We start from the raw sequence: 130,495 nt of genomic DNA, 5'->3' as shown, positions 1-130,495 counted from the left end.
TGGATAAAAAAGAGTTAGAAGATAATTCCGATCTGACTGTTGTTTGTACTTTGATCTTTAGTAGAAAGAAAGACTAAGTTACTTACCTACCTTTGTGCCTTTTGTTTAACTCTAAGAGAATAAAAGTTTCTAGGTCTAACATCTCAGAATTGCTCTCGAATATAAAAGAAAACGTTGCTTTAGGAAACTAAAATGAGTTTCATTATACCAGAAGTAATACACTGAATTGACATATTTTTGTGTTTATGCATGATGTATTTTCCATTTAAGAACAATAAATACTTCTTGAGCAAACATTCTATAAATTATTAAACTCTAAATTGCAAAACTCATTGAATAAAAAAAAATAAGTTCTATACTTCGAGATATATTTAAAAAAAGAAACATAAAAAACACAGTATTCTGTAGCATGAACGTAGTTTTATACCTGAAACAAAGACGTTTCGAAGTTGCTATCGTATGTCCGACCGTCCATTCCGACGTCCCACGGGAGGTCTCAGGAGAAACTGTTTATTCAGAAATAATATTAAACAAGACTACGTAATAGTCTAATCGATATAAGCTTACCATTTAGATGAGGCATTAACATAACGAAAACCAAAAAGGATTGGTTTTTACGTTATATTTCAGAATATATATAATTAAATTAACTAAATTCTACAAAATACTTACTATTTTTTTTATTTTATATAAGACGTATAAAATATATTTACACATGTATATCAAGTACAGCTTATATATTTTGTTTTAAATAAAGTTCTTTAAATGATTTATATACATTATTATGTCCGCTGTATAAGAATATACATATAGAAGGCATTTATTAGTGATAATTGAAAATAAGTGCAAAAAATACCACTTTACTAAACCTACTTGTCATGACATGATAATTTTATATGGAAAAATAACCGAATTCTAACATTTCCTCTCCTAATATCGGGGAGTATTATATCGCTTAATAAAATTTTAATATAACTATATAAGTACAATATGAGGCGGTAACTGAGTTTAATGTGCTTCCCCCTGAGACTGTCCACGAAAGAACAGTCGGATGTGAAGTACAATATACACTTCTATAATACTAAAAAGCATTATCAAGTACATATTTTATACAATAATATAGTATAAATCTATACAATTCCTGTTCGTTATTTGCGAGTAAACTTTTGGTAGCAGTGATTTAACTGACGATGAAATAATTGGTAGTTTAACTTCAACTATCTTCAACAAACTTCGTAGATGATGTAAAATATATGGGACAGACGGATATTATATGTTGAATAATATTTTTAATGAATTTCCTTGGTTGCTCGGTTTGAAGGTCTACCATAATACTATTACTGGTTATGTACTCCTGATCGATTCGGTCTCGGCATCCATTCTCAAGGGGGACTACCCAACCGCGCTGGACATAAACTCAAAGGCACTCTCTATTCACTCACTCTCATAATCCAATGGGACGGCTAATATGAAGAATGAAAAGAGTTCAGGTTCCTGATCAAGGACCTTGTGTACAATTGTAAGCACTCCTAACTTCCAGATTGAACTGTTACTGAGATTTTATTGACAGAAAAATCAATTAGCTTTTGTTTTAGACCAACTCGAAGATTGAATCAAAATCTCGGGGCCTCGAGACGTTTTGACTACCTAGTCAATCATTCAGGATAGCTATACCAAACGTAGGCTGTCTATTCTGTCTACCACAGGGTCGTAACGTCTGCTAGCCCTATAACAAGAAATAAAGAGCTTTGCTTATTTATATAAGTGAAAGGCCGATATTTTGATAAAATAACTAATTCCTTTGTTAAGTTAAATAAAGTAAATTTTTAGGAGAAGCACTCAAACTTATCCCACCAAGCTGCTCTAACGCTGGTTGTGTTAATACCGGGAGTGGATTAACATGAAGCCACATTGATAAGATGAATTATTCCACGATAAATTATATTATTAACATGTTTTCAATACTTTTTACAAAATATATAAATTCATTGAAGTATAACAACATACAAAATTAATAATTATTACCCATCATTACGCTGCAAATTCAACTATAACTGTAACATCGTAATTGTTATTGATTAGGCATAAAACCATGTTACTAATGTGCGCATAGAATGATCACATTACATACATAATGCATTGCATTGATTTAACGCTGTGCAATAGCCACAAATTAACGGTGAATTAGTTTGAAAGAATTATTTATGACTACTTTAAATAAAATTATATTTTTGTTACTTAATGATAGCATTCTCTTGGTTGAAAAATCATCAATATCGCTTAAAACTTTGTCACGGGAGTAAAAAATACATCAAAAAACTTAACATATTCAACTGCAAAGCTAAATATTTTAGGTAACTAAACCAGCAAATAGGACGCCTGATGGTAAGTGATGAGCACCGCTGTTGATATTACAAAAAATATTTACTATTCCGTAAATCCGCTTTCAACTATGAAAACTAAGATATAAGTTAATTGTTTTAACTACTAAGAGGATATTTAATATAACATACAAAAACAAAAAGCGTTTTACGAAAAATTTGTCTACTACTACTATTTGTGATGTAAAAACTTCTTTCCTGAATAATACAAAAAAAATGTATTTTTATTTGGTCCAAATGGTTCCCAGGAGATAATCCGAAAACTTTAGTTACTTAGTCGGAACGAACATAACCAAATAAAACATGCCCGTGTGTATAAAAATATTTATGTAAAAATGCTAATGGATTATATATTAATAATTCGGAATTCAAAATTCTCATTTATAAAATCTATTTTTTTATTCTACAAAATAAGATTATTATCTGTAATCTTGTCTGAGCGCCGTAGCCATATATTTTATAAAGCATGAGGTTTTACTTGTTCGGATGCAGACTACCTACTGATAAGTAGTGGTGACATATTCATCAAGGGTTTACGTCACGGGATCTTTTGCGTATATTATTGTAACGCTCCAAAGACTGACCTGCGTCTTTTGGCTTCGTTTGTCTTGAAGTATTCTCAAGGTGCTAAAAGCAACCTAAGTCCTGAGAGCGTCATTTTATGATTTTAGGTGACAATGGTTATAGAACCGTCTCCTTTCTCTAGTAGTTAGACACACGAAAGCGCTAGCTTCAATTCCTTCTTAGTCGTTGAATCAATCGAGAGGAACGATATCCTTGCGATTAAGACATCAATTGCCTTATCACTTCAGACACCGAATGAGAATTCTAGAACTCAATTAGGCCCAGTACCTTTCAATTTAGTCCTCAGGCAATCTAAAGCTCACAAATTTCTCCTTTTTTAATTAGAAGGACAATCATTTCCTCCACCGAAGAAGTTGAAGCCATAATTCGAGATACCCCTGGGATGCGAAAAACGTTCATCACCAGTCGCACGAGGATTTCTGTTGACAGTATCTCACTTATTGAGGAATATGGCCTTGAAGCTTTTTTTAAATCAAACTTTAAGGGCATCGATGAGACTTAGATCCCTTTTAGAAATCATATATCGCAAATACTTCTTTAAGTACTGTATTAATGAGCATTACAAAACAAAGATCTCCGAATTCAAGTCTCTATATATTGATGGAATATAGTTTATATTATACTTCAGTAGTCAGTCAATCATAGATTAACTTTTATATGTTATAGAATGATATTTTTTGCGTAAAACTGAAATAATAGACAATTCTATTTCTTTAAAATATTTACTATACAAAAGCAATATTGCATCATCAATTATTCTTAAATAGAATTAATTTTTGCATATAAAGTACATAATTTTAAAAGTAAATTGAAAGTAACAATAAATTAATGGAGAAACACTGGTTAAAGTTAAAATATCAGTTTTAAAAGCGTATTTAATGAACCTTGAACTGTATATAAATTACAATGTAATATTATTCCGATTTTATTTATCGAATGACATTCACTCACCACAGAGTAACCTATTTTACGCATTCAACACTGCAACGGCGCGCATACGTTTTTCGAATACAGTGAGCAGATAACCGAGACAGCCCAGTAGGTAAAATTAGTAAATCTTCACTGAAGATCGCATGTCAAATCCGGCACAGAATGAGTCGAATGAAATTCTCCCACTGGCACTGAAGGATGTAAAAGCAATGAACGAATGAAGCATAAGCATACTGGCAAGGAATGAAGTTAATTAAGTAAGTTAAATGCTCGTATTAACACCATTGATTAGAGGAGAAAATTAATTTGCCCAATAGTGCGACTTTTACTTCCTTTTTTTAAGATACACACTATCCTCTTTATATGTAAAAAAAAATTAAGCAAAAATATTTAAAAAAAAAAACGGATGCAACATATGTAATTGAGATTGAGAGCGAATCATAGTTTGTTTCACAACTACTTCAACTTCGGTAACAACGTCATGTATGTGCTATATGGGTGCACAATATAGCGCCATGGAACGGAAATATATTGTTTTACCTAGAATTAAATAATCCAACTTAATTCGTCAATTTATTCTGTTACACAATATCACTGCATAAGAAAGTAAATTGTTCGTAGAAGAAAATAAAAACTTCAGAGTAATTAGAATCATTCGGTCAAAACTTGTAAACTAGGCGACTAAACAGCCCAAACTGCCTAACGTCGTTACAAGATCGACCCGACACTCCCGAACTTTGAATTAGACAGATTAGCGAACAATTTAAATATTTTAATTCATCCGAACCCGATTACTGTATTGACTTGACTTCTCGCAAATAGGACAAGCTCTTCCAAATCTTGAAGTTTCTAAATTAAATAAAATTGAAGAAGTTAATAAAGTTTATATGTAACTTTACGTAAGTTTATATCTTCAAATAACAACTTTATCGTACTAATCCATAATTCTAATCAAAAAGGGAATATATATACAGGGTTATTGGTAATTCGACGTATTCCAGTTAGGAGGTGATAGGGGTGACTATTTGCGATAATTTTAACCCCATGATGCAAAATTGAACCATTTTTGAGTTGTGATAACTCATCACTTTTTTAGATTTTTTCAAAATAAGTCAAAATTGCAACTTCAAAAATTTATTAAAAAAAAGTTTCGATTAAAATCTACTTTTTTCTTCTGATTCATAAAAACGATTAAACACTGGATATTTTTCAATATTTAAACAATAATTATCGGTCCAAATTTAAAAATGCGAGACGGAAAACGATATTATTTAAATATTTTTTTTATTTTTTTCCCTCAAATATGCCTGAAAAACAAAAAAAGTCATTATGAAACTTGTTCTGCAGATTATTTTAAAAACATAATCATTTAATTAGCTTTCCGAAAATGTATAAAAACTAGTCCAGTGGCTAGAACGCGTGCATCTTAACCGATGATTTCGGGTTCAAACCCAGACAGCCACTAAATTTTCATGTGCTTAATTTGTGTTTATAATTCATCTCGTGCTCGGCGGTGAAGGAAAACATCGTGAGGAAACCTGCATGTGTCTAATTTCCACAAAATTCTGCCACATGTCTATTCCACCAACCCGCATTGGAGCAGCGTGATGGAATATGCTCCATACCTTCTCCTCAAAGGGAGAGGAAGCCTTAGCCCAGCAGTGAGAAATTTACAGGCTGTTTATGTTTATGTATGTTAAATAGTCTTCATACTTGTATTTGTTTTAAAATGGATTATATACGTAAAAGCCCAACACACTTTCATTTTAACATAACCCTAACTAAGAACGCAAAACGTATAACAAGCTAACGTTTTTTTTGTCCTTTTTTTGTGCATTTAATGACATAACTACCTACCTGAAATTCCTGACAACAGAAATATTTAGCTCAAAGAGAAATTCTCATGCAAATATTCGAGAGCAACATGAGAAAAATGTCAAAATGTTTCAACTTATGGATTTACTTCGTTGTTGTTTTTTTTTTAAACCTACCTATTTTATGTACGTTAAGGTTTCAGTGATAAAACTGTTTTCTTTATTACTTCTTATATATTTAAAGAAAAGAAGATATAAAAATACTTTCTCTAGCTTAGTACACATTAAATATTTTTCAAATGTTAAAAATATGAATCAATTTATGATTAACAGACAAAGCATAATCATCAGCGTTGCTATGAAAATGTGCGTTTAGGTAGCTTGGAATTGAATTGGTTTTGTCTTTTCGTTTAGTTCGTTTGTTTTGATTTATGAAATATTATTTCCTATTATTCTTTCTAAAGTCAAAAGGGCATTGGCGCACATTACGCCGATAAAATAAATAGGTTACCTTCTCAATATAACCTATATGGACGGCCAGTTTTTATTGCAGGGACTACGGACAAGCACGACTCGAACATAAATCCGGTTAGCGTACCTTACCACACGATAAAACTAACTTCTGACAATGACGCTTTTTCCGAAGCAATGCAATATAAACTATTTTGTAGTAGTTACACTGGGATTTGTGTTTTATTATCTGTTACGATAATTACATAAAATATTATATTTTAATTATTTATATTTTATTATGATACGATTACAGAAGTCATTTAAAATTTATAATATGTAACTTTCTTACTTAATATGACTGTCTTGGTAAATGATCACATTTATAACATAACAAATTGTACCCGGTTATCAAATATTATTCTATAAATAAATTATAGAACAAGAAAGAAATTTAAAAAAGTAAAAATTCAAAGCTCATGTCAAAATTAAGGCATATTACTCAATACAAGACTACATTAAATATAAAAAGCCGTGAACTTAATATTTATTGGTTTCTAGACAGGATATATAAAAATGTAATTGTTCTTTACTAACATCCTCTGTTATTAAAATGGTGGAAAAGAGTAACTACTGAGTTTCTTTCCAGTTCTTCTCGATAGAATCTACTTTCCGAACGATTGATAAAAACTATCACCGGTTTAATTCAATATTGTAACGTTACTATTCAAAAGTGCTTCTATAAGTCTAATTGAACAAAGAATATTTTGATTTTGATCAATTTATTTTTTACGAATATTAATGGTTGGTTTTTTATAATTGGAAAGAAACTACACGTAACAACGTATAAATAAACTAAAGGTATTAATAACAGCTATACACATATATGATCTTTTCGTGCTACGATATAATAATATTTTACAACAGTAGTAAATATTTTAAAAATACACGTTAATTATTTCGTACAATTATTAGAGTAACAGCTAATAAATATCCCACGACTGGGCAAAGGCTAATTGTCACGAGAAAAGGCTGCCGTGTAGGGTGATGGATTTACTTGTGGCAGAGTTACAATCGACTCAAGAGGGTTCCCCGCGATACCTTCATATATTCTTCGATGTACCAGAATAATTTTAAACACAAAATTAAAAATTGATACAGATTCATGCACAACCGCCTTATTGTTGTCTAAGCTAGGGGTGCTAAGCAAGAGATCAGCATTCTATAAATGACAGTTATTTAAATATGCTAAAGGCCAAAATTTGTTACGAGCATATTGTTTGAAATATGTACTGCATTGATGCTCAATCAAATCAATACTCAGAACTATTGATCAGCATTTTTAGTTACCTATTTAAATGACGGCAGGAAAATCATCTGACGTTCAGTTCCTGACATTGGCCTTGGAGTAGATATACCGTTTCTTAAAAGTCATTAGCAAACCTAGGCATTTAGGATGTTATGTATTGCTAAATATACTGATATACTTATGTTACTGAGTGTCGGAAAAGATTGACTGAATAGGTAGAAGGATGTATTTACATTTAGAAACAGTGATAGTATCAAATTTCATTTAATGTCATAAACTGACGACGCAAAAGTTCTTTATCAAGTGTACATAAAAAAAAAGTATATTTTGATTTTGATTAATATTGGGACGGTCATAATATCATAGTCTCAATACAATCAAGTCCTCTTCGAATCTTTTAATCTTCGTGTTTAATCCTTTAGGTAGTTTTAATCTTTCGGTTGCCTAAGGCTTGACGTTCTAGCGCATAAACAACGGTAACATTCTATTGTGTTGAAGTAAGCGTTATGTTTTTATAAAACTAGACATTTACAGGTAGATTTAGAACATAAAATATGTAAAGGTTTAAGTTGTTCGTAAGACAGTTGGATGCTGTATTATACAGGTGAACAAATAAAATTTTCATTTTCATTATTTCAGCACTACGTTTTCCTCTCAGAATTCTTAGTCGGTAAATATTAATAAAGTCTCGGCGTTATCTAAGAACATAGAGACTGCAAATGCAGTCCGTGCACGTATAGTTTCGTTCAAATAAAGTGCAACTCTAGTTTACTTTAAGAGATTATTTCCTTGTACATACAGTGTTACGCTATACTGTATACACAGTAATCGAAAATCTCTTGGAATTAGCTGGCTAGTGCCGTTTATTCATTTACTTTCTCAGGTGTGGGATATACGGTTGCGCTTTTCCAATGAGACGTTTTTTTTTTTATTGAGAGCCTTCGATTTACTGAATCACAACAGACAGCTTACCCCTTAGAAATAGTAGTCCCGCTATATGCGATTTAAATTTTGTACATAGAATTAATGTATATATACATTAAACGTACTCTACCTATTGAAAAATAAATTCTATCATGTTAATAACTCGTCCTAAAATTAATAAAACAACAAACATTTTACTTGGTGGTAGGACTTTGTGCCAGCCCGTCTGGATAGGTATCACCCACTCATCAGATATTTTACTGCCAAACAGCAGTACTCAGTATTGGTCCGGTTTGAAGGGTGAGTAAGCCAATGGACAGATACAAGGAACATAACATCTTAGTTCCCAAGTTTGGTGGCGTATTGGCGACGTAAAGAATGGTTAATATTTCTAACAGCGCCATTGTCTGTTGGCGATGGTGACCGTTTAACACCAGGAGGCCCATTTGCTCGTCTTCCAACCGATATCATAAAAAAACAACTTTTGTCTCGTAAGAAGATTGATTTCTTGATTAATCTAATATAATAAAAAAAGTAAGTATGAAAAAGTCAAAAGTCATATATGCCAGATGCTTTGATAGTTTTACCAATATTTCAATAAATAGTTCGTCGAACTTTTCACACGTGTGTATAGAATGTTTGCTTGAGTGGACTACGTTCTCTCACACTACTTTCTTTGCGAAGTTGGCCACTACTGGCGAAGAGTTCACTGCACTTTCTGTTTGTTTCTTTAATTGCTTCAGCCATTAATACTTGTCGACCACGTGGACCACGGCAACTAAGTATTATAAAAAAATGTATAAACTTATGAACACAGTTCATTACGGACAAATTCACAACAATAATTTAACAACTTTCTTGCAATTAAGAAATGCGTTTTTATGACAATAACAATAAAACACATTTACAATATTGCTATACTTGACTTATAAAATCTTTTGTTACTTATAAATTCTTTATATATCTAAGCTGCCGTCATAAATGTTTCACAGACTCACACAATATATACAAAAGGTCAAAGAAAGTGACGGCCTTCACCTTCATAACCTACCCTCATCTACAGGAGCAGCCACCAGATTAATCCAATGCGGTTGGGTGAATAGAATTGACGCAAATTTTCATTCGACACGCGCAGGTTTTTTTATGATGTTTCTTCAATACCAAACTCGACACTAATTGTAAACATATATGCAGTTCATGAATATACATTGGGCATACAAGCAATCTGTTCCAACCATTGACTTAACTTAGCTCTTATAATTTATAATTCCGTGCAAATTAAACCGATACAATTACAGCAAACGCTTACGTTGTTTTGTCCTGCCGTCATTATAGCATGGTCAGCTGTCGCTCTCCCAAGGTTTTTGCACTACACCCTCACAACCCTCGAAGCTAAATGTTTTCTTGTATCAAATCGGTGTAGTCCGCTAACGACCGGTATTTAGCATTTATATTGCTCTCTAATAGTACTAGAAAAACGTAGTAGGTATTTACGAATAGCTAATTTGAAATACTTAGTTAGTGACTTGAAATTATCTAAGTATATTGATATTCGTATTCTCTATGTTTGTGTGTTTTAATGAACTTAATCTCAACGGCTGGACTGATTTCGATGATTTGTTTGTGTATGTTTTAGTGGATTCCTGGGTGGTTAGATTAGATCCGGTAAGGGTTGGGGCATTAAAAAAATATCTTATTTTAACCGTAGTACGGGCAGCTAGTTGTATAAAAACCTTATATGTTTTTATATGGTTTAAAATGTTTATAAAATTTTTAGTATCTTTCATGTTATATGAACAAAACGACTTTCGAAGTTTTAAAGATAACAATTTAGATGTCAATAAAAATAAGTTACAATACCTTAAAAAAAAACTCATAGAAATTATAGAACGAGTAAACATTAAAACCATTACAATAACAAGTATAATATTTTTCCCGCGCCCACAAAACGTACTCTTTTAATGGACCATTTAATTTCATATAACGGCATATATATTTTCATACGCGGCTCGTATTTTGCGCAACGTTGACACAACGTATACGAGGAAATAAAAAATATATGGATTTATTACAGCTTGGCCACAAGCGCACATTAGTGCGAAGGAACAATTAAACTTTTTGTCTCAGTACGCTCGGATGCATCCGGCACGTCCCGAAATTATGAGACGATCGTGACTGTGCAGTAGTGCTAACAATTTCTTTGTTTTCTTACAACTAACGCGCATCCGATGTAAATAATATATGTGAATGTATGTCAGACACAGTGGTAGCCAAAAAATGGGACTCTACGTAATGGGATACACAATAACATTCGTACGCTACGAAATATATATCAACATTGAAACATTTCTGGATTTAAATTCAGATATTTGTCTGACAACAGAAATAAATAGTGATATGTATTACGATCAAGAAATATTCAATATTATAGTTCAAGATATCAATGAAAAATGTATTTAAAGTTATTATTATTATTTAATTTAATAATCAATTTATTAATTAATTCAAATTTTTTAAGTTATTACTATTTATTAATTCTTTTCATTTTTTATTGAATTTATTTTATTGTTTATTTTGTTGTATGTTATTAACGTAATCAATTATATTACTGAGCTTGTTAATTATAATATTTATTATTTTATTTAATCTAGTTAGTAGTTAATCTCTAGTATTTTAGTATTATTATTTTAATAAAATAAATTTTATTATTTTAGTAAAAAAATATACCTGTGTATTGTACCTAAAAATGCAGGTTGTGGCCATCTTAAAGAGTCGCACACTTTATATTTAGTATAAATATGTTTTTATGAATAACATGTGTAAGTATAGTGACTGCTGATGGTCCTTCATAAATAAATAAATAGGATAGGACTCTACATATTTGATACATATAAAGGCTTTTTATAAATTTTATACATAAAAATAAAGTATGGTAAATCGGTTTGATATTAACATCTTCAACACTCTTTGCCCTATTAATAAATAATTAACCACAAGGTGGTGTTTTTCATGTTATACGACTACAACTGAAAAAAAAATTTAATACTAATAACTGCTGCCTATGAAGGGACAGGATGTGGTTTTAAAGATAAGATTAATATTTATCAGTTATACAGTGAAGTAGTAGTTGATTAGATAAATAAAATAATTTTAATTCGAGCTAAAGCCGCTATTTTTAATGTTGCAATCACAGACATAAAATCTAGAAGTAGATACCGCAAATGCTACAAACTGTATAAAAGCCAAGCGTGCCACTTTTTTGTACCTACTATAATGCCACGAGAGCAATATAGTGTTGGGAAAACACACGTACGACAAACGTCAATTCTTTATCTGATCTAGCTAACACTGGTTTTATTAAATTATTCAGTGGTAGGGCTTTTTGCAATCCTGTCTGGGTACCACCACAGTACTAAGTTATATTGTGTTCCGGTTGGAAGGGTGATTGAACCAGTGTAAGTACAGGCACAAGGATCATAACATTTACAGTACCGGACGAAAAGGTTCTCTAATTCTTAATAATTTAAATTTCTCTAAAGGTTAACAATTCTCGTTCTAAATATCATAAATAAACCAGATTCTACCACCTCTAACATAAAAAAAAAAAAAAAAAATAAAAAAAAATAAGAAAAAAAAAAAGACTGAGTAGTCCCGACGAAAGTTTATTATTTTGCCTTTACCTTTATGTTGATAAAAACATTTTTAAATGTTCGAATGGAGAGAGAGATCGATGTCAGCGTATAGTATATCTATTATAGGCTGGACAAAAAAAAGTACGCACCTAAAGTTTCATACCCTCATAAGTGACTACAACGGGATATTCCCCTAACAAAACTTAGCTTATTGTAAGTGTAATATAAACATAAACATAATGAGAGTTTTCGGCCAGTTATCGATTTTCTGTATTTTAAATAGGGTAGCCATAAATCCACGATCGTAATTAAAGATCAGAAAAAAGAACTTTCGAAAAGAGATTTCGCGGTGGTGACTACTTACCATCAGGTGGCCCATTTGTTTGTCTGCCTAAGTAGATCAGAAAAAAGTATAGGTATTAAACAAATCGTACTGTTATTTGTTGGAAACCAGGTCATATAACATGTTACGTTGACACATTTTAAACTAAACTACAGTAATAAAGTAATAAATTAATATCAATAAAACATTATTAAATTATAAATTTTATATATGTATATTTTATATACAACAAAAGATTTATGTTATGAAGGAATGATATGGAGGAACTAAGCCATTTGGAAATTATCATTTCTCAGCTTCTGTTGCGACATCTCGATCTAAAACACAAAAGTCGACATAGCTTGAAAACTATATGTTACATTTGACAGAGGAATAATAAAATCCTCCGGACAACGAAATGCAAGCACAGACGACAATATAAATGTAAAGTACATTGCGTATTAACAAAACAAATATAATTTATGGCGTTGAGTTACAGTCGTAATGAATAATGAATAAAGCAGGATTCACTTGCATACGTCATTACTACGAGTATAATAGAATAGACACAAAACCACATACTTTTAAAAAAAAACTTTTGTTAAAAACGCTAAATAATTATTATATTATATTTAATTTGGGATGAGACTGTGACAGTATTTAAAATTATTTGTAATTAGACAAGTTTCATGAAACCTATTTTCAAAGAAGACTTGATATCTCAGTTCCTGAGGTGGGTGGCGTATTGTCACGCCACAGGATGATTATTAATACTTCTTACAATGTGAATGTCAATGAGCAGTAGAGCAGTGAGCTTATCAGGTGTACATTTTAAATTAAAAAAATGACATGAGAGTTGTCTAATTTTAAGTAGGTTTAAATATTTATACAATTACATCTCCACTTACAAAAGTGCAGCTAATTATTTTTGTCAGAAACAAATATTAACGTGAGCGAAGCAGCTATTTAGAAATGATTAAGTAATGTTAATATGATTACGTAATCGTACATAATATGTTATACTAGCTACCCGTACTACCGCTGCACGGGTAGAATGAGGATCTACATAAAACGCTAATGGCTTTCTAGACGTAACACTAATGATATACGCGGGCACACCAATAAAGCTCCCAGTCAGCGTCATATTTTTTTAATACTCAATTCAATCATCGTCATATTTTAGTAAATCTACAAAACCTTAATACTTAAACCTCATGAGTATCTTCGTCGATTTATGAAAATCGGTTCTCTAGTTTTGGAGTTTATCGCGTGCACACACAGACAAGCGTAACTTTGTTTCATAATAATAAGTAGTGATACTTTGTAAGTGTAAAATGGAAGACCTTGACTAAGACCATTTTAGGGTTTTATCCCCACTAAAAGATAATAATTTTACCCAGCTTAGTGAACCCGAAACGGATCAAATCATTCACCGCCGAGCACGAGATTTATACAATATTTTTTTTACTTATGCAGTTCTAGTTTTATGGGGTTGCGGAATACATACAAACACTTGATTTACAATCATTTAAAATGTCCATCTATCTTTACAAAACAGAGGGATTTATAAAAAGATGCGATATTTCAAACATTATAATTGTGATATGACTTTTTCATGTGCTATAAATTTATCGTGCTCGGCATTGAAAAAAAGGCGAGTAACTCTGTGCAGTTTTCCTGCACATATATACACGTAAAAGAATTTCTAACACGTTTATATTTGCTTACCGATAGTGAAATAATACTATAGAAACTGCTTAAATTACTCTCAACTGACTGGAGGTTATATCCACTTTTGTACCTTAGATTACCTTAATAGAGCATTGCACGTCACGTCAATAGTAAAACCATTGACGTGACGTGCAATTTTCTATTTATAGTTAAGCGGGTTAAAGCGGAAAGCGCAGTTACTTACATCAAAATATTTTATAATTTTCTCAGAAACGAAGTACATCTTCTGAACATTTCTGTAAGTTTCATGTATATTGAATTAGATTTTTTTAGTTATTATATATTTGTGTACTTTTAAAAATCTGTTCGATTGTAACTTTGTCTAATTGAATACTATTTAAAAAATGGTAGCAATGTTCCATTATAAAGAATTACTAATATTTCTATGTCCCTAGTAAAGCTTAAAGCTTGTGCTAGGAGTCGTGGCGACTGTAGTCCAAGGATAGAATCTGTGAAATTTAACATCGTTAGGCTGCTCTTAAATTCTATTGCGCTATTGACGAGTAAATAGTCATTTCCTGCGATTCAATACTTATAAATAATATTGTACTACATACATAAATTTAGAGAAAAGTGGTGACTTCCCTTCCCGATTCAGATGTCATTTCAAAAAATACCACATTCTTGATAACATTACTATTATAAATCTAATTATATATGTTAATTAACACTTTTAAATCCCAATGCTGAGTGCGCTGGGAGCAACGCAGTCTTGCGTAAACGCACACTGATTTCCGTCAGCACCTAAAGTTTCACTAAAACTATGGAGTTTGACACACCATTAAGTCTGAGTCGACTGAGGCAGTTCCATGTTATATTATAGTGAATCACAATTACAACTACTAGCTAACTACGCTATTATATAGCAAATCTGACTGCGTTCGAAATGCCAAAAAAAATGTTAAAACAAATTATATTATGAAGAGTATGTACGTTTTTATGTAATAAGTTAACGAGCGTATAACAAAAGCGGCAGTATTTTACGAAACATCCTATCATCCAAGGAATAGGCTCTCGAAAAATAACAAGTACACGTTCATATCTCGTAATGGGCCGCCATCGCTTTTAACGGTGCTACAAGCATATTATCAATAATGGCTACATCTCGAAAATTTCTCGGCAACTTCTTAATGAGGCCAGGAATATTCGTGCACGCCAAGTGCTAGAACTTAAGAGACGTGTAAACTTTCAGTCGACGTCATTAAAAGTTTGGAGCTGGAAGATTTGCGCCAATACTAATTAGCTAGACGCTTATGAAAAGTGTTTATATTTGAAGTTTCAATCGTTCAGGCATTCGATACCATTATAATGTTATTTGCATGGCCCATGTTAAGGTTATCTTAAAAATTGTTTAAAAAAATATTAAAACTATATGAATCACATTACCTTTAAGTTATGTTCTGAATGATACGACGAAAGTGATCTTTGGAAATGTAATCTAATATTTAAGTGAGATGCAGAACTTATATATGCTCGTAAGTATAAGACTGCAGATCCCAAGGTTTGGCCCATATTAAGTTGTTTGAAAGTTTCCAGTGTTGCTTCTTCGTCTGTTCTTTCTCTGGTTGCATCAGATTTTTATTTGATATATTTAATGCAATGTAAGTAACTGCGCTTTCTGCTTTAATCCGCTTAACTTTAAACCATTGAAGTGACATGATTCATATTCTTATTCTTTATGTGAGAGCCGAGATGGCCCAGTGGTTAGAACGCATGCTTCTTAATCGATGACTGCAGATTCAAACTCAGGCAAGAACCACTAAATTATCATGTGCTTAATCTATGTTTATAATTCATCTCGTGCTTGGCGGTGAAGGAAAACATTGTGAGGAAACCTGCATGTGTCTAATTTCAACGAAATTCTGCCACATTCTATATCCACCAATCCGCATTGGAGCAGCATGGTGGAATATGCTGCAAACATTCACCTCAAAGGTAGAGGATGCGTTAGCTCAGCAGTAGGAAATTTACAGGCTTTTAATGATATTGTTATTCTTTATGTAAAAAAACAAGAATGTTACTTATTTGAAAACATATTAAATGAAATATAAAAAACCATACCTGACAATACTCAGAAGCATACAATTCATGCACACGTTAGTAAAATAAAGTAAAGTAACAGGCTATCAATGTACCACTGTTGGCCTAAGGCCCTTTTGAGGGAACATTAGATACACAAGTCACATATGATATATAGAATATGGATTACTTTCAAAATCGCGTTCAGAATGCCTCTGTTGACAAATTTTAAAAAAATGTTAAAGAACGCTTTTGTGCGAAAGGCTCTTATACAATTAGTGAGTTTATGGTTGATAGCACACTTTGGAAATGAAATGATCGCCTCCTAGCTATTTATTTACAAATTGAATATTTTTAAGTTATTAAATTTTCAAAAAAAATAGATCCGGTTCTTCTCTGATCAGGGTATTTTCTTTACCGAACCGATGGTAGTGTTTAATCAATCAATCAATAAGTGATATCTGTATATTGAATAAAGGAATTTGATTTAATTTGAGTTAATTCGGTCAAGATTAAAATCAATACAGCTCGTATTTGTATGTTCCTATTTTAAAGGTTCAATGGGACCTTATTATTGCAAATATCGCATTTCTCTATTCTAGTCAAATCTTTATTTAAATATACAAATGGCGACTTACCACTTAATAAAAATAAATATTTCAACATAATTCCTTACATTGTATAGTAAAATGTTTGAAACATTCAAACAATTCATTTATATTATTAAATCCATTTTAACTAACACAAATATTTGAAATGTTATAAACGTATCTACTTACAATACATCACTCCGACCATAGTTTTTATATTTAATAATAACGAGCCTTTAGTATAGTATTCGATATATTGATTTACGTATTAAATTATAAAATTTGCGTATAAAATATTAGCAATAAGAAAGAGAACGCATTCAATCGTAAAAAATACGAGTAAACTTTTCCCTGTTTTCCGTCACAAGTCATAAAGTAACGACAATATGTTTACGATCCATAAATCTTCAAATAAACCGTAAAATTTCATTGTCTTTCAACTTCGGTCTGCGTCTCCAACGTCGATTTTATAATATGGTAATCGTAAGATATTAAATAAATACTTTTTTTTTTATTATTCCGAATTATTGTATAATTTTCATATTCATTCATAATATAAGTCACCTTGGCTTTACGAATGGTTCAACGATAATAACATGGTCAAATAATTAGAAAACGTGAATCTTAACGGATAATTGCGGGTTAAAACCCGAGTAAGAATCACTGAAATTTCATGTACGTACTGATGAAATTCTAACCCACGGCGGACACAATTGACATGAACATTTAACAAAAAGAGGCATCAAATTTACAAATTTAATCTTTTCGTTCGATATTTAATTTGATGTGTCGTGACTGTCTGAAACAATGAAGCATTGAACAAACGGAGAACGCCATAACAAGGTCGTAGATGGAATGTAAATTGAACGGCAAAGTTCTGCGCCGCGGGAATAGAAAACGTCAGCAACTCGTAGAAAGGCTATTAATTATGAGAAAGGAAATTGAAACCCCAGTGGAAATGGAAAAGTAATAAAATGCAACAGTGATTGCAAGATGAGTGCGGACGCCGAGCCCATTTTAAACTAGGCCAATCTCTGGCAACCGCTTACTATTAAATGATAATTTCGCTCGAATAAATGATATTATTTCGACTTTAAATATTTCGCCATTGTTCTGAGGGACATTATTGCCTGGCGCTCGAGGGAATCCGGTTAAATTTAACTAGGAATATTAAATGTGTTTTGTTTGTGATGTCGGTCACTAGTTATTTTATTTAATGTAATATTTTTAATATGAAGCATCTATTGACGTGCCTTGGGGAAATGGCGAACTCGTACGCAGTGACGGCAAAATATTGCATGGCGCTCTCTGATGCCGTCATGCCAATCCGTTGCTCTCTTTACATTATATACTTCGTTGCCATATTATATATTAATATAATAACGAAACTTTATTATTATTTATTGGTATTTTCTTTAAATATGAATTGTTTCAATAACCACAAATTTCGATGTTGCTGTCGTCCCGTGATGGCATTGTTTTATTTATTTAATAATTGAGCGTGCATTTAGTACTAAATAAAGTAAACAAAATATGAATAATTATATAGAAATATATTTTTATAAAGGTCTTCCATTTGAAATGCTAAAAATATTCGTGAATAACCGATCTATCGCATATTATAGCTTTATATATTTGGTTTTAATTTTACGTATTTGAATTAAATATTAAGTTACTTTAAAATAAGAATTGTCTTTCTCCATTTAGAAACTGAGACGACTCGACTGTTACCGAATGAGCAAAATATGAGTGCCTACGTAAAACAATCTCGAATATAAAGTGTGTTTAAATAACGTCACGTTTCATATTAAATAACAGGAATGCAGAGGAAGGAATCGCGTAACAAAGCGACGGAGCCTAAAGGTCGAACGAGACTACTGCTGATTCGAAATTTTATTTTATTTCATTCATATAAATATAAAAATCTTAATTTTTGTATCCTAATAATATAATAAAATCATAAACACATTTGTTATTTTTTTGTAACATGTATGTCTAAATTAGGTTTTGGTTTAAGATAGACTTGTACCGTGACCTACAACTATGTGCCACACTGATTTTATTTCTTATAAAATTACTGACCAAAATAATAAATGCAAATATATATGAATATACAACGTTGGCAAAATATACGTGTCTTACCTCGTATAAGACTTATTAATAAGAATAGAAAACACAAAAAACTCTATGGCCACGTGGTGACCTCTGCCTGCCTCTAAAATTTCATGTGCTTAATTTTTATTTATAATCATCTCATGATAATCCATTGTGAGGAAACCTATATATGTCGGTGCTAATCAGCTACATATGAGTTTACCAACCAGCACTGGGAAAACATTGTGAAATAAACTCCAAACCTCCCAAAAGGTTAGAAGGTATAGAACAGTTGAACGTTTACAGGTTTACATATTACTAACATCCGTATACCGCATACGAATTTGCTTTTATATCAGAATGAAAATTTTAAAAACAATCTCTTTTTTATATACACGCAGACAGTCCTCGTAGGAAGTGCTTTTTAAAATTGTTTCAATAAAGGTTTGCCTCGAACACGAGTGTTTAATCCGGATTTGTTAACGGGCGAAAGTAACGCCACGGACATTTTTTAGGGATTTTCAACTGGTAGGTGTTGGCTTTATAAGCATTAGCGAAAACTCGTTTACGAGTTACATAAACGTGGAATAAATGAAATTTGTAAATTGAATAAATAAATAAATAAATAATATATAACATATTGAAATCGAGCCGAAATGGCACAGTGGTTAGAACGCGTGCATCTTAACCGATTATTTCTGGTACAAACCCAGTCAGGCACCACTGAATTTTTATGTGCTTAATTTTTGTTTACAATTCATCTCGTGCTCGGCGGCGAAGGAAAACATCGTGAGGAAACCTGCATGTGTCTAATTTCAACGAAATTCTGCCACATGTGTAGTCCACCAACACGCATTGGAGCAGCGTGGTGGAATATGCTCCAAACCTTCTCCTCAAAGGGAGAGGAGGCCTTAACCCAGCAGTGGGAAATTTATAGGCTGCTAATGTACAAAAAAATATTGAAAGATAGTAAGTACTGAAGATATAGAAAAAGAGTAACTATTGAGCTTCTTGCCGGTTCTTCGTTAGAAACTATATCCCAAACCAATGATAGCTTAAAAATTAAATTTAATCCTGAAATATGACTGACAATAATATACAAAGAATACTTCTGTATTTGAGTTGGAATTCGTAAAAAGGAAACTGAGGACGTCATTTTCAACATTTTCAAAGTATTCATCACAACTCTGAAACAGTTACAAACACTGCATACAAAACATCTTATGATTTCAAAGGGATTCGGGAGTCGTCTCTAATAGAATTATATCTGCACAACAAATACTTAGGGCACTTGAGAATTACGCAAGCTGTCTACTTACTCGTAATTGAGTACAAACGTATTACTTTGATTTACAACCCTTTAAAATAGCCCTTCAGAAGTGCCCCCTTAAATCTTTACTTTAGTTAAACTTCGCCATATCTTCCACGGCGGGAGATTTGGATAATACAATAATAATAATTGAAGTAGCTCACTGAGGGTTGTAGAGTTCAATATAGGTATAATGACAGCGTATATTTTAGAATACAAAGTACAAAGTCTGTACACGCCTTATACACAGATGATAAAATATATATTATGTAGTTAAAAGAATTACATTAAAAACTGTTTTTTGGTTAAAATAAAATGTCAATACTTAACTTAAGCACGTTACTTGAAGATGTCTCGGTGGTGCTGCAAACAGCTCTTATTTACAAAACAATATAAAATCTTCAAACATACAACATACAACATGGAGTACAAAATCAAACAATCTTTTTGAACTGTGTGTTATAGCAAAGGTAGTAAAACAAACTATTCGCTGAGTGACACTTATCTGAGAGTACACTCGCTCCTCGAACCTGACCCAAATAAAACACCGCTATCGTCGACGTAGATTTGTTGGCGGAGTAAAGAATTTACTGCTCACCTCTGTCCCGGGTCAAGCTTTCCACATGTACCAGGAAAGCAAAGATTCACTAACATTATGAATGTCTTCTTCCATACGCGTGTATTTTTATTTAACTAAAAGCATATACAGAATGCATTTCTGTTATGTCTTGTAGATACTTGAAGATTATTTTTTGTTAAATAATTATTTCACATCTTCAGTCATTTTATTTAAATATAAATAAAATTACTGAAGATGTGAAATAAAATTTTAAATATACCGCGAGCGATCATGTTTACAAAGTAATAACTATTGCTGCTTAACCCACATTAAAATATTATTATAAAATAATGGTAATTCAATGATCCTGATAGAAATGAATTAACATATAACACTCCGTGTTACTTCACTCGTCCCTAATGAAACTATGTCGAAACGCGTAAAAAGCTGGCTTCCATTTTATTGCCAAAAGTGAACTCAATTTAAAATGAAATACTCTCGTAACTTCCGAGCCTAGCAGGTAATTCCGACAGAAGCACTGAAGCGATTTTGAAAAGCACCTCGCATTTTTTAGCAAACAACACATGTGGCTCGGGAATTCCTACCCACCCTATATCAAACATATCATGGGTAGTGTTTACAACGTGTGCGAACGACCAACGGCGACTGCGCAACATGCTCCAGCATAACTTTTTACTCAGTTTTGTTGAGGCACACCTGAAAAAAAGTTACAGTTAGCGACCAGTAATTCACTACAACCTGACATGCAAACGGTACCGCCTGAATAATCACATTTCGTGCTATCCCTTTGTTGCAGGTCGCTTGGACAAAAACTTTTATGATTTGTTCGCAACGAAATTGCCTCCGCATTACAATACAGCGTAACGATGTACCCATTTTTAGTATACTTCAAAAATAAGGAGGTTATCAATTCGGCCTTATTGTTGTTTTTGTTTATGGTATTTTATTGCTTCCTTTTTTCGATATGTTATATAAATACCTCCCATTTTTTAATTCCTAATCCTCCTAAGTAATTTTAGGCTATGGTTTTGCCAAAACAAGGGAAATTTTTCATAAGTCGTCTTAATTTTTTTTTTTTGTAAAATTCGAAGACAGCTTTAAATGTTTTTTGTAATACTTTGTTAAGCCTACCAATTTGAAATAATCTACATTAATTTTTATGGCAGGCACTTAGTTTCGATTGAAACATTTTCCATTATCGAATTACCCAGACACAGAGAAGTCAATCTATGATAGGAAATTGAATGGGATGGAATTAAAATGAAAGTAGCCATTCGAACTTTTTATTCAATGACCCATATGACGATAAAACCTTATTGTAAGAGTATTTTCATTTAAAACGTTCGATTCCATCGTAGTGAATACAGATTGGCACTATGCCGCTAAGGACGTTTCTATTGACGTGTTCCTACTTTTTCCCGGGGATTCCCTCTAGTGGGAGTTTACGAAATAAATTAAATAAGACCTACTTATATTATGATACTTTCAATGCTGTCAAAAACTAGAGAAATGAAATGTTAAAATTTATTTCATTTGTCAAATATTTAAAAAAAATACTTATTACTTTTAAATCTATATTATCTATTGTAATACATTGTAACATTTTTCATTTAAATTTAATTTAATTATTTTTAACAACATATATACGTATACACAATTTGTTTATAAGAACAATTAAACTTACTAGTAAGTAATGAGATGTATGATATGCCATTCTAAGTTAAGATAAATTTTCTTATAATTTAGCAGTTTTCAAAATAGACTTAAATATCTTGAATGAATTTCCTAAATCACCTGAAAAATCTATGTAACCTTTATTATTACGATTATGATATTAGTTGAGATAAATTCGTTTTTATTACTTTATTTCTCAATCATATTGGTATATGTATACCTAATATTAATTCGTTTTATTGCTTTGAGTTTACAACTGCGGCAACAAAACAAACGGGAAATAACCGCGAAAATGACTTTGTTTCGTGTTATTTGGAATAAACTTGTTACAAACTTTACTTAATTATTATAATTGGTTTTTATTTGTTAGGGTTTAATACCCAAACAATATAAAATAATATAAAATTATTCACTTTTTTATATAAAAATAGTACAGATTATATTTACTTATTGGTAGGACTTGTGAAGTCTCACTCGCGAAGGTACCACCACTCATTACATATTGTACCGCCTATCAATAGTTTTATTGTATTTTTTTCAGAGAGTGAGTGAGTCAGTTTTCCAAAGGCAGACGGGACATAACATCTTTGAACTCAGGATTGGCGCATTGGCGATGCAAGGGATTGTAAATATTTCTTACAGTTATGTCTATGAGCGGTGATGATTACCATCAAGTAGCCTTTTTGCCAGTATATTAATTTTACATTATATAATATAATGGTCACCATTTGCTTGCATTTATCTGATTTATTTCTAGTAGCGGCTGTGAAATTGCATGAGAAAGTAATCTGGCAGGTATATACAAATTAGCTGACGCAAACCCTCCTTGGGAATGCTTTGTTGGTGAATCGGTGCACTGTTGGCTGAGATGCTTAAATGCTCGATTGATAAATGAGCTTAACATTCTCTTAGTCGGCTGCTACAATACTGAAGACTTCAGATACAGTGGATTCTAATTAACCTAAACAACGCAACACGTAAACAAGCGCACACAAAGACCTTTAAAATAGAATAAAATTATAAGTAATAAAATTTGGGGCGTGAGTAAAAATCATTCTTTCGTACTTAACATGTATGATTGCATAAATGTAGAAGTCATCTACAGGTTGATACAGTTATCTCAATATGCAAGTCACATTGCACCCCGGAAACAATCTGAAAGGCCACACACTCTTGGATTATCGCCAGTGGCCTGACGTGGATTTGTTACAAGAGTATAAAATTCAGTGTTCACTCGCCCTGAGTCTTTTATTGGGACAAAAACTCAGTAGAGAATCAGCATTACAATTATAATAATTACTGTGATTATTTATTTAGTTTCCTCTGTTTCGTATTTCATATGTGTAAATTTTTAGATTCGGTTAAATTTTCTGACGATGGAAACGTTATATATATATATTTTTTAATTACTAGAAGTGATAAAAAACTATGTCCTTATTATAATTAAAAAAATAAACTCACATTTTTATTTATGTACTAAAAATATTTACGAGACTGTCTTTTATTAATATGAGTATGCGCAAAAAAATTTTAATCATTAAAAATATATTACATTAAACACATTTCGTATTTTCCAAAAAAAAAAACTATTACAACTTAACAAACGATTTAAAAGCTGAACTTTATAAGTAGTATCTTAAGGAAAACTCTTTACCATCGATCGGTTTTTTATAAGTTTTTCTCTATTTGCTTTCTAACTTCTAAACGAGTATTCCTTGTATTTCTCAATTCCCGCTATCCGTCGACACAGAGGGGCGTTCCGACTCACATCGGAAAACTGTCGGATTACGCGCCACGACCGCAAACGGAAACTTTCATCCTTTACCGTTTTTATGCCCCTAACAACTGATGCCTACATTAAGTACTTCAAAATTAAGCAACATTTACGCTATTTACAAATTCGTACCATTCCAATCGAGTCCCGCATACCGAATGAGCCAGACCTCAATAATTACCATTTTTAAAGGCGCTTAATGAGCTATTTGAAAACGAGTTCCCAAATTCGCAAAAATTTCCTCTTTTGCTTAAGTAGACAAATTCTTACGATTATCTAAAAAAGAAAACGTTTGAAAATAAACCAAAAGGTACTTTTATGCTCGACGTGTATGCAAAGGGATATAATTTGTACATAAAAGCGGTAAAAAGACTTTATAATACGTGGAAGGGTCATTACACGGTCGTTGAGTTCACAGCACTTGCAAAAACAACCTCGAAATGAGACGCACTGTACTTTGTGCCTATTATATATTAAACGTGCGAAACGTATTTGGTGTTTTGCGATAATATTTATTCAGGTTGATACGAAGAGAGATACCTTTGCATAACCAAAAAGTATTACCGTAAACTTAACGACTTAAAGAAATTTACATACATTTAAATTCAAATAAAATATATAAGTAATCATTAATTTAAATAGCCGTAATTTATTAGTTAATTTTCATTAAGTAATATTAAGTTAAATTTTAATATAATTTGAAAAAGCCGCTTTTAATTTTAAGGAGACAAAAAAAGTACATTAAAATCAGCATGTGACAGTTTTATACGGAAATTATATTTATAGGCGGGCTATTGTTCAAATTCATAGTTGAAATATTGAAAATAGTACAAATCCGTCTCTGTCATCACCCCCCGTTTTCCTACTTGAATTAATGGCTAACGTAATTAAAGTAGTAAATACAGGTGTGCTTTTTAGCCTCACCCAGCGGACTAACAGCGTTTGTGCGTATAATATGAGACGTAGTAGGAGAAAATGAAAAAAAAGTCTTAATTTACTCGTTTTTAAATGAGCTTCGTTAAGGAAGACTTACCGGCTTATTCGCAGACAGAAAATTAAGAATGAATTTTGTTTTTTATTTATGAATTTAATAATTTGAATAAGATCTTTTATCAGTACATCCTAATTGAATATATTTATACATTAATGAAATTATTTAAGCCAATTATCACAATATTATCATTTTCTGTTATCTGTACCATGAACGTGTATTAACGTTCGATTTATAAATTTGATTATACAATAATCGTAATGATATTTTTTACAATTGTTTTTCTTGGCTTCTCATGATAACTATTCACGCAAATAATCGTACAGAAAATAATATGAAAAAGTGATCTTTATACGATAAAATATTCGCTAACATAGTGATTTTAAAACCGACGCTAATAGCATTACAACCCAAATCATGTTATACGATCCTATCAATATATTAATTGATTTTGCGTTAACGCACCATAGAGCTAAGGACGGGGTCTCACAGAGATTCATTTTGATTACGGACAGATTAAGGTCTAAGACCCGTGAGACACTGCACATGAGGACCTAGTGGAGCGACGATTAAATACGACCTCACTGGATTAGCTTTCCCTTAAAGAGGGTAAGCTAATATACGAAACCCTCGGATAATGAATTAGCGTGCAAATTACCATTTGTAGATAATGATAAAAAAATAAAAAAAAACTATTATGTAAAAAAATACAATATATTTGTATTGTATATCCAATAGTGTGTAGATTAAATAGACTAAAAGACTTTCATAAATCTTTCTAATTTGTAAGGATTACATGGCGACAAACGGAAATTGAGGTAAGGGAATGTATTATTTTCTACGTATCCACTGAGGCCATAGGTATGTATTGTTGCTATTTTAAATACATTCGCCTTAAGTTTATGAACATTTATTTACATAAAAAATATTAACATGAAGTCCTTAAAAATATAAAATTATTTCTCTTAATCCAGACCAAAGCAAAACATTGCTATTTAATATTGAGTAATCCAATAATGTTTCGTTAATATTTGAGTTACCAGTAAAATATAAACTTTTTTTTTAGTATATACAATGTACAAAAGTATTTATTTATTAATGAAATTCAATGCTATCATAATGAAGTTTCAAACGTAACATTTTTGATTGAGATTTAATTGATGTTATCATCTTATCTGATAGCAAGGCGTTAAAACAAATTTAAATGATTAAATATCTTGTTTAAGTTCAAAAATGTTCAATCGTTTTTATCTTTATAGGAAAAACCAATTCAACTCAATCAGGCTTATCAATTTATTACTTTATTAATATTAATCATACTATTTTCTTTACAGAAACTACAAAATATTTATATATAATTATATTACGAGTATATATTTGGAATGTTCTGTACCTTAAAGAGCATGATTGATTTAAGCATAATATAATGTCACGTATCGTTATACCTAAGTACAAGAAGTGTCAAAAAAATAACGGCTGTAAGCGGCGTATCGAATATCGGCAGTATCGAATGAGGTATCTATGTAATGGTATTTATAATACCGGTTCTAAAATATGATGATATCATCTAGAACGTTTTTAGCGATGTCGTTTTACACAAACTAGATATTTACGTGAGATAATATTATAGGTAGTTTTATAACCAGCTGAACATGCGGTAAACCGGTGCGAAATTTATTTCCTATAGCACTCAAATAGTTACCCTAACTTACCCTCCCGAGGAGTGAATTAAAAAAGTAGCCTATATTCTTCCTTATTGACCCTTCCTCAGGACTCAAACGATCTCCATACGAAATATATAAATATATAATCTAAATCTTTTCAGCAGTTGAAGCCTGGAGAGGTAACAGTCACTTGCGCATTTGTAATATTAGTATAGACACAAGTTCAATGTGTATTTCTGGATCTTTAATTTGTGAACAAATCTAACATAAATAGCGGAATATCTTTGAAAATGTTTAATTAAGTCGAAATATCGTAAAAAAATATTTTAGTAATGTTTCATTTCTTTGTTCATCTTGTGTATGAGTTGTATTTATTCGTAATTAATGAATTTGTTTGAACATAATGTAATTGTTAGTTTGATTTAAATTATGGAGCCTTGTTTTCCTATATTAGAGTTCATTTATTATCGGTTTATTTGGTCTATCAATCAAAAATATATTGTAATGTCGAAAAATTAAATATTATATATTTTTTGTTATGTATTATATAATTATTATATATTGAAATTGTAATATTTTAATAAAACTCAACGTATGGCTTAAACTCTTCGCACAATAGCTTAGTACAATTGGGGTACATGCTAGCTGGCAACACATTCCACTATGAATATTATGCTGTCTATGTATGCAATGGTGACCATTCATCATCAGGTCCAGTTTCCAGAGCGCCAACATATGCCATACCAAAAGGTTTTATCAATCATAATAAGTCTTTGGGTTGAAACTTTTCTATACAAAAAATGTCTAATTGAAAAACATGAAAAAAACCAAATCATGTTAATTTGTTTATAATCACAATATTGTTATTTATCCGTAATTTAAACTGATTACATTCAGATAGATAAGATATCTCTTATATAAAAGGACCTGGAAACATGAATAGAAAGATTATTCTCCACGATGAAGACTTTGCTGGTGTCGGTTATATTGGCTGTTGCTATTAGCGCTGCGTATGCAGATGCCAACAATAACTATGGCGCCTCTGCATACGATTACCACAGAACAGTCGGTATTCCACTAGCTAGCAAAGTGAAGACCGCTGAAGAAATAGGTTTGAAACACTTCCCCAGAATCGTTGGTGGTGACATCACTGACATCGCAGAAGTACCGTACCAGGTAAATAAAAGACACTCATATTCACAAGTTAGTTAGTCAAGAATTCAGTTGCAATCTTGGTTGCAGAATCACAATATTTCAAACATAATTGTTCAATCCCGAACAAGTACCATCGTGTTATCATTTGCTTAATAAATATTTCGCTCAATAAATATTTTTTTAATGTTACAACAAAATATTTGATTCAACCAATTAATATATAAAACTATTGATATGTATTGTATATTAAAATTGTTAATTAAGCAGCAATTAATATATTACAATTTAAGGACACTTCTGCTTTCAGGCTGGACTCGTGATTAGAATCTTATTCATCCTCACCTCCATGTGCGGTGGTTCCTTGATTTCCAACACTCGCATCTTGACCGCTGCTCACTGCTACACGGATGGCGTTCTGACTGCCCAATCTTTCACTGTTGTCCTCGGTTCCAATACAATCTTCAGTGGCGGTCATCGCGTCGTCACCACCGACATCGCAGTGCACCCTAACTGGAATACTTCAAACGCTGCTAACGATATTGCTGTTATTCGTATTCCTTCAGTCAGCTACAGTCGTACGTATGATAAATTATTTTTTTGTTAAATGATTATGCGAATGTTGATTTCATGTGAATGATGTTAATTTATACTTTATTATACACAAATAAAAATCAAAATATACTTTAGTCGAGTAGGCTTTTACAAACACTTTTGAATCGTCATTTAAGAAACTATATTAAGTGAAGGTACCACATATTTTTCAACATTTAAAAATACAGTCATGCTTATCAAATCTTTGCTTATCATCATCATATATCAACTCAGTTTTAGCTACACATGACCTTAAAATTTTATTCCCTAATTGTAGCTGTAATCCAGCCAATTGCTCTCCCAAGTGACGGCCAGCTTTTCAACAATTTCGCTGGTTGGAACGCTCTTGCATCCGGATATGGTCTAACTAGGGACGGTAAGTATATTTTTTTTCGTTCTATTTTTAAATATACTATATATATAAGTGGTCACCACCACCCACAGACACTTTCAGTTTCACCACCCACAGAAATGCATCACGAACCTCGAGAACTAAGGTGTTATGTCCCTCGCGAACTTAGTAATACTGACTCAAATAAAAATACTAAGTATTGCTGTTTGAAGGTAGAATATCTAATGAGTGAATCGTACTTAGCCAGACGAGCTTGGATAAATCCCTGATAGGGTTAACTTAATTTTATGTAGGATGAACATCGTTCTTGTTGACATCGTCGTTAATGGTTACGGGCTTATACCCTGTACAAGATCTTTTTGACAGATGTAAATTTTTCTGATCGACATAACTTTGCAATGACGAACATATTATTTTCTTAATTTAACGATTTTAAAAATTGTAAAAATATTTAAAAACATACATGTAATACAAAAGTTCCTAAAGTTTCAAGCGTTATCTGAAATATTTGCTTCAAAGTAAAATTTAAATAGAAACACTGAAAATAATAGACGCTTGTACAATGTTACATCGGTCGAACGGTAGGGACGCGAATAACAGGCAGTATCTGCTACAAATATCGATAACAAAAATCCTTATAAAAGATAATTGTTAAGTTATTGTTACGAACGTCCTTTTGGTTGGGGTCTCTTTGGCTAGTGGTTGGGGTCTCTTTAGCTGGTATAACTCTTTTTAGAAAAATAAGTTACAAAAAAAACGGAATTCTAATTTGAATTACGCATTCCATCGTTCCATTGACTGTTATATATGTTATATTTTCTGTTTTTCATCACTAGCCCGTCTGTCAAAAAGATCAAGCTAACTTGAACAGGGTATAGTGGCGTCATTAGCGCAAAGAACAAGCACAAAACACAACCATCAAGTTTTCTCAGAATTTTAATTAAAATAAAATAAACAAATTAACACTTTAACAAGTAACAATACCGAGCAGCTGGTTCAGGGCACCGATCTGACCTTTATAGGTAGTCTTTTACACTTTTCAAGATCCAACTCGATCTGTCCCTTTTTTATCAAACAAAATGTATCCGTCAAAAACTGTCCGAATCTCTGTCAACCAGATGCAACCACGCTCGAGGCAAATGCTACGCTTTGATTGGTCATTACAAGAAATATAGCATTCATGACTTTTATTAAATTAGTATGGTTTTTAACTTCTAAAAAAATGTAACAGATCAAATATTATTAAATCAAGAATTTTGAAAGATACTAAAATGCAAACAAATAATATTGTGTATACATGCAAACATCAATCAACCCGAGTCATAGCTTCCACCTATATATATATATATATATATATATATATATATATATATATATATATATATATATATATATATGTGTATATGTATATTGTATATGTATATATACAAATTATGACATAGATATAAGTTATATCGATATTATATTAGTGATTTTGTATTTTTATGTTGTTATTATTATATAACGAGATGAATAAATGTTATTAAATAATTTGAACAATACCTAACCATAGCAAGTCATCACATTTATAGAAGTTAGAAAAAGTTGATTTGTTAATTTCTCGTTCATTAAGAACTCAAAAATTGCACATATTATTTAACATTATACGCGTTAATTGCAGAAATAATTTCAAACATTTTATTTATCACACAGGTGGTTCAACCCCAATGAGCCAGAGACTCAGCTCCGTGACCCTCCCCGTCATAACCAATAACCAATGCGCTTCTATTTACGGCACTGAATATGTCCATGACTCCAATATCTGTACCAGTGGAGAGGGTGGCAGGGGAACTTGCCAAGGTGACTCCGGTGGACCGTTGGTCGTCAACATCGCTGGCAGTCGAGTCTTGGTAATTACAAATATACTTAAAAATAACACTATAATTAACTTATAGTAACCATAATATATATTTTTATGAAATATATATTTAAATAGTACATTATACAAAATCAAAAGTGCAAACAAAATGGCTCAATATAATATATTAAAAGTAATTTGAATGTATAGAATTACTGTTTAATATTAGCGTAATTGAGAATGTAACTTTTAAAATTATGTTTTTTTAATAATAACAATAAACACATCTACGCATTTATATGGCTTAGGGGTGATTTAGTTAAATAATGCTGTCTTTGTCTTTCCAATGTAAAATTTATAATGTCAGAAAGAGTGAAATCATTGTTGAAGTAAACGCTTCATAATCAATACAATAAGTAACATTTTTTATGTTCGTTAAGCTTAAATCCACTTATAATTTATACTTTTTTGTCTCATATAGATCGGTGTGACATCGTACGGAGCTTTGGCTGGTTGTGAAGTCGGCTTCCCTGCAGCTTACGCAAGAGTTACTTCCTACGTACCTTGGATCAATGCGCAATAAACGATAGTTTAAATTAAATACAGCATCTTGTTTTTCAATCTTTTAAAATATCTGGAAACCATATTTAATTACACACCACTGAGGATGACTTCTGACCTGTGTGACCCTGGCACTTAAAATCCCCCAACCTAGGTTTGAACTTCGAGATATACGGCATAGCTAGGCAGTCAACGACACTATGACTCTATCAGTCTGATAAAAAATTTATAAAACCCACTGTTAGTGTGACTTAGTATACCTTTGACAATTTGACTATAATTTAGCTATAAATTATACACGAATGTCATAATTACAGCACTTAGCAGATTAATTAAGACTCTGTATGTTCGATATACATAATTATAGCACTCAAAACACTTACCTTTGCAATTAGCTTAAAATGTTCCAATTGTTTTTTTTTATAATATTAGAAATTTAAAGTACACAAATTCAATAAAAATTATTATTTAATATTTTTACTACACATATTAGAAAATAAGCGATTATTATGACTTAATCTACCACCATATGACATTATAACATATTAATTTGATCGCATACCACAAGTTATTTAAAAAAAAATCACAAATACGGACTTTCTCAAATATAGTCATAAAGTAACAATAGATTTAGAATTTCAAATAGTCAATTCAAAATCAAATATTGTAACTTCGTATGTACTTAAGTTCTAAGAAATTAAAATGGTTATTGAAATCAACGAAAACAAGTAAAGCGAATAGATAAGGGTAATTATTTTAATCGAGCTAACATACATTCTGCTGACAATGTAAAAAGGCACAGACACGGAGGCACTGATGCGCAATCCCTGGTCCGCATTGATTCTGGCCTCTCTGCAATACACGACTGAATATTCTGAGGTCAGATTTCCTCACTACACTTACTTAAGTTTTAATTTCATTTCATACTCTATGCAATCATTTTCCCACGTATAGCAACTTTTGTATCATTGGTATCAGAATTGGAAATATTACTAATCTTAAGATAGGTTAGTAGGTGCAACTGAAGAACCAATTAAAGCAAGTAACCGTGGTAAATGTACTCCTGCATATTTTAGGTGCTCGATGCTTAGGCTATTGCGCCCGGGAGACTTAACACTCTGAATCGTCTTTATTACTTTTGAAACTTCTATGGACAAACTAACTGGAAGAATTATTTCTACCTGTAAACGTATTTATTGCGTCTTTATAACGTATTATTATTGGAGCATTTAGTATCAGAATACTTACAAAACTACATATTTTGGAATTTTCCCTCCAAATAACCTTCTACTGAAAAGTATTATTAACCGTATTTGTAAAATTCAATTCACTCCACTTAATGGAGATATTAATAAAATAAGTTCTAATATGTAATAATCCTTATTTATTTAATTCAATAAATACTAATTTTAACAAATACTGATAAAAAAATAGATAATATTAAGTGCTTAAATATATATGCAAATATGAATTAAAAATAGTTACTGTATAAATCTTGACCGCGTGGAATGGTGGCAAGAATGCTAGCAGCATTTCCCCGTTGAATCGTAATTCCGATCCTCTGGGCTAAAAACGAACCAGCCCTCCTGTCACCACTGGAGGCAATAAGGCGAGGTGTTATACTTTTGATGAAGCTTTTTGCACCATTACTCCAAGGGCCAAGTGTTTCGACAGCAAATGGTACAAAAAAGTAATTTGACATAAGACACGAATATTTAGATCTTTTTTTTGCTTCAGCTTTTTCCGCAGCGGCACCGGCTCTTAACATTGTTTCTCGAATATGAGACGGGGCCAACGTGTCAACGCATGTAGCGTCCCACACAAGGGCCCGTCCTCGTGTGAAAAAAAAATGTAATTGATTAATTCGTTCAAAAATATTGGAATATAAAGATATTAACTTCAACATTTATAAATCTATGCCTCATTAATCGCGTCTTCTCTACAGGTGTATATAATTACAAAAGATATCGTATATATATATGAAAATATTTAGAAAAAAATTGTTTCATTTGATATATTTTCAGTTAGGTGAATTCGAACATTTTCTATTTGAATATCTGATAATTTGAATTTGTTCCGTTACACCCAACCAATCGTGACTGCGCCGAGTAAATTGGTAATTTGATTTGAAATATATGGATTACCTGCAAAACAAATGTATTGTCCATTTATATACCTGTACTATGAATCGCACAAACTCTCGGGCTTGCCCTAACATTTATACCCACGACCAATAAGTGTTTCTTTTCAAAATCGTAAATTCAAACTCATTTACTCGCTCTATATAATGAAAATAACTGGAGAACATTTCCAAATGAAATTTGGAGTGGTCCAGGTCTAAGTTTTTAAACATCGATTTTTGTTTTTAGGTCCTTTTTTGGGCATCGGTTAGCATGACATTTCTGAACCCCAGTGAATCTGTTAAAATATGTAGATTAAATGGTGTCCAACGTTATATTTAGGTTGTAAGCTATTCTTCCGTTTTCCAAATCTTAGGTCTCACACTATTGACATATTGTTCTTTTACTTTGTTCTCATAGATCTCGGATATTCTTTACATCCTCTAAAGTCTTTTACATTCAGCAACCCAGTAAAATCGTACAAAAGAATAAATCATAATCGTCTAAAGTTTTCTAAATGTTAAAAAAATCCATCGCAGACTTGTTTTTTCAGGCACAGATATAGTACGTGCACATACATTTCTGTATATAATGATACGCAAAATCTATTTTAATTGACAACTTCTTACAAAATTGATAACTTCAATACAAAAATCAAAATACACCTAGAAATATTACATGCTTCTTAGAACTTTCTGATAGACCTTAGTACTACACACATAAAAACAAAAACCTTTTGACTCGAAACTATAATAGTTGAACGACGAAAGGGTCTAGAGATACACTAAAGATTAATCTCGAGTACGAAGCAAATTATTATCATTTCATTTGATCGTAATATCTACCTTATTATTATTATAAATTGCACTGGTCTTGGCGTATCTTACCACAAGCCTTTGACAATTTATGTTATTTGACACTTCCATTTGTAACATATTTGTATTATTCAAACACAAATTATACACGAATGACATAATTACAGCACTTAGCAACTAAACTAAGTAAGGTTATCTTAGACTGCGATTATGTATAAGCGAAATAATATAGCATCCGAAATATATATCATTGCTTGCACTTAGTTAAAACATTTTAATTGCTACGCCTATGCCATCAGAAATTAAACATTTAGAGAAGTGAGTTAAATTGTATTTCATTTTGTATTCATGATTTAGGTCTTTGAATTATTGATCATATATTTATTATAATTTATGGAAATATTCTAGATTTGAGGCTGCTATCAACTTGTATGTTTGTGTTAGTTCTCATCGTTTATGGTGCAATGACAGTTAAGGAAATATTAACTATCTCCTTTAGTGCCAACGCCTATGGCTGGTGATGACCAATTATCACTGGCGGTCATCTATCAGTAATCCTATTCTAAATACAATATATTAGACTCGTATATTTGAAAAAATATCAATTCAAATACAGCAAATCAAAATATAACTGACGGGTACATCTCCCTTGTATGTTTATGTATGTATGTATGTATGTGCCGAATGTTAGCAAGGTACCAATTAGTGCGTCTATTGAAAATACCATTATTCTGCAACGCCGGTCCGATCGATTTACCTATCGTCCGGTTTGAATCAGATGTTTCAACAGTCATCGCCTCTGGCTGTAGCATAACAAGAGACTGCAACAATATCTACATACATGTACCATACTATAAGCGCGTATCACATATAATAATGTATATAATTCAAGTTTACACACCAAATGCATCTAAAGCAAATACTAATGTAGAACTGAATGGCTTGGGTTTATATAAATAAAACATAAAGGTATTATTTGGTGGTAGGGCTTTGTGTTAGCCCGCCTGGGTAGGTACCATCCACACATCAGACATTCTAAACAGCAGTACGTTATGAGTAAGCCAGAGTAACAGCAGGCACAGGGGGCATAAAATGTTAGCTCGAAACGTTGATGCGCATTGGAAATGTAATGATTTGTTAATACGAAATCAAGCAACTGTATTTAATAATAATTAAGCACCTTAAAAATTAATTATCATAAGTAGTATGAAGAAAATTTTGTACAGAATTTAACAAGGCGCTTTGACAAAAACTCAAATTCAATTAATATTAATACTAGCTGAACCTGCGGAAATACCCACGCGTACTTTATAAAACACAAACTTTCAACCCCCGTTTTACCCCCTTAGGGGGAGAGTTTCGTAAAATCCGTTCCAGCCGATGTCTACACCCTATAAGGAACCTACCAGCCAAATTTTAAGTTTGTATATTTTCCGTGTCTGTGTGTGTGTGTGTCAAGGTGTTATAGTTTCTGAGATTAAGTGGTATTTCGCTTTTACATATATAGATTATAGATGTGGAAGTAACTTTATGTCTGTCGCTCTTGCACGGCCTTGCACTTCCGTAGGTACGGTTCTAATAGGGTTTAACATAAAAATACTACATATAAACACAAATATAATTACCGAAAAAAGATACAACACACAAAAAAGCTGTTCTGACTATTTTATATTATTTTATACTCTTGAAACCGAACGCAAACGTGAAGTCGTATCTTTAAGAGTCGCATAAACATTCAAACACTGTAATTGGAAGATACTTTTCGTCCAATCCGTTTATCGCGTGCCTAAACCTCTAATCGGTTTTTCCTGTACTAGAAAAACGATATCTAAATACAACCGTCAGACAAGGCTTGAAAAATGAATGAAGTTATCAGCCGAGAGGGGAATAATTGAGAGGAGGCACAATCGAGATATGATGGATCTCACACCTTCGCCCTATCAAATCGCTCTTCAAAGGGTAAATCTATATTTAAGTGCTTCACGAACTTCCACTTGTAATTACATTTTTATGTTGTCGAGGGCTCGGGTCTTCGAACTAATGCCTCTTACAAATGCGAATATAATAGAGACGAGTTGCGGTTCTTAAGATTTTTTTCAGTGCTCAAATAATTTATTTACACAAAAAAAAAAAAAAAACGATTGATGTCTTTTTATATTTCTGTCATACAAATTTTCAGTAAGGGATTTTTTGAATGTCACAATAACGAACAATAGGTTGTTAACATTATTGACACGACAAAGGTATTGATTTCATATATGTAAACAACTAGTAATAAAGCACAGTAATATTTCTGTAGGGCTTTGTGCCAATTTATAGGGCTGTCAAAATTCTTTTTTTTTCTGAATTAATTGAGTAAGAATATTTTTCAGATATGATAAATTACATTTTACATTTTTGATATGATAAATAATATATATAAAATAAGAAATCAAAAAATCATTATTAAGTCTATTGGGTCTATTGTGGAGGGTTGTACACGCGTTAACACAGATCTCACATGAGGGAAACATTGTCAAAGGCTGGAGTCGTAGCGAAAAATGGTCCAACAATCAATGGATAAATTAAGCAAATATTCGTCTCTAATTATAAATTATATATTTGTGACGTTTGCCTTAAAATCCTTGGAGTAATAGCGCTAAAACATTTCAAAAACATTTGAGACAGAAGGGCATATTTCGCCCAGGCAATCCGTATTCCGATTGAATAAAAATAATAAACTGAATCATTGTGCTTAACAGCAATAACATGTGAAATATAATTTAAAAAATACTGTAAATTGATATTTTATAATAATAACAATAATATATATGTAACATTTAAATTGAATTTACAGAAGACATTGAGCCCTATAGTGAAGCCTTACTCAATAAAACTGTCGCGTCGTGCCGGCGACAAAACGTAATTTTACCTGTTTATAGGGTGGTATTTATATTTACTATAAATCAATTATAACATTATCGTACATTAAAAATAATTGCTATATTTTCTATTTACTGAAATAAAATAGACTTTCTAAAGTGGTTTAAATTCGGATAACAATGTAATAAATCACACAATCAATACTTTTTGAACTGAATGAGTTATTTTAAAATATACTATACTAATATTTTAAATTAATATTTTTTTTTAAATATATATACCTAACTATTATATATATACGTATGTATTATTTGACGATCTTTTTTTGACTACGAAGGTATACAAACACACAATACAAGTCAGCAAACTTAATTAAACAAATTATTTATCAAGGGATTTAAAATTTTTTTTTGAAAGAGTATAGGGTTTTTATTGTTCCGAATTAATTCCACTTTCCCTTTTTTCCACTTTTGGCTGTACATATGTTACTTAAAATATGTTACAAACACATTTTCTTTGATCTTTTTGATGCTAAAGTAACTTAATTAGAATTGTTTTACAGTTTCATCATTTGAATAGGCTGAAGGGACGGTCCGGAGTAATGATTAGTATGTGTTGTGTGGTCATTGTTTTGGAGCAAATTAGTGACGGTTGGCCGCCTGGGAATAGTTTCCAGTCTGCAGAATACCCGCTTAGAAAAGCCCGATCCTGAACTGAAATGTATTTAAACCTTATTTAAATACTTAGAGATCGTATTATAATTGCGGCAAAGATTACTTACATATATTGCTGTTCATGTAGGTTCAGTCCTTAGGAATTAGTTAGCTTTGCATTATATGTATTACTCATTTAGGTACTTTAATAAACTTAACCTTGTATAAATATAAACATAAAAAATTAGAAATTAAGTAGTTATATTGTGAAACATTTATTGACGCGTCTTCAGGGTAAGACCGAGCGGCATGTCGTGACGGCAGTGGCATGGCAACCATGAGCTCAAGGCAACAAAAAAAGGTTTTTTTATAGCATAGGGGACAAACGAGCTGGAGGATCACCTGATGAAAAGTGACTACCACCACCCACGGACATCTGCAACACCGGTAGCCTCGCAGGTGCGTTGCCATCCTTTATGGAATGAATAGGTTTTTTTTAAAAGGGAATAATGTAATAGTAAGAAAAATATAAGTAGCGGGTGTTAGTTAAACACTGATTTATCACTTTCTATAATAATTGATTTGATATTTGATAGGTCAACATTTATATCTAAATAAAAAGATACATACTTAAAAATATATTTTAATTAACGGTAGTATACTATGTATGAAGTACACACACGCGTGAATTTTTTGCAAAGACGTTGGTTGTTGTTTTATTTAAATTTTGTTAATACTGTTCACATTTACGCAACTGGACATGATAAAATATGCCTAATAAACAAATATGTAAATTTATCAGAAACAAAAAAGCACCTCAAGAGTTTTCGCACATGCATACAATCTGACTTTGAAAATATTTTTTTTCAATACGAAAATTTAAACAAAATTACTGTATCAGAACTATTTATTAGTTAGAATATCTTCTGAACTTTTCATTACTTTTAACCTTTGTACTTTATATTGTAGTTGAAATAATTTAAGCTGCGTGGATAACGATTTTTTATCTGATGATAAAAAGCAATATATTTCTGCTTCACGTTCGAGGGGTACAATTCAATTATGTGTAAACATCTTCAAATATGCATTACTCACGTTTGGAAAGAAACTTAATACTCGGGAAAAGCAACTTAATAATATATACATTAGAGTCCACGCCAATAACATTTATAAAAAAAAACAAAGTCTTCATTTTTATTTTAAAATGGAACGACCAAAAACCTTACGTCATTCTAGATTTAGAATACTAGTGGGTCGAAAATTCATGTATATTCAACAGATTCTATTTTATGAATTTCGAAACCTTTGACTGTTTTTATTTTGATTTAATTTAATTTTAAACTGCAATCCACTACATTTGGCGTAAAAACAATGAAACTCTTTTTTTAAATGAAATCTTTTATGGCAAATAGATGCATCAGTTCAGTTAAAATTGGAGTTTGTTGATTAACTTCATAGTTGTTCAAATTGCGGACCCTGAACAAGAGATGTGTCTGAAATGACTTGGTAGATAGTATCTTGTGCACAGAAGCAGTGAAAACAGTAAAGATACGATTAAACTCATGAGAAGTCACAAATATTTTTCTTTATTTCATATTCAAATTCTCACGTCAGCAACGAAACAATAATACTTCCTTGTTAACATGTTCATAAACTCTCATGGTGTTAAAACATCTTCACTGCTGATTACAAATTATTTAAAGTTATTAAATATTTTTTATTAAAACACAAAACAAAGAACACCGTATGTCGTAGTGGTTTCGCACGTTTTTTGTTTTTTTTTTTTTACCGGCCTCGGCCGGCCGTATAGTTCTTTTTTTCCGCTCTCTAAAATTAATTCTTTGTTAAATCGTAACAATTTAGTAAATTACTATCAAAAAATATCTTTATTTTTCTGCACATCTACGGCTGGAGCTCATCAAAATGAGACCATAACCGATATTTTATGTACAGCAGTATCTTCCCATAATTACTGGGAAAAATATCGGCCTACGCTATTAATATATAAGATGTTTGAAAATGCCTAGGAAAAAGCAAAGAACGCGCGTCCAGTAAGATATTGTGTCAACAATGGATACTAGTCGTTAACTGGATAGTTATCTCTGGCAGGATACAAGTTGAGAGGTCGCACGACACGGTATCCAATACAGATATATTTATATAGCTATATCAAAATAATATATCGAAATATGTACTTAGGCCATATTTGATGTTCGTACGAAATGGGTCGCTTGAAAACAGATAAATGTGAGTACACATTATCATGTCCAGACCTCCTATTCGCATGTCATGCAGAAACAAAATGTATATGATTTTTATTTATAGCTTAACACGTTAAACACAGATTACAAACATTTTTTTTTAATAATTGTTATTTTCTTTCGTCGACTATCTGTGGGTAGTGTGTTCCAGATCACGTTATATTTTAAGATATATTTTATTGTTATCTGTGCCGGAAAATTTTACCCATGTTTAAATTTGATAATACATGGCTATTTCATACGCAAAATGAGCATTTGCCTAGAATTAGGCAGATTGGTTGGACCCTAAGGGTCGTCGTGAAATCTCTCAATCTTCATAAAAGGACTATATATCTAAAGATTATCGCGGTCAACTATACAAACTCTCTTAATAATAGCTTTATAATATAACTAACAAAACTTGGCAGACCTGTCAGTGCAAATTTGTTTACTTCTTTACTTGTAAAAATGGATTGTGTTTTACATGGAATATAGTTAACATTAGAAGGCAGAAGAGGCCTTTAATGATAGTTAAGTAGCGTGAGAAAATGCAAACAAAAAAACTAAAATGGAATGATATTGCGTGTAATGACGAAAAGAATAGAAAATATGTTCTATCCCTGCTCCAATTTTTATACTCTATTCTAAAAGCAGAAGATAGACTAACATATTCCATGCGAGTAACTAAGAGCTCTGCTATATTATGCATTATAAACAACCCATAATACAACACTATTCCAATTAACTACTTGTATGATCCACTGTAATTTAACTTCCAAAGTTACGATAACAACTTCGCCGATATTCAAAACGCAATTTCTTCGGGAATCGATAATGAATACCATAGATAGACTATTCAATATCTGGGCCAAAGCTATCGCGTCAATTCAATATCGAAGTTGTTTATTTGTCATCGATCCTCCTGTGGATGAATTGGGCTATAAAAGAGCGGTAGGAAACTTGATGTTATGCAGCGCCATCACATAGAGAAATCATGCATCATACCAATTTTTATATTATTATTTATATGGTAATCATAACTATAAATTAAATAAAAAAGAAAATTACTTTAACAATATATCTTATAATTGTTTTTTTAGCCTTAAACGTATTTACAAATATTTGAATTGGTGAAGTTCTGGCTCCAGATCAATAGGCCAAAGTTTGGAAGCTGGTAGTTTTGAAGGGATTATTCCCCGGCCTCAGAGAGCACGTAAATACCGATGGACCTGCGTTTGACACTCCAGTGATATTGATATGCTATCCTATTTTTTTATTATATTGGTGGAAGTAAAAGGCTGCTCTGATACAAAGTGACTACCAGGTGCGTTGCCGGCCTGAGATGTTTCCAAGTCGAATCGGTTCGGAAAAACCGGTAAAAACTCGTTCCACAAAGTGGTTATGTAAGGCAGAAAATAATGGATTACTATAAATTATTTATCCTATTGTGAGAATCAGGGAATAGAGAGTTCATAATATAGTTATTTATTGCATATTGGCAGATATTTCTGAGTTTAACTCTTTTTTTTCTTTTTTCGATAATTGTATTATTTGATGATTATTTGATTTAATTTATTATCTTAGTCTAATAATTCAAATGGATGAATGTATTGTTATTAGTTTAATACTTATAAGTATTCAATGTTATTTAGATAATTTAAGTATTAATGTTACATAGTTTCAATTTATTTTGTATATATTTACTGTAATTTATAAATTTTTGATTATTATATAAAAGAGCACCTGAATGTTTTAATATAATTGTTACGAGCATACCGTGTACACATGCTTAGGAATGTAATATGCTCAAAATTGTGTAATTCCGTAATTTTAATGTAGGTATGTTCTGAATGGTTTATGTTTGTATATCTTTGAATAAATAAATAATAAATATAGTGTCCTTTGAGTGATGACGTCGACTATAGTCTTTACTAGCTGTTATTTAACGTCATCTGTTAGTTTATGTGGGTTAAATCTGGGATTTTTAGACCAATTCCACCAAAGTGAATGAGCTGAAATATATATGTAAAACTTTTGGTGCTGGTAACAATACAATCTTTTTTAATTAATTTGTTCTTTTGGATATAAAACATCTTTTGGCGCAGTTTGGGGGTAAATAAGACGGAAGTGTCGTGACGACGAACGGCATGACGCTCTCTTAAGCCGTCATACCCTCTCTACGCCGCCGCTCTCCTCCCCCTAATGTGTGTGTGGCACTTTTACTTTGCTGCTAAATTTTAATATAAAAATAAGAAAATTACATTGATTCCATTGACGAAATCAAGTTTTTATTTCATTATAAATTACAAAATTTCACGTCCCGATCGTCCCCAAACATCCACATATTTTTATTGTAAATATATTATGATTTATGTATGTTTATTATATTATTTTATATTAAATTTAATCATTTTTTAATCTGTACTGTATTTTTTAATTAATTTGGCTTGTCAAACAATTTTTTTTTTATTTTAAATATAAAATCTAATGTGTTAGAATAATGACTGAAATGTATATATTATCAATCAAAATTTAGCAGTGAACAATAAACTTACAATTATTTTCAACGAGTTTTAATAATACTTTGCAATTATTTAAAGTAGGTATTGTATTCATGTGGAGGAACTTGGTAACGTGTTATGTAAGCAGATAATTATTATTAATACCGAGTGGAATTTGATCTCGTGCCGAGCAAATATGAGCAGTTAAGTTATTACTATAAAATTATTTGAAATAATTATACGAAGATGTATAACATTATAATTGAAAATATATTATACAAAATCTATCACTTTATTATCTACCAACTTAACACCATTCCACATTATATTTTATATTTTATTTTCACTTTTTTTTAATTCAGTAAAAAATTCAAAGACAAATAAATTTAAAATAAAAAATTAAACAAATTCCTTCGGTTTCGTCAGGAACGTTTTACTCAAACGTTAAAGATGGAAACGTTGCACATATATTCGACCTAGAAAATTTACCGGTTATTTTATTAACCAAGAAAATTATTACATGCTAAACGTAAATCGATGAAAGTGTAGTTTGAACGGTAAATAAATATTTTAATTGATAGTCATTTGTAATTAATGTTTACAAATATATGCTATCAGTATGGAACGAAACATTACTCATTGTGATAGCTGTCCAGTCAGTGTATGCAGTAATATATAACATATCAAAACATTTTCTATGGAAATCGGGGTCACGTTCAATGACTCCGCGCAGTCACCGAATATTTTCGACTCTTACGACACTACCGCAGCGTCAGCGGAACGATTACCTCATACCATCTACCTATTATTAGGTAGATACGCAAGCTTCCATTTACGCCCTAGTACTCACGGAACCGCGCCGCAAAACGAACGTACGTCGAAAATGAATAAATACATATTCGTCGTTTTCTTCGTTGTTCAAATAATTGCGGCGCAAAGCTACAAGATACTCGGTGTATTCCCCTCTCTGGACCGCAACAATTATGTCACATACCGAGGTTTGTTCCGAGAGCTAGCGAACCGAAACCACGATGTGACTCTTATTAGCCACTTTCAATTGCCAGACGCGCCCGCTACTTATCGAGATATATTACTCAGTGACAAACAAGTGTACAAAGGACTGTCGTTCGAATCAGTTATAGTGAATGAAGTTTCGCGAGTACCGTTTGAAACATTAGTGTATACTAAAGCCGGCAACGATGACTGCAAGACTCTAATGAATAATAATCAGGTGCTACACATGATAAGAACTCGACCTCGATTCGATGTGATAATCGTGGAATCTTATAATAGTGATTGTGGACTCGCATTGGCGGCAAATTTGAGTGTTCCGTATATTGCTTTTAACCCTCAGCCGCTACATCCGTGGCATTACAATAGATTAGGAATCAATTTTAACTCGGCATACGTTCAGCAATCCTTGTTACCATACGGAAGAAAGCCATGGTTCTTTGATCGTGTTAAGAGTTTTGTGTTGTATCATATTACTAATTGGGTATATTACATAGGGTCGCAAGTGACGGATCACGTGTACCTGTATAAATATTTAGGAGATAATGTGCCCACGTTGGAAAACATCGCATCGAATGCCAGTTTGGTGTTTGTAAACACACACAAATCAGTTTTCGGAGGCGTTGTCCGGCCAGATAATGTTGTGGACATTGGTGGAATACATATTAGACCGCCGAAGATTATTCCGACGGTAAGTAGAACAACATAAAATATTATCGTTTATTATAACGAGAAGCATTTTACAATTCAAATCTGATTTTGTAAAAAAAAAAGATATAATTTTAGTATTCCGAAACTATTAAAGTAATTTATCTTAAAAATTCTTAATTACTTGAGATTGTATTATACAGCAACTACATGGTTAACTTTTTCATTATATACTGTGTTATCTGTTAGTGTATCCACAGTATGACATTGATAAATAATTTTAATTCAGTGTGTATATAACTCATATATTTGACATCTATTTAAATAAAAAATATATAATCCTTTAAATTAAGTATTTTTAAACTTCATACCAGATACAAGAACTAACTTATTTTGTCACTCGACTCCATACTCAATAACTATTTCGGTTTCACAAAAAGATTACACATAAAAAACCGAAAAACAATAAAACTGTCAACTGCTTGATTTAATAAACATTTGCTTGCAAAATTTATTTTTTATTTTACAACTAATGACTTCATAGGTAATATCACACCTTGGGTATGAAACGATCCCCTCACGTCATTGCTTTTATATTGAAAACGATAAACCATTATGATATTTGACAAAAAAATATACTTTGGCACATACAAATTGTATCGTTTACCTGTTTTATTATATTAACTTTTGCTTAATCTAAAAGTTTGTAGGTACAATATTGTTTCGGCTTCTGAAACATGTAAACCGACTACTATTTAATAACGCTGTTGGATTATAATGAATAAATATGCATGCGTGTTGATTAAGATTTGCCTTTTTAGAAATATTGTTGATACAAGACAATTAACAAATAAATTTTACTCCAACATATGAAACAACCATGATATACATTTTTAGGAAATCGAACGATTTATTAACGAAGCAGAACATGGGGTTATTTACGTAAACTTGGGCACGTCGGTCAAGGACTCGACGCTTCCAATGGAAAAACTAAACGAACTAGTATCAACGTTCAGAAAATTGCCATTTCGAGTCCTGTTCAAATGGGACGGAGCAAACCTGGAAAACCTGCCAAGAAACGTTATGAGCATGAGATGGTTCCCGCAATACGATATCTTAAGTGAGCATTGGGTTGTAATAGTGTCATTATTTTTTATAATAATTTCTACGATATACTTATCATCCAACTATTAAGACGTTTAATTTCTAACTAATGTGTGTAACATAATATATTTTACGTGTATTTAGTTTTAGAAGCATTATAGCAGCATATTTTTAAAAAGAAATGTTTATTTTTTAACGTTAACTAATGACATCATCATTATATAGCTTGTTGAGATGAATGGGTCAAGTTCTATTCCCGCGCCCGCTTTTACATAGTATGGCCATTAAATAATATTTTATTAGTGCAAGCAAAATTTTCTTGTACATTTTATTTTAAAAACCAAATAGTAAACTAGTTCACTTTGTAGTAGTCGGTAGTTCTATTGGTACCTAAAGTTAGACGAAACCCATAGCTAAATAAAACTGTCAAACATAATCGAAAAAGTTTAATTAATATTTTAAGGAAATAGAATCTTAAAAAAATCATTCTCTTCATGGTCTAAGCATTATTGCAATATTTATATACTATTTTTTCAGAGCACGAAAACGTAAAGGCATTTATATCTCATGCGGGAATACTCAGCACTATTGAAGCTTTGGATGCCGGTGTACCAGTCATAGCAATTCCTTTATTCGGCGACCAGTTCGGCAACGCTGCGACCCTGGTAGACGCTGGTGTTGCTACTACCGTGAATTATGAGAACTTGCGAAAAGATTTGCTGTTAGACGCTATTAATGATGTTTTAGATCCAAGGTTAGTAGATTTTTATTTAGATATTTTTTCGTAGTTTATAATCGATATTTTTGAACTGAAACTCCTTGGCGCGATGAGTCGAAATTCAAGGTCAAATTTTAATAAACGAGTTTTATCACTATTCTTTTAATACTAAAACGTTTTTATTGCAAAAAGAATTTCACTTTTATGTGTAAACGCTTCTTTCTTTAAAATGACTTCTAGGAAAAATATTAGACATGACTTTTATACTTAAAACTGAATTGAAACTTACATAAATAAACATGTATATATTAAGACCAAGAAAATGCACCTCAAATATTTCAAACTAAAAATCGTAATTGCTGGTAAGCGGTAAAATTCTATATTTTCACACAACCAAGATCAACTTGATTATGACATCATCATTCGTTTCGGAGTTGATGACGGTTTAAACACTATTAGAAACCGACATTTTTTTATAGTATTGTGGTAAATTTTATTTTTAATGTACTATACTAGTTACCAGTCAATTTAAAATCAAGGATATTAACCCTTTATCAGCGGTACACACTTCGTGTTAATACGCTTAACTCACGAGAAATACTTGGTACACATATTGTTTTTGTGCGGTATATTACTATCAGTACCTACTTCTTTTATTTTAGACGTTTTTTCAAGCTTCATGTATAATTATCTAAAGCAAACGGCAAATTTTACGGAATATTTTTCCAAATAGTTAATTAAATTTACCGTTAATATTGTTCATTTCAAAAAAAGAATCGCTGCTGCTATTTATTTAGAAAGGTCAGCTAATGCCTAATTTTGAGGATATATTTCGGAGTTCTACTAATCTATTATTAAAATGATTAGTAGGTATATCTTTCGTTCAATTGAAAATCGCCCAGACTCTCCGGTGAATATAAGTCAGGCGACATAGAGTTTGTAAATTTTTCAATATTAGGTGCAATATCAAAATAAATCATTTACTTCTAAATTTGCCCAAGTCAGTTTACTTTGCGAAAATAAGGGTTAAATATCAAAGTATATTTTGGAAAATGGAAATCAACGTCATTCCATGTACTCGCGTATTTCCCTGGCAACTTGACGAAAGTAAATTGCAGAATTTTATATACTTTAATTCATAAAATAAGTAACAGTACGATTTTTCTGAAAATGAAGAATTATTAATGAGAAACTTAGAATAATTCGGTTTTTAGGAAAATCAATTTTAGTGGATGTTACCTAACCAGACAGGCTTGCATAAAATCCTACCTGCAAGTAAAAAGCATGTTTTTAATTACAATTTGTTATATTAAAAATAAGATATTTTTTTATTCATAAGCGTTCAGTCATTGACAATCTAAAATAGTTATATGTAGTATAAAATCATAATTAATAAAACACAAAATGCAAATAAACTGGAGCCACGTATATTTTATTAAAGAAAAAATATATGAAATCAGAGTTTATGGAACAAGGTTATTTAACTAGTAGTTGATTTCCTCGAACAATAAAATGTATATATTTTAAACTAATTATATTTTGGAATAACTCTTTCGTCACGTTAGAGTCGAGTTAAGGTTATGTGTAAATTGTCTGAAAGTTGACGATGATTACTGAAAATTTCAGAAAAAATGTAAACGGTAACTCTCCTGGCTTGTGCTGTGTAACCCAATAGATTTATGTACATTGTTACATTACCTATGCGAAGCAGGAGTGGGTAACTATGTAAAAAAGTAAAAAAAAAATGCAATTTTAATGTCCAGACCATAGAGGGTATAAGAAATAAGTTTAGGTTAGTAGAAACAGACCCAATAGGTTAAAATATAGGTTATAATATATATCACAAAAAATAGATAAGTTTTCTCGCATTAAAATTATATATACCTACCTCCAATCAATTCAAACAAAAGCAGTAGTGCGAAACGATGCGTATTTTTGTTAATACGTCAAAAGAGCTATTAATTTAATTGTTAATTAATTATTGACGTATTAACAAATTGTTACCAAACGCACTACGGGGAATTTGAGTAAATCAATATAATTATAGTGTCATAATATGGATGACATTAAGACAAAACAATTTTATTCATTTTTATTTAACGATTAATGGTGTCATTTTTAAAAGTCGGAAAACGATATGTACTTAAATTAAGCTAACATCATAACTGCAGTGATATAATGTGAATACTTTACCATATAAGTGAGTGTGATATAAGCACGAAAGTAGCAGGTTACGTGTTAAGAAACGAGTGGGCCCTTGCATAAATCTGTAGAAAGTAGAAAGCTTTGATATAACACTTCACGGATGCTTGTCACGGTCCGCGACCGTGCTGTTAACGTTGAGATGGAAAATGTGGAATAAAAAGGTGTTTTTCTATTTAAAGAAACGAATTATATAAGATTTCTGACAAATATTTATATTTGTGTTGAAAGTCAATGCATCGTACAGAAATGATTATAAATTATACTATTCCTGTTTCTGCATAAATTATCTGAGCGAACGTTGCGATATTTTGGTCTATATTTATATATTTCTTCGTTGTTACACGTTGGTTATTTTATACTCAATAGGTAGACCGACTTCTACATTTCATAAAACAATTAATTTAAATATAACTATTATTATAAAAGCACAATAAACACAATAATATTAACAATATTAAACTTTAAAAAGCAAACACGAAAAATCTTATTAAGGCTAGTAATTATATATTAGGTACATGTATCACAAATGTTATCTTCTAAATATAATCTAATTCGATAAAATGTAAATGTCGCCCAATTTGAGAGTCTTCTTGAATAAACTTTTGTTTAATTTATAAAAAAAAAAATAATGTAATAAAAACTTTTTCCAATCTAATTGATTATTTTTTATTTTCAGTTGGCAACAACGTGCTAAACTTGTTTCTCGGATGTGGCATGATCGTCCCATGACACCGTTAGAAAGCGCCATCTACTGGATAGAATACGTAGCTCGATACAATGGAACGCCAAACTTAATAGTGGCATCTGCTGATGTCCCGTGGTACCAACAATTACAGCTAGATGTTTTGGCTTTTGTAGGACTCATATTCTATATATTATTGTATGTTGCTTATAAAATTATAAGCGCGTGCTGCTGTTGCTGCTGTCCAAGCGAACCTTCAGTAGAAACAACGACAACTGGAGAGCGAAGGACAAAAAGAGTCAAGTTTGAATAAAGTAAAACTTAATATTAAGTAATAATTTAAAAAAAAACACGCATTTTTATGAGAAGAAAAGTATTCTAATGACTTGTATACTATATTCCAATCACAGAAGAAGTAAAGATAAATGAAACTAAGAACAGCTACATTATGCACTACAAACATATATTGAATAATATATCCTTATATTGTACACTATTCCACAATATATTTGTACACTTCCATATAACTTAGTTACAGCTTTAACGACTTAAAAAAGCATTTTTACAAAACCATAACTGCCATAGACTACCTACCATAGACGATTTAAGATCTCGACCAATAATGTAATGTCAATTCAAGGTCAAATTTGTTTATTTATCTTTATTCCTACAATTGGAATTGGTCAGTATAAATGACTGTGACACAAGTCAATAGAAAACGAAAGATAAGCATAGATACTTAATGTTGCATGAAATTATTTGACTGGTTATGTTTTTAATTATACAAAAATATTTATATAAATTGTGTTTAATTTTCTAATTATTCGAACATATAAATTCAATACACTTGGATATCATACATTTTCATCGTTCTCTCCTAACCTACTTAATTCTATAACCGTGACTTTTATTTATCTTTTAAAAAATAGTTTGCATTATTACGCAATTAAATTCTTTAATATATCATAGTATATTAGTTTTATACAGAGCTATTAGAATTTCGACTTTCTTTAACCATTAAAAAGTTACAGCCGAACTACAAACAAAAGCAATAAAAAAACCATTTATAAATAAATAAATAAATATTGGACAACATCACATACATTACTCTTATCCCAATGTAAGTAGCTAAATCACTTGTGTTATGGCAAATCAAAAGTAACGACGGTACCACAAATACCCAGACCCAAGACAACATAGAAAATTATTGAACTTTTTCTACATCGACTCGGTCGGGAATCGCACCCGGGACCTCGGAGTGGCGTACCCATGAAAACCGGTGTACACACTACTCGACCACGGAGGTCGTCGTTTCATCTGATTCTGTTATTCATGTCAGAATAAGTAAGATTTATTACCCACTTTCTGACCTAATTATCAGGATGATATGTTATTAGATGGTATAGAAACTTAAAGAAGATAAACTAAAAGCACCTAGGTATAGTTGGAATATTACGTGCTTTTAAGCCATAGGTACCATTTTAGCCGATTAGGAGTACCAAATCATACTCCATTTTAGCTACTAAACAAGTTACAGTTACAAATGGCGGAACCAAACGAAATATTATTCAAAGAATTAAAAGAACAGTAGGTACTTATGATATACTTTCAATATGTTGTTAGAGAAATGATACAAACTGTGAAACAATGCACACTATCCCAATATTTCAACGATTTACCTCCACTTGAAGGAAAAGGACGGACATAAAGCTTATGCTGTTTAATTGTTTACTTATAATAATTACTAGCTAACTGCCCGCTCGGATAGAATAGGAGTCTACAGGTTTTATATAACGTTCTAGAGCCTTCATTAGTTTGCACAGGAGAATATTCATCATAATCGTATCAATAGTTTAGAGCGCCTAAAGGACAAACATTATTTTTATTAATAAATATTGTTATTATACATTTTTAAAACATCAACATCATGTATAGAATGAATAGACATTTTGAAATCACACAATCTTTTTGAAGCAAGATGCGAATACTAAAATATTGTGTACCTACTATTTACTCTGATACTTATACTAAAACGATCAAAGAACTTCACCTTATAAGGAATAGACGGAGCTTAATCCATAACGCAGGTATTTAACATTTCCCTGTAATATATTTTATCAATAAGAAACTAACACAATATGTATGAAGATAAATTTGAATAATCGAATAATTTGCAATTAGTTATTATTTTTTATTTAGGTTTCGAGAAAAAGTCAAAATGTTTACAAAAATATGGCGTGATCCTATAACTCCTAAAGATGAAGCTTGATAGAGTAAGTCGCTCATTACCCCAACGCAACACTAAACACCGCAGCTGCTGATTTACCGTTATATTTATCTGCGCTATATTACGTACGTTTAGTATGTAACGCAGTGCGTTTAGTAACAGGTTTGGCTAAAATATAATTATGTAATGACTAGTATATCAATATTATCTATTATTCCTTGTGTCTTACGACTGTTAATCAAGATCCTTATATCTGTTTTATAGTTACATTACATTATATTTATACTGTATATATTAGGAGAGAAAAATCAACGGAATTCAAAAAATGAATAGCCACTTCTACGGACGATTCTATTCGATAAATAAATAAATAATACATATAATTTGAGTTTCAGTAATAATACCCTAGCTTAGTAGGTATTTCGAGTATATAAATAATGACCACTTAATGTCAGATGACCATTTGCTCATCCGCCTACCTATTTTAACTTTATATTTAATTATAAAAAAATATTTGCAGTAGTTCCCTTCACAAAAATAAAAAACTCAAATAATTTATTGTAAAATCAAAATTATTGACATCCTAGTAATCTATTTTTTTTCCGGCATCTGAATAATATTCAGACGGAAATATAATTTGTAAGTATAATATACAATCACAAGTGCGATTGGCCATCAGCGATAGCGTCATTGTTTATCTTTTCAATAAGATACCAACGTAAGAAATATTGTATTATAAAAATATTATTTATCAGTCAAGTAATAGCTCTCCGGTAGACATCACATCGTGACAATATGAGAGCCGACCTCAGTTTATTGATCCAATTATTCTATATATGTACACAGTTTTATCAAGTGCAGTCGTTAAACATACTGGGAGTGTTTCCATATCAAGGCAAAAGTCATTTTTTTGTATTTCAACCTTATCTTGAGGAGTTGGCATTAAGAGGACACAATGTGACAGTTATATCATGCTTTCCAAGAGAAAAGTCGATGAAGAATTATCATGACATTAGTCTGGCAGACAAGGTACAAATCTTAGAAGATGCGTTGCCGTTGAAACGGTCGTACTACACAATTTTTCAAATAAGCGTATTTCTTCTATCGACCGGTACGTCAAATTGCAAGACATTGCTATCCGATGAAAATGTTCGAAATCTTGTTAAGTCGAAAGCTAAATTCGATCTTGTATTAATCGAACAATTTAACAGTGACTGTGGACTTGGACTAGCTTATAAATTAGGTGCTCCTGTAGTAGGACTCTCATCCCACCAATTGATGCCATGGTATTACAATAGATTCGGTGTTCCCTACAATCCGTCATTCGTATCATTCCTACTTCTTGAGGGAGGAACTAAGCCTACGCTTTATCAAAGAATTGAAAGAACGATATTTGATGCATATTTTAATACTGCATATAAATTTTTCGGTCAAAGAGTCGACCAGAACACTCTAGCGCAATATTTTGATGATATTCCTCCACTGGAAGAATTGGGTCGTAATATGAAATTCCTACTTCTATACACTAACTTCCTTCTAACCGGCTCGAATTTGTTACCTTCTAATGTGATCGAGGTTGGAGGATATCATGTAGCAAAACCTAAACCCTTACCTGATGTAAGTATAAAACAAATTTACAGCGGATATATATAGATAACTGAAATTAAGCATTTTGCTTATATCAAGGTCAAAGCTCAATACCTTACGTCCTGCAAATTAAAAAGTAATAAGTTTTTTTTCCAATAATCTTTTGACATAATTACCCCCTTTTGTTAGATTACTTTAATTACATTATTATCCATTGCTTCAAGGTCAACTTCTACGTCAAATCAACTTTACTGTTTAAAAAAATTGGATCAATTGTACCGAATTAAAGTTCCAATAAATTTAGTAGATGCAAATTTATTGTGATATTTGCTAGGTAACAATTACATATAAAACTAAATAAATGAACATTATTAAAGATACAAAAAAAAAGTTAATTAGTCACGTCATACTTATCAACAACATTTGATCATCTACCTTGAGGAAAAGAAGACTACAATATATATTTATTTGTAATAAGTCTTAGATTACATTAAAACTAACGATAATTTGATTGCCTATTCGTACTTTACTTTTTTTTTTATTCTTACTACCATATTTACATTCTTGTTGACTTTTCCTGGATATTTATAATATTAATTTTACGTCATTCTTAATTAACAGGAACTAAGAAAATTCATTGAAGAATCCGAACACGGGGTTATTTACATCAGTTTTGGATCAATGTTGAAAGCCACTACAACACCAAAAGATAAAATTGAAGCGATAACTGCCGCCTTAAGTGAACTCCCTCAAAGAATTATTTGGAAATGGGAAGAGAAAACTCTTCCTGGCAATCCTAAAAACATATTCTTATCCAAGTGGTTACCTCAAAATGATATTCTTGGTAATATTTTATTTCATTTAAACAGCAAAGTATTAAGATATGTCGTAGAATAAATACAATCTAAGAAAGAGAGTAACATTTAAAACAAAATTGCACGGTATGAATTATTTCTATCTCTATTATTCGAGTTCACTTTTTGTATTATATAACCATGAACAATATTAGTAGTTAGATAGGTAACTAGTAGGTAGAAAGGTAACTATCAATAATTTCATAAATTATAATTAGTTACAGGTATAGGGATAGATGCATAAATTTAAATTGAAGTCTTATAAGTGTTAAAGTTAATAAATGCCTTCTACTCGCGCTGTTGAAATGAGAAATAACAATTGCCAAAAATTATCTGGAAAAACATTAACGAAACACTAATATAGAATTTCTTATAAAGTCGAATGCAATTTTTGACTCTTCTAACAGACGAAAAGGTTTATAAATCTATCTTTTTGATGCATTTAGAACAAAATTTAGTTTAACATCATTTAAATACCTACTTTTAAATATATTAGCTACATCGTGCAAGATAAGACGTGTCTTGGTTTGTTTACTACAGTGATATCACTAGTTAAGAGCAAGAAAACTAATCTTACGAGTACTTATGTTAATTTACCATACTTCTCGTCATCATCTTTTAATATGTATAATTATGTATAAATATTTATCCTTACACAGATTAATATTTAATTTTAATTTTACAGCACATCCAAAAGTTTTGGCTTTCTATTCTCACTGTGGCTTATTAGGAACAACAGAAGCCATATACCATGGTGTTCCAATGGTAGCAATGCCTATATTTGGTGATCAACCATCAAACGCAGCTGCTGTTGAAGAAAGCGGTCTAGGAGTTCAGATACAATTAAATGAACTGTCAAAAGCAAAACTTTTAGAGAAATTTAGGACTGTGTTAGACCCTAAGTAAGTAAATTGTCTCTTTAATTAAATCTATGCCAACATTTTTTTCTCTATCTTTGCTTTATGCTTTACTGATAAAACTATCAAATGAGCCATATTTAATCCGAGAAATATTTTTGTTCAGTCTGATTGTCAATACGCATAAATTCAATATTCCCACGCTTTGTGCCTTAATTTTTGGGTAGTTGTCACTTTATATATTATTTTTAATCAGATTCAATCAACGAGTCAAGAAGTTATCAGAAGCCTGGCATGATCGTCCGATTTCAGCCATGGACAGCGCGGTATATTGGGCGGAATTCGCAGCTCAACACCACAATTTTACTTTTAGGACTCCAGCCGCAGATGTTCCATTATATCAATATGTATGCTTAGACATACTGTCTGTTTTAATTGTTTTATTTTTAATATTTATCGGCGTTTCAAAGACTTTGCTATCATGGATTTTTAGTAGCAAATCTAGTTTACAAGAAACTAAAAAATCAAAAAGACAATGATATTCTAAATTATTTTTCAGATTGAAAATTATTGTGCAAATCAATTTTAGTATTTACTTATAAATTATTTAATTCGCATTATGCTACATTTTATTAAGTATGTTCTTATTTAGAATTAAGCCTAATATACTTATACTTGTAAGAAATAGTATTTATTAGCCAATATCAATAAAAATGTTTTACATAATTAGTATATTTATAACAAATCTACGACTACATTTATCATAAACAACTTCATCTTCGCGATAATTTAACTAAATGTATTCTCAGAGCCGTAAATATTTGAAAAAATAAAGATATTATTAACAAAGTAGAGCAACATTTATTTTTTTTACTTTAATTTAACTTATACAAAAATATAATATAAATCAAAATATAATTAAATAATAATTATATTTATTGCTGATATTCGTATTCATTGATAACAGTTGTAACATATTTTTATCATCTAATTACATTTTTAATCTAAATTTATTTAAGTTTTGATTATTGTTGATAATCCACCAATTATTTCAACAGTATATAACGACATCAATTACGGCAAAAGCGTTATGTGGAAAATAATATAACATTAAAAAAATGATTGTGAATTTTTTTGCTTTTAAATTAATTGTGATTATAGCATTGAGCAGTTTTAATGAAGTGCAAACATTAAATATATTAGGTGTTTTTCCATTACCAGCTAAAAGTCATTTCTTCGTATTTGCTCCGTATTTAAAGGAACTAGCAAATCGTGGTCATAATGTGACAGTCATATCATTTTACCCTCAAAAGGATCCCATACCAAACTACCATGACATAAACTTAAGCGATAATTCGCAACCTCCTCAAATAAGTCATCCAGTTACCAAATCACTGTTCGTAATTTTTCTTTCTCTAACTTTACTCCAAGCTCTTGCTGGACCTTTTACATGTAGAATGCTATTGGAAGATGAAAATGTTCAAAATTTATGGGCAACGCAAACGAAGTTTGATTTGGTTGTTGTGGAACAATTTAATAGTGATTGTGGATTGGCATTAGCACATATTTTGGGAGCACCTGTTATAGGAATAACGTCTCATACGTTAATGCCATGGCATTACAGCAGATTCGGAGTTCCGTACAATCCATCTTATGTAACATTTGATTTCTTTGAAGGTGGACCGCATCCAACCTTTCTTCAAAGAATTTTAAGGACAATAATATACAATCACGTCAACTTTGTGTTTTATCATGTAACTCATCGATTAGAGCAAAATATTATTGGAGAATTTTTTAATGATGTTCCTCCACTAATAGAATTGGCAAAAGATATAAAATTAGTACTCGTATATCAGAACTTTATGCTATCTGGTTCAACTATAATGCCGTCTAATATTATTGAAGTCGGTGGCTACCATGTAGCAAAAGTGAAACCTTTGCCTGATGTAAGTATTAAGACTTATTCATATATTTTTTTCACACTTAGGCATTTATAACATCAAGCTTGAAGAGACTTGTAGTTAAAAATGTCCGTTGAAATAAATGTAGAGTTTAGATAAAACTCAAATTACAATATAAAATATTATTTTGTTCAAACTTATGTCATTAAAACATGACCTAAAACAATTTGAAAATTTTAACCCATATTTTGTTGTAATAAAAAAAACATATTTTTGATTTTTAGGAGTTACGAAAGTTTATCGAAGACTCCGAACATGGTGTAATATACATCAGTTTTGGAACCTTATTGAAAGCATCCACAATACGACCTGATACCTTGCAAGAAATAATAAATGCCTTAGAGGAATTACCTCAGAGAGTCATTTGGAAATGGAACAAACAATCCCTTCCTGGCAATCCTAAAAATATTTATTTAGCCAAATGGTTGCCACAAAACGACATATTAGGTATTAATAACACACAACTTAACCATATTGTCGAGCAATTATAACAGCTTCCATAACCTTTAAAATAAAACAAAGACCAACAACATTAAATTTAAAAAGTTTAAAATCAATTCAAAAAATAATTCATCAGCGTAGATAGACTACGAACAAACGAAAAAAAATCATATAAAAAGACACAGTTATATTGAGCACTCAACAATTAAGGGAAATTATTCATAAATACTTTAACGTAAATCTTTTTTTAAGCATCATATTTTATTTACAGCTCATCCAAAGGTCTTGGCGTTTTACTCACATTGTGGTTTATTAGGCACCACAGAAGCTATCTATCATGGAGTACCAATAGTCGGTATGCCGATTTATGGAGATCAACCGACAAATGCCGCGGCTATAGAAGAAAGCGGACTTGGTGTACAATTACATTATGTGCTTCTAACAAAAGACTATCTTCTTGAGAAATTTAAAACTGTTCTTGACCCTAAGTAAGTAAAGTAACATGATGAAAAAATATGTATCACGTGTTGCGTTGATCAGTTTTAATTATTTTCATGATTTCAAAGTATTTTATATTATTACATAATTTATGTGTGTGTTGATTGTCTTAATGGTTTAGTTTAGGCCTAATGCTGTTCTGCGTTCCAACCCCGAATCAGGACATTAAAAGGCTATTAGCTTATTAGGCTTTTCTGTTGAGAAAATTGGCAATGCTTACACTCTCGTGCCTCAGAATTCACTTAAAACTATTGGTTCTGCGTCAAAACTCTTTTCGATTAGTCGGAATTGCCGTCTCATACCGATCATGTGAAGGAATAGAGGATAAACCTGTGTTGCAGTATGCACAAGAGTAGGCCTGCGTATTGGCTAGTCCCTCACATCGACATCAACATCGTCTTGCACGAAATATAATTAGAACAAAATATATATAAAGACTCGTTGGGGTCTGTCTATTAAACTGTAAATCACTCATGATTGCACCAAAAACGTTCAGTTTCTCATATGTAATTTTGTATTTTTCAGATTCCGTGAAAGAGTAAAATTCTTGTCTAAAGCTTGGCACGATCGTCCAGTAAAAGCAATGGATACTGCAATTTTCTGGACGGAGTTTGCAGCTCGCCATAAGAATTTCACATTCAGAACCCCGGCAGCTGACGTTCCTTTTTATCAGTATTTCTGCTTAGATATATTAGCAATTTTGTTCATATTTTTCGCCGTAACTATTGCGATTCTCAAATATTCGATAACAATACTAATCAAAATTGTATTTGCATCAAAAGATTTATCGAGCAATGGTGTGAGAAAAGTAAAAATCAATTAAATGAATGAATACTTACTAATTAATTTATAACTATTTTTTCATTATTTTAAGCTAAATCAGAAGTCTATTTAAGTAATTGTATTTTCTTTAATTCCAAATTTACATACATGTACTATCGAAGTTTAATTTGACATTTGGCAAGTTCGTTTGTAAAAAAAACTATTGTTTCTAAGAAAGCACTATGCTTATGTCTCTAGACCGTAATTCAGATTTTTCTTATCTCAATTTTTTATTTTTGGTGGTTACCGAATTCGACGTCAATATTTGACCGCAACAGCTTTTGTCATCATGTTAAATTAATTTAATTTCGTGATCTATGGCACCTAGGCTTTGTATCATATTTTAATGTTTTAGTAAGAAGGCATAGCATTAATCTTCCTATGCAGTAAAAACTTGGGCTTTTAATGATAATAGTACTATAATTTTTATTGTAAAATGAATTATATGTATCAAAAGTATAATCATTTATTTTTTTTTACATATATAAGAATTATTGACTTACTATTTATTGACTTGGAGTTAAACAAAACTGCTGCTATCACGATGTTTTTCACGACGTGATTAAATACTTGTATAATGATTCAATTTATATGTATTACAATAGTCTGTAAATCACACTGTTTGTCAACGGCCTCCTCTCTGAAGAGGGTTCGGAGCTTTTTCACTACGCTTCTCCAATACGCATGATACACATATGACAGAATTCCACCTGACACGTGCAAATTTCCTTACAGTGTTTTACTTCGCCGCCGAGTACGAGATTAATTATAAACATAAATTAAGCGCATGAAATATCAGTGGTTCTTGCCCGGTTTTGAACCAGCGATCTCCGGTTAAGATTCATATCTCATTAAGAAAAATAAAATCAAACGTAACTATGACGGACCAGCGCTTTCCTTCTCTCGGGTTTAAATATAAATTAAATACTTTTATTTAAAAAATAAATATCATTAGATAAAAATATAGAGGATATTGCACATTGAATATACACAATCGTTATTTGAAATCGGGAATATATAATATAGCATATTTCCTGTTGAAAACGAATCTCTTCTGTCATATATCTCATCATCGTGGAATGAAGTAGCTAGATAGGTATATCGTAGATCGATCAATGCATACAAGACACTTTCTGCCCCGCACAACCACTCTGTGGAACCAGCTTTCGCCGGCGGTTTTTCCGAACCGATACGACTTAGGAACCTTCAAGAAAAGAGCGTACTCTTTCCTGAAAGGCCGGCAACGCACCTGCAAGCCCCCCGGTGTTGCAGATGTCCATGGGCGGTAGCAGTCACTTTCCATCAGGTGAGCCTCCTGCTCGTTTGCCACCTATACTATAAACATAAAAAAAAAAAACAATACATATATGAATAAACACGGTACATATTACGAACGAACTAGCGACTAACCTAACTCAATATCAAAGTTTTTATTTAAACATACTCTTGCAGATATTATTTTAAACTCAAAAGAACTATGCACTCAAAAGCATAATATTATTATTAGTTATAGGTTTAGTATACTTCGACAAATATTGTATTGCCAATCACTTCCAAGATAATTTAAGTGGTAACACTCAGAAATGTATTTTTAATTGAATGCCGCATATAGTTTCCTAGTAGAACACACTCGTAAGGTCAGTTCGAATCACAAACCAGAAACGCACGGACGGACGCGCTTGTCCGTAATTCTAATAATGTACTCAAACACACTACGTATTGCAATATTACTGATAATACCATTTAATGTCATTTCACTAAACATTCTAAGTATACTACCGTATCATGGAAAGAGTCATTTTTTTGTATTTAAAGTGTATTTACAAGAATTATCAAGACGAGGCCACAATGTAACAGTGATATCACACTTTCCGCAAACTGACCCGCCGAGGAATTATCATGACATAAGTTTAGCTGGGACTATCGAAGCTATTGAAGATAATTTACCGTTTCATAGATCATTCCTTAGTATACTCGAAGTTGGTTTATATTTAACTAACTCGGGAAAAGTGAATTGTGAAATAATGCTAGCTAATAAAGATGTACAAAAACTTGTTAAAGATAGACCAAAGTTTGATGTTATTGTTGTTGAACAATTTAACAGTGATTGTGCTTTGGGTATAGCTTATAAGCTGCAAGCGCCCGTGGTTGGTATAATGTCTCACATTTTAATGCCATGGCATTACAACAGATTCGGAATTCCGAGCAACCCATCGTTCGTTCCCTTCCACTTTTTGGAAGGTGGAACGAAACCTACATTGATGCAGAAAGTTCAAAGAACCGTTTTAGATATTTATTTTAAAACAATGTTTTATGTATTTAGTCAGAGAAGCAATGAGCAAACACTTGCAAAATATTTCGACGACGTACCTCCCTTGGAAAATTTGGCTAGAGAAATAAAATTTTTACTTATATATCACAATTTTATTTTAACTGGGTCAAGACTGTTTCCGGCTAATGTTATTGAAGTTGGCGGCTATCATGTAAAAGAAACCAAGCCCTTGACCGGAGTAAGTGTTTAATTTTGTTACTCATAAAGCATAATAATATAATTTTAAAGTAATCTATTAAATACATTTATTTAGTCATTTTTATCTTTGTTTCTGTGAGCTATAAAATAAAAATCATTTCATATATAATTTATTAAATTAAAAATATATTTTACTAACAAAATTTGAACAAATTTTAAGAATCCAATAGTTTAGTGTATCAGAAACCTAACTCCTTATAGGTAAACGTATATATTTCTCTGTAGATAAAATATTAAATATTGCGTTATCAAGAGGTCACTGTGAATTAGTATTTCTGCAAAACTTCTATAACGCCATATTCGTACGTAAAACAGTAAAAACTAATTACTAACTGATAAACTCAAAAGGATGACACAGGTTAAAAATACAGAGAGCAAAATCGTAGACTAAATAATTTTAAAATATATATTTTATGTTAATTTGTGTTCAAAATTTTAGTAAAACGATATATTTTTATGACATATCAGATATTTTTTACGATTAATTCGTAAAATATCAGTTGCACAGACTCAAGGATATAATTTTTAAAACAACTCAATTCCTTACTATATTTATAATAAGTTTTAAAAGAACAAACTTATTAAGATAGCAAATCGCTCATTCGAAATTTCGAAAGATAACAATTCGAAATCATTTTCACCTTAAATAGATACTAAATATTAGAGGGAAAAAAATCCTGTCGATATCTTTTGTAATCTAAGGCCTTTTTTTACTCAGCCGATAGATGAACTCGACATTATAATAGTATACCTACGATTCGTTTAGATAATTGAGCAAAAACATAGATTTTTGTAAACCGGTTTATGATTACATATGACAGGTGATAAAAAGTTATAATTTGAAATACGTTAAAGATGTTTTTGTAACACGTAATTAAAATAAAAGAGTAAATTATGAAAAGAAAAGAATAGGAAATAATCGAACTTAAAGAGGAAAATATCTACAAGGACTATCCTAAAACGTATTTAATTTGATGAAATATTATATTTCAGACATAACATTATGATTAAATATCCACGTTAATTTAAATTAACAGTTATAAATGTGATATAATTTAACCATTTAATATATACTATAACTACATACATTTTGTATACGTGTTGGTTTTCAGGTATTTATTTAATTAATACAGGCTTAAATATAAAATTAGTCATGAAAAATTAACTGAAGTAAAATACTTTGGATCAAGAGCAAATCAATCGTATATTTTACCGATCGTCGCACATACAACGATGTAAAACTTGTTTACCAGAAATAAAATACAAAAAATATTGAAAATCGAATTAAGTTTAAAAGGAACTGCACCTAAATAAAAAATCAGCAAAAAATATCCACCTATCACAGGGTTCGTTCACGTCATATTTAATCTTGACATTGATTAGTTTTTGTTAACGAAATATAAGATCGTGTCTTGATTCTGTATATTTAGCAAGGCAGACGGCGAACTGGTCATCTGAATTTAATTGGTCATATCCATATCCGGTCATAGTCATTAGCATACATTAGCATTTCAAAATATTATATGAAACATTCGTTCACCGTTAATGCGCCTCAACCATGATTTAAGATGTTATGCAATTTGTGCCGTAAAGCTAAACTATTCCAGATAAGCTTAAATTCTATCCATAAATCATATGCATAAATTATATTTTGTAGCAATTGCACTGATTATCAATATATCTCTTATACTGATTGAAATGAATAATATAATATTTTCTAACTAAAAAAACTTAAGAAAAGGCTACCTGTTAAAGATATTCATTTATTACATGTAATGGTAAAATTGTATACATATATCTAAATCTCATTGTTTTTAAATAGTTCTATTATATTATATAAAATTTCAAAAGCCTCTGTAAGAGTAGAGTCTATGCAGAATAAGAATTAATTACCTATAAAGCAAATAATAGTCGAGGGAGAAAAACACCAAGAACAAAAAATTAACAAAAAAATCGTGTGTCAGAATCATAAGGAACCATAAAGAACTTAATAATATGAAGAATCATAAAGAACTTAAAAATATTTTATTTTAAGCTAACGCCTCGCCTGGTCGCTTACGGGATACATTAAAATAAAATGACACACACATAGTTGTTGTCAAATAAAAAGAAACGACTAATGTCGGTGACATTTTTGGGATAATTGGTAATTCTTCATATTATAGCTTTCTGGTATTCTTTTTGCCTTTCATAAAAATAATTTGAAATTATAATAGCCATGGATCCAAATAAGTTATATTAAATTTCAGTTTCAATAAGACCTTATAGAAATTATAATTAATGACCGCGAATGGTCTAACAATAATATTGTTGAACATTTCGAATGCATTAAAAGCAAATAAATTAATTATGTCTGTCCCTTCAAAGATGGATTACAATATACAGTCATTCGAACGCCTAAATCACGTAAGGCCAGACTCGTGAAGATACTTTATTTGATCGTTAAGTGAAGGCTGATCCATTCCACTGCCTACCTACCATCTGCACTAGACGTATCACCGATGCAAAGCTGTCTATATAAGTTGCATATTAAAGTATAAGGAAGTACTTATACCTATTTTAATTACATCTTACAAATACCCAATAAATCTTTCTGAAATACCTTGTCGCTGTCAAATATATTGAATAATAATCAACAAACCTCATGCTTTCCATTATCCGGTATGACATATTATAAAAAACTTTTTTATTAATACTCTTAGAAATTAAATTATAAATTAATTTCAAGCCAGGGTGATGTTTATTCTTCAGGTTTAAATGGGAATAATACAGGTAGTATACCCAAACAAAAGAAATATATTAAAGATTAAATTATGTATCATTTATTTAATTATTTAAATGTTTTATGGCAAATTTATTGAAATTTTTTTTTAAAAGGAATTGCTTAAATTCATGGAAGATGCGGAACATGGCGTAGTATACATAAGTTTTGGTTCAGTTGTCAAAAGCTCTACAATGCCAGAAGATAAAGTCAAAGCCGTTCTAGAAGCTATAGCAGAACTTCCACAAAGATTTATATGGAAATGGGAAAACCAAAATATGCTATTGGACAAAAATAAGCTTTACACATCCAACTGGTTGCCACAAGTGGATATATTAGGTAAGCATCAGAGCCTCGAAATTTCATGCTTACAATTTGCGTTACATTCGCCTACGAAAATAGAATAGAAATTATAAAACTAGATTTAAAAAGCATTTAAAAAAGATTAAGATAATCCTAATAATTACAAATGAATCTTTATTTTAGTAGTTAACGTACGTATATTTAAGAATGATGGATATTTTGTACGAAATGACGTAATAATTACAAATATTAATTTTATTCTGAAGTGTGAAGTCGGAGTTTATAATGCAATCAAATTAAATAAATAAGTTGCATTTGGGTAAAAGTTTTGTAATTTAAACTTCTGTAAAACTTCTGTAGACGTTTCAAATCAATGGAAGCAAGGCAATGAAACAACTACGAGTCAGGCAAGGACAGAGTGTCTTGATAATACGTCATAACATTTATGTTAATAAAATGTTTTCAGGTCATCCCAAAACATTGGCCTTTCTATCACATGCTGGGATGGGCGGCACAACAGAAGCAATACACTTTGGAGTGCCAATGGTAGCGATGCCTGTGATTGGTGACCAGCCAGCTAATGCTGCTGCTATCGAAGAAAGTGGACTCGGAGTACAGCTACAAATCAGTGACTTAACAAAAGATAACTTAGTCGCTGCCTTCAAAAAAGTGTTAGATCCGACGTAAGTAAAATACATCTAAATAACTAATTTTCAACGAAGTTATGAAATACTTAATACATTTTCTACTACCTTATAAAACTATTTGCAGAGAATAATTTATTTTTACGAATATTTACTTACCGAGCATCATTTCAATCAATGTTTTATAAGGACTTTTGTCATAAATCCATATAAGGATAACTTAATACAAATTGCAGAAAAACTTTTAAAATTTTGACAATGCAATTTGGCATAAAATATAAATGTCTCCTTACAGATTCCGAAAAAACGCAAAATTATTATCAAAGGCATGGCATGACCGCCCTATGTCTCCTTTGGATACTGCAATTTACTGGACAGAATACGCTGCTCGTTATCCTAACATGACATTCAGATCAGCAGCCGCCGATGTACCTTCTTATCATTACTATAATTTAGACGTCATGGGCGTTTTTGCGATCGCATTATTATCAACAATATATATATTTAAAGGTATTGTGTACACGATATGTAGTAAAAACAGGAAAACGACAAACAACAACGAACATTCTAGTAAAAATAAAAACAAAAGAAGATCTAAGCGCGAATAAACTTTTAAAGTAATAATTTCGTCGTTTACACATTGTATACGAAATTGTTGACGTAATGACGAAGCAGAAATAAGATTATGAAATAGAGTTCGTCGTCAATTAGCTTGCTTTGTGTGATGAAATATGGACAATCAAAATTGTGTGACAATAGATATTTATTTTTTTTGCTTTGTATATTTATTTGTTAATAAAGTAACAAATTTATTTTAAGTAATTTTATTTACCTACTATATGTTATATTACATATAAAAATCATAATAACTTCAAAATAAAAATTAAGTAATTATACTTACAAAAAGTATCTTCATTTATGAAATATATTTTTAATTTTCGAGAAGAACAGTACAGGTCATAAAGAAGAATTGATTAATTTGATTTAATGTTCTACATAATTTAGAAAATTTTCGAGTTGTCATTTTTGGCATTTTTTGATATAAGTTACAACATATATTAAAAACATTTTAAGTAATTGAATTGATATCGAAATGTAAGAAAAGCAGAATTCTGCTACAACAAACATGGCAAAAGAAAAAAAGTGTCATCTCCCATAACACCGTAGGAAAAGGTAAGTTTTGAACTATGTATATGCAAAGACGGAAAACTATACTTATATTTAACTTAAAAAAATTATATTAAAAATACTGTTATTATTCCTCAGGTCGCCTAAAAATGGCATGTTGTTGTAAACCCGGCCGATGTAAGACTGATTACTTTAGAATATCTGTATTTTAGTCCTTTTCCCACTATTTGAAGTCTACACAAATATTTTTTCCATCTCTATTTCTAATCATGCTCTCTATTGCTGTACAGTCGTCTCTCACACAACCCTATAATTTTTCATGTACCTCTTATCGCAAAGGCATGTACATCCATACTGAGCACTTGTAGTAAAGCCCATCGCGATTTAACACGATCGTACTAAGTTTGCAATTTTTACTACAGCAAATAAATCTTCAGTAAGTTGCTTGGGTCGTTGCGACCTTCCGAAACATCGATGTTTAAGAAAATTCGAAGTCAAACCGGGTCCCATCCCAAAACATATGGGATGGCTCTACACAGCTAAGGATGCACCAGAACATCAGGTTCATTATCTGACTTAAAATATTATATTTACGGTTTCTAGCATGAAACAAAGAGTTCCGTTTTCAGTTACGCTGTGGCTGGCGACCGGGACACATATCTTGCCAAGTTCTTAAAAGAATTGAACAACATAATTGCATGAAATCAAGTGACTGCACACCCTGCCCCTCAAGTTGTTCCAGAACGCCATGTTCCAAGTCCTGTTGTATGCCACCGAAATGTATAGCGATATGCCCCTCATCTACATCATGTTGCAAAACACCTGCATGTAGCACACAACCCTTAATAAGGATCATAAGACATGGAGGGCAATACAGCATTTGCACGAAGCCTTCAAATATCAGCAATGCACCTTCTGGACCCTATCCATTAAAATATGTCTTAAATACAGACGAGAACGACAATTTACCAACCGCAGCAAAATTCAGCGTGGAGGCTAAGTTCAACGACTACCATTTTGATTACACAAGTTCACAATCCTCATTTGTTTTAGACTTTTCGCCTCCAGAACAGAAATGTATAAAGCCATGCACAAAAAAGAGCGTGTTATGTCTGACGTGTCGCACAGAGAGTAAAGCCTCATGTAAAAAAACTTGAATCATTCTCCAAATGTAATTAAATAATTAACAATACCATTTATTGTCTTGTATAAGATTTATAATATTTTCCTTTTTATATTTATTTATATGATTTAAACATTTATTATTACGGGTATAAGAAACTTTTGAATATGACTGTGCCCTTATCAAATTGCATATAAAAATAAAAACGATTCATCAATTACTAATAGACACATTTTTCTTTTAAGAATTAAAAATATCATGTAATTGTGTCGATAGACATAAGGTAGAACATCTCCACAGAAATACCAGCCCGGCTTTGAACCCATAATCTTCAGATTAACGTGTTCCATACACTGGGCCATTAACCATGTGCAGATATCATTATACCCTGTTTTAAATAAAATAATTATGACATAGCATGGATACTGTTACGTTTGGGTTTCTAGATGTGTTAAAGATGTAGATATATTTATAGATTGAATAATATTTCTACAAAAAAAAATATTATTGAATACCCATATTTTCAATATAATTTATATGTAAATGAAAAATCTATTTTAACATCATATCATTTCAAGATCATAATATATGAAAAATCTGTTTGGTCTAATCTGCACTAATATTATAAGTTTTACCCTTAACGGCTAAACCACAGAACCGAATTTTGATAAAATTTGGTATGAAGCAAACTTTACTTTTTGAATTTCCTAACCGTCCATATTATTAAATTTAATGTTAATGTAAACTACATTTAAAGATGTTATGAAATATTGAGCCTTGGGGGAGTAAATATCTGACTTTATAAAAAATATTTAGTCTTTTCTCACACTTTAATAACAAAACGAAAAATTTTTTTTTTTTTTTGTATAATTCTTAAAACTCACATTTTTAGTAACAACCAATTTTCCTGTTATTATAATATAATTATATTTATTTATTTATTTTCGGGAAACATATAGTATAACACACATTTGAAATCAAAATAAGTCAAGATATAATTATATACAAGACAAAATACTTCTATCCCATAAATACGTCACAAAAATATTTCGTACTTCCAGTCAATTGTAGGTATAAAAGTTATTACTATCTTCTATTTTATCCCTACTATGTTAGCTACCACAATCGAGAGTTTTCGTACAGGAATTTGTTGGGCGTTTCATCATAACGAAGCTACTCACGAAACATTAGCTTGATAGTAATCAAGTGCAAAAATGGACCATGAATCCTGAACTTTTTGCTGAGCTGAGCATTTTGCTTTTCATACAAATTGAAAGTAAAAGTTAGGAATAATACTGACATACGTTTATATACCGCAAAGATGCGGCATTAAAAGGTTTACGAGTAAAAAAAATAAAAATTCAAAACAGCTGCAATTAGATGTCAATGGTTTCACATATTTAAATACAAAAAAAAAACTGTAAATTAAAGAAATAATACTGTGTTGTTACGCTCACAATTACGCTCAGCAACTTAGGCATCATAATACATAATTTTCAACTAAACATTGCTAATTTCATGGTTATAATGTTGTTATATTTTAGTTATATATAATGTGGTTAGGAGAACATAATCATTTTAAATATGATTATATTTAAAATGATTATGTTCACCTAACCAATTTTGGTCACAAGTGCCTACAATAGGAGGTTAGCCCACTGTGCATGACACACCATAGTGCACAAGTGTGCTCAAACACAGATGCATTTTCTAATCCCTCTCTCTCGCAATCCTATGGGATAACAATCTCTACTGAATATAATTCAAGCTCCATATAATGCTACTTTAAATTCCTCCATGGTTAAACCCAATGATTTTTTATCAACTATAATCTGGTCTTAAACCCAGTACATGGAGTCTACTGCCATATAAACTACACATTGGAACATTGAGGCAGTCAAGGAAAAAAGCAAAAACTGATAACTCACTACTCAAAAATACTAGTGTGCCTTGGTACCAAGAGAGCTTAATGACCAAGCAATTAAAAGCTTAGGGTATTAAAACATTGCCTACAATCAAACCAGGATGGTCTTTTACCAGCTTTACAGTAAATAAGGATTTATTAATGTAAATAACCAACTGTTCAACAACATTTTATTTGACAACATTCAAACAAAAACACTAATAGAATAAATTAATACTAACATATATATAGAAGATTTTTAGCTTGGATTGCCAGATTTCTGAGCTAAAGCAATCATATTCTCATTAGCTATCATTTGGAATTCATGGAATCTTTGTGAGACACGTTGATTTGTTCGCAAATACTTCTCCATACAGTTGATTGTGCATTTATCCTGTAATGTAAAATTTTTACAGTTAATATATTTCCTTATAAATATCTACTTGGTAATTCAGCTGCCTAGGTAGATGCCAACTACTTATTGTGGTGGCATGAACCAGTGTAATTACAGGCACATGGCACATAATATTTTAGATCCCGAGGTTGGTCATGCATTAACCATTTAAAGAATAATTATTTTTGCAGTGCCAATATGATTGGGCAGTGATGACCTCTTTCCACTAGGTGGCCCATTTAATAGACTACTACCTATTTTATAAAAAAAAATCCTTAAGTAATACTTACTTATCTATGGTGATACTATTATCCAAAGAGTATACTTAAAAGTGACATGGGGTCAGAATCATAAAATAACCCAAACAATTGGAATTATTGCATTTTAAGCAGTATTCACTTTACAAGGAAGTTGCTGTTGTTTGAGATATTATATAAATTAAAAACAGCTCTACAAGTGCTACTTTTTACAGGATTTTTTTATAAGATTTGTTAATGTGAACATTTTATAACAATAATTGTATAATAATGTAAAAACCAACAATAACCTATGAAACATAGAATGTACTAAACATGTAGGATAAATAAATACCTCCGTAGAGCGAAGATTTCGCGATGTAAAGTCATGAATGCAGTCATTAAAGCAAAGTTCCGATAGTTTGTTATATTGTACCAGAAATTCTTTGAACTGAAAAACATAACACATATTATAAATTATGTAAAAGTGTATTTAAATCAGGTTGTTTACATAAAATAATGTTTCTATTTTAAAATAAAATACAACTTACCGTTTTTATTTGATCAGCCTCACTCATCATTTGTGCTGAGGCAGCCATTTCTATATTTATGAATAAAAGTTTAAATAAATAATTGTATTGAATTTACACAGCCTATAGTTTTACTTAGAAGATTATTATATACTATTTTTTAAATTACAGAATTGAAATTGAGAAAAATTTGAGGTTAGAAGAAGTATTGCCAATTGTCAAGAGAACTATTTAATAAATTAATAATATACTAAAAATTTGGTCATAATTTTTTTTTAGTATAGATGATTCTTATATTATTTATAATGTACATTAAATTAAAAAACATGTATCTTTCAAATTAATATTATATTTACATTCTGCCCTTATTTACAACTAAACCCACCTTTTTTATTTTATTTTATTATTTTTTTACGTTGTATTATCGTTCAACGATGAATTTTAATTATTAAATTTAATTATATGCACGATTAAAACAAACCAAAACTGTATATTTATACTCATTTATTTTTTTGTAATTTTGTATAATGTATCTTTAACTTGATATCAAAAACAAATTCAACTCAACTGTCAGTTGTCACACCATTGACTGATGTCAAAATAGTTTGACAATTTATTGTAAAACAAGGGTGATTTAATGTAGTTTTAAACATAAAAATATTACTATTTTCATAATGACTGAAAATGAAGACGAAATTACGACATTTTGTGACTCAGCCGTATGTGTAATACAATAGTTGAAATATTTATTTTTCTAGCACAATGTTGACTGATACCATATTACTATGCACAGGCATCGTTGGTGGAGGGATGTCGACTACCAGTTCGAATGCAAGGTGGAGATGATTGGCCTCTCGCTGAAATTATAAGTATCAAAGAAGTTCGTGGGCAAAGAGGATATTATGTACACTATGTTGATTGTAAGCTTTTTCGAATATAATATCGTATGTCTTTTATTTCTAAATGTATTTGTGTGTACATACTGAGTTATTGTTTGTATATAAATAAATTGACGGATTCATTGAAGTAAAAAGTTAATGCTTATTCAAGTCACAGATAATGTAACATGCAGTTTTTTGATTACTTAATTATGTTTCAAATTCCCTAAATTCATATTACTATGCTACTAGTATATAATAATAGTAATTATATATGTTAAATGCAATATTATGACTTAGAACAAACTACAATGCTATTTCTAACAAATATAATTATGAACACTTTATTAATTTCAGTCAATAAACGTTTGGATGAATGGGTTGGGGAATCATGGTTGGACACAAGAAAGGTACAATTTCCAAGAAGAGATGGCGCACCGACTGGTGGTACGACAACTCCAAAGAAAACTCACATTGGATCTGGAGGTGGCGTCATGCCTACTTTTCTTAGTATGTGTGTTTTTGTTTTTAGTCAACGTTCTTCATGAAAAATTTTATTTTGTATGTAGTTGTAATTATGTGAAAAGTATTGTTGGATCTTTTAAAATCATTTTTCAGTCTTTTATTTGATCTCGTTTCTGTTTTGCTGTAAATAATGTTTAACAATTTATGATACAGTGAGCAATACAATTGATTTCAGTAACAAAGATAATATGATACATTTATATAAAAACAATACAAATAAAAAAAATAAGTTTTATGTACTGCCTTTTTGCATGTTATGATTTATTTTGGCCTGTAATTTGCATGATCACTTTTTTTTCCCAACTTTCATTTTAAGCATAATTGCTTGAAATTGTTATTATGTTAGTGAAAAAAACAATCCTTATAAATGTGCCACAGTGCTTTTGATGTATTATTATTGATATTATTTGTATATGTAAAGTAAATAATTCTAAATTTAATATTTTTTCTGCAGATGAAACTGTCTGCAATGAAAATCAGAAAACCGTTATTAATAGCAATAGAGAAAATAATGTGAATCATCAAACCACACCAAAATTACCCGAGAAAGTACAAACCCCACTAAATGGTTCAACTCCAAAAATTACTCCTGGTATGTTTAATTTTTTTTTTTTTTTATAAATGAGTTGATTGATAATGCAATTAAAAGAAATTATTAATATATATAAAACTATTATAATATACAATTATCAATTATTAATTTATACATATGAAACTTATTATTTTATTGAACTATACAATTTACTCATAATGGCATTATTTGGCTTCTAAAAAGCTATTACTGAACATAATCAATATTTTTAACCAAATTTTGTACTAAAAAGAGTTTACCCTGGCCTGTTTAGCTAGAGAATTAAATCAGATTTAAAACTTTCATATCATGAGCAATATGACTTAAATATAAGGCACATTATATACTTCATATTACAATAGTAATTTTTGTAACATTACATTTAACAATATATCATACAGAGCATGAATTATCTAATCTAAACTTACATTAAAACAAGGAAGATTCATTAATCTTACCTACCTACCTACAGTATCATTATACTGTAGGTAAGATAATCTTTTCTTGTGTTGATCAATAAATACCATGTAAATGTATATCTCAAATTTCAGCTCATTGATATAAAATAAAAATAGACTTTTTTATCTACTTAAATAATTTTTCGATTAAAATACTCCTAATAAACATAATAGACACAGCATCTACCTAGCATGTAGAATTTATTTCTATAGTTTTCCTAAACTGTCAAATATTTCTTATATTCATACATATGATAATGGTTTTTAAACATTCTTTTTTTTCAGTTCAAATTCCACCATTAGAACCTCGTCAGCTGATATCTCGGCCGGCGAGCCCCACGCTCATAAATGATTCACCGTCGCTCGTCAACGGCGGCGCAGTTCTCGCCGCTGCGCTACAAAAGAAAATGAACAGAAAGCGGAAAGCCAATTCTTCGGAGAACGATGTGAGATATTTTAATTCAAAATCATGTCGACATTTTACTTAGCGTTCAACTTTAGTTAGCCGAATATGTTTCTACTACATCAATATTATATTTGTGGAGTATTAATTAACAAATGTGAGTTCAGGCACTGATGTAAAAAACAATATGTGTCGTGGACCACCCGATCAGAAGAACGTAATGATTTCTGCCTGTAAAAGAACTTCGTTCTAAAAATATTAGCCTATAGATTGTCTTTTAACACCCTAACGGCGAAAAAGCTTTGTTTTTTGAACATGAGTTTTGTATTGAGCGTAGTGTGCGCAGTGCCCGGCGGCGGAGGCGGAGGCGGCGGAGGGCGAGGGCGGCGCGAGCGGCGCGGCCACGCCCACGGCGCGCCCGCGGCAGTCCGGCAGCCTCGTGGCGCACGGGCACGACGACCTCGTCACGCGCATGAAGAACATCGAGATGATCGAGCTCGGCCGCCACCGGATCCGACCCTGGTACTTCGCGCCCTACCCGCAGGTGAGCCGCCTTCTTTTAACTGCTGTACTCGGACAGAGTGAAGGGTTGTGGTAAAAGGTTTCATTTAATTTAAAAATTATCCTGTTTTCTAAATAAATTGTAATCATATTCGGTATTTACTCTTCCGTTCATCCTTCATTTTTACACAAGTGATCCTGAGATAAGAGGGAACGGTAAACGTAGAGAGAGATATATTCACAATTATAAATCTTACTAAATATTTGATATTTTTATTTATGTAGACACTATTACACGTCCATATCCTGATAACTATGTTTCCTTGGATATTTTCACTCATGAGAACTGCTTTTGATCTCATTACTCAGAAATATGACGACCTCCGTGGTCGAGTATTGTGTACATCGGTTTTCATGGGTACGCCACTCTGAAGTCCCGGGTTCGATTCACGGCCGATTCGATATAGAAAAAGTTCATTAGTTTTCTATGTTGTCTTGGGTCTGGGTGTTTGTGGGTACCGTCGTTACGTCTGATTTCCATAACACAATTGCTTAAGCTACTTACATTGGGATCAGAGTAATGTATGTGATGTTATCCAATATTTATTAATTAAATATTGGATTTTAATGATTTAATATTAATAATTTACTTGTTGGGAGGGCTCTGTGCAAGCCCATCTGGGTAGGTACCACCCATTCATCAGATATTCTACTGCCAAACAACAGTACTCAGTATTGTTCTGTTCCGGTTTGTACAGGTACAAGAACAAAAAATCTTAGTACCCAAGGTTGGTGGCGCATTGACGATGTAAAGATTGGGTAACATTTCTTTGTCTCCATTGTCTATGGGCGGTGGTGACCACTTATCATCAGGTAGCCCATATGCTCGTCCGCCAACCTGTACCGTAAAAAAAACATATACCTTTAACTTTTAATGGAAACCAGGGTAGCAAGCCATTCCCGACTTCCTGTGACATGTCTCCTAAGCCTACTCTAGCCAAATCTTTATACTAATATTTGCATTGTTTTTGTTTTCCAGGAAATGGTAAATCTACCATGTATATACATATGTGAATTTTGTCTCAAATACAGAAAAAGTAAAAAGTGTTTAGAAAGACATCTTGTAAGTATAATTTTATATGATCATATAACCTTTATAAAAATGTTTAAAATATCATAATATTATTATTTTTTTTAGATAAAATGCAAACTCAAACATCCACCGGGTAACGAAATATATCGCAAAGGCAGTATATCGTTCTTCGAGATTGATGGCAGGAAGAACAAATGCTACGCTCAAAATCTATGTTTACTCGCAAAACTGTTCTTAGACCACAAGACACTGTATTACGATACTGACCCATTTTTATTTTACGTTATGACGGAGTTCGATTCAAGAGGTATGTTTGAAAGTCAAATATCACGTGAAAATTATAAGTGTAGCCTATTAGACAACCATAAGCAGTTTCTTACGCATCATATGTAACATTTCATTTATCGATTTTTTTTTTTTTTTCATGTAGTACAAGGAACGCCATCGATTTATTTTTAAAATAAACAAAAAAAAAGACTTTGAATTACTTACATTAATAATGGTTTAGAGAAATAACAAATTTGAAATTGAGGAAATTTAAACAAATTTAAAAAAATGTAAACATAAAAGTTAAACAAAAAGTATTTTAATTAGATTATGTAAATATACATACAGAAGAACTTATTGCGTTAAATATCAAAACTATTTTTTTTTTCATTCCAATTTGATAATTTCGACTTTTTAAACATAAAATTGTTTTATCAACAATCAAATTATCACACAAAAATATGAATAAATCTGTAAATATTTTCAGGTTTTCACATAGTAGGATATTTTTCAAAAGAGAAGGAAAGCACAGAAGACTACAATGTAGCTTGTATATTAACATTACCTCCATACCAAAGAAAAGGATATGGAACGTTACTTATAGAATTTAGTAAGTACATACAATAACAGTCAAACCTGGATAAGTGAAAGTAACAGCCAGGACCCGTCATTTTAAGCTCCCAAAACCTCTATTGACGAGAAACAGAAACCTCTGTAAGAGAGAGTCGTTTTTCCCTCATAGACCTCAGAAAACATTCAAATTACAAAAACAGATACCCAAACGAAATTGACGAATTTTTTTAAGTGTAAATAAGTTCTAAATAAAATAAAATTACATAGTGCATGAATTTTTGTTTTGTTATCGTAAGCGTTTAAAAATATATATGTACATAATATATGTTGTGCACATCATGCACATAATTTTATCATATTACATATTTACAACATTCGTTCTTGCTGTGACTTGTTATTGCTGCGTACCCCTATAAGAGACTATTAGAAACTCGAGTTAGTGAGAAACCTCTATAAGCGAGAATGAGATTGTGCTCCCTTGAACTCTTGCTTATCCGGTTTTGACTGTATAAACCGCCAAGCACGAGATGAATTATAAACACAAATTAAGCTCATGAAAATTTATTGGTGCTTGCCTGGGTTTGTATCGGAGATCAACGGTTAAAATGCACTCATTCTAACCACTGGGCCATCTCTGCTTATATTCTATATAATTTAAATTTAAATAATGATGTGTTAAATTACAGGTTATGAATTATCAAAGTTCGAAGGCAAGACTGGTTCCCCAGAGAAACCTTTGTCGGATCTTGGTCTACTCTCGTATAGAAGTTACTGGGCTCAAACTATTTTAGAAATATTAATAAATATCAAACCAGTCGGTGACAATGAGAAACCAATTATCACTATTAAGTGAGTATCTGTATGGGTTTTATAGGATATTTTATAATTTCTGAATGGCAACCGTTCCATAAAAAATAATTAAATATTTACTTAAGCCAATACCGAGAGGCAAACAACATATGATTTAAACCAAATTAAAGTAAAAGTAAAACCTAGACTCCTCTTAAAGCGTTGGATTCCGATTTTTATTCCACTACACTGATCGATTGGCTCACACACACACACGCTTCTTTATGACGTCCACCTTTGTCGCCGCGGTTTATCTATATATATAATAAATTTGGAGTGTCTGTTTGTAATATTAAAATAACTGCGTTTTACTAAATGCATATGTATGTATACACGGTACATATACCTAAATAACATTTTTTTACGATTTTTGTCTGTCTGTCTGTTTGTTTGTTCCAGCTAATCTCTGGAACCGCTGGACCGATTTTAACCGGGACTTTAGAATTATATGTAAAATAATAATAAAGTCACACTTTTTTATTAAATACAAACGCGCACGAAGTCGCGGGTACAGCTAGTATAACAAAAATCTAAGTATTACTCGGCCGCTTTGAAAACACGACCCCCCGTTCTATCTGTTCTATAATATCGACAATCGGCTCAGTCGATACGATAGTCTATTCTAACCACGAAGACAAAACTGAAATAAACAACATTTGATATAGAATTTGCCATATATCATTGGTCGAGAGCTTGAATTATCTATGATATTCATTATGGATTTGCGAGAAATGGCGTTTTGAGTTTTGACGAAACGTACAATTAAAGTCGACATAAGTAGTTTAGTTGAAAAGTGTTGTATTATATATAAAGATTAGTCAAGAACGGTTAGTAGTGCACATTATAGCAGAGTTATTAGCAATATTGTGCACTATCGCGAGTCATACGTAAATCTAAGGTTTGTTTATCTTTATTCCATCTTCGATTGGAATAGACTATACATAATTTTATTCAAAAGAAGTGTAACATTTAAAACGGCTGTACTAAAATATTACTTTTTTAGTGAAATCTGCGAGCTTACAAGTATTAAGAAAGAGGACGTTATCAGTACTCTGCAGAATTTAAATCTAATAAATTACTACAAGGGCCAATACATCGTCTCTGTGAATCAGGTGAGTGTTGTGTTCGATTATATTAACTAGATGCTTCACGCGGTTTCTCATTAACTCAACATTAAAAGTTACTGCTCAGCCCTCGTGAGTCGTAGCGTGATGTCGTATTCTCTACGATCTGGACTAAAAAGTAGTTAAATTATGCATTTTTTTAATTTATAAATCGCCCTCGCTTAAACAAACAAACTTTTCAGTTTAATAGGTTTTTTATTTTTAGGAAATATAAATGTGCAGGCACAAACTACTAAAGGCAGGACCGACCTTTTTGATTTATTAAAAAAAGTATAGATCAACTTTATTTCACTCATATACTCAATTTGTTTTTTTTTTGTTCAGATAGCTAGGCGGACGGGCAAATGGCCGCTTGATGGAAAGTGATCACTTCCGCCCATAGACATTGAAATTTAATAATAAATAATAACCGTTCCATACATTTCCAATGGGCCACCAACCTTAAAAAAAAATCTTACGCCAATGCGCCACCAACTTTGGGAACTAAGATGTTATGACCCTTCTTCCTCTAGTTACACTGTCTCACTCACCGTTCAAACCTAAACAGAAAAATACAAAATATTGCTATTTAGCGGTCTATAAGATGAGTGATACAGTCCAAGTCGGGCTTGCACAAAACTGTACCACCTAGTATCATACAACATATCCAATCAGCAATCAAGCAATCCCTTCAAGTCAATACACAATCATGGGGCAATAATTTATATAGAGCAAAATAAAATCTGTAATTTCTATATTTAAAAGTTCATATGAATGAATAAATAAATTGGTTCCAAAAAGTAATTTCGAAATGATGTGTGAATGTTAAATTAATTCTAATCAATATTTTTTCTTTAATAATAAGGAAACGATACAACAACACGAAAAAGCAATGGAGAAGAAGTTATTACGAATCGATCCCAAATGTTTGCATTGGACACCAAAGGATTGGTCCAAACGAGCCAAATGGTAAGCCAACTCTAGCTACATCCAATCATGACGTTCATCTATCATTTAATTTATATTATTTTCATTAAAAAATTTAAAGCTTTATCGCACGTCACTATTAAATAAAATAGTGAACTTTAATTTAAAAAGAATAAAGTAATTAATTTACTGTAAAGTAAACATTTCTCTTTTGTCACCAGCGTTTGAAGTATTTCGGAGATGCGAGCTATCTAACTCGGGCTTCGACACGTATGACTCATTTTGTATCTAACGAATATATGTAACAGCTTAACAACCATTTTAATAAATTACATCGCTAACAAAGGCTTTGAAAACCATATTCGTCTAACACTTATTTCTTAATATGCACTAATGCCATTGCTATTTATAGTTATATATTTTACTAACACTGAAGCTTAAATGTTTCTGTATAATAATATTTTATTTTACATTAAACGCTTGCTGCGTTTTGCATGTTTAATATATAAAAAACTGAATTATTATAAATAACTAACTCTCCCATCGTAAAATAATATCATGTTGGTTATTTACTTATAAGCAGAAGCCTAAACACCGATTTCCATGTGTCCAACATAAAGAAGGAACACCAACTTCAAGTCCCAATTTCAACCTCTTGGATGATGAATTTACAAAAACGCTGTAAAAACTGTCTTTTACTCATAAACAGGACACTAAATACCGATTACCATATTTTTCTAAAAAAACAAATTTCGATACATCCTAACTTTCGATCTTTTTAGTGAATAGTGCTGAGTTTTTGAAGTAATTTCTATATTTCCATATTTCTAAAATGAGAAATGACGAATTTCCATACAAACTATTTAACCTAATAATATTTTATAAATTTAGTTTATAATTTATTTTCAAAAGTCCTCTTTTAGTGCTCATCATCTTTCCGTTAGAAATTTCATCCTATCTGACTCACCAGCTTAGGCTGTGCATTGTATGTCAGTCGGTCGTTTTAAAAAAATATTAAGCTTTAGTTGAGTTTTTCTATAAAAATAATTTTTAAAATATTTTCTACTTTTAAAGGGGTTTTTAATTTCTTCATTATGTAGGTACTTTACAACATCGATTAAATTATTATTTGTGCAAAATTAATATCGTGATTATATTTGCTGCTCTCATATAATTGTTGATTTATACAATATTCCTTAATGACTAGACTAAAGATAAACAAATCTCACATTTACATATTCAACAGATCTGCTATTATATTCACAACAAATACGTTCTTCATTCAATATTTGACTTTAATTCAAAATGTGACTTCCAAAATTCAGATTTTTCTTTCATCTATCCATAATGAATACCATAGACAATTTAAGATCTCAACCAATGATATCATTTCAATTCAAGGTTACAGTTGTTTATTTGTCTTTACTCCTGCTGTTGGATGTATATATCCAATATATACATACATGTATGCAAAAGCATGAATCATCTCTAACGTCATCAAATTATGATTTTAAATCGTAATTGACTCATTCTGATGACAGTTTAATCGCTCATACAAGCTAGAATTATTTTTCATCATAATTTTTAAACATTTATTCATTATGTATTTTATATGGCTTTGACTGCGACGCTAATATGTATAATTTATTGCAGGATATGTACAAAATGTAAACACAAATTGTTAAAGTGTCTATAGACTAACGTTGAAGTTGAGTTGAATTCCGCTACACAGGTTTACTTTTGACACGTATGTTTGGATGTTCGCCTCGCTTCTCGAAAGTTTTCTCTGTCTTGTTGGCGGTATTCAATGAAAAAAACAAATTTGTCAGTTTTTATAGCAAATAATGCCGTAAAAATAATTATCCACTTGTTTGTCGTATCAACTGTAGTAGTTGTATGTTTTTTTTTTGCTCAACGTTCTATGAAAGTTTTAAAATACTGCAATGAAATATATTTTTTATGGTTTGAAATCTCAATCTTCTATATTTTAATAAATTCAAGTTAAGTCACGACGTCCAACGAAAGTTTCACGTTAGAAGACAATACATAAGTATCTACCATAATAAGCTTGTAATTTATTTATGTAATGTAAAATGTAATTCAATTTTCGATCAACCAAACCCACAAATTAACACGTCACTAATTGCCATAGAATGTAACTATATTTATGACACATGACAACTTGCTTTACAAATACTTACGTCATTAAAGTGTGTGTAAGAAGTTATAAATTTGATTTGGCAGGATATATTATTTTAATCACAAATTTTTAACTGTTACGCAATCTACAACCGCTGTACGGCAATTGTCAAAAAGTGTATAACTGGCTGGATATGGCGTAACAACATTTTGTAATCTGACCTAAGATTTCAAACGAGGACCAGCAGTAGCAGAGGCAGTTACTCATTCTAGATCTATAATCGTCACCGTCTTACAATGTCTTCTAATAGTTGAGCTTCGTTTACAATTCGTACATATTCTGTTGTAAAGTATTATATAAACAATTTATTACCTGTTTCTAATTATTCGTTTTAAATTTTCAGGTAGGGAAATCGGAATGAAGTTATATCAAGAACTTTGCTCAGCAGACAGTAATTTATTGTGATTCAGCCATTTATTTGTAATATTCAAATATTATTATATGTTTTTACACTGCAACTAGTTAAAAATTGAACAGAATATTTTTGTTCGAAAATATAAAGCCCGTGTAAAATATTGTAGATACAATTTCTGTAACTATCCGTGTATATTGTGATATTAAATAAATATCTTTATTGCAACTGTTTGAATTTCATTGACACTTAGGCAAAAAAAAAATTATATAAATAACTTGCTTACATTTTTAAAATTATTAAAACGAAAACTATATTAATCATTATGACCAATCAAATGAGGAGGAGGAGTATTATTGACTTCTTGGGATGCCATATGGATTGCTTAGCCGTTTTGGGTGGTTTATGTAACGTACATTTTTAACGTGGAATCGTCGTAAAAGAATTGTCTTTTATTGGAATTAAGAAATAATAATTAAAAACCGGTTCCATTTTAAAATTATTCCTTGTAACTATAAATTGTTTACCTTATTGCTGTGACAAAGAAGAGAAAAAAAAAATAACGAAATACTGCAATATATGATTTATTTTCAGTAGATAAGCACAGTAATTTTGCTTCGATTGTCAAAATATTTATATTCAAGAAGCAGGTACAAGTGATGTTTAACACTTAAATATTTTAATAAGTATCAGATAATATTTCACAATAACAACTTCAATTACTTTAAGACTTCCTGAAATCATTCATAGAGTTATTAAAAGGCATTACATAGACATAAGGCGTACTTAATTAAAAATATAATTTAAAATTATAGAAGTTGAATTTAGGTCGTTTGATTTATAAATACATTGAAAATTACCAAGAAAATATAATAAAATATGTGTTTTTTTTTTAAATCAATATTACTATGTATTTGTTTAAATCTAATAACCATTTAAAAATATATTTTTTAATATACATAAATTATATATTTATTAACATTTTTATGTGTATAAAAGTAAATGAACAGTTAAAACTTGAATAATTTTATTATTATAAAGGTATTCTAACCACCATGAAATACATATTATTCTTACTTATATTAAATACCAAAATATCAAAATACTTAATATCATTATTTGTAAAGTAGATATATCTTAAATATATACAATTTATTTTTTCAAGTTTCATATTCATTTAATTTGTATTCAACGCGGAATTAGGCACTTGTGGATGGAAAAAATCTTTTTGTTTGAATTGAAAATTTCTAAAATCATATAATTTGATCTATGCTCAAAACGTACAAGTAGACTTAGTATTAATCAAAATTTAGACATGGGAGAGGAGGGCAGAATGTACAAAAGAAATTTAAAGCAATGCCAAGTGCTCGAAGTTAATATTTTATGTAGAAATTGAAAGTAAAATAAAAAATTCTTACGAATCAAATAAACCCTACAAAGTTAATCTTAGGCATAAGATTACTACGAGGGTATATGAGTTCATATTCAGTCGCTATATATTCCATCGATATACAATCCATTTATTAGAAAGTAGTCATTTACATACTATAACAGAGATATAATCAAGTTGACAAACTATCATTAAATGTTTTTAATTTAAAAACTACCAAACTTTAAAACTTCATTTAAAAACGGCGAATGATCTGCAAGCCCTTTTATAATATCCCCAACAAACATTTTTGTCGAATAAGAAGAAATTACGCGACTAATAATGGTATAAGCGTTGTATAGAAGTAATTTTATTCTGTTATTCGACTTAGTGCCGCTGAGAGTTTATTCGATTTATAGTCGTGTGAAAACGTCGTAGAAACTTCTATACGACTGTTTTATACAACTATTACACGGTATTTAGTCGTGTAACCAGCGTTGTGACAGTAGATACGTCTTTGCGACTTTTATACCGACTATAGTCGTATTAGAGTGATGTATAAAACTCCTATACGAATTAAAGTCAATATGACTTTTTTACGACATTTATATGACTGAATGTCCTATAAGAGTTTTAAAATACACTAAATATTACACAAACCGCCATTCATTTGCGTCTTCGTAAAAATAATTTTACAGAGTTGAAATGGATAGAAAAAGCTGGGCAAACATAAAAAAAAGTCTCCACTTTAAGAGGAAAGTTAAAAAAACCTATGCATCATTTCTTACCTCCAATTGTATTATATCGAATATAAGTACGCGACAAGTTAACTGCAGGCTAATTGGAGATGGTTCCGTATAAAATTTAGGGAGTTCTGAGCAACGTATTAATCGAAGCGCAGAAAGTGCATTTAGTGGCTCTATAAAAGTAAATTCAAACGTAGACGAATTTGACGAAATGTTTGATAATTTGTGTGTTAGTGATAGTCGATTATAATGGCACAAATGAAGCCCATGAAAATGATATACTTCGTTATAATCTAAAAAAATGGGCAATTAATTACAACATTTCACAAACTGCTTTGAGGGACCTAAACAAAATTCTTAACGAAAGGATACCCGGATCAGTTCCAAAAGATCCAGGAAAACGTATTAATGTAATAAAATCTGATTTAGTTAAAAAGTTATCGATATTTATTATATCACGTATCATTTTTTATCTCAGCTGAACCAATAAATACTTAATAATTATATCAAATAAAAAGGTTTTACACACTTGGCAATTACTAAATTGAACTCTAATTTCGTTTTCTATGGCGGAATATTTACAAATCCATTAATGACATAAATTAAAACGTCGTTTAGAAGTTGTATAAAGGTCTTGTCCTGCACTTTAAATCGTGTATGGGTAATTTTTAAAACTTGCTTTAAAAAATCTCAATAAAATATTATTTATTTAATTGATTACACTAGCGCGTTCATTATATAGTTTAAACTAGCCCATAAAACTCGATAAAATTAATTTCCCATCAGATTAACATTCCTTGAACATGAGTTTCGAAGTAAACATACAGAGATGAATAAATAAAAAATAATGTTCACAATCAATTAAGTTTGTTCGTGACAGCTTTCAAACTCAATTTACAATTAACATTTTATCCTGTCACTTTTACAAAAAATATAGTCTGGTAAGAAGCGTGTTGGATACTGGTATTCGATCAAATGTCGTAAAGCAGCGGTAATAAACACTTTAAGTCTGCCGCACGACCTCTATACGACCTCTATACGACCACTATGCGACCAAAAAGTAAATTATGCGACGGCTACATGACTCTTATAGGATACTAAGTCGTATAAAATGGGCCTTTTCTTGGTGATGTCGACGTTATAACGGCGTAACGGCGACCAGCTTATAGAACCAAAAGTTACAGTTGGCACGTTGTGGCGACCTGTCAAATGTTTGTTGGGTCGTATTATCTTCAGAATCGAACACACATTCTACATCGTCTGTAAAGCTACGATCACACCTGCGCACGAAGCGAGACAACTACGATTAACTTAGTTGTCGCTATATCACACAGGTTTGACAGCTTCATATAGATGTTTGGTCGCGTAAGTATTCACTTACACTGACTCTACACATTTCCATTCACCATTTGCAATTATAAAACAAATTAAATCTTTATTATAATTTTTGAACAAGTGATATTTTTGTTTATCACAATAACAATAAAAAAATAAATGCTTTCGCGACTGGCTGCTTTAATGCCGTTATACGCTGGCAGCCGAGAGACTAGTTTCACTGGTTGTAAAAGGTTGTGTTTTTATATCTGGCTTCTTTAAAATCTTTGCTGACTTGTTCGTTGCGCTATATTTGTACTGCTGTATACCTACATATATCAAGAACATCGAATATTGAAATTGGGTATTCTAATATTTAAAAGGTTATAAGTCGTCTTCTTGTATTGCACACAAAATTGTTATTTTTTTTTTTAGGTCAGCAAACGGAACCACTCTATTGAGTGTTAAATCAAAATCGATTTTATGAATATGATTGAAACAGGCACTTTCATTGTTGTCTTCGTTCAACACTGCGTGTTTTTGCAATATATTATAATTATTAGTAATGTAAGCTGAATACGCAATAATTCTAAACTTAAGTAATTTATCGATAACAAGTTATATTATCACGACTTAATCTGAGTTAAAGCGTCTTACATCTAACCTTACGCGAACAACGTACAATGGAATATCAGTATCCCGATATAATCTGTGAATATATTTCTATGTAAAATAAAATATACGGAACTTCAACAGGAGGTATCTTTTGTTAAATTGTACTGAAAGATACTATATATTATCATGTGATGCATGTATTTTTAATTTGGCGTCATTATTGGCGACTAGACATACATAGGTAGCTATTGAAGGGATATTTACAACCAATCTTTCCAACAATTGCACCGCCATTAAATTAATCAGATCTAATAATTAGATAAATATTTTGTACAGATCAAAGCAAAATTATAGAACTTAACGAACGAAAGGATATAACGAATGCGATAATATTAGTTATTCTATAGTAAAAATAAAATATATACCTACCTACCAACTGTTACACAGTCCTATTGAATGTTACTCGGTAATGGTGATTTTTATTATTTCACAACACTTGAAATATTAAAACAATAAATTAAACGTATGATGTGACATCGCAAACGCCGCATTGCGGCAAATATCTGATATATCCAGTTGTTACTACAGCACGTAACTGTTACGTTACAGCTCCCTACTCTACGTTGTTGTTCTACACAGTAGACATACGATTTCGTTTCGAAATAATACCTTTCCGACGACTGGCGTGACAAATCAAGAAAGATGTGCTTCTAATACATCAAAAAATATAACTAGCTTTAATAACGAATCGAAATTCAAACGAATGCGATTTAATAAGGGATGAAACATTCTTTTATTCCAAGGTCTAAACTATACGTATACGTGTGAAAGTAATTTTGGACCCCGTATTGTAATATCGCCCGCCACTAAACGAGACAGCCGTCGTTTAGATTGTTACTGAGTTTTGATTGGCTGTCTTGAATGTTGCTCGGATAGCTATGGCATTGCTGGGGACTCACATAGGTTAACTCAGATTCATAATATTCCGCCTCTGGCTCCATCGTACCCAAAATCGTGGTCGTTTTCGGCAAGTAACCATCAGTGGTTATATAACCTGCGTCAGAGTTTGGAGGAAGACTAAGGACACTGTCCGGTCTGTTGTACTCGACGTCTATTGTCTGCGGAGTCAAGTACGTCGTTTCGAGTGACGATATGGTGTCTATGGAGTCTCCGTTGATGGGTGTGGCACACGTGTAGCTTGAAGCGAGTATGTTCGCTGACTCTGGCCGTATGTACGGTGAGTGGGTGTCGAAGGAGACTGGGAATGTTGTCGGTGATTCAAATGTTCGAATCATGTTGTAGGGTGTTGAAGGCGACGTCCTCGCATTCGAATTGTTCTTGACGCAGGATGCCGCGTGCAGTGATAACATGTCAATCAGCTGCCGTTTCTGAACTTCGAGATCCTGAAACGCAAAAATTATTCAAAATACAATAAATATTACATACTTCGAACGCATTAACTAAATTTATTTGTAAATACCTAGAAACCCATTAAGCATGTCGAAGATTTTGACTTTTAATTTTAAAATGTTTAAAAAAACTTAATTTACCAAATCTTATCGAATTTCGGTATTTCTATTAACATTTAAATTAACACTAATGAATGGTCTGATAACCTGTATCCGCGTTTTATAGATAAAAACGCTTAAAAAACTACCTTCAATTGCGCCTTTAGGTCTATATTTTGTGTTTCGAGAACTTCACTTTCATTCACCAAATTCACAGTTCTTTCCCTTTTCTTCATCCTGCACTTCGTAGCTGCTATTTTATTTCTTTCTCTTCTGCGCCGTCTTCGCTCTTCATCTTCAGGTGTTAACTATAAAAAATAAAAATCAAGTTTAAATAATATTGTACAATTTAACAACAATAGAAGTCCCTGTTTATTTATTATAAACCGCCTATAATTTCGGCCCTACTGAGCTATATATACTTCTTGTACTGAGCGGTTAGATTTTTTTTCTCACCATGATGCTCAAATGCGGATTGCTCAAACATGTGGCAAAATTTCATTGAAAATAAACACATACAAGTTTCCTCACGTTGTTTTCCTAAATAATAAATAAAGCTTATAAAAATTCAGTGGTGGCCAGTAATTTTGAACCTGCAATCATCCATTAAGATTTACGCTTTCTACGCAACGCATACGCAACCACTGGACCATCTCATTCATTATGAAATATTTATAAATTAAATCTTAATGAATAACACAAACAAAATACGTTTCTTTTTATTTTACTCATTTCGGTAAAAAAGCGGAGACACCAATTAAATAAAACTTAATAAAAATAATCTTCAAGTTATTATGTCATCAAACGAAATTCGTTTTTAAATAAATCATTCATTCAAACAATGGTCTGAATGCATCGACTCGCTTTCAAACTCATTTCCAATGACAATAATTTCTCATCGTCCTGTCATCAACTTTCAATCAGGAAGTTAAGTCACGAACATAGCCACATTTGCAATGCCAACCTTCTTTGTAAGCTCATAAAACTTCAATAAAGCCGTTGAATTATAATGCTCTTCAGTTGCTATAAAGCCAGTTTAGTTTTGATTCGCAATCTTCATGAACTATGAGTTCCTGGTAGATACCCTCATTGGCGGTATTGGTATGCATGTCTGTACGTATATTTTGTATATTGCATAATGACGTTTGTAAATTAAATCACGATTAGTTGAAACCAAATGAATGAACCGTATTTTCGTATGATAGCTTTGGTAAAGTTGAGAGATGTTGAAATATATATAACTTTTACTAACAACGACTAAACATATTTCTGTTATAACACATATGCCAAGAGAAAAAATTGAGCTCTATAATGACCAGAAAAAAGTAATCATCTGTTTTATGAACATTAAAAAAAGTGCAGGTTTTTTAAGTAACTTCTTGATATTTTTCGCTAATGCCGTTTCGTGGCTGCTTTGATATATAGATGCATAAACATGTTGCACTAGGTAGCAAAACATATTATTCTACACAGACTTATAGCCTGTAGTGTACCAAGATGGTAGATTTAGCTTTGATTCCAGCTTATATAATGGTTTAATGAATATTTTTAATTACCTCGTTTTTAGGTGCTTGCGTATGACTGCTATCATAGTCATCATCGCTTTCCTCCTTCTTAAGCCGCTTGAATCCTCCATCTGTGTCGCTGCCTGACATCTTCCTCTTCGACTCTATGGATAACTTTAAACCAGCCTTTATTAATTCCGAACACGTCTGAAAAGAAATTTTGTATCTATCAATACGTAAAATTACATAAATTAAGAATATATTTACGTTCACAATGATTTAAGTACATTGATGAATATTATTTGTGAACTTGTTTATCTTTTCATACAACTAAATCTCAATATTAAAAAAAATATATTAATATCATTTAAAATCGTGACAGTAAAATCGTGAATTTAATTGAACGTAATTTCGTGATTGCAGGGTTACGACGATAATGAATTAATTCTTATGAAATATCATCTAAACTAATAAGCAAATATTTATTTAAAGAAATCAATCAATGAATAACATTTAAAATCGTGCTCAATCGTTTTCAACATAATATTATAAGTCACTTAAATCAAAACTCGATAAGACTATTTTTATAAACATATAATATAACTCCTACCTAATGATGGCATCAAGGTTATGGCGTTATAAAATATGCATGCTCTCGTGTCGATCTTAATAATATACCTATCTTGATAATGTGGACAAATGCAATCGTATTTTTTATTATTGTTATAGTTAAAAGTGTTCATTTTTCTCACATTAAAAACGTCCGCTCATTGTTTAAGTTCTATGCAAAAAGAAACATTGAATATTCCATTGATTACATTTAAAGAAACGTTTGCATGATTTTAATAAAAAAAGAGAATAATTTAGGAGTACTATAATAATGATGTTATGCTGGCGCCTCAGCTAAAAATATTTTTGAAATGTATTCTAGTTACAGAGATATTATACATTTTACATACATACAAGAAATAAAATATATTTTTGTAAATATTACAAATCTTATTATTCTGTACTCAACGTCTTTAATGTATCTACCTATTATTATAAAATACCGAGGGCGGAGTCGTAACAAAGTTTACAAGATTCAATGTCATCTTAACAAACATTACGGATATATCAAAGTATGAATTTTTTCATGTCTAAAAAAGAAATATTTATTTCTCTATGACCATTGAGAATTAATTTACATATTGTGGCAATAATACAAATAAATATCTATATATAAAAAGATAGACAAATTCACTTGATTAAATTCTATTTACTTTATTAGTCGTAAAAGACATAACTCATGGATAATTAGATATAGTAGACTTGTAGAGCATTTTTTTAACGTAGTACTAAAAAAATATATTTAAATATTACGTATTTAAAAAAGCGTTCTCACTTACTTAAATAAATACATAATTAGGATTATACGTTATTCTTTTAAGTCCACTTAAAAATTAGTTAAGTAACTAATCAGTTGTAAATTCTATAAATGTAAGTAACTTACACTTGAAAGAAATATTAATGAACTTTTAAATAATCTTTAATGTAATAAATAGTTTCTCTATAGCTCTTAAGAAGATCAGCCAAAACACGTTCAGACAGACTAAAAAGACATCATTTCGTGAGATTAAATCTCAACGTGTTGAGTTAATTAAGAAAGCCAATTTATAAGCACTTTTTCTTAATGTATGCAGTATTGCGATTATTGAACAACTTATTACCAAAAATCTATGGAAGTTCATAAAAGTATCGATATAAAAAACGCAACAAGCATATTTCTGTTATAATAAAAACGAATGTAATTATAACTTGAAACAAACCTTTTGTATGCTGGGCGGAGTGCCTGATGCTGGTGAAGTAACAGAGGAGCTGTTAGACATTGAAGAATTTGAGTCTTGACATATCGCATTCTGTAATAAAAAGGAAAATTAGTTAACATAACATAACAGTTATTAATAACGCACTTAAAGTTTAAGACATCATCAGGCAAGTGAAAATGATTAATTTTAAATGAACAAATTCCCTTATTATAAATCCCAGGGGCGTAGCTACCGCCGTATCTGTCGTATCAATTATACAGAGCCTCCGGGCCACGAGGGGCCCTTATAATTTTTAAATTGTGTCCATTTAAACCACAAGGACTGTTTCCAAAAGATTCAGATAGTAACCGACCTTTTTCGGTCTACTATTATTCATATTATATAAATAAGGCAGGCATAAAAAACGAAGACCACGGTTATGTTATTCTAATGTTTTAAACAAACCGTATTGCCACTTATGTTGGTTATTAGTAAATCGTCAAAGGAAATCATACTCTTCTGCATGGGTTAACGGTGCTTCCGTTAGAAGCAATTTTACGTAAACTATACTTGACCATGAAAAATTTCTTTTGTGGAAAAACCTCAACAAATTTCTATACGGGGCCCCACCAAAGTACGCTATGCTTTTGATAAGTCCTATAGTTCATTTGTATTAAGAACTTCTCGTAGTTCTAGGCAATTGATTATAACTCAATAAGTGTTCGATTTGTAATTACGTAGTCTTTTATTATTTTAGACTGTTCTACAATCTTCGTTTAATGTTACTCTACATTGTGCTTTTAGTAATGTTTTTCATGTCACCGCTCGCTTGTTAAATGGACTTTATATGTTCTTGACAGAGGACATGTTTATTAAAGTGGATTTTTATGCAGTTTAGTCAAATTATACCATACTTTTTGTACAATTTGTTTATAATGGAGTAATAATAAACGTGTATCAACGCAAACAACTACGCGACTATTAGTTAAAGTATAATAAATAAATCATTGATTGAGAATTAAATATTTGTCTGTTTGTCTTGATTATTATCTAATAATAAGATAAGGTTCATTACAACTGCATAAATAAACAATTTGTTAGAAAGTGAATACCATGTCATGGCATCGTAGGGTTCTGTAATTATTTACGTAAAACAAATATTAATACATTATTAACTACATTATTTGCATGAGTAAATTCAGATTGTCATTTGTTATAACATATATCTAAAACGTATTCTAAAAGGTTATCATTTTGTTTTGTTGAGAACATTAATCTATATACTCTTTAATATTGCGTTTAAAATCACAAGTATCTTCTACTTTTTATCGAAAAAAAAAATTCGTATAAGATAAATTAAATAGAACCTCATTCCCTAAAACATTATGTAATAGAGCGGATATGTTTATGAGAGAGAATTATATGTAACAACAATTACAATAAGATGGGTCACAACAGATTAACCCTTTGTTCGTGATCATTTCACGCTCTACATTCCCAACTACGATATTTAACGTTAATTACGCTATTTTTTAAAGCGAAACGTTAAAAAGTACTGTATCAACTATCAACAAAATTAGTTTGAATAAATAAAATACAAGACATAACATAAGATACCAACGGCGTCTGTCAGTCTAGTTGTCTTAGGGAGTCATATAAATGACCTCAAATTGCATGGCGCTTAGAATTATACAATGTTTATAATGTCGACTAATAGTCACGTGGTCTTTTGTGGCATCTAATGCTTGGCAAGCATTCAATTGCTTATTTTGCATTCGAACGAGCATTTCGCGTGCAACGGACCTAAATACTATAAGGATCACTTTTGCATTTTGATCGATTTGTAATTTGAAAGTGCAAAGTTGAAAAACTGGCTTCATAATTAACCTTTAATATCGTTTCTCATTACATAATCATTAATATAGAAATTTTACCAAGTCTAGCAATGTAGCATTTTATCTTAAGTGCTCCTACTCTAACGTTTGATGAAGTAATTGAATTTAAGAAAGTAATATTTCAAGGTCCCTAAAAGTAATTACTTTGACGATTTGTTCGATACGAGACCATTAAATTACATATGCATTTATTACATCATATCAAACGACACGAGATGATATACTACGTTTTAAATCGACATTTTATCGTGTATCTAAAACGATTCTTGAATATAAATTAAATATAATTTACCTTGAAACTAGAATTTTTATCGTAATTGTACTGATCTAGAGGATTTGTCATGGTGATGACATCGTTAACAATCTCAGGTGTCCGTAGCGTGGAGTTGCCGGCGCCCTCTGCCGCGAGGAGATTCATCATGGCAGCGCTGAGGTTCACGTTCACACTTAGATACGCCCCCGACTCCCCGTCCGTACCCACCGCAGCCGTCGGCGACGGGGAAGTGTCCTCACATTTAATCGTCGGCACAGCTGAGCTTATGCTCGACGAATTCATTATATCCTTGTAAGGAGCCAGCTTCGCTTCTTTTTGGTTACGTTTCACGCTAAAACTATCGGTCAACGAATAAACACTAAGTCTATATCACGATTACGCACTATCACTATGTCCTAACGCTAAATATCACTGATTGTGGTAAACTGGTTCCCAATGGCACTTAAGTCTTCCGATTAGAAGTCTTCACAGGGAGGTAACGTTGGTAACGACGTGACGCTATCTGTAAATAAAAGAAAAGTTTATATGAGTACGACGTTTTGCTTAACCATAAATTTGGCGCTTGTTTACCCTCAAATAAAACAGTATGTTAATGTGTAATAAAAGTCTTGCAAAGGGCAAGTCTGGGTTTCGCAATTCGGCGGAGCCCCGGTTTCGCAAGAGCCCGCAGCGAGTTTTTAATTAGAGCTATCCGAGCATCGCGACCTCGTATCCAGGATGCAACTTCAATAAAACGCTTTTTTACAGGCACCAATTGAACGCGCGCTATAAAATTAAAACTAGCGCTTTTTACGACGCATTTTAACGCTCTTCCGTATAGCGTGTCGTCTTGCCCATTGTTCGAACGGGCGCGGTATCGTGCGGATTACCGCGACAAGGACATGAATGGATTAAGCCATTAGCAGACACCACGATATCGATGTTAGTATAGCCAACAATGTGAAGAAATTGGGGTGCTCGGATGTACAACTAGGACGCGCCGTGACTGAAAACACGATTCGCAAATGTGTTCAAAACAGGAGCTAAATGAGCTTGTTCCCTACGTAGATAGAGATATACGAGTCGAAAGCTGCACGGCACCTTGACCCAGCGTTTATAACGACGTATGTAGATATCTATAGTCATATCTGTCACGTAAATACAATAAAACCCTGAGTCTCGGTAACCTAGTTGCGTACAGTTTTGCTTATTCCTCTCGTGGTATGTAAGTAAAATTCCTCACCGACAGAAATATGGTTGGACGAGGCTTAATAGATTGTCGTCTTCAAGGTTCAAACCGCTTATAGGTATTTTCGACTGCCACTCCCCGTATCTGTTTTATCTCACATTGATTTATGATTCTATAATAAACTCATTGTGTAAAAGAATCGAATAATAATTTGCCTATTGTACGTTTGATATTTTTAAGTTTTACGACACTTTATACATAATTACAAATTCATTTTTGCTATTTTATAAAATGGCATATTCATAAAAATGCCATTTTATAAAAGTTATATATTACATACTGTGGCTTTTTTTTATCCGTTCGTAACATAGGAAAAAAATATGTTAGATAAACACATTGACAATAATAAACTATTAAAAGCAATCATTTTAAAAAACGAAAACATTCGACTCGATGTTGACCTTCCATTGGTAGCTGGCAACTCGCCGTTTGTGAGTTAAGGAAACATCTGCTCAAATATCATGTATTGGCACGAATTATTTGACATTCAAATAATTAGAGAAAGCTAAATACGTTAATAATGACACTTCCTTAAAGGATATTTAAATAAATATATGAAAGATTTTAAATCCTACATAATAACAGTTGTTCGAGACGCGTGGGCCGATACTACCATATAATATGCTAATACCTGGCAGTAGGACGTCCGTACCCCAAAAAAGGGAAATGAAAAATAAATGTATCCGGCCAATACTGCGTGGGCTCATATTAAGTCTTGACTTATATATTTATTATTATTCTCTTTTTTACTTGACAACACTTAAACTCTTTTTACCAAATTTATACACTCAGTTCAATGAAGGGGGAAAATAACAGCAAATTAATTTGTCTTCTCTCAAATAACGCTAAACGAATCTCATATTTCACTCGCACTTAGAAATTTCTTATGAAAATGAAAAGGATAGAGAACTTTAAGCTGAAGCTTGGAAGAAAGGGGTCGCTGGTTCTGATTCTATAACGTCATAAGGAACATTGAAACTGAAGTTGAGTCGGTTCTTTGTCCTCGTGTACGCTACGAGAAATAGGTAACCTACTTTAAGCCGCACCCGCTCACTAGCTACAAACGATTTAATATATGTCAACTTAATTGCATTAGTTCTATTACTGTTTAAGCAACAAGTCCATTATGAATGCCGGTTATAAAACAAATACTCTGTTTAATTTAGTTTTGACATTACTTTAGAAAAACGGAAGGAGATATGTATCTTCCTCTCTATATGAAATATTTTTTACAGTTTATCTTATGAGTACTTTACGGAATATGTGTATATAATATCTGAATAAAAAAATGCTAAAAGACTTGAAACATAAAATAATAAGTGGTCGTAAAGTAATGAATGAACGTAGCTTAATAGGAATATGAAGGTCGTTTTACACATGAATCGCATATGCATATTTTATAATAATATTGAAATATATTTTTCATTTGAATACTACACCTGAAAATGTAAATGATTAACTAAATAGTTAGCTAATAGTTTCATTTTAAATATTGCCGAGATAATTACACAAAGTTATATATGCTTGTACTTATCTATAACCAAACTTTATTAAATCCAAACGAGTCTGCCTACTTTGAAACGTAAAATTGCATTACAATACGTTAAATATATTAATACTTTTTTTATGATAACCTTTTTTTATATTCTCCTTGGGATGTTTTAAAGATGTTTAAATGGAAATGTAAAAGATTTAATTTGAAGAATAAAAGTTGCAATTACAGATATTACTTTAAAATATTATGTAACTATAAATGAATGTAATTGACCTATAATTAAATGTATTACATAGATGAACCAAATATATTTAACCGGATATAGATATACTTTAATTTATTCCTATAACATAAATTAAAAAAAAATACTTTATTTGATTTTAGTTACATTAATATATTTTAAATTATAATTAGCGGTTAATCGATCGGCGTTGCGTTTAATAAATTATATACCACATAAATAAGAGAAGGGAACTTACCAACCTTTGTCCGTTTTAAGTCAATTAACAAATACAAGACCCTTCGATTTAATACATAATATATATTTTAAATGATACATGAGCATTATAAACAAGTGACTAACCGTGTAAGATTGATTACTTATTTGAGACCTAACCTTAACCATAACGAGATCATGTCATTTATTTAACCTGTCAAACTGCACACGACTTAATAGCAAAGAATGTCACCAGTTTTGTGACCGTACAAAGAAGAAAATTGCAAATTAAATATATTTTATTACACTACTCATACATCATACATCTACTACTTATACTATTCATGACAATTATAACATTTCCTAGCGTCATATCAGAGGACTAAACATTATACATACGTTTCATTTGAGACTGTAGCGTGCAGTTTGGGTCCTTTCAATTGTTTTTTTTTTTTTTTGAAACAACTGAAACAATCGCCTCAAATCCTTTTCAAATAGAAAAATGAAGAAGACATTAAATATACAGTTGTTATTCTACCGCTCAACAGCAATATCGTATTGAGTTCCGATTACATATTTGAGTTCGTCGTGGTTGTAACGCATTGATATGTTAGAAAAAATTAAATTTCGTACGATTCCAGTGTCTATGGGTGAAAATCAATAAAAATAAAACTTGTCGTAACGTTTCATAACGGCAATATAAATAATAAAGTTCTGCAAACAGACGGTAACGGATGAAGTTTATATTCCGTTCTGAGATGAGATGTTTATGAGATTTTGGTGTCCATTCCTATGTCTGTATGTTATCCTAGCCAAATTCAAATTTGGCACAGTGCTAGAAACTGTTTGTCTATGTCTATTTTGGATGAAAAAAGAAACAACAAGAAAGAAAGAAACAAATTTATTGACAGTATAACGTAGGCATTTATTTTAAATAAACTACAAGATAAAATTATTTAAAAAAATTTATGACAATAATTTAAAATAAACATTATAATGTTCTATCGTGAAAAAAAAAGTAAAATAACTGACCTTACATTTAAATGAATGTAATCGTTTAAACATCGAAGTATCTATTTCACGATTTGTTATAGAATAATTGCTAGTTTCTGATTTAGCATTCCAGTTAATTCTATAGGTATTATATGTAATAATAATAATACATAACCTAATAAAATTATTCGCAAACTAATTAATTTATTTATGAATATTTTAATTAATTGTTAAACATAAGAAGCAAAACCTTATCTTAATATAAAATTTGAGCCAAATCGTTAGAGACGATTCATGAAATAAATTTATATATTATATAAGAATTGCACATTTAATATTAGTAAATTTAATAAGACAAAATACGCTGAATTATTTTATTAAAATATTTTTAGTGCGTCTACTAAAATAATTTATTATTCGAACATTTGTAAAAAATCTAGCTCGAGGCATGAGTTGAATTGGTTTATATCGCATTGAATCAAGAACCTTTCATCGAAACGAATAGCTAAATAATAAATAAAACTCATTCGTATACCAGGTGGGCGAGGCTGTATCTTACATAATAAAAGAGCGACTTGTAAGATGAATAATTTTACACAGTCATTTATGGTAAAAACAGGTACGACTTAGACGTCAAAATAGTAGATTTTGTTCAAGTTATTTCAAAGTGTATTCAAAGTTGAGATAATACCTTGATTTAATGTAATGGAGAATACTAAGTAGATAATTTTTATTGTATGTATTCACCGTCATGTCTTGTATGTGCAATATAAATATAAAACAAAGCGCTTACAAGCGGAATTAGAGACAAACAAATGTCACAAGATAAATCGAAAATAAATAAACGTCAAAAACCCACAGCCAATCGATATTATGTATTAGCCTTAGTGGCTGATTGTAATCCTGTTTAATAATAATTACTTATTTACGCCTCATTCAACAGTTTTATTTATAAAGTCGAATTTATTTATATAATTAATTGATTGAATATTTTATATGACGGATGTTTAGAACTCGCCTAAGCCTATTTATTTTATCATAAGTCATTAAGGTCAATGACATCAATATGACTGGATCTACCTTCCGTTTTAAGACTAATGTAATTTAGAATAAATACATAAATAATTGATTTATCTCATAAAAATCGAAACCTAATGCATCGATACATAAGAAGGCAAATAACAAATTATTTAAATTAAATATATTACTTAATCGAGTACATATAACAAAAATAAACTCTACGTATTAGTGACGAATAAAAATTTAAAAATCATAAGGAGCAATGTTTTTAACATCCCTATTCATAATCGTTTTCTCGTGTTAAACCAAATGATATATTTAACTTATTTCTGAACGTAGCAACAGAACTGTGTCCTTGACACTCGGCAGCGGGCAAAAACTATCGGCCGCAATTTCGGCGTCGGTGGGTGTGTTCAGAGTAAACCGAAACACATACTAAGGCAACCCATAGAATAAAATTACGTAGACAGTACAAGCGTATGAATTTTTAAAACACTTTAAAAAATAATGTTTAAAAGAAACCATTTATCTGTTTTACTTTAAATTTTTTGGTAACGGAAATACACTTTATACATTTCCCACTTTATAACTATGTAAGTAGACACTTAATAATTTCTATAAAAAAAAATAAGCCTCGACGTAAATTTGGTAATAAAAGTTAAATAATCACATTCCTGATAATTAAAAATAAAATTTATGTGTAACAAACATTTGCGGTTCAGCTTTCATCTTTTAATATCCATTCAAATTAAAAATTACATGCGTTAAGGAAAGTAGGTGTAATTTATTTGAATACATCATAAAACTTAACTACTGATCTACTTTACATTTTATTGCCTCACCTTGCCCCATTTTATTCATTTAGGGTGTAAAACCTACAGTATAATTTATTAATGTCACTTACGAGCTCAACTTTGTAGTTATTTACTAACCAGAAGGCTTTTTTATGTAGGAGTTATAATTGTATGTATCCTGTGTTTTTTTGCTTTGTCACTTCTGATTTTTTTAATCTAATCGTCTGCCGTATAATTCAGCGCCGGTTTTTATGTATTCACTTATACATCGCGTAAAAGGAACAAAGGAAGTTTGGCAACGCATTGTTCGCTCGTTTTTCGCGTCTGTCAAGTTGTAGACGAAAAAAATTGCATTGAATATTGACACCCACACGGTGTCTTATGAATATTACGTCGAGACGCTACCAAATACTCTATCTTGATCCCGACTGACTGTTATAATTTTTCTATTATGGCTATTATTAGATTACTATTTTGATATATAAAAATAAAGCTGACAATATCGTACTGCTTATAAAAAACAATTGTAGTTTTTTTTTATTATACTATATTTTTCCATTGAACAAAAAATAAATCCACGTCAATTTTTTTTTACATCTGTTTGTCAGTGTCTTAATGAAAAAACCAATGCTTCAAATTGAGCCCAAAAATAAAAAATATATATCATTTCGCAACACATAATGTTATTATAAATAAATAAGTAATGAAGGATTTATCTAAAAATATCTATTGAGGTAGACATTTATATATTTTAATGAAATATATTTGATATAACATAACAAATGATATGTACAATAAATACGTCCTTAATTTTATTCGCAGTACTTATGTTTATTTCCGATGTTTAAACTTCCATATATTGAAATCATAAATCATACGATAATTTTATAATGATGTAATGATTGATATAAAACATAAACAATTCATTATTAATTGTGTTTTAATCCTTTTCATTTTTATTTTACATAAAACCATAGACAATTCTCTAGAATTATTATTTATGTACAACCTTCATTAAATGCATGTTATTATACGTAATGCCTAGTCTTACTGCAATCACGATTAACGTACCTATAACATCTGTACAGTATATATTATTTCACGAATTATTTTGATAGGTGTACAATTAATATAATAGCTAGCGTTCCATTCGAATAAGCTTTGAATGAATGAAATATATTACTGTCAAAAAAACAAAAAGATTGGAGACCTTATATTGAAGACGTGAATCGACGACCGCAAAAAAAAATTAGTTTCTGAGAGAGTACGTTTTTAGATAATTTCAATGTATGATACAAAGGAAATCATAATACAGATAATAATTGAGCGTTTTTGATACCTTAACATAATCCAAAATTAAGGAAAGAGTTATTGCGTAAAACGGATAAATTTTAGTCACTCACTTAAATTATGCACTGTCTCACATATCGCTGAAATGAAACCAAATGTAGAGCTTGAAAAGTTGAATGTACATAGGTTATGCCATACGTGACCATATTTCCCATTTTGAGTAGGTCAGTCTCGCTACATGGTCCATTGTACTCAAAATTTCACAATGTTCTGCTATAACAAAACCCGCCAGCCGAGACAATGATTAAAAATGGCCCTAAAAACCTGATATTTTACAACAAATTTGCTCTTCCACAACCGTTTTGTTTAAATTTTTATGTTCTATCCACACACTTTTCTTGAATATGGTATATTTTAAGAACTGAGAATAAAGTCATTGACGCTCGGTTTACATGGAAATTCAGTTTTTAGGGTTTATCTAAATTGTAGGTAAAAATTAAAATTAAAGTAATAATATATATTTAATACTACAGACATCACCACGCGGATTAACCGCAATCTTAATACGTAGCCTAAAAACACGTAGGTATGGTGTGTATTTATGTGAATTTCAAAATATAAATGGATAATTCCATTTTCCTTCTGTTCATGTTCAAAGTCAAGGACTTATATGCAATATTTATCATTATAAAATACTTAAATATGCAGTATACATAAATATTTTGATGAAATATTGTTTTATTAACAGCGATATAAAAATATGTTTTGTGTAGATTTTAAAAGAAAGAAAGATTATATCAAGCGTGCTTTATCACATTCAGTAATGACGATATTTTAGAAGTTTTTAATATTAATCCATTTAAAAGATTAAATTTTATCATTTTAAGGCACCTCGTTCAAATTATACGAGCAATAAGATAATGTTACGTGACCTAAGTAATTTATTTCAGCGTATAAAATCCAGCCCACGTTTATAACCGGAAAAACTGCAACTATTGATATCGTGGTGTTGCAATTTTGTCGAGACCTCGAACATTTTATGACAGGAAACTAATAAAATGATAATACCTGGAGACATACAAAACGTTGAACTAATTACTGGGCCTATTGTCCCGTACATCAGACCGTGGCTCTTATCGCTTAGATTATAAATACTAAAATCGAATAACGCGAGTTATTACTTAGGCAGCACTGCCATATGTTTAGTTATTCATGTAAATAACAAAAAGTCATCATGCGGTCGTGAGCTGTGACAAGGTTGTTTAATTTAGTTTTATGCATGTGTAATTTTAGGTGCGCTACATAACATTTTTCATTGTCGATCAGAAGCATTGATACTGTCATCCGATTGTCCTCAAACGTAGATTGGTAGCTATTTATATGATTGCATAAGTAAACATACTTAAGTTACAAAGTGGCAAAACGCTTATCGCATAACAATACTAAATTGACATAATGTTAAATTTACATTTGAATATGCTTTTTTTTTCTAAACGGATACAAATTTTGATTAAGGTTAAATAACTTTTTGTAATTATATTATTATGTTATGATCTTTTTTTAACTCAATCTAAGCAAAGGTATAAACTAGTTCGACCTATAAAATATTAAAATAGTGGGTTTTTTATGTGCATGAACCTCATTAATCAATATTTGTCAGTAACCATTTTTTGAAGTGAATCATTTTTTGTGCGTTTCAAGGTCGAATTTGAGTGCAAGATTAGTATATATATGTAGGTACCTTCTGTTCAAACTTTTTGCAATAATGTATCCAGTACTTCTGACGCGTGTTCTTACTTAATTACACGACCTATTTTTATTTTTGAAATCTGGTTTCCAAATTTATTTTTTATATATTCTAAACATATATATTTTTCGTTATTATTCCATGTTTCGGCCCACGGCTTCACTTATTTCCTTTTCGGTATCCCTAGCACCGTGTTTGCAAAAGATCATGATAATCGGCTCAAACACACGCATTTATAATATTAGTTAAATCTAGTGAAATTATGGACCGATATTATGAATAATAACGTCTTATATGAATTGTATATTTATAAGATTTAAATATAAAATTAAAAATATACATATAACATCATAAGCACATTTATACCACTCGTTAAATCATCTTTTTCTAATTCTATTGTTGATTGACAGCTGTAACCGCAGATCGACCTTGTAAGTTAAGCTCACGGATAACAACAATAATAAAACTCTATACAAAATGTATTAAATTTGAATAACTAGGTGCGTAAATTGATTATTTTTAAATATAAAGTCATATTATAGGATTTCGTAATTTTATTTACATTGAATGTATTGCTTGTGCAATGCTTGTAACTCTACATTCAAATATTAAGTAAAAAAATAAGTCGTTTAATTTAAAATGCGTGCAAGACTTTTTAGACCAGTGTGTAGTCGTGTTAAAACAATGTTTTATATAAAATATACTATACTCTTAGTCGGTTACTCCTGAGAATAAAAAAAGTAGTATGGTGAGAATATAAACTATAACTGATAAAAGTACCACTTTTTTTGTTAATTTCTGTCATGTTCGAAAGTGAATAAACAAGTAGCTACACTATTTACTACTACAGAGAAAATTCAATCATTGTCCTATATATTTATAGGAGCTGAAGTTATTTTTTATAATTATTTCATCATATAATTTTTTATCACAGTTTATGTTTTTCTTATGTATGTACGAAAACTTCAAGAAATAACCGGTTACGGTGTAAAAGTTCTTTTTTTTAAATAAGTGATAGCATACACTTTTAAAATGTAAGAGTTACTTTTAAAATTTGTAAGTTATATTTTACGATTTTTTTATAAACTACGACCGATATATATTTTTTAATTAATTTGAATAGGAAGCCAAACGAATAAATAATCCACATACCACCTACAGACAATCGGCATTGTGCGACATATTAACCATTCCTACCATCACCAATGCGCCACCAACCTTGGGAACTAAGATTTTATGTCCCTTGTGCCTGTAGTTACACTGGCTCACTCACCCTTTAAATCGGAACACAACAATACAGAGTATACTGCTGTTTGGCGATGGAATATCTGATGAGTGGGTGGTACCTACAAAGAATTATTTTATAAACTATTTTACACAACTAGTTTCCACTAAATACTAAAGTAAATCTGTTATATTAGTTAATATTGTAATGTTACTTAATTATGCGTTTGTCTTATGGTGTCTAAGGTCTGTATGAGACCTAAAATGACGTATAATATGTAGGTATTAATAAAATCACGTACACAATATCCCTTTTAAATTGTTACTACAGATTTTAATTCAAGGAAAACAAAACACTCGTTACCAATCACAATATACAATAGAATTCTTCGACCACAAAACTGGTTTAGTATACTTAGTCATCCATATAAAAAACTAAGGTCATAATTAAGTTTTTCATTCATATATAGGTATATATATATATTACAAGCAGCTACCCGTGACATTATCCGTCAAATTTATTTTTTCCGAAGTTATGTTCGTATGTTAATATCGACGTTTCTAGTAATGCTAGATCTAGACAGGCAAACTTACTACTCATGGACAGAATACTACGGATAAAGGAATAAGTTAGCTTAAAGCTTAAGGATAAACTTAAGTTACCAGACAGACAGACGGAGTTAATTTCGTATTTATATTATTTGTACGTTTAAACTACGCGTAAAATATACACGTATAAACAAATAAATTTAAAAAGGATGGCGAAGACTCTACTTTCGCAAATATCGTGTGGGCGTGGAACCGGTTTGTCTCAAACCACAAAAAGACGGATAAAAAAATCCAAATGAAATAACCAAAATATCTCGTAAAAAACCGTGTATCTGTCGCACGTTATTTTCGCTCTTTAATACGTATAATATCAATATTGATATTACCTTGGGATTTATGGTTGTAATTTGTACGTTTAACCCGGAGAATCAACTTGCCATTCCGTAAGAAATCACTGCGTATCTCACCCGTGGAATGTTAAAACCTAAAATGGTGATAATTATAAATTTACTATAGTTCTATATAGCTTTTCACTTTCTAAGAGTTCACGATTGTTTTCCGAGGTGAATTTCGAGTTTGTTCTTACAGAATAGCTCTACTGGAGACTTAGTACGGACAACAGATGTACCTACATTCAATTTAAAATAATTAACACAAAAGCCTTTTTTTTTTAATAAAATTAATATCCAGCTTTACGAAGACCTGCCTTTATATCATGATTAATAATAATAATGTAATTATGATAAAAATATACAAAGGTTTTTGTTACAGTCCTACAGAACATTTATGTAGTTTAAAGGAATTCATAGCGTTGTTATTACTTGTTATACGAATAAATTTATTGCATAGAGACGGGTGTATTAATTAATTGATTTCAATAATTCTACTTTAATTCAAAAAAATTGTGACCTGAAAACTTAATAACACGTGCCCAGTGGACTATTGAACTTAATGCTTATGTTTCATTAAGAAATCCCCCGAGGCAGTCACGCACTTGCTGTACGAAACACGAGAACGTAATAATCATATAACTATTGACATAACTTTTACGTTTGCGCAAATTAAAAGCCTATGTTGTATAATTCGTCGTGGCAGGGCTTTATGCACGCACGTCTGGGTAGATACCACCCACACGTCAGATATTCTACCGCGAAACAGCAATACTTAAGTATTCCGGCTTGAAGAGTAAAAAAGCAAGTGTACAAAGTACATAACATTTTAATCCCCAACGGTATTGGTGATGTAAGGAATGGTTAATATTTCTTACAGCACCATATCTATGGGCGATCGTTACCACTTACCGTCAGGTGGCCCATATGCCCGTCCGTTTTTAATGGAATTTAGTATATAAGAATCGAGCACACGGATATTGCAACTCAGTATCGCTTTTCCTTCTGGTTACCATTATTTTAGGCTAAAGTACTATTAATCACAAAAATAGAATATATCATATGTTACTTACTTTATAGCGGTGCAATGGTTATTAGAATTGGTTTAACGTTTTAGAGTTTATCGATTACAAAAAAACAAATCCTGACTCTTTAAAATATTAGAGTATACTCGTATATATGAGAATGATCACAATAGTATCCCTTCACATAAATAAAATGATAATCAACTAATATCACATAGAATTAAGTTATAAAACGACGATTGTAAATCATGTGGGTGCTGACTCCGTTAAGTGGCTGGTGTCGCATAATAAATTTCTTTGGATAATGTTCTTGTCATAACACATATTGCAGAAAACGCAGTGGTCTTAGCAAGTGTCATACCATAATATATATATTTATGTATTCTCCACTTTCCTTGATAGTACACAAACATTTCGAATACTCGAGCAATTTAATATTCAATTTATTGCATTGAAACCCTTCAAATTTGGTCACGTCGTATCATTAAATTAGAATATTTAAAGAAAAACCGTTAGTTTACATCCAGTAGTGATCACGTTTTTATTACCATTACTAATAACCCGTTTTGAAATATGAATTTATCCATCTAAACCTTCTTTCTGAGACACTCCGCGCATTGGTGAAAACCGTAGTAAAATCCCCGAACGGATTTTGATACGATAATTTTCGAGTTCAGTCTCAAAGCGTAATTATAAGCATTCTAATTTCTACTTTTATAAAAATAAATGGCATTCGTTTTTTTTTTTAATTATTTGGATGAGTTATTGCCGACTCCAGTTAGTAGAACGTACATTTCGAATCGTTCTTTTTAACTATAGTTTTATATCTAATTAACGTTATAATCTTGTCTAATTAAATTCAAGTCTTATATATAAAGTTTACTTGATTTTGATTGCATTTTTATGTTTAGTATTTTTAAGCCCACTGCTCTGAGATCCTGACCTATATCGCAGTCGTCCTAATCTATGCAACCCACACCCAAACGTGCCTAACGAACATCTCAATGTCATTGCTGTATAATATTAAGCATGTGACTATTCTCACGTATATCTATGAAATATCTTACATTGTATTGATTAACGAACATTTTTCCTGAATAAAGTTTGTCATAGTTGCACACTTGTATGTGTTATACGATAGAAGAAAATAAACGAGAAATTAGTTGTAGACGCTATTTTGTATACAATAATAATTTAAAAAAAAAATACAATAATCCACAATATATTTTGGCAAACTGGCACCAACCGTGACATCTAAAGTTTTTATTAGTGTGCGTGTAATACTCACTGACACACTGCCTTACTCTCTCTTCAAACTTCTTGAATTCTCAAAGCCCTACCTACTACTAGATATTTTTTGTCAAGTAACATATAAATACTTTGTAAAAAAAAAAAAAAAAACTGAAATAAATAATTCATATCAGTTAACACAACGCATTAATATTTGCATTTGATTGACATAACTTTGTAATTTATATGAAGGATTACCAGTACTTCTTTAAGATGACAATTTCTGAAAAATACTAACAAAAGAGTAAGAAATATATAATAAAAAAATATCAATGTCCGTGTAAGTAATAAATGTCGCGGGAACAACAATTCGTAGAGCTATGTATGTATATGGCTTCCTTAACAGTCACAAAAATAATATGTTAGCCGAAATAATATTTGTTCTAATACACAACCGCTAATGTAAATCAACAGAACCTTGAGAAAACATCTTCTACCGGTATACAGACATGTGTATACAACCAAATTAAAAACAACACATTTAGTTTGTATGTATTAATTACCTGATTTTAGAATATTCAAAATTTTATAGATTTTATTTTATTTTTAGATTTTAGAATATAAAAATCCACAACAGCTCGATTTTTAAGACATTTTCTGCCTCGCACAACCACTCTGTGGAACCAGCTTTCGCCGGCGGTTTTTCCGAACCGATACGACTTGGGAACCTTCAAGAAAAGAGCGTACTCTTTCCTGAAAGGCCGGCAACGCACCTGCAAGCCCCCCGGTGTTGCAAATGTCCATGGGCGGTGGTAGTCACTTTCCATCAGGTGAGCCTCCTGCTCGTTTGCCAATACTAACATAAAAAAAAAAAAAATTTAAACTAAGGACTTTTTTTTTCATGATCAAATCTGTCACATAATTATAAATCCTTCAAGAGAGCAGCGCGGTGAAATAGCTAAACCTACTCCTCAAAAACTAGAGCCGGCCGAAGTCCAGCCGGGGAACGCTGCTATACAGGCTGTTACTACGCTATTTATTAAGTATCAAGTTTTTAGATAAAGATCGTTTGATTGTTTTAAGTGCGCATCTGCATAACGTAGCTTACTGGGTTAAGGTTACTTTCAAGATTTAAGATAGTCAATGACTATAAGATTTTCCTTAATAATATAGAACCGCATATTATTTAAGTTCATCTAAATCAAAAATAAATAGTTAAATTTAAAAAATGCCATGTGTTTTATATAACTTAAAATTCTTAATAATTTTAAGACATAAAATTACAATATCAATATTTCTTATTGGTTGAAATTACTAGTTAATCCACGGAATGCGTTGCAATGCCTTTTTATAAACAATTATCCGATACGAATCGCGCGCCGACTGGGTATTGTACATTTATGGTATTAAGCCAAAAACCTTAATACTATTGCCAACTAAAATGTAAATTTTATATTATAATATATACACATTGTTGCCAGTAACTAAAAAGATTTAATAAGATCTGTCAAAAAAGAACGCTAACAACCCAAGGATGGGACAACCAAGGTAAACTACACTACACCAAGTAGACTACCACGGGGCCTAAGAATCCTTGACCTTTCACGTCTAAATGAATTGAACCGTTAGCTGAGGCAAACTGTGAGGATATGCCCAAGCATTTAGGGAAACCTCGTTATCCGTACGCAGCCTGGCTTAAGCTAGAAAGAAGGACCCCACTGCTGTAATTGCCAATTAAAATTTAGTTGCTATATTATAATACACTTTCTTCTCAATAGGTAAAAAGTTTCAATTAGAAGAGAGGTCCGATGCTAATTAATATGTTCTAAAATTATAAAACTACTCTAAAACTTATAACACCAGAATTATTATCTGCACCTCCAAAGTCCTCTTATGTAAATTAATGTGTTCAATAACATGTTATTCAAGAAGGAAGTTGCTCAATATAAAAGATTTTTAATATTTATTATTAATGACAATAAAATACAAATGCAATATACAATATAACTAATAATAATCATTATCCTAAAATGGTATCGTATTATTAGTAATATTCTTTTTTATAATTAATTTAAAGACAATAACAAAAACTTACAAGTTTTTTTAGACACGTTTTTATAATTTACCATAATTAAAGACAAATCTTTTCCTCTGTCTATCTTATAATCGATCACATGTATAATATTATGGGTACATTGCGACCTCGGGAGAGACATTAATTGTAAGTCTGATAGAGGCTGAGTTTACGATCGTTACGTCGCTTCGAGTGAGATTTTATAGCCCACTATACGTTAGTATCAAGTATATAGGCCCCTTAACCACTATAATCTACTCAGTAATGTAGGATTTTACACGCCTTGAGGTTATTAGGTATTCTTTTATTAAAAGCAACGCCTGTCTCGTAATTGTTATTACGGAATTATATAAAAATATCTCATTGAAGAAATGAATGAATGAAACGTTATGAATGAACTAGTTAATATTAATTAAAGTCTTGGTCGCTTTATTTATAACTTTTTATACCTACAGACAACCATTCCGCAAAATAAAAGATCGCTCTCATCTCCGAAAGATTTAAAGTAGTAACTTGAATTATATAAATTAGTTTTTGATCATAACAACACATTAATATCACTTTATATATATTTAAATATAAAACAATTGATAACCAAAATGAGGGACATTATTACATAGCAACCTACGATGTGACTACGGTGTGATGTTAATAAAGTATATAAATTGAAGTAGCACTACAGCAAATCTGCTTTTAAATTACGCTGTCCGACAAGTAAATACCTTAAAAGATCTCTACAATCCTACGCAGGCAATAACAGATAGGGTTACATGTGATATGTTCTGATGCCTTGGAAATCTTTGTTAACTCCTTCTTATTTAACGTGTGATTTGTTTTGCGGAATCGAAACTTTCTCCTTTAACACACACAATATACAATGGAATTATCAATCTGAATAATAATTATTGTAGCTTAAAAATCAGTTCTTTATATACTGTAAAATCTAAAATCGATGTTATTGATATTTTTATCATGTATTTTTTTTTCGTCGCTTTATTCGTTTTTTTTTTGTCTATTACTTGAGAATTTATAGAATATTAATCTTTCTTTTTTATCAGTTCAACACTTTAATTGTTTTGCAAACTAATACCATTTTAACACTGTAACGGATGGTGTTTTGCATAGATAATAGACACGCTAATGCGTATAGACTGCATATATTTAAAAGAGTATAAGGAAATTTATTCATCAACAGGTAAAGATTTGCAATTTTATATTCATTTTGAAAAAATACGATAAAATCATTTACACAAACATGCCAAGCACTCACGAAGAACGATAACGAATCGGAAATATTCTCGTGAACAAATTCACTTAATGGAAATCCATTAGGTACGCTCGCCCACAAATTCTACGATTTTATTAATAGGTCACGCGTTCCATCTAGGTCACAATAAATTGGTAGAAATAATATTTTTAACGAATAAAAATATTTTATGTTTAGTGTATGCATATAGTATTTTAAATAATGGTTTAAATCACTAAACTTGTATTACTGAGACAGATGTATTGCTTTGAAAATGTTCGTTTATTGAACAGGGAAAACCCTAATTCTATAAAATGAGCTTGACAGCCAAATTGAGTTCAATAGCTGTTCCAAATTTGAACGAAAGATTATTATTATTAAGTTTACACTTGTTGATAACCAATTTAAGCCTCATTAACGTCTACTACGCGCAATGCATTGACATATATCAGAGATTCTTAACGGTGAATGCGTTTTTTTTTTTTAATTAACGGTCAAGAAATTTCATGCTCTTCCTAAAATTTCAATCGAATAGTTGATGGTCAACCTTGTCTTGATTTAATAACGTATCTTTCCAAGAACCGGTAATTTAGTGAATTAGACAGAAATAAATTAGTTATTAGATAGTGAAACTTCGTGACGTTGGTTTCTATTAGTTAACATTTGTAGGCCTCGTGTGACCTTGGATACGGGCAGCTATAATTAATAATAATAAAAAACTTTGTATTAAAGTTTGGACGTACATCATTAATCATAAAATATTTCCTTGCTTCCGTCTGTTCGTCTTTACATAAAAAAATAAGAAACAGGACGACAAATAATAAAGATATATCTTAAGATTTTAATAATCATAAAGGTATTTGGATATAATCGGTTGAATGTTATTTAAAATATTAAAAAAAAAATACAAAAACCTGCATTTATCCTCGTTTTTAAGGTCACCCATCAAACTATTGGCAATCACAGGCTAGGTCTTGCGTAAGGACTAGGCTAGCTACATAATGTATGTAAGTTAACCGCAGTAGCACATCAGGTGGGCGTGGCCTTGTTTGCGAAGGTGTCTCATTGGCGGGTTGTGAATGGCGGTTGCATTTCACTTAGATCTTTCCTGACTACTAAACAGCGATTTTCACGATTGAGTCATTCGATTTTACGGTTTTATCGACCTCCAAATTGAGGCAGGGCCTAGAACATTTGCATATTCTTTAATTGTTTTTTATATTCATAATCATTTTGAGTTTATTTCATGTAATAAATAAACTTTCCTTGAACGGTGGTAGAGAATAATAATTGCTTTTGGCAGCTGAATCTTGATTCTTTTGTAATGTTTTGACTACTACAAAAAAAAGAATTTGTACTCATTTAGTTTTTATAAAGGATATTAAAATATTTCTTATTATTAATAACAATAACAAAATATAAATCGAATCCGGTAATTAAATATTCGCTACAATCTCAGAACAAGATTATTCATTAATTGAAATTATTCGATTTATTCATTTTGATAAGTATTCGTATTTTTTTAATCTGCAGGTCAATAGTGTCATTATGATTCTAGAAACAATAACAAATATCGAGCACTTAATTGTCAATCTTAAAACCATCGTATTACCATTCGTAATTACAAAAATGTACTAAGAAATTATCGTAAACATTTCTTGACTTTCATAATCGTATGTAAAAATACATGATCTGTCATTGGGAAATAGATGAACAGTAATAAAGCATTAGCGACAAATGTTCCTGCTCAAATATCACAGATAAAAAACAAAAAAAAGAATTTACTGCTTTGATCACATCTGTTCCATAGACTACGACTTCGAGCGTTAAGACTTTGATTAGACATTCAAAATAACGAACAAAGACTCTATTTTCATAGACAATATAAATTCAGCTCACCGAGACAGGTGTAAATTAACTACATTCAATTTAATGTGAAAAGATCTATTACAGATTGCTAATGAAAATTAAAACAATGATTTCACGATAATATATCATACAACAACGCAAAAACAAATTAAATCCACCTACGTTTTGATAATTATTTAAAAAAAACTATTCACGAATAAATACATTTCATTAAACATGACCTAAATATTCGTACAAAGATACGAATCGCTGAAGTAAACGACCGAAAGCTTATAAGAAACGGTTAAAAAGTATTTATATAGGGACTTATATCCTAAAAGACGGCAAAACGCAAGGTCTCATCCATTTATTCATATAAACATTCGAAGCAGGTAAGGTCCGATCTGACCTAGATCTTATGATATATCGACAGGATACAAAGATATATGTATTTTCGCAAATCGTCATTGTACGTTTGAATTGCAATACATCAAACAAATAAATGTTGTTTATGCTAGAAAATATCTGTTGCAATAAATTGTTTTTAAAATTGAGTTAGAAATAATAATTAGGTATACGAGGTAGATTTCAAATTGTTTTTATGACCTAATTGTAATTTTCTAATACCTCATATTTTAACAGTACATTTTTTATTTTGATAGATTCACTGATTCTTAGTTAGATTTGCTTTTACCTAATGTTTAGATATAAGGAGATATGTATGGACTATCTCAGGAATGTAGATTAGAAAATGCTTCACCTAAGGGTGAGTAGTACAAAGCAATGCTTACACTGTCAATGTACCGCGAACCAGATATTACGATGCAGAGACGTCATATTTGCGTGTTTATTTATAATTTACTAAAAAAGCCCAATGTAATAAATAGACAAAGAATATTTTAAAACATAAAAATAAACATAATTCTTTAATAAGACGGAACGGACAACGCAATGTTTTCTGTACACAATGACAACTAGAACAAAGGGTTCCAATGAAGAATAGAATATAACATTCAAAATAAACATACGCTGCGAATAATTTAGATAGTTTCAAAACATTTCGCTCATTGAAATAGCCCTTACATTTATTTTCTCATCTCGTTTGATATATTTATCATAGAATTCATCTCATTCCTCCTTTTTGAAAATATAAAAAAAGTGATATATCTGAATTTAGTTCAATTTATTTATTAAAAACTGCGTTCCTCATAAAGTAGTGTGATACAATTTTATAAAGTATATTTATTGCGTTATCGAATAAAATATGCTAATTAATAAAATATTAACTTAGTAGGTAATTGATGATACACCTTTAAATTTCATTAACACCTGTCATTTGTTTTACTAATCGTCATCGATAACGAGATCACGTTGAAATATGAGAGCGAGTTTTCCGACGCTGACGCTTCAAATTCCACCTAACGTACACTTTGTATGCGAGTGACATTGTAATATGATCACTGTTATAGTCTAAACAAATACAAAGCTGCATATATATATTATAATAACACAAAAATTAATGATTCGTCAGGGCATTCCCCTCTCTCACTCCGTTTGTCAGACAACATCCATTTATTCTGGGTCGCTGTGAAAATACTTATTATGTAAGTGCATGAAATACAATGTTTGGTGTTTGTTGTGTAAAATTTAGCGCTCGTTAACATGTAAAAAGTGATCCGTTTGTGTAATTATAAGTTACCAAGTAACACTTACCTACGAAAATTTTACATATTTAGTGTATCTCAATCTAAATTGAAACATAACGTAAGCGTAACGTAGATTAGTTTCTATGATCTCTAATATTTTTAATATAATTTTTTAATAATAAAAACATACTCGTGTATAAATTTTGCGGTGACGATTTCAATGATCCTATTTTACTTACGCCACGAGTGGTCACATAAAAAAAAGGAATAAGCACACTACACACACACACACTACACACTCTAACAAGTAGGGGATTTTTTCTTCTCTGCGACTTCTATCATAATATTTTTACGAATAACATTTGATTAGAAGATGCTTAAGGATTCATGAAAATAACTTTGGACATATTATATAATATATTAATATTTTTCGTGCCTGGCACAGCGCCCGTGGGCCTAGCGTATTACCAAACACAAACAATTTACTTGCTAATGGATGTCTCGAATGAAATAAATCACGACAACAGATATGCGAGTGGAGTAATAGGAAGATTCGATTATGAATACAATACATTGTTCTGTCATAGAATTGTCTTATTAGATAGTCTTTTGTTATAGAAATTATACAAAACGATCAAACGAAACTTTCCTTCAAACATTTGTAATAACTCTTGAAATTAATTAATTTGTAATAATTCGTAAAAACAAAAATATTATGAACTGCTGTCGGCAACATGCTAGCGCCAAATTTTTAGAGGAACATCAAATAACACAAAATATTTAATATAGTGACACAACAGCACTGTTTCTCTTCAAATTCCTTAGGCAAATTGTTATAGATGTTTTTAAAGAGTTCTTTTTCTACGGTCTCAATAAATTAAACGTTAAGTCGGCCCTGCTTAATATAAAATAATTAGATTTCACATTATTTCAATTATATTAATTCTGCAACATTTTAGTATATTTTAATAATATCCCGATAAAATGCACAATATACGATACGACCTAATTTTCCTGGCACGCCGCCCGCGATGTGTTTTTTCAAATGACATGGGGAAGCCATCCGTCATTTTTCTTTGTTATTTTACACCTAATACTTCATTCATAATTTGACACTTAACTAATAGTACAAAAATCAAAACAAAATGATGTCTAAATATGTTTAGTTTGTGTATTTTTAAATTCAATTATAATTTCCACGTGTGGAATTTCCATACATCCTAATACTTACTTACTTGAACACCTCGAACGCTGTGTTCTATTATCACCAGAAAATTGTATTTTATAATTTTTAAAGGTTAATTTTAATTTAATAGACTAAGTTAATTTATTAATAAAGGAAAAAAGTGTCTGACTGAATAACGCCTAAGTATAATTATTTATCAATTTTAATTTTATCAGCTTTACAGATTACAAAGCATAAGCCGACCATTCATTGCTTGAATTGATTAATTAATATCCATTGAATTGCTAATGAATGGTGCGAATAAAAACTAGGAAGGGTAGAACCGTAGAACAATCGATATTCTTACTCGAGTAATTAAAAGACGGACACAAAAGATTTATCAAGATATTAATATTATTTTTTGATCACTATGATTATATTTAATTTGTAATATAAAAAAAAATATATAAATATAATATATATTTATATAAAATTTTATTTGTAATATACAGTAATGATATTATTGATATAAAAAATGACTACTTATTTTTCAGTTATTTTGAAATTTGCCGTAAAATTTGATAGGTATCTGTCATTCATTCGATCATTGTCGGTTCTTTTACACCAAAACGTTCAACAACTTTCAAATGGAAAGTAAGGGTAAGGAATTAAATATGCAAAACTGTTCTTCAAAATTATGGTTAATTCACCGATTTTGACAAGTAATTGAGACTGGCCAATAAACAGAAGATTAATTACAGTGCACTGCAGAATCACTTGTACACGCACTATTCCTTCTAATAGTTCGATCGGACGGTATTCCGAGACCACCAGGGATTCAATTCTTGTAACAGATTATCACGTTTTATTTAAATTATTATTTATATTTAATTATTTTAGTTTTATTTAAATTATCAAATTAGTATATCGTATACGATATATCGTAATAGAATTAGCCTCCAGATAGACATTGAGCGCAGGACGACTTTACGTATTTAAAAACCAGACACTGAAAGCTTTTCTCGACGGAAAAATCTAAATTTATTCCAAAATCAAAAATAGACAAATATTTAGTAAAAGAAAGAAAGCTAATAATCATAAATTTACATTGTATGTTGTTTAATTATCATAAAGTTATAACGACATTTTAAATTCAATAATAACATAACTTGGTAGGACCTGTAATTTTTTGGTACCCAATTTAAATTTCGTGAAATAGATGAAATGAGAAAAGCTTATCGCTTTGCCGTGAAACATAAGAATAATTTCGCTTCCTCGAGACAAATACATAGGTATATGAAGTTTACTATTTCACACCTTAAACTGTTGGAGTTGAGCCAACATTCAAATCGTTCGGAACTACCTGTCGAACATTTTACTGCTTCCTTTGCTAAATAATATACTTAAAATAAATATAGATATGGATTACTTTTTTTGTAAACGTTTATGTACCGAACACATATATATTTATACTATACAACACAACAAAGATTTCTTAGCAGTAAGAATTATGTATTTATAAAACAAATGTAATGCTAAACATGATTAGAGAAAAATGAACTTTATACAGTCGTTTTGGGGTGGAATTTATTTAAATGAACATATTAACGACATTACAAAATATTTCTCACAAGTAATAAAATTGTAATGAGCTATCAAATCTAATACGAAAGGAAGTTACATCAAACTAAAGCCATGTTTTTTTCATTTCCTATCATAAAGAATATTTATTCATATTATTCAATTTTGATAAACGATCAATACGGCGTTATATGACAAGCGTGGGCGGGCGTTTTTTCATAAAACATTTTGCTTCGATCAACCTGGATTTGTGCCAAGTTCTGTTAGATAATACGTGTGTACATCTTCTTATAGTTGACTGTTTTAACAGAATGTATAAAACATGTTTTTAAATAAACTTTAATTTTTATATGTTAGCAAGGCTATATTATATATAGTTAAAACGAATTACTTTAACCTTGTTTTACTATTCTATCGCGTTCGAAAACAATCCATTGAATCAGAACGCTTACTTATTTCTTATTTGAAATGAAAAGTCGAGAATCGGTCTACTCTACATTTTAATATTTTTTTTTTATATCATAAACTATTTATTAAATTATTCTTAAATCTTAATATAAAAAAAGAGAATTATAATAAAATTGGAGATTAAATTCATGCTACTAGACGGTTTTTTAAGCTCAATCATTGGCTGCAAGAGATAATACACTTTTATTGTTAACATTGACGTAATTTCGTGAAGGTAATATTTTTGTACGCTTAGTGCACGTCATGTGCACACATGTGTACCAAAATGTTCACACCCAATACACATTAAAATTAAATAATAGCTCAAGGCCCGGCTATTTTAGTTTTATACCGCGGTCTACGTCTCGCGAAATTTTTTTTTAGTAATCAAATCCTTCCTGTCAAAACACTGGAAGCGTGGCTGTACAGCACAATACCTTTGACTTGTCCAAGTATATATACTTTAAAAATACAATACTTACAATACTTTTAAAAGAAATACTTAATTCGTTGTCTATAGAATATTTCGGTTTAATGTAAGTTACAGCTAGCAATGTTTAGTTTAAAATCGATGATGTCAATTTATTCAATATAATATGAAGCACAAAATGCATATCGAAAACCGGCAAAAAATTCTTTTACTTATTGTCTAAGAGAACACTAAAATTAGAACAAAATATAACCAGTTGATTCTCCTCACATAATATACATTGCAACTATAATTAAATAAAACTGCTAAAAATTTCGGATTCTCCGAACGAAATATGATAAATAGTTCTTTACAATTAATTTCAAGTAATATATGTGCATCATAAATGCCTTTACCTTCAAAACATCGTAAAACGAACAACACATAAATAACCTTGAAACATAATTAATGTTAACAAATTAACATATTTATTTACATTTTATGGTGACCATAGTGATAATCCATCTATAATTTTCAAATTAAATATATAAGTTAGAAACAACGTATTTTAATTTGATTATAACTTTATTTGTTTATTTATTTTGTTTAGAATTGTTATTCTAATATTATGATTTTCTAAATTCCAAAACAAATTACAATGTATTTTTTTAACTGTGTAGTTTTGATACTCTACATCCTACACGGACGAAGTTTTGATCAAAAATGAAATTAAATATTAATCTAGCAATCTTATTACTTCTAATGGTGCCAAGAATATTGGTTCTTTTTTCGCTCGTACAATGGGAATTGCGATTCAAAGGAAAAATGATTATGCTTGCATTCTGAGTATCGTTGACCAAGTCATGACTTAAACGGTAATTAATTTTAGATACAGTATAATGTATTTGGAAAATCATATTCAAACATATATGTGTAAAGTACTTTTTATTACATAAGTTAAGTACTTTAAAATATAATTAACTTTATATTATTACTAGACAGGTTGCTTATCATCTAATCCGCATAAGTACAATTAATTGCTTATAATAGAATTTAACTATTACAAAAATATTTAAATTAACGCATTATTTTATTTAATATACATTTTTTAAAAGATTAAATGAATAGTTAAATATATAGTTGGAACATATCTATAATTATGCAATTATAAATGTCGATACATTTATATACAATATAATAATTTACTATTTATATATAATAATAAAATATATTCGTAACTGTACCGCGTATGCGAGTCCGACATTTAACAATGTACATATATTCTAAAGAAAGTATTGAATATCTTAATTTATTAACAACTAACAATTTTTATTATAGAATATACTTGTTAAAATACTAATGAATTCATAAAACAATTTTCGGATGTTAATTACGATATTAGAAAACATTTAAAATAATTTTTGAATGTTCGTGATCGCCACACCTGCAAGATGGAGGTTAGGTCGGCAATAACCAAATTTTTATGAGAAATATTCCTAATTTATCAGCAATTTTATTTTTTAAATGACTTTTTAGATGTTTTGGATGTTTCGTCATTTTAAAGCTAGTTTGAATGAAGCGATAGAATACTCATCGTTAAAAATCGATAGTTATTAATAGAAAACAGCAATGTGATATAAAATGATGTCTTCAAACAGACCGCATTTATCGTACATGCAGTGCGATACCGACAAATTGTTATTGAGTAGCGTTCGGATGACCTCCTGCACTCTAGCTCCGTTATGAGGTTAATGTGTGTCTCCGAGTGTATGCAAGTTTTGTACAATATTTGCGCTAATTATAATAAGCAATAAGTATAGGATATGTTTTAGAAATTACACTATAAACTATTTGCTAATCAAAATACGGTTTTGCTAGATATATTTTTACGAAACAACTTACAAGACTTGTTTTTAAATGATCAAGTATCTAAGTGCATTAAAAGAAATCTATTAAGGCATTAAAAGACAACATTTTTTTATGTACTTGATTAATAAAGCTATTAATATCTAAGTACTTACATATTATGTCCATGCTTTGAATTATTTAAATCTATTGATTACATACGTGAAATAATATATGAATAATACGTATCATATATTGTAACATACTTATAATGCTGTAAAATATCGACTCATTTTTAAACCAAAACGCCAATACATAAATACAATATTTATAAAAACCGATCATTATTCTTATATTGCGATTTTTATTATTAAAAGTAAAAAAAATGCAGTTGACGGCTTATCTTTAATGGTAGTATTTATTTTTATTTAACCACACTTTTTTTATCTTAGAGTCTAAACTGTTTGTGTTTTATGTTTAAATTATTAAAAAACATGATGTTTTATAAATAATAAAAATTCCAGCAGTAGACTTTATTCATATTTTAAATGGGTCTTGAATTACGAGCGGCGTATAATTTGCAGCATCATTATCTACATTCTCTAGAATCTGTACTTTACTGTCGCGTCGGCTCGTTTGATGTAGGACGGCGAGATAATTAAGGAATTAATGATCTGATACATGGAGGTTGTTTTTATCACAATCAAGAATGCGCTATCGGGCGCCTCACTTACCTCAGTGCACTAATTCACAGATTTAAGGCCTTGAGATTCGTTAGCAGATTTAGCAGCTCCCAAATTGTAAGTCGGGGTCACTTAGATTTTTATGAGTAATGCAATCACATCAAGTAACCAAATATATTATTTGAGTGCTTATTCTATTTTATGATCTTTATAGTTAATTGGTGTATTTAATTATCGCAATACTTGAGTGAATGTCTTAGTTTGAATTAACAAATTTAATAACTAAGATTTCTTTTTCGAAGTAATATCTCAAAAAGTTATTTTCTCGAGTTTATATATCCGCCCTTGCTTTGGTATAATGTAGAATTACGATAAAATAAATAAACCTACAAATAAATATGTGATCAAAAAATTGGTACCCTGCTCAAACCAATTTCTCCGCAACGCTCTATTAACTTTTGTTTTTCTTTGGCGCCAGTATGTACCAGAAAAGCCTCCACACCATCAACTTTTCGATTACGTTGACTTATTTTTACTTATATAAATGTGAATGTTGATATGTTTTTATGTTTGTGACTTAATCTCGATGCAACAGCCGAAAGAATTCGCCAAAATATAATAGGTATGTCAGATACGATATGGGATATATTTCTATTAAAGGCGAAGCGGGCTGGTCTGATCCAATAATGTACAACTTACGAACAGTTCAAATGTATCTATTCAACATAGATATTAAATTTAGTAATTGATAGTCAAAGCAGAAAACTAACCACTGTTTCGTAAAAGGAATTATCCTTATCTGAGAAAAACCGGCGCAAATAACTGAGTGAGGATTTTCGTCGAAATTTAGAACATTTAATTTTCAATATTTCGGAGAAATAACTACTAGTATCACGAATACGTTAACAGTTAAGGTAATGGTCACATTTCTAAAATGACTATCTGTAAAACTATTTGCTTAATTTTTGTTTTAAAAGCTCATTAAGGTATAGATAACAGGTAATACGGTACATTGTTTCTTAAATTGTGTCCATGTTAATAAAATGCGAGTAGATGTTTGATAGTAACAGTTCTCAGTATAATTAAGATTGCTATCTGTGTATTTGTACAAACTTAATGTTTATGATTTCAAGTACAACCAACGTAGTTAACGTCAACTGTACGATTTTGTTTTGCTAAAACTTTATTATTTTTCCATAATTAACGCCGTAAGGAATTAAATAAAACTTAGTGTATGTAACCTTGGAATAACTGTATTACAATTGAATTATAATATAAATAATTTGAATTAAAACTTAAATACACGATATTTATTAACAAATGTCTTTGGTTTTTAGAGGTAGATTAGTGCGATTGACATTTAATAAAAATTTCGACTACTAATATTTACTTCTAAAAAGATTTAGTTTATTATTATGAAAATTATGTGACACGATAATTGAAATTATTATAATAATTAAGAATTTTATAAAAACAACTTTTATCTACGACAATATAATATTATATGTATAGAAATAGTATGAAATATAACAAGCTTCTTGTAAAATGTGATAAACAGATATCACATTTTACAAGAAGCTTGTTTATCTTTATCCAGATACCGTGTATCTGAATACAATTAATAAGAAAATATGTATTTTATTTTTTAAATGAAACATATGAAAACCTAAATGTTTTAAAAATAAAACAATTTCTTTCTGTCAGAGATAGTTTACAGCGAAAAGGTTAGTCTGACCTTTCGTTGGTCTATTTCAATGTACTTTTAAGCTTAGGAAATAATATATCGTCACGCTATCGCATAGTATTATTTATTTATTGATGATAAGTGAGTGAATTAGTAATTATAAGTCATGACATCTTTGGTGTCAGATTTGGCAACGAATTGCAAGGAACTTACTGTCTCTACCGTTGCCAATTTCCGTAGGTAGATATAAGCTCCTTAATGTTATAACCTTCCTTACTTTATTATCTGTGGAGACGTGATTTAATCACTTGGCTGAATAATTCTATATTAATATTTTAAATAATTCTGAATTGTACTCGTACGATTAAATATAAATAAACTATTCGTATTGTAAAAAATAAAAAAAAATAAAAATTATTATTGCAATATTATCATAAAAAGGATTTTAACTTCAATCAAACAGACGAGACGGAATGAATCTCCTAAATAGCTGGCAAGGCTAATGGCACAATGGAGGCGTCAATAGATCGCATTCCGGGTCCGACCCGTAACCTGATTACAGTGCTTATTGGGTCAACGGCTACTCGATTATAATATTTGAATGTTTTTTTAAAATTTATAAATAAGTATGAAATCTTATATAATGTTACGTGCTAGTGTTGTTCATTATATTTACTCCAATCCGATATAGTTAGTAAGCTTATAACTATACTGTTTCGAAGATATCAGTACTTAACGATAAGACTGCTAAACCTGTATGTTATTTAGCGTGATTATTTATTTAGTGATATTATTTTTCTTTAATATTGTTTATGTAAAGTTGCTTATTATTATAATAAAGCAATATTTGTCACACTGATGTACCTAATTAATAGTGGAAATAAAAAAATTATGTATATCATATAAACAAAAAAACATATTATACGTATCGCTTGTCACATTTTCAAACAAAGAACGGAATAAGAGTAAAGAGCAGGAGCAGTTTAAGCGTTTAAGTATTCAGCCGGTTTATCATTATTTAAATATTCAATTTATTTGTCATAATTTATGGTTTTATTGTATGTTAAACTTATTTATAATTTACTGGAAATTGCTTTTGTAATAAACTTGATGTAATTGGACAAAAGGCGACATAAGGCAACTTAAAAAAAAAAATTCTTTTATGTATATTCTGTTAGCATAATAAAATACATATAAACATTGTTTTTTTTTTATTTAATTAGCAGTACCCTAAATTAATATAAACATTATTTGTTATACTTGACATATAAACAAATTTTCCATTGATAATTTAGTCCTCATTGAATTTTCTCTTATCTAAGTTAATAAAGGATATAAAAACGCCTGTCCCACATACAGATAAAACAGCTGGCAAACTGTCCATATAGAGCGAAGTAAACGGGCTCGGATAAAGTTGTTTACTTTAGACGTTGAACCAATATTTGAGAACCCACTCAGGTCAGGCAAAGACGCCTCGGCCATTTGCAAGTGCAAATTTTCCGAGATAAAAAATAATCTCCAAGGGGCTTATTAAGATGACGACGCAATAAATAATCGTTGCCTCTTTTAACATAAAACTTGATAAATTAAGGACGAGATATGTTGCGGAATTCAAGCATACAAAATTTATTTTATTTTTCTTTCAATATACTACTATTGGTATTTGCTTTGAGCAAGTTGTTTGCAACACTTACAAAATTACCAACAAAGTGAAATGTCACAAATAGTTCATAAATATGATAGAATATTTTGTAATTATTTAATTTTGAATGTAAACAGTGCTATAACTTATAAAATAGAATTTGTATATCTGAATGCGCTAGACTCCGGAACTATAAGTACGATTTGAAAATGATTTGCATTCGACAGCATAAAATCACACTAGTCAGAAGAGTAACCATAAATATTCGTACTTGGCGGTGAAGGAAAACATCGCGAGGAAACCTGCACGTGTCCAATTAAAGCACTGTGCTAGAATAAGGCTCAGAACCTTGTCGTTAAAAGAACAGGCCTATTCTATGCAGTGTGATATTGACATGTTCCTTTAAGTCACTTTTCGCAGTTATTTGCTCATCATATGTCTTTAAATGCATTTATAGTTTAAAATGATCGCGGGTACAATCACAGGTTGCGGCTAGTATTATTGGAATTTCAATGAATACATTGCAATAACGATAGTTAATTTTGAATTGCAATATAAATATATGTATAAGAAATAGATTATTTCATTTCCTACCAGGATGTAGGTTATTATAACTAAATATTCAATTCACGCCGCGCACTCAAGATGAATCACAAGTAAGATTTATCAGTGTGGATTCTTTCTTGAATATTAACCATAAATAATAATACCCGAAGAGTAATTATTAAATTATAAACTCTAAAAAATATAAACATATTAATTCTTATGTTACTAGAATAATTGTCTTAGAGATAACATAGTATTCCTAAATCCAATGAAATATGGAACGAAAAATCATTATCTATGGATAAAACAACTATAATGTGAGTCGAGTATGTACAGGCAACATACACTTGCCTAATTATCTTGATCGCATCTTAATAGAGCTATATATTCAGTTTTATTTTTCTATTTTCGGAATATTGTCGGAAATGTGATATAACAATAAAATATTAGTCCGAACAAATTCTAGGTATTTTTAGTACGAACTCATAAACTCGATCTAGAATATTCTGGAAATGTTCCGTAAATTGCCTGTGTAATTCGAAAAGGACCTTCAACTGCCATTATTAACACACATTTAGTATTGTTCTATTAATTTTTGGCAGCTATTTCATTCAACAAAATGTGTAACTCAAATAATAATTTGCGTGACGTTCGACGTTTTCTAATCAAGATGGTCTTGAGTTTTTACGTTTCATTCATTTTTTGAATATTAATCTTTATTTACGTTCTGATTAGTTGGCATATACAATTATCATTTATGAACAATCTGTCGGGGGCGGGACATAGCAAAAAAGTATACAATAATCTTTACCTTCATTAAGAATTGCGAATAAGTTTATAAGATAAGATCTTCGTATAGCAATAAATAAAAATGTAATTGATAAGTTTATTTAATTACTTTCAAACTAGAGAACTGAAAATAAAGCAAATCATTCTAAGATTTCGTTTCTTTTCTCTACAATTCTCATGAATGAAATTATATTTCGCATTTAATATTTGTTAATGTTTAAAGGATTTGAAATTATTATTTCAGTCTACACGTTTATAATGTGACACAATTAATTACTTACGGAAGTTTTGGATGTTAAAACTTCGTTTTCTCAATTATAATATTTTTTATTAAATTTGGGATAAAATGTTCGAATTTCAAATTATTCTATTGAAGGGCAAAACAAGACAATTATTCTGGTTGACGATGTTGTGTAACTGCATGCATACAAAAATAACTTTCAATTACTCTGAGCGAACGTGAACGTAACACAAAGTGACCGGAGATTACTGTCAAGATTTACTAAAAACGCTATAATTCATCAGATTGATTGAGTTTCACCCACGTGTGAGTGGGGTGTACCCTTACGCATCTTTAGTAATCAGAATATCACGACGATCGGTGGAGTACGTTACGTACGTAATAAGCAAACGTGAATTTCGCATTTACAATATTAGTTAGGATGCGATAGACAATTATTCCAACCGTTAAATATTTCAATTATCACTAATGAATATCCAAATAACATCTACTGGTAAACTGACCTTAAAAACCAAACCGATTAGTAAAAAAATAATTAAACAAACACAACGACATATCATTGAGCAATAGGTATATGAATTTATAGATGCCCACTCGAGTTTGTCAGAAAACTTCTCGAGAGTTACCGAATGCCCACATATACAAACATTTGTTTTGTTAAATTTGATATGTGTTGTAATACCCTACTAAAATTGAAAATTGACCTCTACACAAGGGCATCTAACGAATTGTATTGAAACAGTGGCGTTAATTTATTATTTCTGTAAACGCATGACTTCCGCCCTTTGAGCAGTAGGAAGTGATTAAGTGTTATTTCGATAAAAAACTAACAAAAGTTTGAACATATTATTCTCACGATGGTACTAGTACTTACCTAAGGCAAGTGTGAAGGCAAAATGAACTCTGTGTTATATGACGAACGACTGCTTTTTCTTCAGAATTATTATTGCAATAGGCAAAAATATCTAAATTTACTTTGAATTTAAAAATACGTGTTTTACTTAAACATCAACGCAACACTGAACAAGATTTTCTTTTCATTATAATATTGTAATAGTCTCTATGCCTAATCTTAAAAAGACGTGACATTTTTGAAAATCCGTTCTAAAGTCGGTTTATTTTCTAATCAGCAACAGTTTAAATGTGAAGGCTCATTATGCGCGGTGTTTACAAATGTGTGCGGATATGTATATGTGTGGGTGTGTTATAAACAAACATGTACTAATTAACATTAATTCATATGTGTGTAGGCCTTGTCCGTTGCATGTGTGCCACGTCTTATCACGGATACGTACATAGTCAACGCTATTATAATATAGAACTTGAGAATACGTTCTTATTGTTACTTTGCAATAACTTTTAATGTCCCGTGTTAACAAAAACACATTTTCACAGTACTTACTATACTAAATAAACTGTTACATAATATTCAAAGACTGTTTCAGTACGAAACAAACTTGCTATTTCTAAACATATATGTATGTATATGGCAGAGTACTCTGTCTAATAATAGACTCTATGTGTATCATTGTATTATCCTATCGTGTTGATGACTTTATTTGCATTTAAATAATAAAACAAATGTAAAAGAAACACTCGTTATGAATATTTAAAATGAGAACTCCACTACGTTATAGATCAATAAAAACATGTCTGTCCAATAGTATTATCATGGTATGATGTTATAAAATAAAGTAATACTTTATCGAATTTATTTGGGAGCAAAATTAGAAAGAGGCATTTTAATTTATAATAAACATTTTTAACAAAATATCAAGAGAAAAATACTCGTGTTTATTTAATACGCATGCTTGAAAGATTATTGGTTACATTAAACCTTGGCGAAACGCACATTTGATAGATGGAGCCCTGTTAAAACAATTATTTCAGTCCGTCCATGGACGGTTATAAAAAACGGCATTGCGTAGGCGACGAAACTCATTCATAAGAATCATATTGTTTGTTCGAGATGTTCGTGTAATATTGGTCATATTGATAACATTAAATTTCGTAATCGAGTTTGTTATTACGATCAATAATATATTATGACAGTTTTAAAATATAATACTGTTTTAATTTAAAACATTTATTCAAATGATAACCTACTGATAACTATCTCTTAAAACCTACATTTCTCTGTATCCAAGCAATTCATAATACTTTAATGGCCAACTAATAGCAAAAAATTGAATAAAGAGCATTCTATTTATAAATTTCATAAAAATTATTTCATCTTAAAAAAAATACAAGAACGTATTAGTGTACACCACTAGCAACAAAAATGGTATAAGTTCTTACGCAAGTAACCTTAAGAATATTTATTTAAGAAAAATGCAGAAATATCAAGTGTTATTCATATTAGCTTACAATATGTAGTTGTTCCAAGAAAATAAAACATTATGTAACGTTGTTTTGTGAGGAGGCAATCCTTTTTGTGTAATGTTTTCAATTTCCTCATTTCTTTGTAAGGATTAAGTATTAAGCATATTAATATTTTTGATAGAGTGTATTTTTTATTTTTGAATCAAATAACAATTACAAATAACTATAACTAAATCAATACGATTTACTTTGCTAAGAAATATTGTGCTTGAATTAATTTGTTGTTGTTTAAAAAAGGAACTATATGTTAGCTTTATTTTTTATTAATTATTTATAATTGAATTGAATCACAGACTGTACTAAATATTAGTCATACGACATATAATATGAAACTCATTACATAACAATTGATAATGAATATTCAGGATGTTCAACTGTTAATGTTCTATTGACGGATTGACTCACAAACCATGCCCTCTCACAATAGAAGAAAAAATATATATTAATAATTGTATTTATTTCTGGTATAATGTTATTAGCGATTGATGGACCATAATTTTTTTATGATTATTAAAAACATAGATATAGGCTATGGTTTCGATTTTGTATCTGTGCTGACATTTTTTATATATATATATATATATATATATATGTACTAAAACATTGTAATGGGGTCATGTCTGTACAATAAAATTTAAAAAAAAGAATGACATGAATATTTGGAATGTATACGAAATGCTTGATCATGACATGTTTTTAAACGAATAGACGCTTTCATCTTTCTATTGTACATTCATTTGAAAATTTATATTTAGATGTTAGTTACCTAATCACGTTCTAATCACTGGATCGATTCTAAAGATTTTGAGTTTCTATCGTTGGTTATGTAAAAAAATAGGACATTGGACAATTTCTGAGCCGAGCGGAGATGTTAAAACACGTACATCTTAACCGATGATTGCGGGTTCAAACGCAGGCAAACACCACTGAATTTTCATGTGGTTAATTTGTGTTTATAATTCGTGCTCAGTGGTGAAGGAAAACATCGTGAGGAAACCTGCATGTGTCTAATTTCACCGAAATTCTGTCATATGTGAATCCACCATCCCGCATACGAGTAGCCTGGTGGATTATGCCCCTTCTCCTCAAAGGGAGAGGAGCCCTTACCCCAGCCGTGGGAAATTTACAGACTGTACTTGTAGACAATTTCTACATTATTTTTATAAAAAAAAAACAATTTTCTTTTACCAAGATTATAACAAATACCAGAGATAAATGCGTAAAGAGATTTCGTTTATGTCGATAAACTAAATCTTATTACGGACTTATAGCCTGTCTTAAAAAGATTTATCACTGTGCCCTGTAATGAAAATGTATTGAACATAAGAAAGTGCATCGGAATAGTGTTGCACCGACACCGCTCAGAAGATTAATTAGTTAATAACTTTCGTGCACTTTTAAATCGATATTTTATAAGTCCTGCTTCACAACAACCGTAGAAAACGCGATCGTGAAATGTCAAAAATATCGCATAGCATGCGACATTTACTACAATAAAATTACCACTCTTAAAAAGTACATACATCAAAACAGCGCAACGCCATAAGTTTCACGAGTGAGATAAGAAGTGATTTCTTACAGGATATCACTGCTGATTTCAATCTTTTGACCTTAATTATCAGGTACTTCTTGTTATTTTAACATGCCAAACTAAACGTTAAATTGAACAATCGTTTAATTTTCATCAAGAAAATCGTACATTGTGTACAAGGATATGTATAAAAGAATCATTATCTAATCAGATAAATATATATTACATAAAAATATACGCCTCCTTTATGTTATACTTCTTATTATCAATATGAAACATAATATCCAGCAAAAGATAAAAAAAACAGTGCGCGTGTGCTAAAGCCTTTAGGCAAAAAAACATATCCCGATATTTATTAACTATATTACAATTCATTTAAAGATATCGATCTTATATCAATCAACTAAAATCGAACAAATTAACTTATTTATTAGTCACAGTAACCAGGTCTTTCTTAATCCCGGTTGTAGGGAGTGCAAAAACTCGGGTGCCGAGTGTTAGGGGGGCGCCTCTTAAAGTCTTGGGCAATAGGTAAGGCGACCTAGGAGGATTTTTAAAAATATTTTAAAGGAAGAATGTATATTCCAATTAGAAACACTGCTTACACGCGGATTATGGGGCTTAAGACGGGTCTGTAAGTAACTTGGAGTACGTTACTCATTAAGTCTGTTTAATACTTTTTTACAAAATAATATGCGAGATTTTGTTGCAATAAAAAATCGGAAATACTGTTGCACTTTGGATATTTTTTAATATATTACTTTGGTTTATTCAATTTAGACAAATATATAAAGTAGGTAGAGTAGTTCGAATTCGCCTTTTGACACTGCAAGAAGTATTAACCACTCCTTACACCGCGAATGTATTGCCCATATGGTTTGCCTGTAACTAGCTAACACGCAGTTCAACCAGAAAACTGTGAAACAAAGTATTGATATTATACTTACTACTTTCTTTCTTTTATTATAAACTGTATTACTAATAACTATAAAATTTACTACAAGTAATTACGTAACTATAAAGCATTATTGTAATTAGAGAAATGTTATTATTATTGAGTGCCACTCAAACGATTATCGGGAACATTATTTTGTTCACGGAATTTAAGACTCAAGGGTTTTTCAAGATTCTCCTATCTCTTTCACCAATGCGCAAATAATTTTAAATTACTAGTGGTATTAATAATAACGTAGTATTAAAAATATAAAAAAGTATGTATTAAAAATAAAAAAAAGAATGTGTCAAAATTAGAAGATTAAAAAAATAAATGATTTCAATTGAAAATTGTATTTAAAATAACGCATTATTTTTTGAAATATAAATAACAGCCATAAACGAACGAATTAATAGCTTTTAACGTAATATAATCATTACTCAAGGTTGTAGACCTGTAAAATTACAATGTTATGCGTTTTTATGTAAAGCACAAAATGAGCGCTGCGCCCTGTAATTAATTACCGCCGGACATACTTTATGTAATAAACGATATGTTATAATCTTTGTGTATCATTCGTAATAGTCAAAAATAAATAAACATCTGCGTCTAGTACAAAAACAAATTATGCGTCAGACACATCTATGCCCCATTCTTTTTTGTCAATTTTATACGTATTTAGACGTAAGTAAAATATTATACCTATTTATACAAACCTGATTAATTTGAAAAATAATATAACTGTGATTGACTGACTCATGATAATCTTTATATTTTAAATACCAAATTTTATTTAAAACAATATTACAATAAAGCACGGTAAAAAGATTGTCTTTAAAATGTTTTTATGTTAACATAATGTACGTGTTGATTGGGATAGGCCCAATAACTTATAAGTTAATTACTTACATAATTCGTACAGTAATACCTAGATTAATCAATTTTATATGGAGATAGACAAAGTGAAATGAAACAGTTAATGAAAAAAGTCCACACATAAGTCATTCTTATGTAATTGTACAAAGTTTTATGTTTGACTCGAATTGAACTGAATTTTTAAGAATAATAATCGTAAAACTGAACCAACAGTTCTTTATACATATGGTAATTTTATTCAATCCTTAAGCATAATAGATATAGTAATATTACTATTATCTTTGTTTTAACGAAAATTCTATTTTTATTTATTTATGTTATTCGAGTCATAAATGAACTATTTAAAATAATTTTATTGACATTTAAAAATATATAGAGTTAATTCAGACATTACTTTTTTTATAAAAATAACAGTTATCAATGGATTCCTATCGATTCCAATATGAATATATTTTTTTCAGGGGTTATGTTTTGCACTACGTAATATTTTTGATATTTTTATGCGTGTCATCGTCCTATTAAATAAATATTAATTGCACATAATACGTTATTCGCTTCTCATTTTGTGCAATAATTACACTATTTGGTTTTATTAAACAGTAAAAACACTTTCATGAATCTAATAATTATTAACTTACAAGATTATTAAATTATTAACAATATTATTAAATTACAAGGTAACTTTTATTGCTGTTTACTTAAATTAAAAAAAAACTCTATTAATTTAACATAGTGGCTAGAAAAGTGCATATGCTATCAACTCATGTATACCTACTAGAGATAAAATCGTCGGTATCAATAGGAAAGATATTATATTTTAGGTCAACATACTTATTCGAATCTACTTGGGAACGATAATTAAATTTAAATATTTGTACTCTTTTTTTTATTTGAAGCGCACATAATATTCTGTAACACATGCTAATGAAACGCTAACTAACATAAATCATAAAATCCGTGCGAGATTCGCTGCGCTTCAGCGGAAATAAGCAAACTCTCGACTGAATAAGGAAACAAACATACGTGATAAGAATATCAAGAGGATGCACTTCGTATGTATCCTGATACAAGATCACATTTACCTTAACATGTGCCAGGCACAGCGTGAAGCATCTGGATCAAGTCCTTGTTTACAGCTCCGACTCCGTCTCCGAGATCCAGTACCCTCAGGGTCAAGAATTGGTAACACTGTCGCAATTTCACTGATACCGGCAGCAGGAACCCGAGCCGAAACGCATCCGCACCGCCCGGCACAGCCACAACACGCCGACCGATCAAAACATAGCTCTCACGAACCTTTTCGACACACAGACTCGATTTGCAAAATTTATTCATCGCATCCGCCGAAAACACCTATAATTTTTATGAGCAGGACCGAAATAGGAACGCTCGAACTATCCGTCGGACCCTGCAATGTTATCTTAACACCCGGCACGAATTAGCACCAATAAACTTTTGGAAAACACCATAGGCTGCTAATGCAGGTCGGCAGCCGCCGGAAAACTCGATTTCGCGATACACACGTGAGTGCGAGGCGCTCGCCGGCCACAGTACCGCGCGGTAAACAGAGAGAGCGCGCCTCAACAACACACGCACACATCGATCGGCTGTGCACAGATTCACACATGTTAATGTTTCTCAGCGCGCGCATTCTCACTCGCGACCAAAATAGATATCGCGTCATCGTCCACCAATAGAAAAACTAAGTTATCACGCTACAATTCATTCTGATTGGTAAAGACTTCATTGACGGATTACCTACAGTTCAATTAGCGATTAACTGAAACTTTTTGATAAAACTAAACTGATATGAAATCGTATAGACAATTATTATCGAAATAACTATCAGAAAAGTAATTAAGATTATCGAAGATTTGTAATGTAAGACCTTTAACGACCCTAAGTTCTCGAAATCTACAGAATAAATAATAAACTTAAATTATTATCATAAAGTTCGTTACCGCCGACTCTACCAGAGCTACCTAACGATAAGCGGATTGAAGATTATTAATACCACTTTTCTTTAAATTAAAGTACTTCATAATATTATTTATAATCTTAATCGTTTTATTTTAGAAATATTATATGCTAATTAAAACAACACAGTTGGTATAAAATAAATATATATTTTATTGAAAACGTGTATACATTTTATTATATTATAAG

The 130,495-nt window shown here is 30.8% G+C and overlaps 8 protein-coding genes across 10 annotated transcripts; 6 read left to right on the top strand and 2 right to left on the bottom strand.

Annotated features, from left to right (window-relative positions):
* The first annotated feature begins 27,716 nt into the window (after positions 1-27,716).
* Positions 27,717-31,313, top strand: LOC113399118 (brachyurin-like). The gene is made up of 5 exons (XM_026638156.2): positions 27,717-27,949; positions 28,236-28,503; positions 28,797-28,895; positions 30,564-30,760; positions 31,190-31,313. The coding sequence occupies exons 1-5, from the start codon at positions 27,734-27,736 to the stop codon at positions 31,289-31,291; spliced, it is 882 nt and encodes a 293-aa protein (XP_026493941.2). The 5' UTR covers positions 27,717-27,733; the 3' UTR covers positions 31,292-31,313.
* An 11,829-nt stretch (positions 31,314-43,142) lies between these two features.
* On the top strand, positions 43,143-49,613 carry LOC113399072 (UDP-glucosyltransferase 2-like). The gene is made up of 4 exons (XM_026638102.2): positions 43,143-44,162; positions 45,017-45,239; positions 45,761-45,977; positions 48,823-49,613. The coding sequence occupies exons 1-4, from the start codon at positions 43,158-43,160 to the stop codon at positions 49,139-49,141; spliced, it is 1,764 nt and encodes a 587-aa protein (XP_026493887.2). The 5' UTR covers positions 43,143-43,157; the 3' UTR covers positions 49,142-49,613.
* Positions 49,614-51,820: 2,207 nt separating this feature from the next.
* On the top strand, positions 51,821-65,125 carry LOC113399075 (uncharacterized). Its single transcript, XM_026638108.2, has 8 exons — positions 51,821-52,672; positions 53,264-53,486; positions 54,182-54,398; positions 54,610-54,889; positions 59,674-60,585; positions 63,483-63,705; positions 64,136-64,352; positions 64,609-65,125. Exons 1-8 carry the CDS (start codon positions 51,851-51,853, stop codon positions 64,919-64,921), a joined length of 3,207 nt encoding a protein of 1,068 aa, XP_026493893.2. The 5' UTR covers positions 51,821-51,850; the 3' UTR covers positions 64,922-65,125.
* On the top strand, positions 55,329-57,252 carry LOC135193646 (UDP-glycosyltransferase UGT5-like). Its single transcript, XM_064217032.1, has 3 exons — positions 55,329-56,299; positions 56,539-56,761; positions 57,027-57,252. Exons 1-3 carry the CDS (start codon positions 55,472-55,474, stop codon positions 57,245-57,247), a joined length of 1,272 nt encoding a protein of 423 aa, XP_064073102.1. The 5' UTR covers positions 55,329-55,471; the 3' UTR covers positions 57,248-57,252.
* A 459-nt stretch (positions 65,126-65,584) lies between the features above and the next one.
* LOC113399085 (uncharacterized) lies at positions 65,585-66,640 on the top strand. Its single transcript, XM_026638119.2, has 3 exons — positions 65,585-65,618; positions 65,864-66,003; positions 66,071-66,640. The coding sequence occupies exons 1-3, from the start codon at positions 65,591-65,593 to the stop codon at positions 66,596-66,598; spliced, it is 696 nt and encodes a 231-aa protein (XP_026493904.1). The 5' UTR covers positions 65,585-65,590; the 3' UTR covers positions 66,599-66,640.
* Positions 66,641-68,644: 2,004 nt separating this feature from the next.
* LOC113399088 (mitochondrial import inner membrane translocase subunit Tim9-like) lies at positions 68,645-69,847 on the bottom strand. The gene is made up of 3 exons (XM_026638123.2): positions 69,649-69,847; positions 69,453-69,548; positions 68,645-68,861 (listed from the first exon to the last, which is right to left on the bottom strand). The coding sequence occupies exons 1-3, from the start codon at positions 69,694-69,696 to the stop codon at positions 68,727-68,729; spliced, it is 279 nt and encodes a 92-aa protein (XP_026493908.1). The 5' UTR covers positions 69,697-69,847; the 3' UTR covers positions 68,645-68,726.
* Positions 69,848-70,199: 352 nt separating this feature from the next.
* LOC113399073 (histone acetyltransferase Tip60) lies at positions 70,200-80,555 on the top strand. 3 transcript variants are annotated; one of them, XM_026638105.2, is made up of 14 exons: positions 70,200-70,346; positions 70,421-70,547; positions 70,863-70,991; positions 71,485-71,622; positions 72,345-72,505; positions 72,809-73,006; positions 74,003-74,086; positions 74,162-74,363; positions 74,811-74,933; positions 75,583-75,745; positions 76,749-76,857; positions 77,714-77,817; positions 77,997-78,045; positions 80,319-80,555. In XM_026638105.2, the coding sequence occupies exons 1-13, from the start codon at positions 70,302-70,304 to the stop codon at positions 78,001-78,003; spliced, it is 1,590 nt and encodes a 529-aa protein (XP_026493890.1). In that variant the 5' UTR covers positions 70,200-70,301; the 3' UTR covers positions 78,004-78,045; positions 80,319-80,555. The 3 variants fall into 3 exon arrangements, with proteins under 3 accessions (XP_026493890.1, XP_026493888.1, XP_026493889.1); XM_026638103.2 differs by having other exon boundaries at positions 70,863-71,015; XM_026638104.2 differs by lacking the exon at positions 77,997-78,045 and having other exon boundaries at positions 70,863-71,015.
* A 3,749-nt stretch (positions 80,556-84,304) lies between these two features.
* LOC113399082 (activating transcription factor 3) lies at positions 84,305-129,908 on the bottom strand. The gene is made up of 6 exons (XM_026638115.2): positions 129,412-129,908; positions 91,359-91,842; positions 89,193-89,282; positions 87,436-87,591; positions 86,029-86,187; positions 84,305-85,774 (listed from the first exon to the last, which is right to left on the bottom strand). Exons 2-6 carry the CDS (start codon positions 91,620-91,622, stop codon positions 85,238-85,240), a joined length of 1,206 nt encoding a protein of 401 aa, XP_026493900.2. The 5' UTR covers positions 91,623-91,842; positions 129,412-129,908; the 3' UTR covers positions 84,305-85,237.
* Positions 129,909-130,495: the final 587 nt, after the last annotated feature.

Source organism: Vanessa tameamea, chromosome 15, assembly GCF_037043105.1.
Source record: "Vanessa tameamea isolate UH-Manoa-2023 chromosome 15, ilVanTame1 primary haplotype, whole genome shotgun sequence".
NCBI classification, from domain to species: Eukaryota; Metazoa; Arthropoda; class Insecta; order Lepidoptera; family Nymphalidae; genus Vanessa; species Vanessa tameamea.
Note: the sequence above shows the minus strand (reverse complement) of the source record. Positions and strands in the feature narration are given on the sequence as shown.

Coding starts and splice junctions, on each gene's coding strand:
- LOC113399085 (XM_026638119.2), top strand. CDS start 65,591: ATGGCATGTTGTTGTAAACCCGGCCGAT. Junction 65,619..65,863: donor TTGTTGTAAACCCGGCCGAT/GTAAGACTGATT, acceptor TTTTTACTACAG/CAAATAAATCTTCAGTAAGT. Junction 66,004..66,070: donor AGGATGCACCAGAACATCAG/GTTCATTATCTG, acceptor TTCCGTTTTCAG/TTACGCTGTGGCTGGCGACC.
- LOC113399118 (XM_026638156.2), top strand. CDS start 27,734: ATGAAGACTTTGCTGGTGTCGGTTATATTGGCTGTTGCTATTAGCGCT. Junction 27,950..28,235: donor TCGCAGAAGTACCGTACCAG/GTAAATAAAAGA, acceptor TTCTGCTTTCAG/GCTGGACTCGTGATTAGAAT. Junction 30,761..31,189: donor TCGCTGGCAGTCGAGTCTTG/GTAATTACAAAT, acceptor TGTCTCATATAG/ATCGGTGTGACATCGTACGG.
- LOC113399088 (XM_026638123.2), bottom strand. CDS start 69,696: ATGGCTGCCTCAGCACAAATGATGAGTGAGGCTGATCAAATAAAAACG. Junction 69,549..69,648: donor AGGCTGATCAAATAAAAACG/GTAAGTTGTATT, acceptor TATGTTTTTCAG/TTCAAAGAATTTCTGGTACA. Junction 68,862..69,452: donor GAAATCTTCGCTCTACGGAG/GTATTTATTTAT, acceptor TTTACATTACAG/GATAAATGCACAATCAACTG.
- LOC113399082 (XM_026638115.2), bottom strand. CDS start 91,622: ATGAATTCGTCGAGCATAAGCTCAGCTGTGCCGACGATTAAATGTGAG. Junction 87,592..89,192: donor CTCCGCCCAGCATACAAAAG/GTTTGTTTCAAG, acceptor ATTTCTTTTCAG/ACGTGTTCGGAATTAATAAA. Junction 86,188..87,435: donor CGCAAGCACCTAAAAACGAG/GTAATTAAAAAT, acceptor TATTTTTTATAG/TTAACACCTGAAGATGAAGA.
- LOC113399072 (XM_026638102.2), top strand. CDS start 43,158: ATGGAAATCGGGGTCACGTTCAATGACTCCGCGCAGTCACCGAATATT. Junction 45,240..45,760: donor CCCGCAATACGATATCTTAA/GTGAGCATTGGG, acceptor CTATTTTTTCAG/AGCACGAAAACGTAAAGGCA. Junction 45,978..48,822: donor AATGATGTTTTAGATCCAAG/GTTAGTAGATTT, acceptor TTTTATTTTCAG/TTGGCAACAACGTGCTAAAC.
- LOC113399075 (XM_026638108.2), top strand. CDS start 51,851: ATGAGAGCCGACCTCAGTTTATTGATCCAATTATTCTATATATGTACA. Junction 54,399..54,609: donor AGGACTGTGTTAGACCCTAA/GTAAGTAAATTG, acceptor ATTTTTAATCAG/ATTCAATCAACGAGTCAAGA. Junction 54,890..59,673: donor CTAAAAAATCAAAAAGACAA/TGATATTCTAAA, acceptor TATTTTTAATTG/AATGCCGCATATAGTTTCCT.
- LOC113399073 (XM_026638103.2), top strand. CDS start 70,302: ATGACTGAAAATGAAGACGAAATTACGACATTTTGTGACTCAGCC. Junction 70,548..70,862: donor TTATGTACACTATGTTGATT/GTAAGCTTTTTC, acceptor TATTAATTTCAG/TCAATAAACGTTTGGATGAA. Junction 76,858..77,713: donor ACATCGTCTCTGTGAATCAG/GTGAGTGTTGTG, acceptor TTTAATAATAAG/GAAACGATACAACAACACGA.
- LOC135193646 (XM_064217032.1), top strand. CDS start 55,472: ATGATTGTGAATTTTTTTGCTTTTAAATTAATTGTGATTATAGCATTG. Junction 56,300..56,538: donor AAGTGAAACCTTTGCCTGAT/GTAAGTATTAAG, acceptor TTTGATTTTTAG/GAGTTACGAAAGTTTATCGA. Junction 56,762..57,026: donor GCCACAAAACGACATATTAG/GTATTAATAACA, acceptor TTTTATTTACAG/CTCATCCAAAGGTCTTGGCG.